This window comes from Emys orbicularis, chromosome 1, assembly GCF_028017835.1.
Source record: "Emys orbicularis isolate rEmyOrb1 chromosome 1, rEmyOrb1.hap1, whole genome shotgun sequence".
In the NCBI taxonomy this organism is placed as follows: domain Eukaryota; kingdom Metazoa; phylum Chordata; order Testudines; family Emydidae; genus Emys; species Emys orbicularis.
The window spans coordinates 227,875,894-227,995,437 of NC_088683.1; the positions used below are offsets into that span (position 1 = coordinate 227,875,894).

Genomic DNA, 119,544 nt, shown 5'->3' on the forward strand with positions numbered 1-119,544 from the left:
GAAGCTACATGCAAAGGGCTCATTCCATCAACTTGAATTCTGCAAGAAGGAAATAAAAATAGCTGACAAGAAAATTGTCCATCTTTTGCTGTTTGGGCCAGAGCTACGAAACAGAATCAGAGATCCCCAGGGTCAACCTGGATTAGACCTGAAAGACATTCAAAGCTGACAGATTACTACAACTCAGTCACCTTTTGAAACCATAAACTGTAACTAATTTGTGTATATATGTTTGCCTGCTTTAACCTTGTAATAACTCATTTCTTTTCTTAGCTAATAAATTCTTAGAAAGTTCACCATAGCATTGTCTTTGGTGTGAGATCTAAGGTACAAATTGACCTGGGATAAGTGTCTAGTCTCTTGGAACTAGGAGCAATGTGAATATTTTGTGATCTTTGGTGTATAGCAACTATCTATCAATAAGTCCAGCTTGCCTGGGTGGCAAGATAGACTGGAATGGGTAGACTGTCTGTGACTCCATGGCAAGACTGTTATAGTGCTCTGGGAGTTCACACTTGTTACTGGGTTAGTGAAATCTAATTATAGAGCAGATAGCCAGTTTGGGGTCTCTGCCCTGCTTCTTGACAGTCTGTCTTGAAGTTTGCACATATGGTGGTGAGCCACTCCAGACTGCATGACATCCAGGAACAGCTGGCACAGCATTGGAGGAATGAAAAGGTGTTTACTCCACCTGTTCATCCTAGCTCCTACAATTTGAGCTGTGTATTCCTGAGTCACAACTGAGACTCTAGGACTTCTATTCTAAGGTGAGAGAGAAGTGCCAATTTAATTTAATGCAGTCCCTGTCCATTTGAACCACAAGTTGCATCATTACAATTTTGCACAGATGGGATAGACCTTGTGCAAGTTGCAACAGTGCAATGCATACTAGCCATTCTGGTTTGGAGGCACAAAGCTCATCATGTTCATGCACAGCACTTCCTGCAATTGTTGCAGGGTTTGTAGAGTGTTGTATGTATCCCACAATTTCCAGCATAGCTTCCAAAGATAGATGCATATGTATATGATATATAATGCATATTTTTAGTTCACTGGCAGGATTAATCTACCACTACAACTACACCACTTTCATTTCCTCTTCACAGGAAACTGGTCCTGCAACAGTGCAAGGTGATAGAATGGTGCTTAGACTTGCTCATTTTATAAGCATTACAAGCATGCCAGGGCGTTGCAATAGCTAAATGTTAGATCGAGTGCGGACAAGCCTTCAGAAGCAATGAAGGCACACACCCCTTCCAAGTAGGTGAAAAAGTCATACTTCTACCTGCGCTCACCACCTGGCAGCCTCTTTGCACAGAATTGTTTAGGAGTCGGTGACATTCCTTCCAGTGCTCAGTGAATCAATCTCTCCCTTCTCCCAAGTGTCTTGGCCCAGCTTGGTATCCAGCCCACAACTGACTTCCCAACACAAAGGTGGATATCCATTGTCTTAGTGCATCTCCATCAATCTCATGGTGGCCTTCCACACTTCTGTCCTGTTTGTCTGTCTCCTGGGGATTGTAGTTGTTTGGGGATTATCCCATCCCATATATTCATGGACTCCCTGCCCTTCTCCCTAAATGTACTGTTTATTTGGTGCAAAACCCAAGCTTGTTACAGGCAGCAATCCAAAGAAGCAACAGAGCTGCTGCCCTGGCAACAAAATTCCTCACCAGCCTCAGTACAGTGCCAGAGCTCCCCTTCCACTGCCTGCATACTAACTCCACCCACCTGCAGGAGGCCCAGAATTTACAAAAACAAAAGTAATTAAAAAAAAAAACCTTTTAAAATTAAAATAATTCCCTTCCCAGTCCCTGCATATGATTGGTCATTCATTTCTCTCTCATTACTGGAATATCAGGGTGACAGGATAATTTCTAAAAATCTGTGACTGCCAGGGCCAAACTTGTTAGATGTTATCTAATTATGGCAGTTTTGGCACTTCAGGGCGCCTGAGTCTACCAAATCCAACTGCATGGAGCAGTGGAGGGTCATGGACTGGGAAAGGGGAAAGACAACAACACTGAACAGGAGATACTTCAGGGAACTTTCTTCCACTCTGAATGGAAATGACCTACGAGGAAAGACTGAAAAAACTGGACATGTTTAGCCTAGAGAAAAGATGGCTGAGGGGACACATAACAATCTTCAAATATATTAATGGCTACTATAAAGAGGATGATGATCAGTTGTTCTTCATGTCCACCAAGGGTATGACAAGACGTAATCAGCTTAATTTGCAACAAGGGAGATTTAGGTTAGATATTAGGAAAAAAAATTGATGATAAGGATAGATAAGCAATGGAACAAGTTACCCAGGGGGGTTGTGGAACCCCCATCATTAGAGGTTTTTAAGAACATGTAAGAAAACAAGAACAGCCATACTAGGTCAGACCAATAGTCCATCTAGCCCAGTATCCTGTCTTCCAACAGTAGCCAATGCCAGGTGCCCCAGAGGGAATGAACAGAACAGGTAATCATCAAGTGATCCATCCCCTGTCATAGAATCATAGAATCATAGAATATCAGGGTTGGAAGGGACCTCAGGAGGTCATCTAGTCCAACCCCCTGCTCAAAGCAGGACCAATTCCCAACTAAATAATCCCAGCCAGGGCTTTGTCAAGCTGGGCCTTAAAAACCTCCAAGGAAGGAGACTCCACCACCTCCCTAGGTAATGCATTCCAGTGCTTCACCACCCTCCTAGTGAAATAATGTTTCCTAATATCCAACCTAGACCTCCCCCACTGCAACTTGAGACCATTGCTCCTTGTTCTGTCATCTGCCACCACTGAGAACAGCCGAGCTCCATCCTCTTTGGAACCCCCCCTCAGGTAGTTGAAAGCAGCTATCAAATCCCCCCTCATTCTTCTCTTCTGGAGACTAAACAATCCCAGTTCCCTCAGCCTCTCCTCATAAGTCATGTGCTCCAGACCCCTAATCATTTTTGTTGCCCTCCGCTGGACTCTTTCCAATTTTTCCACATCCTTCTTGTAGTGTGGGGCCCAAAACTGGACACAGTACTCCAGATGAGGCCTCACCAATGTCGAATAAAGGGGAACGATCACGTTCCTCGATCTGCTGGCAACGCCCCTACTTATACAGCCCAAAATGCCGTTAGCCTTCTTGGCAACAAGAGCACACTGTTGACTCATATCCAGCTTCTCGTCCACTGTGACCCCTAGGTCCTTTTCTGCAGAACTGCTACCTAGCCATTCTCAGCTTCTGGCAAACAGAGGCAAGGGACACCATTCCTGCCCATCCTGGCTAATAGCCATTGATGAACCTATCCTCCATGAACTTATCTAGTTCTTTTTTGAACCGTGTTATAGTCTTGGCCTTCACAACATCCTCTGGCAAAGAGTTCCACAGGTTGACTGTGTGTTGTGTGAAGAAATATTTCCTTTTTTTATTTGTTTTAAACCTGCTGCCTATTAATTTCATCTGGTGACCCCTAGTTCTTGTATTATGAGAAGGAGTAAATAACACTTCCTTATTTACATTCTCCACACCAGTCATGACTTTATAGACTTCAATCATATCCCCCCTTAGTCGTCTCTTTTCCAAGCTTAAAAGTCCCAGTCTTATTAAATCTTATTAATCTCTCCTCATACGGAAGCCATTCTATATCCCTAATAATTTTTGTTGCCCTTTTCTGAACCTTTTCCAATTCCAATATATCTTTTTTGAGATGGGGCGACCACATCTGAATGCAGTATTCAAGATATGGGTGTACCATGGATTTATAGAGAGGCATTATATTTTCTGTCTTATTATCTATCCCTTTCTTAATGATTCCCAACATTCTGTTATCTTTTTTGACTGTCACTGCATACTGAGTGGATGTTTTCAGAGAACTATCCACAATGACACCAAGATCTCTTTCTTGAGTGGTAACAGCTAATTTAGACCCCATCATTTTATATGTATAGTTGGGATTATGTTTTCCAATGTGCATTACTTTGCATTTAACAACATTGAATTTCATCTGCCATTTTGTTGCCCAGTTACTGAGTTTTGAGAGATCCTTTTGTAGCGCTTCGTAGTCTGCCTGGGACTTAACTATCTTGCGTAGTTTTGTATCATCTGCAAATTTTGCCACCTCACTGTTTACCATTTTTTCCAGATCATTTATGAATATGTTGAATAGGACAGGTCCCAGTACAGACCCCCTGGGGGACACCACTATTTACCTCTCTCCATTCTCAAAACTGACCATTTATTCCTACCCTTTGTTTCCTATCTTTTAACCAGTTACCAATTTATGAGAGGATCTTCCCTCTTATCCCACGACAGCTTACTTTGCTTAAGAGCCTTTGGTGAGGGACCTTGTCAAAGGCTTTCTGAAAATTTAAGTACACTCTATCCACTGGAATCCCCTTGTCCACATGTTTGTTGACCCCCTCAAAGAATTCTAGTAGAGTGGTGAGTCTAGATATTCTTAGTCCTGCCTCAGCATGAGGCGGTTGGACTAGATGACTTCTCAAGGTCCCTTCCAACCCTACATTTCTATGATGCTATGACATGTGAGAATACCATCTCTCAATATCTCATATTGGAGGATGGATTTTTCAGCACCTTTTCTAATTGCCAGGTCCTCTTTGACTATACCAAATCACACCTCACATACCTCTTGACCTCCATGTGTATCAAAGATAACATTCTCCCTACCCCTTCAACTAACTACTGAGCTATAGAAAATACTATAATGCCATAAATTATGGAAACATTGATTTAATAAGCTGACGTTTCCTCATGACTTTAGACTATTTTTCTTTTCTTTTTTTTCATTTTCATATAAACCTGAACCATTTATTTCATTATGCTGATATGATTTATATGTATGAGTCTAGTTTGGATACTTTTATATAGTCAAAGCATCTGCCAATTCAATGAAATAACATTTATGGATCAAATTTTCTGACATAATTTCCTTCCCTTAAAACAACAACGAAACTAAGGCTTACAGGGGAGACTGCCTTTATTTAGAAATGTTCATTAACATTAATATTCATGTTTTATATGATGCCTATAACCTAACCCAGTATAAAAGTGGGTCTTCTGCCCAGCTAAGATTTTTGCATGTTCATTACTTCAGCCTACAGTAAATCACACAGACATTTAATATATTGTTTTGTGTCCCCTGTGGTTTATTTGTAAGGATATTTCAATATAGTAAATTCAACATTTACAGTTATGAGTGTCTAATTTTAAACTGGGGTCATTAAGACTCTATTGGCTCTAGAGCTTTTTATTGCTGCCTCAAGCAAACTGACCTGCCAGCTTAAGGGTTGTAGCCCTGTGAGTCCCCGGATATTAGAGAGACAAGGTGGGTGAGGTAATAACTTTTATTGCTCCAACTTCCCTTGGTGAGAGAGACTAGCTTTGGAGCTTACAAAGAGTGTTTCCCAGACCTGAAGAAGAGCTCTGTGTAAACCAGGGGTTCTCAAACTGGGGGTCGGGACCCCTCAGGGGATCACGAGCTGTCAGCCTCCACCCCAAACCCCGCTTTGCCTCCAGCATTAATAATGGTGTTAAATATATTAAAAAGTATTTTTAATTTATAAACGGGGTCACACTCAGAGGCTTGCTGTGTGAAAGGGGTCACCAGTACAAAAGTTTGAGAACCACTGGTGTAAACTCCAAAGCTTGTCTCTCTCACCAACAGAAGGTGATTCAATAAAATATATTGTCTCTCACCCATCTTGTCCCACCAATAAAAGGCACTTCTGGCGGGAGACTGGGAAGGGGGATATACAGACACCTCTCTTGCTATGCTCCTGTCAGAGCTTCTTTCCTGGCAGCAGCGGTCACTAAAGACCTACCAGTGATTTAGGGAGACCCTTGATCAAATTCCCTCGGAAAAAATAAACAGGATTCTGCCTTGAGCTGCGCCCAGGAGAATTGGACCCTAAAGAATGAGCACCGCGCCATGATGAATTGTTCCAGTGGGCACCGTGCATTCCTGAGATCAAGGGCGCACACTCCTTTGAGGGGGTTGTAGACCCGCTGAGAAAGCCAGCCAGTGTCTTGGCTCTGCCCCTCACGTCGGTGCCCCCAGCCGCACCCCCCAGCTGGGATGGAAGCTGAGGTGGTTTGGCGGCCGCGTGTACACCCATGATTTGTGTTTCCTCGGCAGCTTTTCAAGTCAGCCAGATGCGAGGATAACCGTGCGAGAGGCGGCCCCGCTGCTCTGGGGGCAGAAACACTGAAGGGCCACAGCCTGCGGGCGCTGCCTGGCGAGGGGGGCTCGGCGGGGGTCAGGGCAGCAGGGGCGCGCCCTGGCCGCCTGAGCCCACCGCGGCGGGACTGAGCCGCCTGGGAGTGCAGCGGTCCGAAGAGCAGCGCCCCGAGGGAACCCGCGGCCACCGCCGCAGCATCTGGCGCCTCGCTGCTGGGCTTCCTCCTCCCGTCGCCTCCTCCTCCCACAGGCGGCGGCTGCTCCAGCTGCCGGGACTGGCCGCGCCGCGCGCTGCCTCTGGCTCAGAAGCGACCCGGGCAGCAGAGCAGCCGCAGCGAGCAGCCAGGGCTCCCCCGCCGGCCGGCCGGGCCAGGTGAGTGCCCGTCTCTGGGGGGTGGGAGGGGAGGCACAGACGCGCTGTCTCCTCTGGTCGTTCAGCTGTCCAAGGGCTGCAAAGTTGGGAGTCTCCCGCCGGGGTCCGCCCCGAGCGGCTGGGCTGAGGTGAGCGAGGGGGGACTCGCTGGGGATGAAGGGACCTGGCTTCCTCCCCCGGCACGTCTTGCCCCGTCCTATGGCAGGGCAGTGGGGGAAAGCGGGTCCCGCTGGGTGCGGGGCGGAGAAGTACCTGGGGGAAAGTTGCCCGCTCAGGCCGGTGTTTGCAAGAGGAGGAGGCTGGTGCGATATGTCTGGGGCTGGCCGGGCTGCGGCGGGGGATCTTGTTTAGCAGCCCGGCTCCTAGGTGAACGGGGGGGATGTGCAGCCCCTTCCCGCGGGCAGCAGGCTGGATGTACTGTACACCTCTGTCTTCACCCGAGCTGGGAAAGAGCCTTGTTATTATCGTTGGGGCCAAAGCCCAAGGCGCCTCTTCAGCTTTTTCCTCACTTATTGCCTGGGAAATGTAACTTTTGCCAAGCTAAAGGAGGAGAAACTAAATAAGAGCCCCGGGATCTGGTCCTGAGAAAAGAAAGAAAAAGAAAGTCTGCTGCGAAATAGGGCTCACGGGTGTAAACACAGCTCTCAACCTGCCAAGGACCCAGCTTTAAAATATGCCACTGACCCTCCCATAAGAAGAGACAATCGAGATAGCAAAGGCGGAACGTGTGGGGCCATTGATCTACATGACTTCAGTGGGGTTGCACAAGTGTAAGTAGGGACAATGTCTTGCCCATGTCTTCAGTGGGACCAGGACTTGACCCTGTGTCTGTAATAGGCATCACGTTTTGTTTAACCACTGCTCCGGGGTTGTGTTTCTGATATCAGGAATAAGCAGTGAGATGGCAACAAGTTTCATTATGATGTGGACATCAATATTGGTTTGAAATATGTGGCTCCCCATGTAATTGAGCATGTTTGAGAGGCACTGCTGCAAGGGGTTCTTTCTGACTTTCCCTCTAATCAAGAGTGATAAAATGATTAACTTCTCTGAAGTAGCCAGTGCATTACACAATAGCGCAGTGGTTCTCAACCAGCGGTCTGGGGGCCCCAATTTCAGGGGGTTCAGCAAGCAGGACCAGCGTTAGACTCACTGGGGCCCAGGGCAGAAAGCTGAAGTCACACCACATGGGGCTGAAGCCAAAGCCTGAGCAACTTAGCTTTGCAGGGGCCCCTGTGGCATGGGGCCCCAGGCAATTACCCTACTTGCTACCCCCTAACACTGGCCCTGGCTTTTATATGCAGAAAACCAATTGTTGTGGCACAAGTGGGCCATGGAGTTTTTATAGACTGTATCGGGGAGGCGGTGGGGACGGCTCAGAAAGAAAAAGGTTGAGAACCCCTGCAATAGAGAATACCTTATTTCTGTAATGTTTTGACTGACAGGTTTTTAATGTTTGGGTAGATCAGACTTTTTAATACCTGCATCATGGCCATGTTTCTGTATGAATCACAGTAGGCCAATTTTTCTCTTAGTGACACCTGTACTTGTCCATTGTTTTCTATGGGGATGAATGGGTGTAACTGAGAGCTGAATTTAGCCCAGTATTTGTTATTGCTTATCTTTTCATGTTACATTCTGAAACAAAAATGGTGAAACAGATGCATTTTAAACAAGATATTTTGAAAGTCATCTGGAGTCATTTGATACTCCTGAGGGCATTCTGTGCCAAAAAAATAAAAATCTTCTGCACAATAATTTAAAATTCTGCAAATTTTATTTGTCAAATAAATCTGGAGGCTCCAGCATGGCATTGGGGAGCACAGGGCACTGGCTGCACAGAGGTGGGAGATCACTGGGCAGCTCCCCCCCCCACCCCAGATACGGACTCAGTGGTAAGGCTGCACCCAATCCTGACACAGCGCAAGGACCTGCCTGCCCCAGAAACACCCCAGGGCCCTGCCCACTTGGTGTGGGCAGGCAGGATCCAAGTGTAGAGGGGCTTAGTGTGCGGGGATCCAGGTGTGGGTTGAGAGGATTCTGTGTAGGGCAATCTGGTGCGGGTGGCTCATTGGGGGATCCAGGTGTGTGTGTGTGGGGGGTCCTGGGTGCAATGATAAAGGGACTCTGCATGGGGGGATCAGGTGAAGGTGGTTGGGGCTCAGCAGGGTGGAGGGTCTGGGTGTGTGGGAGAAAGAGCTCGGCGGGGGGTATGGGTGTGAGGGGCTCAGTGGGGAGGTCCAGATGCAGCTGGTTGAGGCTTGGTGGGGTGGGGATCCCGGTGCAGGTGGTTCGTTGGGGTGGTCCAGGTGCAGCAGGAGTGGGGCTCATTGGGGGGGTGTTCTGAGTGGAGGGGATGAGGCTCGGCAGGAGGGTCTGGGTATGAGGGGGTCTGGATGCACAGGGGTTGGGCAGATGGGGGAGCAGCTCCCTGTATAGGGATCCTTCCCCCTGCAGCTGAGGAGTGATGGGTGCTGAAAGCAGCGGAGGGTGGGGGCTTTGCAGAGCTTCCTTCAGCTGGGGGAGAAAACTGGAAGTGGGTCTGACCCACCCCCGGATGCCATGCAAAGAAAGAGGAAGTCCCGTCCTCCCAGTCCAGCTGGAACTAGCAGCTGAGCCTGGCGCAGGGTAGGAGTCACCAGCTAGGTCTTCCCCAGTCCTGCCTACTGCCCCACAGTGATTTATCTCTCTGCCGGCTGCCCTGGGCCCCCAAAACATACTGCTGGGGAGGGTCGCATGACTGCTCTTGTGGCTCCCCTTTGCGCATGCGCAGTGGCGCAGAATTCCTCCTGGAGTAAAAATTTGAAACTGTGTATATTGCAGTCTATCCTCTTATATTGCCTTTCATGAGGAATGATGTGCATGATAATTACTGAAACCATCTTTCCCTGAATTTAGAGAGAAAAGGTGGGTGAAGTATAAGCTTTCGAACTTACACAGGTCCTGAAGAAGAGCTTTGTGTATGCTCAAAAGCTTTCACTGGCAGAAGTTCGTCCAATGAAAGGTATTACCTCACGCACCTTGTCTCTCTAATATCCTGGGACTAACACGGCTACAACATCACTGCATTTCCCTGACTTTGTCATTTTGTTACACTGAATTCAAAAAAAGAACAGGAGTACTTGTGGCACTGAATTCAAAGAAAATGTTTCTCTCTTTCATCATTTAGAGACTGTATTTATAACTGTTTTTTATATACAATATTTTTCTTAAACTCTTTTTATAGTGCACAGTTTTACATTCATTGTTTACAGTTGCTGGCTGCTGTATGTGTGGGGATGTTGTTTTGAACTGTGCAAAGAACACTAAACAAAACAATTGTAAATTAATTTCTTAGGTTATCATCTTGCATATTCTTAAGGTGGCAGATCTGCTCAGATTCCCTTTACTGTTTTCATACCCTAAAATTATGGGCCAAATGCTGCTTGCCTTCCTTTTGTCTTTAATGTCCTCACTGGAACTATTTGCATGAGTAAGGTATGCAGGGTTTGGTCCTATGCAAGGTGACACTGGTGGTGTTTTTGTTTTGTTTGTTTGTTTGTTTGTTTAAAATTTTTTGTCAATAAAGAGTTGGAAACAGTCATTGAATTAAACCAAAGAACAGAAACAGCTAACTTTGCCATGTTATCATTTAAATATTACACATTACTAAGAAAGCACACATATTGTAATTTATGGCTGAAAATTGTTTAAAGAGTGAAACATTGAAAGATGTCATATAATTATAAATAATGTGTAAATTGGAGCCAACAAAATCTTTTCACATACATGAAGTGGCAGTTAGATTCTAATGTTAATATTTTAACTGGATCTCTATAGGTCAGATGGAACTGTGAGCAAATTTTTCCTCCTTAGTACATTCCAAATTGAATTTCAGGATTTAGTATTTAATACCTCAATATATGTGGCTCTAGTTGGGTGAGTGGAATGAAGAAGGGACTCAGTTCCCACTCTTAAATTAATTAGCTTCATTTATGCCACCTATATTGGGGGGTGGAGGAGGGGTTGTAGGCAGAACTCCCCTTGAATGCAGTAGTAATTTTGCCTGACTAAGAATAGAATGGCATGAGAGGAAATATAGGAAGAAGAGTTCTGACAGTTTTAGCTCTCAGTATGAGACATGAGTAGCAGCCTCCACAAATATGTTGCTTTTAACATTAAACACCATATTTGGGTTATGAATGTTGTATTTTCAGCTAAAAGCTAGACCAGAATGTATTTGAAGGGCAAAATGGTAATCAATAATTTTAAAGTATAGAAATATGTCTAAGGGTTTTGCTCTTATCTCAAACACATGAACTCAAAAATATTGCTTATTTTGTAAAATCAATGTTGTGTACACATCAAGAGATTGATTTTTATAAAATATACAATAATAAATGTCTTATATGAAATTATGTATTAATGCTGCTCATTTGGAAATCAGTCCTGCATTTCTTATATGCCAAAAATTCCTTCAAAGTAAATTAGAGACAAGGTGGGTGAAGTAATATATTTTATCAGACCAACTTCTGGTGATGAGAAAGACAAGCTACAACAATTTGAAGTAAATTTAAATTCTGGGTGCCCAAGGAATACAGGATTGATTATATCCTTTGTGCAAAGACCAAGGGACAAATCCTGTTCTCCGTGCTCATGAGCAGTACCACTCATGTGAGTGGCTGATCAGAATTTGCCTCCAAATGTAAAGTAAGGATCCAATTCTGAAATTCTGCAGTACTTCAGTGTGAGTGTAATCTGCATCAGGACTGTGGGATCAGGACCAAGTTTTTCAGTCACTGTATATAAAATGTGTAGGCATTTAAAAGGTTGAGAGATATTGGACTTTTCATGTGTTTATTTTAGTCCCCACTTCAGGCTTTTCCATACATCTTAATGGTTATGTGAGCTGTAACTACACAGACAGTTCAGGTATCTGGTATATGAGCAACTCTGTGGAGTTGTTCCATTGTTGTTCACACTTTGTTCCAACAGGTGGGACTCAATATAGCACCTTATTAAAGTGCTGGTCATCTTTTCTGCTCTGATGGTCCTCTTGTGTTTTCGGAGACAACTGCTCAATTGCAGCCTACTGACTATTACAGAAAAAAAATCCTATCATCACAGTAGTTGTGATCATTTTGTAACTTAAAAAATTTGTTTTTGAAGAAAAGAGACAGCAAACCACATGTAGATGAAAGAGCAGATGGAAAAAAACATACTAGAGTTTTGGAAAAGTCTGGTCAAGTTAAAATACTTATTTACTTCATGGCTTTCAGAAGAAATTACTAGAATTCGTACTTAATATTTATATTATGTAAAATTAGAATGAGATAATTTTAGTTAATTTTTTAGTCACCAAAACACTAACCACAAATGTAGCATTAGACGTGTTCTCATTTATAGAGTTCTTTAGAGGATATTCATTGAAGAAGCAATCCTGCAAGATGTTATGATGGGTGAACCTGAAGTTGTCACACAAGATCAAACATGAGTGTTTAGGAGCAGTACAGATTGCATGTACCAGGAAAAGTGAATAATGTATATACACTGATTAGGAACATATTATTGTGGACTCATTAAAAAACAAAATCCGGTTACTGGCATCTATGGATATTTTAAATATTTAAAAACCCCATGTTGTACTCTGTAGAGAATAGTTTAGGTTGGCTCTCTGCCTGGATTTGAGTCTTCTGGGCATGCTGGATTATAGATATTGCCAAATTCTCCATTTTAATTTGTCTTCCAACCATTGGATTTTGGATTGTTCCATGTAGATTTTGCACCAAATTAATTCCAGGTGTTATTGTTGATTTCAGTGGAGTTAAGAATAAACCTGGCCCATTATATCTGAGATTTTTGAGCTTTTGTTCTGTCATTACAATAGTTATTCTGTGCCTACATCATCTTTTTCACAATGACATGAAAAAGTGAGGTTATTATATTCATGTTAAACTAAGTCAGTACTTTCCTCAGTGTGACTCATAACTGAGGAAGCTAATCACTTTATAACTGTTGATGATGAGCAAGAAGGAAAGAACCCAGATTGAGTTCAGGTTCCAGACTGAGTTTGCCAAGCTGACACTTATGCCTGGTCTACACACAGAAATTGAATTGGATTTAACTAAATTGTTTTCTAAAACAGTGGCTCTCAACCTTTCCAGACTACTGTGCCCCTTTCAGGAGTCTGATTTGTCTTGTGTACCTCAAGTTTCACCTCACTTAAAAAGTACTTGCTTACAAAAACAGACAGAAAAATACAAAAGTGTCAGTACACTATTACTGAAAAACTGCTTACTTTCTCATTACTACCACATAATTATAAAATAAATCATTTGGAATATAAATATTGTATTTACATTTCAGTGTATAGTATATAGAGCAGTATAAACAAGTCGTATGCAATTTTAGTTTGTACTGACTTCACTAGTGCTTTTCGTGTAGCCTGTTGTTAAACTAGGCAAATATCTAGATGAGTTGATGTAACCCCAGGAAGACCTCTGTGTACCCACAGGGATGTGTGTACCTCTGGTTGAGAACCAGTGTTCTAAATTGAGTTAAAGTAGCCTAATCTTCTTGTGTGGACACTCAGACGGATTTTAAAAGTGGCTAATATCGATTTAGCTTAATTCAATTATATTAGCCCAACCTCAACACCTGGTTTGGCCTGACCTTTGCCCTTCCCTTTCTCAGACAGCTTTTTGTGGAGCCTCTCTGTCATGTACTCCTTCTACACCCTCGTTTTGCAGGACAGCTACTAGCAGGTCAGGCTTCTGTATTATAATATGAACTGGCTACAGAGTTTCCTTCCCAGAGAGATACACCAGATGCATTCCCGGTTCAGATCCTTTAATAGACTGCCAAGAATGGCTGTTGTGAGCTTAAGTATATTATACACAGCACCATTTGGGGGTTAAACAGTATAATACAATTTAACATGCTGTTAAACTCTTCTTGTAAAGGAGTCCTCCGTCCGCCACATACTGCACCAGCCAGGAGCAGCACTAGTGCAGCCAGGAGCTCTGCTGAGACAGTGTTTGGTGCGGGAGGGGCAGCATGTGTCTGCCCCTTCAACGGCACATGCACAAAAGTTAGTGTAGTTCCCAGTGCAACATGTTGCTTAGGCCATGCACCCTCCCTCCTGTCAGATCAAAGCTATTTGAAGAGTGAATCACTCCCTGAAAATGAAGAGGCATTAGCTTCTGTGCTTAGCGTTCATTTGGCCATTGGGATACAATAAAAGTGAACTTTGATTTTTCTTTTTTTTAAAGTCGGCTAAATATTTCACCTTGCAACTCCTAAGGAATTCCAACAGCTGCAAGGATGGGAGATAAGAGATCTGCTGAATCCATAAAGTAAGGTGGAGGATGAGATCACGTCATCATTTTGCTTTCTTTGCTTCTGCTTCTGCTGCTGTATGAGCCAGGAGAGCATGGAAAGGAGAGTGGGGGAGACTGTTTCACTACTCGCACGCGTGCACACACACAGGAAGATGGAGAAAGTTTAAGCGTAAGTTTTCAGGAGAAGGCCAAGTAGAAGTATGAATTAAGCATTCTTCTCTCTGGCATCCGTGGCTCCAACTTCAGTTTCTCCAAGATGGTATTGTGAAAATATCTGTCTTGCTCACTGTTCTGACTGTGTACATCTCCATCTTCAAAACCTCTTAGGATATGTCTACAGGGCAGCTGGGAGCGAGCCTCCCAGCCTGGGTAGACAAACTCATGCTAGTGGGGCTTGAGCTAGGAACTAAAAATAGCAGCATGGACATTGTGGCTTAGGCTCTAAGGCCTTGGAGGTCCGGTGGGCTTGGGAGCCTGAACTTCAGCCTGAGCCACTGTAACGATGCGGTTCTGGCGGGACCCAACTGAGAGTGCCAATTTAGGACAAATTGCTCAAGCAGGGCAGTTACAGCCCAAGGCTGGGTTTTTTCCACCTCTAAGGCAAACCAAACCAGCCAGACAAAGAGGACTTTGGTCTCACCCCACTGGCTAACCACAAGTCACACAAGCAATTTCCTTAGACACTCCAGTTTCCCAGTATCACCACCGGTGCCACTCATCATGGGGACAAATGGTTATGAAAACCAATACCCCAGTAAATGAAAAAAGGTTCTCCTGATCCCACAGGACCAAGCCCCAGACCCAGGTCAATATACAAATTAGATCTTACCCACAAATCACGCTGTTGCCAATCCTTTAGAATCTAAAATCTAAAGGTTTATTCATAAAAGGAAAAAGATAGAGATGAGAGCTAGAATTGGTTACATGGAATCAATTACATACAGTAATGGCAAAGTTCTTGGTTTAGGCTTGTAGCAGTGATGAAATAAACTGCAGGTTCAAATCAAGTCTCTGGAGTACATCCCCAGCTGGGATGGGTCCTCAGTCCTTTGTTCAGAGCTTCAGTTTGTAGCAAAGTCCCTCCAGAGGTAAGAAGCAGGATTGAAGACAAGATGGAGACAAGGCATCAGCCTTTTATAGTCTGTTCCAGGTGTAAGAACACCTCTTTGTTCTTACTGTGGAAAATTACAGCAAAATGGAGTCTGGAGTCACATGGGCAAGTTCCTGCATACTTTGCTGAGTTACAAGGCGTATCTGCCTTCTCTCCATGGATCAATTGTATAGCTGGTGGTCCATAATGGGCCATCAAGCAGGCTAGGCAGAGCTAATACCAACTTGTCTGGGATGTCTCCCAGAAGCATAGCATAAGTTTGAAATACAGACAGTATAGAGACAATATTCACAACTTCAACTACAAAATTGATACACACATATAGACAGCATAATCATAACCAGCAAACCATAACCTTGTCTTAGACACCTCATTTGACCCCCTTTTTACAAGATTTGGTGCCACTACAGGACTTTGGTTGCAACCATGTTCTCTATGGTCCCAGATTATATCAATAACGTCACAGCCGCAACATCCAGACTGCTAGTTTTGGCATGATAGCTCAAGACCGTTAGCATGAGTCTGTCTACCTGGGCAATGTGGCTTACTCCCCACTGCAGTATAGACATGCCCTTAACGGTTCCTCTTGCCATCCACATCAAATTCAAGTCCTGTAGCTGAATGTCAAGGCTTTGTAAAACGTTGCTTTTCTCACTTGCCACTTCTTCTCTTGTCCCTCCTACTGAACTCAGACGACATGCCTAAGTGCTTCCCTAGTCTCCATCTTCCACTTACCTCCTTGACAACTTGCATGAGGCCCTATATGTTTGGAATTTCCATCCTGACTTTGTCTGCCGTGCCTTCACACTTTTCATGAAATCTATAGCACTACTTAGAGTAGAGTTTAACAACCTCCCACCCCTGAGGCACTGAGACATAAAAGCAAACATAGCTACTTTGCTGCTTATTGCAACCCTTCCTCCTCATCCTCCATCCATATTTTGTCTGTTTAGTTTGTAAACTCCTTGAAGCGGAGACCGTTGCCCCAGTCATATGTTGCCTTAAGGTTTTTATGTTGATCCAGTCTTAAGGACTCTTAACAGATCTCTCTCTGGGGGATAGCCCATGTGTAAGGTGATTTCTCGGTCAGTGTAGATCTTGTGAAACAGCTGTAAGATGCTCCCTTTCTCATTCCCCAGCATATGGGGTATGCAAGGTAGGGGGAAAGGAGAGAGTGAGGCTGTATGGCTGCTCTCACTTACTATAGACTGAACTATTTCCAGAATGGCCTTGGAATAAAAGGAGACACAAAGGTGACTTAAGGCTATAAACTGCCCCATTTCTGTACTGAAGGCAAGAATTCAAGAACTCAGAATTGGGGTCTTTGTCTCTGGAAAAACACTAGCTGCACTTCTAGTATTATATAAAATAAGTTAAAATAATGCAAAATCCTACATTAGTTCCATATTAAGGTTAAGATTTACATGCTCCCAAAGTCAGGAAATACAAAAGTTAAGGCTGAATGTACAGTCTTTTGGATTCAAACAAAACAGCCCTTGTGTTTCATTATTTTTTTATTGTGTCTGACACCAGTCACTCAGATTGACGCTAAGGATATGTCTACACTACGAGAGTAGTTCGATTTTACTTAAATCGAATATGTGGAATCGATATTGCAAAGTCGAACGTGTGTGTCCACACTAAGGACAGTAATTCGACTTTGTGAGTCCACACTAACGGGGCAAGCGTCGACATTGGAAGCGGTGCACTGTGGGCAGCTATCCCACAGTTCCCGCAGTCCCCGCTGCCCATTGGAATTCTGGGTCGAGCCCCCAATGCCTTCTGGGGAAAAAAATGTGTCGAGGGTGGTTTTGGGTAACTGTCGTCATCCAATTGTCACTCCCGCCCTCCCTCCCTGAAAGCGCCGGCGGGAAATTAGTTCGCGCACTTTTCTGGTCAGTGACAGCGCGGACGCCACAGCACTGCGAGCATGGATCCCGCTGCGACCATCGCTGCAGTTGTGGCCGTTGTCAACGCCTCGCAGCTTATCATCCACCTTTCCCAGAGGCAGATGCAGATAAATCAGGCGAGGAGGCTACGGCACCGCGGTGAGGGCCTGAAGTCTGAGAGTAGCACAGACCTGTCAGAAAGCATGGGACCCAGCGCCGAGGACATCACGGTGGCAATGGGTCATGTGGATGTTGTGGAACGGCGATTCTGGGCCCGGGAAACAAGTACGGACTGGTGGGACCGCATAGTGCTGCAGGTCTGGGATGAATCCCAGTGGCTGCGAAACTTTCGCATGTGGAAGGGGACTTTCCTTGAACTTTGTGAGTTGCTGTCCCCTGCCCTGAAGCGCAATGACACCCGGATGCGAGCAGCCCTGACTGTCCAGAAGCGAATGGCCATAGCCCTCTGGAAGCTTGCAACGCCAGACAGCTACCGGTCAGTCGCGAACCACTTTGGCGTGGGCAAATCTACCGTGGGGGTTGTTGTGATGCAAGTAGCCAACGCAATCATTGAGGTACTGCTCTCAAAGGTAGTGACCCTGGGAAATGCGCAGGCCATCATAGATGGCTTCGCCGCGATGGGATTCCCAAACTGCGGTGGGGCTATAGATGGAACTCACATCCCTATCCTGGGACCGGACCACCAGGCCAGCCAGTACATCAACCGAAAGGGCTACTTTTCAATGGTGCTGCAAGCACTGGTGGACCATAGGGGACGTTTTACAAACATCAACGTTGGATGGCCGGGCAAGGTTCATGACGCTCGTGTTTTCAGGAACTCAGGTCTGTTTAGACGGCTGCAGGAAGGTATTTACTTCCCGGACCACAAAATAACTCTTGGGGATGTGGAAATGCCTATAGTCATCCTCGGGGACCCAGCCTACCCGCTAATGCCCTGGCTCATGAAGCCCTATACTGGCGCCCTGGACACTGAAAAAGAACTCTTCAACTACCGGCTGAGCAAGTGCAGAATGGTGGTGGAGTGTGCTTTTGGCCGTCTCAAGGGGAGATGGAGAAGCTTACTGACTCGCTGTGATCTCAGCGAAACCAATATCCCCATTGTTATTGCAGCTTGCTGTGTGCTCCACAATCTCTGTGAGAGCAAGGGGGAGACCTTTATGGCAGGGTGGGAGGTTGAGGCAAGTAGCCTGGCTTCTGATTACGCCCAGCCAGACAGCCGTGCGATTAGAAGAGCCCAGCGGGCTTTGAAAGCTAGGTTCCTGAGTGAGCAGGGTAACCTGTGACTATTAAGTTTGTTTACAGAGAAGCTGAACCTGCCCCCGTTTCTTTACCCGGTTAATGTTGACTATCCTCTCCAGTTACATACCCCTTTCACCCCGTTCCCCCCCTTCCAACACACGTTTAAAAATAAAATCACTTGAATTTTGTTAATGAACACCGTTTTCTTTATTACTGTTTTCGTGGGAAAGTGTTGAACCTGGGACGCAGACTGTGGTGGGGAGCGGGTGTAGTGTAGTGATGCAAATGATGCTTCCAAACTCCAGGAATGACAGGCTCCGCAGTGGTGGACTGGTGGTTTCAACGGACCCTGCCACCCCTCCTGTTCGGGACTCTGTGTGTGTGGGGGCTATGTGACTTTGTGGCAGGGGGAGGACGGTTACAGATCCCCTGCTGCGTGGCTCTGTGATCCAGGATAAGGATTGCTGCATAAGATCTGTAACTGCCCTCCCCCGCCACAAAGTCACAGAGCACCCCCCACCCCCCACAGAACACTAAAACCACCTCCCAGAATGACCAGGGTAACTAGTGACTGCAATGTGTGTGTGCCCTGCTGCTGAACCTGCCCCCGCCTCTGTACCCTGGTAAAGGTGACTGTTCTGTCCAATTACCAACCCCCTTCCCCCCCTTCAGACAGACTCTCCTCTAAAGAACATGATGGAAACAGTAATTAACAGAAACGTATTTTTTATTAGCAACTACACATGAAACTGGGGGGTGAAACTTGGACGGGGGCTTGGGTGAGGCGGGAAGGAAAGGACTTGTCAAATTTTGGGGAATGAGAGCCTTCTAGTAGTAGAGCAGTCTGCAGGGGTGGAGTGAGAGTTTTCACGGACTCTGCCGCCCCTCCTTCTTTGGACTTTGGGTGAGGGGGGTATGGGACTTGGTGGCAGGGGAGGGCGGTTACAGATAGACTGCAGCGGGGCTCTGTCCTCCTGCCTCCGGTCCTGCAGAACATCCACAAGGCGCCGGAGCGTGTCCGTTTGCTCCCTCATTAGTCCAAGCAGCGTTTGAGTCGCCTGCTGGTCTTCCTGCCGCCACCTCTCCTCCCGTTCCATGTGTGAACGGTGCATTTGGGACAAGTTCTCCCTCCACTGGGTCTGCTGTGCTGCCTGGGCTCGGGAGCAGCCCATAAGTTCCGAGAACATGTCCTCCCGTGTCCTCTTCTTCCTACGCCTAATCTGCGCTAGCCTCTGGGAGTGTGATGCCAGGCTGGGTTGGGAGACAGTCGCAGCTGTGGGAATGGGAAAAAGGGAGTGAATTCCTCAGAAAGATAAATTTCGTTGTGAACAAAGAACATAGTCTTTCTCTGTGAACAAGACCATGCACAGCACCTATCACATGCGCACTCAGGACAAGGTCGAATTTTCGGCCTTCGCATTCAGTGCCTGGGGTCTTGCAGTGCAGATCAGAGAAGCGGGGCAGGACACCGGAATTTGTGTAGCAGGCCGACATGGTAAGCCGTAGACTTGTGGCTGCTTAAAACTTTAATAGTTGCACTGGCCTCCTTTCACATTGAAAGCAATGCCAGTCCCTGCTGCCAGCAATCCGGCAAGCATGAGCTCTGCCCCTGTCCCACCCCCTCGCGGCTGTCCCAGGGAAAGATCCCTGTATGCTGCCCCTCTCCCGCCTCCACCGCGGGACTGTAAACCGCCGGTTACAGTTCTGTAAAGGAACGGGCAAGCAGTCCCAATACTAACATTCCCCTACCTAATTCAAAGCAGGTCACCATGAGCGACATCACCCTGATGAGGATCTCAGACACAGAAAAACAAAGAATGCTTCGGGAAAGCCTGCAAAGACCAGGGCCGTATGCCGCCATGCTCTGCAGGGCAATGATCCCGGAGTACTTGCTTGTCTCCTGGCGCGGAAATGTCTGCTATTACGGAGGACCCAATAAGGCCGCTCTCCCCAGGAACCTGATGCAAAGGCTTTCCAATTACCTCCAGGAGAGCTTCGTGGAGATGTCCATTGAGGATTTCAGCTCTATCCCCAGACATATAGACCGCATTTTACTGTAGCTGCACTGGCAGGGACTAAAAAGTAGAGCGGCTTGGGCAGAACAATCATGCAAAACCGGACATTGTTAGATTTTTTTTCCAATAGTTGCACTGCCCAGGACTGAAACGTTAAGCGCCTAGGGCACACTAATCATGAGAAACCCATTGTTGTTATTGTTAATATTCCTGTTATGTTAAAAATAAATGTTTAGATGTTTAAAACACTTACTGGATGATCCTTCCCCTGATTCTGTGTCCGGTTTAATGGCTGGGGACGGTTGGTAGGGGATCTCTGTAAGGGTTATGAAGAGATCCTGGCTGTCGGGGAAATCAGCGTTGTAAGCGCTGTCGACTGCCTCATCCTCCTCATCTCCTTCCTCATCTTCCCCGTCCGCTAACATGTCCGAGGAACCGGCCTTTGACAATATCCCATCCTCAGAGTCCACGGTCAGTGGTGGGGTAGTGGTGGCGGCCGCACCTAGGATGGAATGCAGTGCCTCGTAGAAATGGGATGTCTGTGGCTGGGATCCGGAGCGTCCGTTTGCCACTTTGGTCTTCTGGTAGCCTTGTCTCAGCTCCTTGATTTTCACGCGGCACTGCGTTGCATCCCGGCTGTATCCTCTCTCTGCCATGGCTTTAGAGATCTTCTCGTAGATCTTTGCATTCCGTCTTTTGGAGTGCAGCTCGGAAAGCACGGACTCATCGCCCCACACAGTGATCAGATCCAAGACTTCCCGATCAGTCCATGCTGGGGCCCTCTTTCTATTCTGAGATTGCACGGCCATCTCTGCTGGAGAGCTCTGCATCGTTGCCAGTGCTGCTGAGCTCGCCACGCTGTCCAAACAGGAAATGAGATTCAAACTGCCCAGACAGGAAAAGGAATTCAAATTTTCCCGGGGCTTTTCCTGTGTGGCTGGTCAGAGCATCCGAGCTCGGACTGCTGTCCAGAGCGTCAACAGAGTGGTGCACTGTGGGATAGCTCCCGGAGCTATTAGCGTCGATTTCCATCCACACCTAGCCTAATTCGACATGGCCATGTCGAATTTAGCGCTACTCCCCTCGTTGGGGAGGAGTACAGAAGTCGAATTTAAGAGACCTCTATGTCGAACTAAATAGCTTCGTGGTGTGGACGGGTGCAGGGTTAATTCGATGTAATGGCGCTAAATTCGACATAAACGCCTAGTGTAGACCAGGCCTAAGTTTAGGTTCACGAGAGTCTTAGTCACTGAGTAGATGCTTATTGGAAAAACACCCAGTAGGCTATTACACTCATGAACTAACTGCACATATGAATTGTATATGAGTTAGTTTATACTATGTCTCAAACTTCAACAGAGTTACATGAGTGTAACTCAGGCAGAACTTGGCCCACTGTGCTTGGCTTCTTTGCATTTGTAAGAGACCATCCAATACCAATAACCTAGAATAAGTCAAAATATACATTCCCTCCCAAGGGTTTTCCCCTGATTACCACTAGCAGCTGAGCCAATGTTTTGAGGTGGTTTGCTGTGGTGTACATACAACATTTTGCTCACTGTGAGCTGCTTTTAGGTGTTAGGATATAGCTTTCTTAAAAATGAAGTATTAAACATCTTTTGACGTATTAAACATTACTTGCATCACTTTTAGCCATTCACAAAAGGCCTACAAAAGCTTACAAGTGAAGAAAAATACATTGTACCTGTAGACAAATTGAAACAGGAAATATCAATTAAATTAAGCTTTACTTGTTACATGTTGGATAGACTAGCTGAAACACACGTTCAGGGACATATAAACACTTGTAGCAGCCAAAGGAAAAGGTGGTATTCTATCAGAAGATAAACTGATTTTTACAGACTACTTGTATGTCTCAGTTTGCAGTCTTAGGCCTTGTCTAAACTACAGGGGAAATTGGATCTAAGCTACGCAATTTGAGTTACGTGAATAGCATAACTGAAATCGACGTAGCTTAGATTTACTTACGACGGGGTCCACACTACACAATGTCGTCTCCTGTTGACTCCCCCCACTATTCTCGATCCTGTGGAGTACAGGAGTCGACAGGAAAGCATCATCTGCGGTCGATTTAGTGGGTCTTCACTAGACCCGCTAAATCGACCGCCAATGCATCGATCGCTGCTCATCGATCCCCCGGTAAGTATAGACATGCCCTTAGAAAACACCATCATTCAAATAATTCTTTTACTGTCTTCTGGAAAAAACTGACGGCCCCCCACCCCCAACTTAGGACAACATTTTTTAAAGGATGGCGTTATTTCTGCTGTTAAGTCAGTGGACGTTGTATGTGCCAGGTTTAACAGTGACATAAGACTTTCCAACATAAGCATCCTCCCCATTACATCTCTCTTACTTCAGCCAAAGTTTAAAAATAAACTAGAAGCTTTACTACTTTCTGATGCCAATCTGGAAAATAAGGAAGCGGAGCTGATGGAAGAAGCTGATAGTCTTATTCTTATCCTGGAGAAAGCAATGGGAAGCACTGAGAAAGAGAGAGAGAGAGAGAGAGAGAGAGAGAGACATACCTGCACAGTCCCAGCCATCCTTCCTGTGTCTTGCTCCTGACTTACTTCTTGCTGCTGGCATAATACACGCTGTCTGTTGTCACAAAAATGCAACAGAAAAGGCTTACTATTTCAACACTTCCAACTTCAACAAAGAAAACATATCATATTGCAACATGACTCCAGAAGAATGAGAAAAATATCCCCAATGTAAGAAAGTGCTAAATATGTCTATATGTGAGTGATCTTTTGGAGACATACTGAAGTACAGTATGGTTACTAAGGGTGAAATCCTGGCTGCAGTGACTTCAGTGGAGCCAGGATTTCACTCCAGGTCCTTTTCATATCACTGCTAATGTTCTGCTTTTATTTTAAAACTGTGTTGAGTTACTATAATATGATTGTTTTCATGTGGCCTCTTTTTGCTCCAGTTATGTTTTTAACTTGAAATAAAAGCTAACAAAAATTAATATTAGAATAATTAAAACAGAAAAATAAATACAAATATTAGATTAATACAATTTGTATTAGGGTTGTTTGCTAGAGGGAGCTACAAACTTTAACATTACAATAATGCTATTTAAAGGTATGCAAAATACTGTCTGGAGTTTTTAAATAATTCTGTAATGTAGGAAAATATTTGTATTAAAGCCAGAGGTCTTTAATGGGGCTCTCTCTAAGTAATCGATGCAGGATTAGAACAAAAGAAAGTGAAGACAACATACCCGGTAGTTAGGTATGAATGTCTGAATTTCAAGTGTTTGCAATGATTATAAATGGTGAAAAGTTGTTCTGGATAAAGCTGGACATAGTAAAACAAGTTCCCAGTAGTTTATTTTTTAAAATGTAAAGAGTACAAAAAAGAGAAACACTTACTGGTTTTCATATTCTTTTTCCTTACAGTTGTATTCAAAGAGAACTGTGAAGGCTTTATGGAACTTTTAAAATTCAGTTTCACAAAGAGTACAGTACAGTGCAGGACAATAATGTTCATAGTAAATACCATCTGTTTCATCTAGAGAGATTGAATTGGTCTTAAACCCACTCAAAATGTACTTTTATCAAAAAAGCAGAACTTCTTTAGAAAACTGCTATTCTATTTCAAAAGTGCTGGCACAATATGGCACATGGTTTGGAAAAAGCAGTGGATGACACTATTGCACCATAATAAGGCAAAAACCAATAAAGGTCTTCTCTAATTCAAACAACTTGAACATTGTAAGTAATACTAACAATCATCTTAAATGTCATTACTTGAGAACACCGAGCTGTAATTTAAATACACCTCTACCCTGATATAACGCGACCCGATATAACACGAATTCGGATATAACGCGGTAAAGCAGTGCTCCGGGGGAGCGGGGCTGCGCACTCCGGTGGATCAAAGCAAGTTCGATATAACTGGCTGGATAACCGTACTCTGGCTGGATAACCGTACTCAGAGAGTTGTTATTAATGGTTCCCAATCCTGCTGGAAAGGTATAACAAGTGGGGTTCCGCAGGGGTCTGTTTTGGGACCGGCTCTGTTCAATATCTTCATCAACGACTTAGATATTGGCATAGAAAGTACGCTTATTAAGTTTGCAGATGATACCAAACTGGGAGGGATTGCAACTGCTTTCGAGGACAGGGTCATAATTCAAAATGATCTGGACAAATTGGAGAAATGGTCTGAGGTAAACAGGATGAAGTTTAACAAAGACAAATGCAAAGTGCTCCACTTAGGAAGGAAAAATCAGTTTCACACATACAGAATGGGAAGAGACTGTCTAGGAATGAGTACGGCAGAAAGGGATCTAGGGGTTATAGTGGACCACAAGCTAAATATGAGTCAACAGTGTGATGCTGTTGCAAAAAAAGCAAACATGATTCTGGGATGCATTAACAGGTGTGTTGTGAGCAAGACACGAGAAATCATTCTTCCGCTCTACTCTGCGCTGGTTAGGCCTCAACTGGAATATTGTGTCCAGTTCTGGGCACCGCATTTCAAGAAAGATGTGGAGAAATTGGAGAGGGTCCAGAGACGAGCAACAAGAATGATTAAAGGTTTTGAGAACATGACCTATGAAAGAAGGCTGAAAGAATTGGGTTTGTTTAGTTTGGAAAAGAGAAGACTGAGAGGGGACATGATAGCGGTTTTCAGGTATCTAAAAGGGTGTCATAAGGAGGGAGAAAACTTGTTACCTTAGTCTCTAAGGATAGAACAAGAAGCAATGGGCTTAAACTGCAGCAAGGGAGGTTTAGGTTGGACATTAGGAAAAAGTTTCTAACTGTCAGGGTGGATGGGGGGAGGGATAGCTCAGTGGTTTGAGCATTGGTCTGCTAAACCCAGGGTTATGAGTTCAATCCTTGAGGGGGCCACTTAAGGATCTGGGGCAAAATCAGTACTTGGTCCTGCTAGTGAAGGTAGGGGGCTGGACTTGATGACCTTTCAAGGTCCCTTCCAGTTCTAGGAGATAAATAGGATATCTCCATTAATTTAATTTAATTTATTTATTTAAACACTGGAATAAATTGCCTAGGGAGGTTGTGGAATCTCCATCTCTGGAGATATTTAAGAGTAGGTTAGATAAATGTCTATTAGGGATGGTCTAGACAGTATTTGGTCCTGCCATGAGGGCAGGGGACTGGACTCGATGACCTCTCGAGGTCCTTTCCAGTCCTAGAATCTATGAAACTATAAACGTGGTTAGATTTTTTGGCTCCTGAGGACAGCGTTATATAGGGGTAGAGGTGTATATTCAGCTACATCCTTAGTGATCCTTCCAGAGTTCTTTAGCTCTTGTTGTTGCAGCACTTACAGAGTGTAGTTTTCTCTAACACATTTGGGGTGCTCTGCAACTGTGCATAAGAAATGTGGGGAAGTTCACTCACTGCAGATTAGATGTTAGATAGCAGATGTTCCCCCCGCCTCCCCTACTGTGGTCTGTTTCTTCTTGTGACTCATCCTTCTAGCCATGTTACGTTTAGTCTCACCCCTTCTGGTAACAGAGTGCAACAAAAGCAAGCATCTGATCCCTCCATTCAGTCTGCTGCCCTCAATTCAGGGCCCAGTTGTCCATATGCCCTTTTCTCAGGGCTTACAGTAGACCATATGCCCTTCACAGGGGCTTTATGCCACCTTGCCAATGGCTGGTAGGGGAATCCAGGCTCATCTGCTACACTGGGTTCCAGTCCAGAGACTCTAGGACAGGCAGTCAAAGTTCACACTTCCAGACTCCCTGCTGCCACTTCTCTGGACTTCTTCCTACCAAGGCTTTCCCTGGGGGTTCTTCTCATCCTGCAGGAGCCTTCCTGTTCCTTACAGGTCTCTTTACTCCCTGCTACCATGAGAGTGACAGCAGAGTTCCTCCCTCTCTCCCTGCAACCTCTCAAACTTCTGTCCAAATGCCCCTTAGACTTTACCATCTAGGGAGACCAGATAGCAAGTGTGAAAAATTGGGACGGGGGTGGGGGGTATTAGGAGCTCATCTAAAAAAAAGCCCCAAATATCGGGACTATCCCTATAAAATCAGGACATCTGGTCACCCTATTACCATCACTCTTGGGCTTCACTGCCTCCAGCTGCCTTTCAGCTCAAGACAGGCCACCTCTGGACCCTTGTTTCACTGTCCCCAGCCTATAAGGTTTCCTCCTGGCTCAGGATCCACCAGTTCTGACTCCAGGCCTCCCGGGCTCTCTCTGCATTTAGCCTAAGAGAAGAAACCTCTCTATTGATAAGCTGGGTCTCTTCCATGGCCTTCCTTTCCCACTATCTTGTGCTCCTTTTTTTATAAAGATCCAGCACCATCTTAGCTGGACTTGATCACGAGTTATGCCTAATACTCCTCCAGGTGCCATCCAGTGGCCTAATTGAGCTCAGGCTCCTGTTAACCCATGGTTAACCAGTGTAGAGTCTATACACCCCATCACAAGAAGCTTCTGTCTAGTGATTCTGTATCATATGTGCTCCGTTTACAAATGAAAATATGCTGTTCTAACTGCCAACTCTGCAAATTCAGCCTGGGCACTGAGAGTCAAGCTGACTTCTTTCCTTCTCCTACATGATCACAAATACTAAACTGTAGGCCAATTTCTATCCTCACTTATTACCTGCAACCCTGCTGTCTCCAAATTATGTCCTCAATTATACCTTTGCAATTCCATTAACTTTTAGAATCTTTATTACTAGTAATGATGCACAAGCCAGAACCCACATATGTTCTCAGGCTGCAAATTTAATTGTATTCTTATTACTAGAAAACGTGGTTTCCAAATGATTGAATGATCATATACGGTACAAATTGTATTTCAGTAGTTAGTCATAGCTATTGGAATACTATTTGTACAGTAGTGTGGTGTTTGGTTTGGTTTGGTTTTAAATACATGTCTTAATACATTATTAAATGAGGATAAGGTAGGAGCTGTGCATCAGTATTGTATGTGACATATAATAGGAAATTTGCTCTTTAATCTTCTGGATGCAACTTCAGACATTCCTAGGGTTCAGGGAAGTTCACAATTCAACTGTTGGGTGCTAAGTAGTACAGCCAATTGATGGTACAATCTGTATGTGTTGAGTGTGTTGTCTGAGAATATCACTATGGGTAAATCCTTTGCCTTACAGAGGAAGGAATTTGCCTTTAAAACTGGGGAATTGGTTTATAACTTGATTTTTGTTAGGGGGTGATGTAGTCTGAGGTCTGGGGAAATTTGGTGTATCTCAAGGTAATGGCTGCATACCCACACCTTTTGGATGGGCACCTCATTTATTTACGAATCAAAATAAATAATGATAAAATATATTATGGCACCAAGACCCTGAGAGTTTAACAACTGATATTCCCAGGTTACATACATAAAATCATTTAAGCACAGGGGTCTTTGTAATCAGTCTTGGGACAATTAAAGTAATTCTGCAGTTCAATCAAATGCAAATATATAGTTTTATTTTTAGAAATTGTAACAGAGGTGAGTTGAAGACTGACTTGGAATACATTTCCTGTGAATCTCTGAGGTGCTTGTTTGTCTTTAGATTCTAGTGTTTCTTGAATTACTTTATTTTTTATCTAGTTTCAACTCATCCTTGCTAAGACTCATGATTTATATTAGCTAACTCTTCCATTCTAATGTGATGTTTCTTTTTGTTCAGTTTTAGGCTCTTATCCTTTGCTCAACTGAGTTTTCCTCTAAAGGGCCTTTCTTTGAGATGTTTAATTTCTGTAGCACACATGACAACATTACCCATGATATGTAGTACTTAACTTCTTCCAATTGATAAAAAATATTGGTACATTTCTTCCTTCAGAATTATTTCAGAAGGTGATGATATTCCAAATTATAGGCCGCATACTGTATCTCCAAAATGCATATAATATACTAGTTTCATTATCCCAATAAATCTACCTAAACCCATTGTTCCCAACTACTATGGGATTTCTTGGTTACCGTATAGCTATTGGAAGTCCTGGTTGATGTTCATGCTGTATTGCTCTTATTAAAGTCTTTTGGGCTAATGTGTATTTTCTGTATTTACATTTGATACATTTGAGTGATACATACAGATTGCTTCCACGCTTTTCCAACCACTTTTTTCCTGCTCATTTCTTTTGTTTGGTCCAGCCCTTCTGCAGTGCAGTTGGCCCTTTTCAAGGTGGATACATTTGATCTTTTCCTCTCAGATAACATAATCCTATTAACACATTCTGATAGACCTTTAAATATCAGCACCTTCTTGCAAGTACCTTCAAAGTCACTGGCCAAGATTTCAAAAACAAATGCCTAAAGTTTTAAATATCTAAATAGATTTTCTTGATTTTCAAAAGTGCTGAGCACTCAGCAGCTCTCATTGACTGGTATAGCTTTGCACTGCTCCCATCTCCTGGTACCAGCACTTGTCTGCCATAGTATATCTGTAGTAACTATTCATTTTGTACTAATAAAATATTTTCATTAATTTGAATGCTTGCAATGGCCTATTTTTCAGCTCTAAACTAAAGATAAGTTTACAAATGTGCACTTTCTGCAAATAGGAAGGATCCTATCACAACCTAAAATAGTACACCTCTACCTCGATATAACGCTGTCCTCGGGAGCCAAAAAATCTTATCGTGTTATAGGTGAAACCGCGTTATATTGAACTTGCTTTGATCCACCGGAGTGCACAGCCCCGCCCTGCCCCCCCCGGAGCATTGCTTTACTGCGTTATATCCGAATTTGTGTTATATTGGGTCGCGTTATATCGAGGTAGCGGTGTATGTGCAGAAATATGGTATATTTTTGAAGATATATATCTATATATATCTATATATAATTTTGGTGTGTCACAGAGTCCTAAGGTCTGTAGAGTATCTGATATATATATATATATATATTACAGATATATACTACATGTATTAAAAGTAATGCTTTGAAGTTTGTTTTAAATTGTAATAGAATCCGTTCTAATTGCAATAAGTGCACAGCTATAAACTTAACTTTTGGTTATAGCAGAAAAAGAGATGCTTAACAAGAATTTCTGGGTCATTCCACATTCTAGCCCTCTACAGGAAGAATGTAAGCCCCATTTGGGTAGAAATAGCAGAGTTGAAAAGATTTACATCCATGTCTCGGAAGTATCATCTAATGTAATATCTACAATCCTGTCCTTTTGCTGATCATTGTTATAGAATATGATTTTTCCCCCCTTGTGTGTTCTAGAATGATTGCCTGTGGAGTGCAGCACTGCTGTGCTGGCAGAGTCCAGGAGCTTTTACTGAAATTCAAGATTTCTCTAGCTATCATTTTACTTCACGTGTTTCTGGCTACCTCGGACATACGTAAGATATTTTTATCCTTATTCATCCAACACTGATAGAGAGAGAGAGAGTGTGTGTGTGTGTGTGTGTGTGTGTGTGTGTGTGTGTGTGTGTGTGTGTGTGTGTGTGAGAGAGAGAGAGAGAATATGTAATCATTATTAATTTTATGGGTGGGATTTTTTTCACATATGCTCATGATTGGCCAAATTCCACTCCCATAGAAATCTATGGTAATATTCCCATAGCATCAATGGGAACAGTTAGGTCAAATCTGAGCATTTTCGAATATCCTACATCTACATTCTTTCTTTATTGTTAATAAGGACATCAGGTATAAGTAATTTCTAATTAGCTATGGGTGAGAAAATTAAAATACAACTTATTTAATAGTAATATACCATAGAGGTGGTGTAACAGCTTCTGTGCCACTCTTTAGCTATTGGGTGTAGCGCGGAGAAAGGAGGTGAGGTCCAAAGTATGGAAAAAAATCATGTATCAGAATTTGGCAATTTTATGCCATTTCTGGTAATAATAATAAACTAATTTATGGATATTCTTCACAGAGTTATTTTGTTTCTAATAAAAATAAGGGAAGCAGCATTGTTTTGTGTATGTGGTACAATAGACATGGGAGACCAGTGATTTGGGTTTTATTCCTAGCTCTGTCACTAACTGACTGTATGACCTTGGACTAGTGATTTCACGCCTCTGTGCCTCAGTTTCCTTTTATAATGATGTTTGTGTTCCTTTGTAAAACATTTTGACATTTAAGGATGAAAAGTGATATATATTAGAGGTAAAGGTTAAATGTTTCATACATCATGTATTTTATAACACCTTATGCTTAATTTTAGAAACTGACTCCTATCCTGTGTCATGTATTTACACTCCAGGAAGTCAGAGTTTTTAGAAATTTAAACACATTTAGCAAATGCAGCAAATGGTGTGACACCATTGACTATAGTGGGTTATACCAGGGGGTGGAATTTGGTACAATGATATGATGGATTAGTTCTGAACATACTGAAGTTCTCCAGATGGCTCTTACTCACGCACTCAGGCAGAGGTGCCTTGAACCATTATCTTTATAAAAGACATAATATTTCTAGAACTTTGGAGGAGCAGGTGGAGGTGTGTCCCTTCCCACACCTACACAACAGCTGTAGCCAGCGCTCCCTCCAGTGCACCTAACTTGGTAAGTGGGGTGATCAATGTCCCTAGCTTCACACCACCCTGAAATGTTTCCATTTTGGCTGCCAGCACTGCCAGCAGCACTAGCCGTTCTTCCCTACCTCATTTCATCCCTAATATAAGGTGCCAAATTATGACTTTTCCCTGTCTGTATACACTAGGAGAGAAGGTTGAGACGGACTTCCTGCACTGTCTCTGACTTCTAGAATACCCTCACCAGGTGGCATAATTTATCCCCAGATATACAAATAGATCTCGGGGTAAAAAGGAGGGACAAAAGTAACTTTAAGCAAACAAATTTTATTTTCAAACTTCCCAGTCATTCAAGAAAAATGTATATGAACCATTTTTAAAAAGTACCTTGAATGCCTTTTTAAACTCCAGTGAAGAAAAATTACAAGATGCGGAAGGTATATAATGAAGTAAAGATTTTTATGACTTCATTAGTTATAATGGCTCTTGTAAGTCAGATGTGTTAACAATTGACAAGCACTTGTAGGTAAATTAATGACTTCTCTTGCTACTTATATGCCAGATCCTGGCAACATATAAACACTTGATCAACTTTACTCATGAGAGTAGTCAGTTCTATTGCAGCCTTACTAATGTAAATAACTCAGGTGCTTAAGTATTTACAGGATTTGCTCCTGTGTTTGTTGTTTCTAATTACTTACTAATGAATATTTGCATTTGCTTATACATGCCAGTTATTATGCACTTGATTATCTGTGCGGAAACACAAAGAGTATACATGTATTTAATATGTAACACAATTTTTCACTTAACTAGTAAGTCATTTAAAATAATATTTTCCTTTGAAAATATCTGCATGTATCCAATAGTTTTATTGGTGCTTGGTACAGCACATTTAATTGCTAATTCCTGGTTTGGGAAAATACTGAGAATCCAAGCTCCTGTGTCAGTTAAAGATGATGAATATATTGAGAGCCAGTGCTTCACACTCATGAAAGATGTCAAATGCAGTATTATTACAGTAGAAGCCATTGAAAAGTCATTTTTTTGCCAACCATTATTATTACACAGATTTTAAGTATAGGGAAAAACTGGTAATCTCAGATATCACTATTAACAGGGACAATTCAATTACCTTTCTGCTTATTCATTAAGGTAAATTATCAAAGCACAGTAAGGGATTTCTGTGCAAAAGTCATTATAAAAGAATGTATTTAAAAGTTACCTTTTCTTTATTTAGCTCAGGATGGTTTCCTAGGACAATACAGAGCTGTTTTTAAGACTGCATGTGAAGATGCTTGGTCTCTGTCACCAGGAATTCATGTGCCTGCCCTGAAAGAATTCACAGTCTGTGTGTACCTTAAGCTAGTGACTTCTAGTAATCCCTGGACTGCTTTTGTATACAATATAAAAAGATCTGGTAGCACCACTTCTGCAAATAGCTATGAACTTGGACTTACAGGAGATCATGACAAATTGACAGTTTGGATGTTTGGCACCCAAATAAACTTAAAGGAGAAACTTAATGTGGACACTTGGTACCAAGTGTGCATAGAGTGGAGAAGTAAATACAAGGAGATGAAACTATTTATAAATGGAACAAAAAAAAGAAGCCAAAAACTGTTAAAAGAAGACCTTATTGCAGATGGGCAGATTTTACTTGGCTGTTCACAATCATCAGCCACATCTTCAGCAATGGGTATGGTTGGTGAGCTGTACATGTTCAGAATGTGGAATGAAGCAGATAAAATATCTGGCTGCACAGATGGTAATATTATAGGCTGGAGAAAGAAAAATTGGGTCTATAATCACACATTAGAAGAGAGCAACACTTTGCCATGTGGTAAGTACCATATGTCACAATTAAAAACAATATTTTTGCCTAATGCTGGTGTGACCACAGATACATAACCTCTGTATTTTTGATAGTGGTTTTAATGTCATTAATTCTTTTCTCCATAAAATTCTCCAATTATTAGTTTTCAGTTAAAAATTTAAAAAGGCAATGTCAAGGTTTGTAGGCCTTACCATTTATCCAATTTGTATAATGTCAAATGTAAAATTATGTCCCCAGTCCTGCAAACAGCTTCACTTTAGCAGACCTTTATACCCACACAGCATCCCAGTGACTTCAGTGGGGTTCTGAATGGCTGCAGGGTCTGCCTGAAAAGTTCAGGATTCAGGCCTATGTTAATTTAATGTTAACTCTATGAATTTAAACACATGCAGGACTGGAAATGAAGGATAGGATGCTAATAGTAACATTAACAGGTCCATGCTTTGCACACAAAGTGTGTCAGATCCTCAGCTAGTGTGACTTATAGCCATATTGACAAGTTACACCACATGAGGATCTGGCCTGTATTTTTAATTGCTAGTTACCATGCACCATATTTTCTTCTCAGTTCTGTCTATCTGATGTCTATCTAGGTTTTTATACTATGCTCATCACTGTAGTATCTGAACATATTACAAATGTATTATATATCAGGTAGCATGATCTTTCTTTACCTCTCTCCTCATCCCTGTTATGGGTGGGAAACTATGTCAAAAGGTGAGTCTTGCATTTGATCCTGAGGTTGTATGAGGATTTGACTTCAGCAGAGTTGCACGATGTATCAGTAAGAAGGAATTAACCCAGCAAGCACATTGTAGAACAGTTAATATTACTTATTCAAACTTTATCTTTTTCGTTTTCTGTACATAAAATACATACCTTAATTTAGTCTGAGATTTTATCAGTCTTGGTGTCCTCTCCAGCTTTAGCTAATGGGAGGGGAGAAAGTAAGTGAGATGCAAGTTATAGCCTAGAAGTGACGTCACTCTTCATGTTTGCAGTGTTATTGTAGCCATATGGGCCCCGGGATATTAGAGAGACAAGGTGGGTGAGGTCATATCTTTTACTGGACCAACTTCTGTTAGTGAAAGAGACAGGCTTTCAAGCTTACACAGAACTCTTCTTCTGGTCAGGGAAAGGTACTCTGAGACCTGAAGCAGAGCTCTGTGTAAGCTCAAAAGGTCATCTCTTTCACCAACAGAAGTTGGTCCAATCAAAGCTATTACTTCACCCACCTTATCACTCTTCATGTCTTCCAAGATCCTACCCACTTCCTCCAGCAAAAGAGGAAGATATGAAAGTCTGATGTTTCTAATATTAAAAATACCAAGTAGGAAAAAAAGTTGTTTGGAGAAGAGTGTGTGGGGGGGGGGGAGGGGGAGGGATGTAATGATTCTAAAAATGTCTAATCTAGTTCGCTATACAGTTTAAGGGAAGATTTTTGGTGATGGTTGCTATATGTGTTTCAATAAGGCATTTTTGAAGTCTTTCTCATGCCACGTGTCTCATCAGCAGCTTGAGAGCAGCAATCCCTTTTCCTGTTGGGCCAGGAAGGCAGCCATAATTTAGCAAAGATATCATTCCTCTTGAAAGATTTCAGAATATGTCAGATTTGGAAACTTTTGGTTCAGCCATTTTTGAATTATTAATGAGCAAAATAAGTCTTAAATTTCCCTCTAATCTAAAGTGTATACAGGTCTGTCACATCTTAGGCGCATTTAACATGTGCGATTTCAGCTTTATGCGGTCGGCAAAAACAAAAAAACAAAAAACAAAAAAAAGAGAGAAAAATAACAATTTAAATACTGTTTCTGAAGTGCAGGTGATTCCGCCCGCCATTACACTCAATGTAATTTTGACTATACGCGATTTTCGCTTTAGGCGCTGACTGCGGAATGTAACCCCAGCGTAAGATGAGACAGACCTGTATGTTTCACTCTCCCTTATTTGAAAAGTGGCTGGCTGGATTTTCTTCCAATTTTCCAAAAGTTCCCTTTTGAGATGAAGGCCAAGCATAAAAAGCTTCAGTCCAAAAAGACAGCTATGGGCATGTGAAAACTGTTATGATAGTCATCATAAAGTTATATTAGAAGTAAGATTGTAACCTCAACTATTCTGCTGAGAAAGGTCTATGTGAAGAGACGTTTGAATCTGTTAATCTTCATAATGTACCTTTTAAAAGAAAAACTACTTGGTTGCTTAGACAAATAATATGTAACATTACACTGTTGGCTCATATTCAATCTGTGATCCATTATATCCCCCAGATCCTTTTCAAAAGTACTATGCCTAGCCAGTTATTCCCCATTTTGTAGTTGTACATTTGATTTTTTGTTCCTGAGTGTAGTACTTTGCACTTCTCTTTACTGAATTTCATCTTGTTGATTTCAGACCAATTCTCCAATTTTTCAAGGTCATTTTGAATTCTAATCCTGGCTTCCAAAGTGCTTGCAACCCCTACCAGCTTGGTATCTGTAAATTTTATAAGCAGACTTTCCACCCCATTTTCCAAGTCATTATTGAAAATATCGAATAGTACCAAAACCAGAACAGACCCCTGTGGAACCCCACTAGATACATCTTCCTAGTATGACAATGAACCATTGATAACTACTCTTTGAGTATGTCTTTTCAACCAGTTGTTCACCCACTTCACCATAATTTAATCTAGACCACATTTCTCTAGTTTGCTTATGAGAATGTCATGTGGAACTCTGCCAAAAGCCTTACTAAAGATAAATAATGTCTGTGGCTTCTGCCCTATCCACTAGACCAGTAATATTGAAAATATAACACAGTGTTCAACTTGTGTAATTTGGAGGGGTATGTGTGTAGGGTTACTATTGGTGGGAGGAATGGAGGTGAAGACCTTATAGAAGGTCTCCTTCCCTGGGATATTTTTAGAAAATATCTGCCATTTGGTGCAACTGCTACATTTCAAAGACAAAATACTTGTTTTTCAGAAGTATTTTTGAGGTCCGTTACTAAATCATTTCTGGCAGGGAAGGTCTAGCAGTATCCAGAGAGGTTTCCTTTGTCAGAGGCAAGAAAATCATCCTAACTTTCCATTTTGGTGGCAGAATTTTAACAGGGTGCTCCCAGGATCTCCCCAAACCCCTTTTTAGCCCATCATTGTAACAGTTATTTGCAAAATTATAACCACTCCCTTGAAATCTATGCAAATGTACACAAGAATAGTGCATTAGCTGTCCATTGTAATATAGTTGTAAAACTACACACAAACTATGATAAAAGAACATTATTAATGTTGCAAAGTCAAGCATTCAGAAGTTAGGAAATGCAATCTTAACATGCCCACCCCCCATGTGCATGCTTTATGATACAGTCTTTAATTATATGATCACATACCATTTTAATACAGGTCCCCTGTTTCATTCAGTGCAGAAGATGGACCTGCTCTGGGGATGAATCAGAGTTGTGTCATAAAGAAAGATGTTGCCTATAGGACCCCTGCCTAATTTTTTGTAATAAGGCAGGGGATTACAGGAAGTGCAAGGATGGTTTCATGGGTAAGGCAGTTCAAAAATCGTTTCTTGGGGGCTTCAAACTGGGTTCCCAAAATTAGTGGGTATTTCTTACCTTATTCTCTCTATGCCTCAGTTCACCATCTGTAAAATTGAGATAATACCACCTTGTCAACTCACAGGGGCTGTTCCATCATTTGGCATCATATTGACAACCCACATGACTTGCCAGCAGACTTGGAACCTTTAGATCCACTGCACAGTCCTCTGCCACTTCAGCTAACACCTCTAGCATCTAGTTGTTGCCCCCCAGCCCATGTTCTCCAGTCCCATATCTCCAGTCCCAATGGCTCCCAGTTTCCACTCCGTGCTCCTTGTCTAATCTCAGTGCCCCCCCCCACAACCCCTTGTCCCATTCTCTTTGTCCAGCCAGTCACAGTTATTCCATTGCACCCCAGTTTCCCATCAGATTGGTGTCATTCCCCCTTCTCCATCCCCCTGCCCCACTGGTTCTCATTCCCAGTCTCCTGCCCAGTCAATCCCAGTCTCTCCCATCCCAAATCCCAGTCCTAGTTTCCCTCTTCCTCCACTAGCCTCCTGTCTCAGTCTTTCCCATCCCCAAGCTTCTTGTCCCAATCTATCCTTTCCTCTGGTCTGTCTCTTGTCCCCTCTGTATTCGAATGAGGCAGTTTTCTCTTCCATGCCGCCTGGGCTCAGGAGCATGGGCATTGAGAGCACTGGAGAGACAGGCTCCCTGCTTTCAGTTCCAGGGCTTGGACCCTGGCATGGCCCACAGCCGCATTTGCAGGGAAAGTCCTGCTCAGCCCCAGGCTTAAATGTCTGCAGGATTAGGGTTCAAGGGAATTTCCATAGCCTCCAAGATCATGACCAGGATGTCAGGAGCTACTTCCTTCCGCTGGTCTACTATTGCTTTGCAACAAACTACTTTTAAGTCTGGGGTATAAATGTGACTCTTGCCTTTGATTAAATCACACAGACTCCTGGATCATCAGTTTATTGCAGACAATCAAAATGGTACAACATATACACTTTGCACAGGTGTCAATAACTACACAAGGTGCCAGGCAATGGAGAATCAAGGCCATAAAGTATGTGCCAGTACTTTTCAGTTTACATTTTTCAGGCCTCTGCTAGTAGCTTTCTTATTTCTGAAAAGTGACAACTAGCGTGACATGTGCCTGATAAAGAAGCAGTGCCACAGATTGAAAACTCAGATCCATCCTTTAATAATCCCATTTGGGTACTTTAAATAAATCTGTAACGGAAGTGGTATCTGCTCAGTGTCCCAGATAGGCTTCTGTTTGGTGAGATGCTCTAACATGGACTAGACTAGTGATGTCACAACTATAGTGCATGCAGGGGAAGGCACAAATTGTTATAAAGCTATCTGTGACTTCACTGAATATAAAGAGGGGGGAAATAGTGAGTTTAAAATTACATACATGTGGAAAGCCTATATTAGTTTTCCTATATGGGACATTTAGCACAACTCTACAGTTAGTTTTTTTTAAGGCGTATTTACAGGTCACCTCTAATAATGATTTAACAATCAGAAGAAATGTACTGTTTAAACATTAAACCATTAGGTTACATATTAAACAGTAACATGCTTGTACTAATTGTAAATATTAGAATTGTTATTGTAGTGTATATTTTTATTTATGTAAGGACCACAGAGAGCATGGGATGGCTTTTATAAATCTAAAAAAAAGTAAATACATACTTTTTAAACCAGAAGGAGGAAAGTAAGTATGGCTTTACAGTCTCTGGCTCACTCATAGAACCAGTGTCATAAAAATATGTTATTTTTCACTACCACTAGGAGCCTAAAAATTGTTGATTTTAATTGCATTCTTTTACATGAACACAATTTAGGCACCTTGCTTCCTCTAGACTTTTCTGTCCAGTCCTCAAGACTGTATCCTGGTGTCCTCTTCTCTGTGCAGCCCTCTCCCTCTTCTTTACTTCAGCACTATGATTGTAGTAATCACTCTAGAGCTACTGCAGGGGTCAGGGGAGTAGGTTTGTGGGGACAAAGGGTCTATTAGTGGCGGGGTAACTTGGAGGTGGTGAGTGGTCTATACAAACCTTCTCTGCCCTTGATTGCCCAAGGGAGAGAACAGCTTCAGCCTGACACACAGTTCAATCTGGAGCTGTCAACCAGAACAGTATCTTGGGTCTGTGGAACCCCTAAAAGGTACAGCTACACTGCAATAAAAGACCTGTCAGTTGACTTGGCTCATGGCTATAAAATTTCAGTGTAGACATTCAGGCTCGGACTGGAACCCAGGCTCTGAGACCCCCTTATTCTTCTGACATTATCCCCAAATACGTGAGAGGTGGGAGTGGAGTCTGAGACTCCAGCCCTTGGGCAGAAGTTTGGAATGCAGCTACTGTGTAGTCACAGCCACTGCCCAGCTTGTGAAGGGGAGTCCCAAGTGAGGATTTCAACTGTGCTTTAGAAGGTGGGTGGAAATAATTGCTTTGGGACTTATTGCTACATTCATTACCGTACACTGGAGGAGATGTAAGGGGCATGAAACAAGCAAGACAGAGAGCCTTTTCCAGATTGGGACTAAAAAAAGAAGTTAGTTTATCATTCCTATTACTATTTTTTCTTGAATTTAGAAATTTAAAAACCTATGGAAACCTTTGTGTTTCAACCAGATGACTAAACATGGGGAAAATTCTGTGACTTTAGTGTCCCTGTTTGCTGACTCACATAGCTTGTGCTTTGTATCCATTAGAAGAGCTTAAATTTGACCTTTCTCTTTCTCTTCCTGCTTTTCATTGTCCTCCCTCTTTTGTGATATCAAAGTGCTCTTTGAAAATCAGCCTGCCAGAAAAAATGAGGTAATCAGCTTCACCACAGCCCCGAGGCTATATCAGAGGTGCACTCAAATGGGGTTTGTTTAAATGATAAGTCCCTGCATTTACAGTGAAATCTTGAAAGGCCATGTAATGTCAGAGCAAGGGCAAAGATATTATGCCTACTTTTTCCATGTTTGCCTGGTACAACTCTCAAGGGTGTCTGAATTAGCTGGCCATTTTCACTGCTAATTGTCACAAAGAGAAATGGGCCCCTGATGAACAAGCACCTTTGCGGTTGTCTCCCATCCATTTTTCCCCAACAGTCAGTGACAAGTGTCACCGTGCCTCAGTAGGTCACAGCTGAGGATGTCCAATTCAGGACAAACTGCTGAGAAATAGGGGCAGACTCACCCCAAACTTGTGGTTATTCTATCATTAGATTATACCAAGCCAGTAACAAAAGTAAACTTATATATCACCACACTTGTGAACAGGAAGTAAAAAATGGAGTCTCCTTAGGCATTCCGGCCCTTGTCTCACCATACAGACACTGAACTCTGTGATGAGTAGTTATGGAAAATTTCATCAAACATAGGGTTCTTCTAATCCAAAGAGATCAGCCACACTGCCAGGTCAATATATAACCTAGATTTTACCCAATGATCATATTGATGCCAGTTCTTTTGTAACTAAAACTCAAGATCTAAATATAAAAGAAAAGAAGAAGAGAGTTCATAATAGTTAAAAGATCATATACATACAAATAATTGCCAACTCTTTATATAAGGTTTGTAGCAGTGATGTAATAGGCTGCTGGCTTGTGAAATCTCTCCGGTAACTTCCAAAAGATTGGAAGGTCCTCAGTCCATAGTTCAAAATGCTCCTTTTAGTTGTAATTCCACAGTCCAGAGAATCAGGACAGGAAAGAGGCAAAATGGAGATATCTGTGGGACCTTTTATATCCTTTGCCATGTGCCTGGAAATTTACTGTCTCTGTTTGTGTAAAGTTACTGGCCTAAGATGGAGTCCAGGGTCACACGAGCATATTGCATGTCCTTATCTGGCTTGTTGACTCACAGGGGGTAGCCATTGTCCATATTCTTGCCAAGGCATTCACAGGAAGAGCTATCTGGAGGGAATGAGTTTCTTCTATGGCCCATTGTGAGAGCTAAGTGTCCTTGATGGGACATCAATACATAGCTGTCTGGCCTTAATGTAAATCTTCCTTGGTGGGTGTTCCCCAGCAATACAACACATATGTACAATGCCAGTACATAGCCAAAATTCATAACTTCAGATACAAAAATAATACCTGCATATAAACAGGATAATCATACTTAGCAAATCATAACTTTTCCATTGACACCTTACATGCCATACTTTGTACAAGAGTTGTTGCAATTGTATAACAGTGACAATATCAATAATATAAATTGTCATATTCAATCATACAGCATCACAACAGGTAGCCTATCTTTTCTTCCATAATGCCACCTTTAAGTCACCATAGACCCTGGGACTCACTATGAGCCCTAGATGTAAAACTAAAACTGCTCTGAAAATATCATATGCGCCTAAGGATCCAATCTACATGGAAAGTAAATGGGAATGTATGTGTGTGGAAGAATTTCAGGGTTAGGTTTTTACTCCTCACCATTATTGTTACCTTGTGTGACAGGATGTTTTACTTTGACAGGAATTGTGGTAGTTTATTCATTGTTAGCAGCACTTTGCCTTTTTACCAGAAAAATTGGATTAAATATGAATCTGAGCATTTAATATGATGTTAAGTGTACCTGTTTTATATCTATATATGGCTGGAGTGACTATTTTAACCATTTAGAATAGTATCTGCATTGGTCTTTCTGTGTTAGAGCTGTTCAGTTGAGTTCATGAGCAAAGCTTCTGGGATTCAGTCATGGCAGGAATTTCCACTCAGTGGTAGTGTCATAGTATAACACTAAATACAAACACAAAGCCAAAAAAACAAAATGACGATTTATTTCTATTTGAAATAAAAATTTTCATTTTGACAGTTCTTGCTGGAAGATAGAATTATTTTGTTGGAATTGACATTTCTCCACAAAAATAATTCAATTTTGATTAAAATATATTTTTCAGTGGAAAGATTTTCACCACAAATTTTTTTGATCAGATCTAATTTTCTAAGACCAATCTATATTTGTGTTTCTAACATAATATACCTGAGAGTGTAAATGACCTTCTAACAGTAGGGATCTGCCTTCAGGAATTGGTTCTTGGCCCTACCCTATTTAACATCTTTTCTCAATCACCTGATACAGTGGTGGATTAGCCACTGGGCCAATGGAGCCCGTGCCCAGGGGCCCCGGCCAATTGGGGGCCTCCAGAAAAATGCCCCCCCCCACGCCCTGACCTGCTCTGCCCACCCGGCGCTCCTGCTGGGAAGCAGGGTTGGGGCGCGGGGGCTTGCTCTGCTCTGCCCACCCAACGCTTCAGCCAGGGAGCAGCATCGGGGCGCGGGAGTTTGCCTTGCTCTGCCTGCCTGGCGCTCCAGCCGGGTAGCGGGTTTGGGACGCAGGGCCTTGCCCTACTCCGCCTACCCGCCCGGCAAGCCCCTGTGCCCTGACCCCACTCCCTGGCAGGAGCACCAGGGGATGGGGGAGGGACTACAGGCAGAAGAGGTGAGGAGGGGCCCCCCATTTGCTCTGGCCCAGGGCCCCCTCAAAACCCTAATCTGCTCCTGACCTGATATCTCAACATAAACTCATCACTGTTAAAGTTTGCAGATGACGCAAAATTGTGGGAGTGGAAAATAATAAAGAGGACAGGTCAGTGATGTAGAGCAATCTGCATCTCTTGGTAAGCTGGGTGCAAGCAAACATGCATTTTAATATGGCCAAATGTAAATGTATACATCTAAGAACAATGAATGTAGGCCATCCTTTCAGGATGGGGGGACTCTATCCTGGGAAGCAGTGATCTGAAAAAACTTGGGGTTCATGGTGGATAATCAGCAGGACATGAGATCTCAGTGCAACACTGTGGCCAAAAAGTATAACACAATCTTTGGGTGCATAAACAGGGGAATCTCGAGTAGGAGTAGGGAGGTTAGACTACCTCTGTAATTGGCACTGTTGTAACCACTGCTGAAATACTGTGTTCAATTCTGGTGTACACAATTCAAGATAGATGTTGATAAGTTGGAGAGGGTTCAGAGAACTGCCATGAGAATGATTGAAGGACTGGAAAACAAGCCTTACAGTGATGAGCTCAATCAATTTAGCTTAACAAAGAGATGGTTAAGGGTGTCTTGGTTACAGACTATAAGTATCTACATGGGGAACAAATATTTGGGCTCTCCAGTCTAGCACAGAAAAGTATAACAAATGGCTTGAAGTTGAGGCTAGACAAATTCAGACTGGAAATAAGTCGTACATTTTTAACAGTGAGGGTAATTAGCTTCCCCAAGGTCATAATGGATTCACCATCACTGTCAACTTTAAATCAAGATTAGATGTTTTTTCTAAAAGATATGCTCTAACTGAACCAAAAATTGTTTCAGGGAAGTTCTACAGTCTATGCTATGTGGGAGATTGGTCCCTTCAGGCATTAGAATATATATATCTAAATAATGTACAGTCTTGATCAGCTAGATTTCAGTATTACACAACACAGAACTCACTAACACCATTCTGTGGCATTGGCCAAATATGAGTCACAGAAGACTGTGTTCCCTGTTCAGTTGCCAAAGTGTACCTTGGAAAAATTCCATCCAAATACTGCCCCAGCCTAGTTTATAAAATATGACATGAACAGAGGATACAGTGATGTGGCTGAAGTAGTCCTGTGTTGTATTATAAGCTGTTCTATTCAAGCTCTATTCAAAATCAGAAATTTTGTGTAGTTCTCTTTTTGGATACAGACTATTGCAGTGGAAATTTGAAAATTTTCAATTTAGTGTGGAGCTAGAAGAAAATTATGACTTGGAAAGTCAAACTTGGAAGGTTAAAGCTATGAAGATGACTTCAGATTCTTCAATTAAAATGAATAGGAAGCAAAATAAGACAGGACAAAATCCTTTAGTATGTCAATATTACCTATTTAGCTAAGTACAGTAACTCCTCACTTAAAGTCATCCCGGTTAACGTTGTTTTGTTGTTACGTTGCCGATCAGTTAGGGAACATGCTCATTTAAAGTTGTGCAATGCTCCACTATTACGTTGTTTGGCTGCCTGCTTTCTCCACAACTGGCAGCCTCCCTACACCCACCCTCCTCCCAACAGCACCTCCCGCCTGCTGGCAGACCCCGCAGATCAGCACCTTCCCCCTCCTCCCCTCGCCTCCTGCCTGCGGCAATAAGCTGGCTTGCGGAATTTAGGAGGCAGGAGGGAGTGGGGAGGAGTGAGGACTCGGCGCGCAGGTTCCCCCTCCCTCCCCTGCCTCCTGAACACCGCAAGCCAGCTGATTGTCCCGGGCAGGAGGGCGGGGGGAGGAGCAAAGACTCGGCACGCCTCCCCCCTCCCTCCCCTGCCTTCTGCCCGTGTCAATCAGCTGGCTTGCAGCGTTCAGAAGGGAGGGGAGGGAAGGGGAAGGAGTGAGGACGCAGCATGCGAAGTAAAGGGGGAGGAGGTGCGGGGGAGAAGAGGTGGGTCAAGGGTGGGGGCTGGGGGAAGGGGTGGAGTGGATGGGCCGAGGGTTGAGCCCCCTGCCCCCGGCAAAGTCAGTGCCTGTGCTTGCAAGAACAGCAAGAGGAGCAGCCGGACAATCCATCCTCTTCCACTCTCTGACTCCACAACCTCAACCAAGCTTCATACTCAGCAGTGATGATTGTAGTATTAAATTGTTTCTTTTAAATTGTTTAAAACTTATACCTGTATTGTTTGTTAAAAATTGTTTAAAATGTATATAATGTCTTTTGTCTGGCAAAAAAAAATTTCCCTGGAACCTAACCCCCCCGCCATTTACATTAATTCTTATGGGGAAATTGGATTCGCTTAACATCGTTTCACTTAAAGTTGCATTTTTCAAGAACATAACTACAACGTTAAGTGAGGAGTTACTGTACTAAATGCCTCACCAATATTAACAAATTTATCCTCCCTACAACTCAGAATTGCTCTAAATTATGTTGTTTACCATTTGCTTTAAGGGGGCGTTATGGGAACAGGGTGCTGTTGTGGTGCAAGGAATCTTATTCCCCAGGTAAACCTTATACAGTGGCAGTAGTGGTGTAAAAACTGCTAAGCTTGATTTATACCTCAGAAAGACTTCTCCTTGTTCTTGCACATGGAGATAATTCTCCTGGAGTGGGTACTGTGGCTTTAGGGCCTATTTGTGCTGGAGCAGTGCGAAGTGGTACCAGCACAGGGTAGGAGTTACTGCTTTTGTTGTTTAATAAGGAATGTTATTGACCATAACTCCATCTTAACTCAGTTTGTGATATTGGCTCTTAAAAAATCTCCTGGAAATAAGCTGTTTTTAATTTTGTACAGAGGGAGAGACATACCAGTCTAAAGAACGCTCTTTTCTCTTTAGACTACACACAGCTGATGAGAGCCTCTACTAAAATCCACCATTGTAGATTCATATTGTGGTGTTCAAGATGACTATATTTTTTTACTCTAGAAAAAGATGTGAGGAGACGATGACATCAGTTATTTATATAAGGATTTTCTCTTTCCCTATCTCCACAAATTAATAACCTGAGAGGAAAATCCTACCTCCTTGGCACTAGCACAGATTTTGTTATCAAACACTGTGTGTGTCAGCCATGGGGAAATCTTAGACTGGACTTTTTAGCTTTCTTAAAATAAACTTTGGCTACTTCTTTGTCTAGAACTTAGGTCCAACAATGTGGGAGGTGATTTGAAAATTTTAAGAGAGTTTGAATAATGCATAGATTTTATTTTATTTTTTTTACACAGTCTAAAACTGATATTCACAAATCTGGTAATGTAAAAAGTATTATTTATGTTTATCCAGAAAGATCTGCTTGTTTTAACTCTGTTGAGAAATGGCAAAAACCTGAACAACAAAGAAACGGTTTTGCATCTAATGATTATGTGGCAAATTAGAATATAAAATACTAACAATGGGCCTAAATCTGCACTTTGACAAATAGAAAACCCCACTCGCGGTAATAATTCCTACCCATACTCCCCACACTGCTGTTGGGGAAGTGGAGGCAGGCTTGTGATCCAGAAGAAAATGCTCTCTCCCCTTGCATGTGGTGCCTCCAGATTTGCAACTGGCTTATTGTTTATTACTTCAGGAAAAACTGGCTCTTTATGTATTCAGTGATTAATGGGGCTTGACCTGATAAACACTAAAAAATCCACACAGGGGGCTGAATGAGGAGGAGAGGTGAAAGTAGAAATTTGTTTTCTGTTGGTGTGACCTGAGTAGGGGGCCTTAGTCCTAGAGAATATGAATAAGTAGCATTTTGTTTTTATATGAAAGGGATGCTGCTGCTCATCTGTTTGCTCCTCCCAAGCACATCCCCATTCACATCGTTGTTTTCATGGTAGCAAAACTATTGTAGGGGGCAGAAGAGGTGTGAGTTCCATGAGCCCTACCTTGCAAGATGCTGACCATTTCAAGATGCGGGATGCTTTAAGGAGCTTAGTTCGGTCAATACCCATTAATTTAATTGGAACTGAGGACCTTGGCAAGCGGTACTCAGCACTTAGCAAGATTGGGCCTGTGAGGAGCAAGCCTGTGCGGGAGATGGATTTTACTTTTTGTGCGAGCTTGCATGCACACTGGAGCATAATTCTCCTTCTCACCCACTTAAACCCCAAAGATTGATTCCAATAATGCTTATTTAACTGTTTCCATCTTAATCATTAATTTACATATTTTATAAATTTATATTGAAAAGGTATGGAAGTAGCTGATGGTAAGGAGAGGTATCATGTTCTGTGTCTACAGGAGACAATGGACAGGGAACGCAGCAAAGGAGTTGGGCTTAGATTGCAAACTTTTCCATGTGGGTGACAAAAGGGGGCATAGCGGAATCAGGGTGCTTGTTAGAGGAGAGCTGAAGAAGATGGTGTTTGAAAATTACTGGAGTAAGTGACAGACTGATGGCTGTATGAGTCCAAGTTAAAGAGTGAGTCATGTTTGTGATATTAGCATATGCACCTCAACAAGGATGTGATGAGGAAGAAAAGTCTCCTCCAAGAGTGACAGGCACTAGTGGACACAGCAGCCCCTGAGGGGCTGGGAGATCTGAATGCACACACAGCCAGAAACAGATGGTGCTGTGAAATGTGTTTAGGGAAATGCAGTCTATGCACTATAAATGAGGAAGGGAAAGGGCTACTAGACATTTGTATTGCCACCCAATGGATGATAACCCATACCTGGTTCCAAAAGAGAGTGAATCATTTGTTTACATACATCAGTGGTGGAAACCAAAGCCAAATTGATATGATGTTGGTAAGGAAATCTCAGAGGAATTGAGTTGTGGACTGCAAAGTGATACCTAACGAGACGGTAGCACTGAACACAAACCTCTTGTGGCAGAAATTCCAGAAGAGTGTTGGACAAGGAGGAACTAAGCTCAAAAGAAACAAGATTAAAGTACGGGAGTTAAGGGGAAGTCCGTCAGAGAAGTTTGTGCAAGCAGTACAGGATAAATGTCTGGCTGAAAAGGAGTGGAACCACCTCAAAAGAACAGAGATTGTGCGGTGGAAGAGGTTTATGGACAATACAGATCAGGAAAAGGCAGGGAAGGAAAGGAGTAGTGATGGATTAAAGACATGCAAGTAGCAATCTGAAAAAAGAAAATGGTATGTAAAGAAAAATAAATGAATACATTGAGAGTAAATGAAAATAATACAAAGAAGCAAAGTGAGCTGCCAAGCAGGCAGTGAAGAAGGTCAAAGAGAGTGCCCTAGATGATTTGTATGGCAACCTTGTAAACAACCTCCAGATGGCTGGCAAAAATACGTATAGCATTGCAAAAATAAGATGCAGAGGGAAGGAGGATGGTATTATAACACCATTTGTAAATGATGATTGGGGAGACTGCTAGAAAACACATGAACAAGTGAAGTTGATGTGGAAAAAATACTTTGAGAGTCTCTTAAATGAGGCTAACCCTTTTAGGGCAGAGTTGCCAACATGTGGTACCTGAGCTTGACATAGCAGAGGAGGTGAGAAATTCAGCCCAGGAAATGAAAAACGGTAAGGCAGTGACAAAGGACCTGGTGAAAGTCTTGGGTTAGAGAGGCATAAGATGGATGAGCAGAGTTGTTAAAGCTGCATGGCGAGACAAGAGAATTCTCAAAGACTGGTGCAAGTCTATCTGGGTCCCAATCCAGAAGAGGGAAACCATCCATGAATGTGGAAACTACCAAGGGATAAAGCTATTGTTACATGAGATGAAGATACTGGGACACATCTTGGATGCTAGGATTAGGGCAATGGGGAACCCCTCCGTGAACAAGAACAGTTTGGCTTTAGGAAAAGATGAGGAACTACAGGTCCCATGTTTGTAGTTCGGCAAGGGATAGAGAAGCAGCTAGAGTACCAACAGGACAGCTTCTGGGCTTTTATAAACGTAGGAAACTCACACAATAAAGTAGGATTGGAAATAAAGTAGACAGAAGAATTCTGACACCAGTTCTGAGGAAATATGCAGTGTCAGAGGATTTAATAACTATGGTGAATGCCCTATACTGATCACCTAAAACAGTGATCCGAAAAGCTTTTGAAATGACAAGTCCCTTTGAAAGTGGTTGGTTCTAAGGCTACTGCTGTTTATCATATTGATGGACTATATAAGCAGGAAGATCCCAATGGGAAAAGGAGAGAAGCTGCTATATGCAGATGACACAGCAAGAAGGGCACCCTCAAAGAAGACCTAGCAGAAATAGCAAGCCAGTCGTATGACCATCTAAACTGGCACGACATGAAAATGAACATGAATAATACTGAGGACCTGTGGGTCATTTGAGGTGCCTCAGGGAAATGAACATAGAGATTAACGAGTAGACTGACTAGTTCAAGTGCTTTAGCAACTGGGTCACGGAAGATGATGAGTTTGAACATGAGTGGGGAGTGTGTGGAATAACATCTCCAGGTTTGTATATGATAAGCATATGCCACTGAGACTAAAAGCCTAACCGTATGGAACAATGTTGCACCCTGCAATGTTTATGGTGCAGAAGCATAGACGATAAACAGATCATAGGTTCAACGCCTATGGTTGTTTTGAGATTAGATGTCTTTGCACCATAAGAGGAGTTACACGAAGAGACACATTTCAAAATGAAAATATTAGGATGGAAGTCAAAATCCATGATGTGGCTGACAAAATCCAGGAAGTGTGACTTCACTGGTTTGGACACAGGCAGAGGATGAATGAAGGGGACCTGGTGAAAATAGCATGGCAGGTGAGGGTGGTAGAAAGAGACCCTGAGGAAAGCCAAGGAAGTAATGGTTGGATTGCATCAAAGAAGATGGAAAGCAGGTGAATTTTAGTGCTGCCTTGGACAGATGAAGATGGTGGATGCTTGCATGGAGGCAACCCCAGTTGATGGGATAAGCAGAAGAAGATATTTTATATAGTATCCAATTCACCTTCACAAGCAGCTGTTTTGTTTAGCATCTCATCACTATTATTTCCACAAAGTTAATTATACATATTACTTAAATAATATTACATCTTAAAGAACCTCCATAAAGACCAATGTGGAGTTAGAAAGAGTTTTATAGATGGCATAATGCCTAATCACAATAATATTTAAAAACCCAAACATTTCCACAGAACAACTCTAGAACACAAAGTTCTAGAACACACTTCTTATGGGATTAAATACTGTAACTTGACTTTGATTCTATCCTCTATAGGACTTAAATTTGGCTTACAAGCAATTTTCACCATGCCCCTTTTCATGGCCTCCAACTTGGGGGCCAAATACTGATTGTCTCACTCAGATAGTCCTACAGACAAAATTGATCCCTGGTGTAACTTCAGTTAAATCAATGTCTCCACTGAAGTCAGTTTGACTTCAATAGGATTACTGTATTTATGAGACTAAAGTGATTTGGCCCTTATGTTGGATTTTTTCCTTGAGAAAATCCTTTTCTTTACCAATAGGACAGAATATTAGCTAAAACTAGCAAGCAATGTGGGAGAAAACTGCCATAAAACATACATGGATGGTTTAATATCTCTTAGGATATTTTTCATCAAGATGTATTTCAGAATTAATGTTTTTAGTTTAGCTCAACATAACATGTCCAGCAAAAATGAACTCAGGTTTCTTTACATTTTGTAATACAAATTGTCTAATTTCCATAGAAAAGAGACTCTCTTTATTAGTATGTGAGTCTCAGAGTGATCCCTCTATATTACTGAGGATTGTGTTGGTATTCCAAAAGAGATTTTGTATCTCTCTCTTCTCTTGAAGCCAGAGAGGTTCTGCTAAAGTCCTTTTAGCAGTTAGGTATTGCCCTCTACTGGTGAATACTCCCAGTTAACACTATTGAATGGAAGACCAATAAAGATGGTTACATTAGATATAATAGATTCAGCTTCCCCTAACAAACTGTGTTAATTTTTTTTCTCTACAGCAAATGATGTAACTTCCAGATCATCAGTTGCAAAATCTTCAGAAACCATATCTGGTAAGCAAATCACTAACTGTAACATTCTGATTTATTGCAAATTCATGGCAGATAAGTGTCTGCCTCATGATAATTGAAGTAATGCAAAGAAGCTATTGTGTAAATAAGTTCCTATATTTCATCAGTCTAGTTTTATTTTTTCATAAGAATAAAATTGTATGTACCATCTAGACAAACTCTTCTATTCTTAGTGGAATCACTCCAGTTTAGCAGTAACTCTCTCAGGAATGGAATGATTGGCAAGTTGCCTGGCCAATAGCCTTTGACAGCCCACTAAATAGTGAATAATTCGTGGGGGATGGAAGGGAAGGTGAGGATAACATGGAGATTTCCTCCCACCTCCCACCACACAAACACAGCTGGTAGAAATACCAAAAACACATTTCAAGTTGTTCAGGGGATAAACATCATCCATAAAAATATTATTTATAGCAGAATGTGGGTGGACAAAATTGATACACGAGCACACAGCTAGCTATTTAATGTTTAACACTTTATTGAAACATTTTTGGCATCTGTTACTTTTTAAATAGAAATAATTTTATATACATATGCATTTTTATTACAAAAGACAGCCTTGCTGTGCAGAACTGGTCCCCATCTGCCACATTTCCAATCAATTGAATGCCCATGCTAAACAAAATGCTGTAGCTAAGGCCAAGGTGCAATTTCCATACTAATGCATCATTTATTGGTTGCTCACAGAATATCCCCTGTCCCACTGCCAGCTGAGACAATATCTATTAGCAACGTACACCAGTTCTAATCCCTGCTTTTGAGTTCCTCAATTGTTCTATAAAATTAATTGTAATCATAATAGTCCATCAGAATCCTTATAGTTGAAGGATTTGTGCCTAGCTGTTAATCCCATGAGCAAGGAGTAACGGTGTACTGTACAAGTGATTTTGTAAGATGGTAGGCCAAAATAAATTTATTTCCAAAATAATCTAACCTATGAATCAGAAGCTTTTTTTCCTCCTTTGCATCATGAAATAGGTTGCTTATGCCTTGTGTGCAATTCTCTCTTAACTGATGTAATCGTTATTTTTTAGTACATTTATCATGTTTGTTTCTTTGATGACAATTGCCTTCTTAGCAACACTTTGGAAAACATAGTACTGGTCTTTTCTGACAGATTGACAAGCAGTTGTTGTATAGAGCCCTTCGAAGTTGTCACTGAGGTGTCACATGGTGCAGCTGAGCTAGGCTGCCCTCCGAACACTATTTACTTCTACACTATATTGTGTGGAAATACTTTTAAAATGTGTGTGTTCATGAATAAGCTTTTGCATACATCCCTGATTTAAAAAAAAAAACATTTCTGCGTTTCTGTTTCATGGCTTGTATTAATATAATTTTATTTTGTTTCATGTATATAGCTGAAGTATTTATTAACATCCTTTTTCATTTGTTATCAAACACAGCTAATTTAAGGTACAATAAACAATCCATATTACGTATAGTTTGCCACAATCCAGTATCACTGGGAATCTTTTTTTTCAAAATTGTCACAGGGCTATACTGGCAGGGCCGTATTCTGCAATAAAATAGTGGTGGGGAAATTAATTGCTACTGGCCAGACTATCTCTCTCTTTTATGAATAGTAAACAAAACCAAGGACAAAATTATCAAAAGAGCTCAGCTACTAATAACTTCAATTCAGGCACTTAATCAGTGGCCAGGTGTTTAAAAGTGCTCAACATCTATTGTTCTGAATGTCAGCTGCTGGGTACTGAATATTTTTGAAAATGTGGCTATTTCTAGGTACTTAAATTGGATCTTGAGCTCTTGTATTCTGTCCTGAGTTATAGGTGATGAGCAATTGAAAATCTGGTCCCAGATTCTTACAAAAAAATGAAAGCACTAATTTTAAGCCTCTTCCCCAACTTTCTTCCCCTTTGGCAGAATCAGCTATTGGTACTTTTATCGCTTACTCTATTAATGCTTCGGGCAAGATTTTATTAACATATCTGATATCTAGATATATCTACCCTAAATTTTGCCTTTTTATTTTATTTTTTTATTATTGTTTATTATTATTGTTATATTTCTTTCACAGATGCAACTTCATTAGAAAAGACAAGCACTTCAGGTGAGAATTATTCTACCCACTATGAACCGTAGAATTGGGGACAAATTCAGACCTGATGTAAGCAGACAAAACTCCATTATGTTCAGTGAGGTTTTGTGCATTTTTAACCAGTGCTGAATTTTGCCTTAGGACATTTTTTCAAAACCTCAAAATATTTTGTTGTTGTTTTATTTATTATTTGTATTACCATAGCATTAGGAGCCTGGGTCAAGGATCAGGACCTCACTTTGCTAGCAGCAATTTAGCAATTCCGTAGTTATGATTACATTGTAATTTGGCGATGTGAGAATGAAGGGTTCGCTTTTTAAAAGCTCCTGAGTAATGTCCACACTGCATTTGGGAGCTAGCATAGATTTGTGCTAGCGGGGCTAGCTCTAGTGAGCTAAAAATAGCCTGGGCTCCAGCCCAAGTCACAATGTCAAAGGAATGTCTACACAGCTATTTTTAGGGTTCTAACATGAGTCTGTAGACCTGAACTGGGAGGTTTGCTCCCAGATGTGGTGTAAACATACTCTGAGTGACTTAGGAACATAATTCATCATAGGAAAGATGGAATGGACAGTTTAGAACTGATGGAAAAATAATAAAGAGCCTTTTACCTCTAGATCCCTGGTTCCAATCTGACCTACATGAGTAATGTTAAAAGGACATTATCATGTCATGTGGGGGAGGGATAGCTCAGAGGTTTGAGCATTGGCCTGCTAAACCCAGGATTGTGAGTTCAATCCTTGAGGGGGCCATTTAGGGATCTGGGGCAAAAATCTGTCTGGGGATTGGTCCTGCTTTGAGCAGGGGGTTGGACTAGATGACCTCCTGAGGTCCCTTCCAACCCTGATAGTCTATGATTCTATGATGTGACTGCCATGCCCTGGCCTATGTGACTTCTTTCTGACAATCAAATAGATCATAAACATCACTTCAGTTTGCTGTGATTGACATCCTTCTTGGCAGCATCAGTGTAGGCCAAGGATTGAACTGGTAAAGAGATTGAACAAGCCTGTCTCACTTGCAGTGGCGGATTAGCCACTGAGCCTATGGGGCCTGTGCCCAGGGGCCCCAGCCAACTGGGGGTCCCGGAACCGGCCATCAGGCAGGCAGGGTGGGGAAAGCCCCCGACCCCACTCCCCGGCAGACGCCTGAGGGCAGTGGAAGAACCCCCTAGCATTCCCTGATTCCCTGACCCTGGCAGAAGCCAGGGGGCAGCGGGAAAAGCCCCAGCACTAAGACCCCCGCTGCAGCCCTAGGACTGGAGAAGTTCTCGCTATTGGTCATGGCCTCAGGGCTGGGGGAGCTTTGACTCCCTGCTGTGGTCTGGGGCTGTGGCAGGGGGACAGAGCTTTTCTGGTCTTGGGGCCGCAGTGAGGGGGGCAGAAAGTAGCAAACAGGTTGCGGGGGGTGTGGAATGGAGGGGACCCTGAGTGGAACAGGGGTGGGCCCCAGGGAAAGGACAGAAAGGGGTGGGGCCATGTGTAGGGCTGAAGGTGGAAGGGGTGGGGAGGGCCCCCCCCCCTCTTGCTGTGGCACAGGGCCCCAGGAAACCTTAGTCCATCTCTGCTCACCTGCTGGTGGTCCCACAAATGTAGCAGTGTATCTGTTCTGAGAATAAAGGGAATAAAGGGAAGACTTCACTTACCATGGCTGGCAACACACAATTCTTCCAAGTACCAAACAACTGTAAAAATAATCTCACCATAGTCACACTTGTAATTAATAGAACCTACCCTAGCTGGTTGACAGTGAGAGATGCCTTTTGCATATACTGAAGCTATTAGTTTGACATTGCTCGATCATTTACAGATGTCTGTCATGTTTTGAGACCTGAAGAAATGCTCTGTGTAATTCAAAAGTTTGTCTCTCTCACTAGCAGAAGGTGGTCCAGTCAAAGATATTGCCTCACCCACCTTGTCTCTCTAATGTTTTGTAATGTGGGTTGGGCCTCTTTTTTTTACTTTACCAGAGAATAATAAATGCCAGAGATTTTTGACACTGGTTAGAGGAGTCATATTAGAAGCTGAAGAAACAAAGACTGTTTTTATGGAGGTGGCTCTATACTGTAAATAATACTTTAGGTAAAATGGGGAACAAAATATATGCCATCCCGAGTTATGGAATTATTGTATTTTGGGTTTGTGCTCCATTGCCAGATGACATTAGAAGAAACTTTGTTTGAGGAGAGAAGCAAAGGTGGAAGTGTGGCTTTAGGTACAGGTGTCGGATTAGCTTCCTCAGAAATTAGCAGAATATAACATCTAAAAAGAATATTTGACCCATTTTGTAACAACAGTTTAATGCATAAGGATATATTCTGCCCTTTCCAGCAAATTGCAGAACAATTCCCATTTAGTGTACAAAATTATATTTTATAGAAATGACATATTATGAAATTACTGTAATCATCCATAGAAATTTTTTTTACCTAGCATGAAGTATCTGCACTTGAAATAAGGTACCAAAGATGCCTGGGAAAGTGCATTTGTTGTAATATTAAATTAATATTCTATTAAAACAAAACAAAACTTCCCTTCCAGAATGTTAAGTGAGTTGCCCAAGTTAAACCAAACAGACTCATGCTCATTTTTGCATACAATTTTTTTTGCATTTCTTAATTTGTCTTAGAAAATATATATGTTTTTCCTCTCTTTCGTAATCCTTAAATGTAGATGATATAGGGCCTGATTTTCCTCCCAATTACATCTATTTTAACTCTACGTCTTCATTGTAGTTTTACACGTGTAAAGGGAGATTCAAGCCAAGAATGCCTAGGATGGGAAATAGACTAAACAGTGGCCAAGAATCTCTCTATTAAGAGAATAAAAATGTCTGAGAATTCCTGCCCATTGAGAGTTAATCAGGGACAAATATAGAGCAAAACAAGTTTTCTTAGTGATTGTGTTGAGATGACTCTTATAAACAGAGTATGTGCATTTTATTGTTAGCATTGAGGGGCATTTCCTTTTCTTCCTTGAATTTCAGGTTACAATGCCAAAAAAACCTGACTCAGACCTGTAATTCATAGTTAAAAGCCATGAGTAATAGAGTGAGAATTTTTTTGGCCATAATTCAAGTAGAAGTATCATGACTCACTGGTTTTATCTCCAACTGATAGGAAAGAACTGTAGAGGTTTTTTTTCTTTTTAAATTAAAAGAAAAATCAGTCAAATAGAATGTATATTAATGTATACATGCCATAGAATCTGACTTGCAAATTTCAAGCATGCTCTCCACTCTGTGGTATACCCCCACCAGGCTTTGAGGTTGAATTTGTTAATAGTTCTGTAATAGATCTTATAGTAGTTTCATGGGTCTTCCCACTAAGTGGTATTACAGTTCAATAGATGGGAATCAGGTTTGTTTCTGTGATGACAAATCACCTTGTTAGGAAGCCCTTCAGAAAAAATCATAGTACTGGTGTCTACTGACACTTTGACAAGCAGTTGTGTAGAGCCCTTCAAAGTAGTCATTGAGATATCACAAGTTGTACCTGAGCTACATTGTTCTCTGAGCTACACTGCCCTTTGAACACTATTTACTCTTGTATTGCAATGTGGGGAAAGACATTTTAACTGTGTGCATTGAAGAATAAGTTGCTGCATACATTCCCGATTTTTTCCCTGCATTTCTTTGTTCCTGCTTGTATTGATACAATTTTCTTTTGTTTCATGTATGTAGTTGAAACATTTTTTACATCCTTTTTCATTTTTAGCAAAACCAGCTAATTTGAAACAAAATAGATAATTCATATTACTTACAGTTTTCTATATTTCAATAAAATTGATGATCTTTGCTCAGCAAAGTCACAGGACTAGACTAGCAGGGCTGTCACAGCTCAAGGTTGAGTTGAAACAGAAGAAAGGTGAGGAAGTTCATTGCTACTGGCCAGACAGTACCAGACTAATCTCTGTCTTTCATGAGTATTAAAAACATCAAGGGCAAAATTTTCAAAAGAACTCAATTACCAGCATCTGCCATTCAGTAACTCATTCAGATTTTCAAGATTCAACACCCATTGTTCTCAATCTATACTCAGTATTTTTAAAAACCTGGCTACATTTTTTTAGGTGCTTAAATTGTAGGTTTAGCTTTTTGAAATTCTGCCCCCATTTACTGGTCTTGAGAGTTTGAAACTCTGGCCCTGACATTCTTAGAAAAAAATAAATGAATAAAGCACTAACTTTATGTTTGTCTATTTTCTTTTCTTTTTTTCCCCAGCAGAATCCTCTATTGTTACTTTTATCACCTACCCCATTAATGCTTCAGGCAAGAAATTAATATTTCTCATATCTAGATCTATTTAGCTTAAGTTTTACTTTTTATTTTGTCATTTTTATAATTTTTTATATTCTGGTATTTTTCAGCTACAAGTTCAGATACAAGCACTGCAGGTGAGAATTATATGTATTACACAAGTAAAAACTGTAGAATTAAGGCCAAATTCAGATGCGGTGTAAGCAGACAAAACTCCACTGTGTTCAATAGGTTTGTGCTTGTTTAAACCAGGGCTAAATTTGGCCAACTTTGAAAAAAAGGTTCATTATACTGGCTGTTTAGCCATGGCACAGTTAATGTTGCACTGGCTGAGTTTTTAAAAAAAACGGTTAAATTGATATTTTACAGTTATCCAAAATATACTCCTTTCCCTTTCAGCCAGGACTTTAAGTGTGTTGCCAAAGCCAAACCATACAGGTACATGCTTCTTTTTATGGAGGTTTTTTTTATTTTCATTTGTATGTTAGAAAATATTTAGGGATATTGGTTCTGTTTGAAAAGCGAATTCAGTGAGCTTGCTAAAACTACTTAAAATATTTTTGAATTATTATTAAATATCCAACACATTCATTATTCACATTTGTATTGTGTCCACTACTGTGGTATATGGGCACACATTTCATAGTTTAAATTGAGTCAGTAATGTTCCAGACAAGAGGGGCATAATTTACCCACTCTCCTGATCTCTGAACTTAGAGACAGATGAGCTAATTCTCCTTTTACTTGCAAAAGTTTGATTCTGAAGTAACTCAATCATCTTTTATAAGAAGTTATTATGGATTAATGCTAGTGCAAACAGGAGGAGAGTCTGAAATAAAAATGGGAAAGAGACCTGGCAGCTCATTTAAGTGACCAGTATTATATAGGCTTGTTATCAGAAATTCTTATATTTAAATAATTTATTTTTTCTACAGAAACTACTAATATCCCTGAATTTAACTTCTCCACAACAGTAGGTAAGGCTTTATATATATATATAAGCTTGGTTTATGAGCTGTGGGAGTCTATGTTCTAATATTTTGAATATTATTTTTTTACTATTGTATTTCGCATTAGCAATCAGTCTTACTGTGGGTTGAGTTCATATGATTTCATTGTGTATATCAGGGGTCGGCAACGTTCGGCACGCGGCTCGCCAGGGTAAGCACCCTGGCGGGCCGGGCCAGTTTTATTTACCTGCTGATGCGGCAGGTTCGGCCGATTGCGGCCCCCACTGGCCGCGGTTCGCCGTCCCGGGCCAATGGGGGAGGCGGGAAGCGGCGCGGGCGAGCGATGTGCTGGCCGCGGCTTCTCGCCGCCCCCATTGGCCCGGGACGGCGAACCGCGGCCAGTGGGGGCCGCGATCGGCCGAACCTGCCACGTCAGCAGGTAAATAAAACTGTCCCGGCCCGCCAGGGTGCTTACCCTGGTGAGCCGCGTGCCAAACGTTGCCGACCCCTGGTGTATATACATGAGAACTGAGATTGTAAACCTACAGGGTCCTGTCATAAAACATTCAGTAATGGAAAGAAATGGATTTAATGTTACAGTTTTGTCTGAATTTCCCAACTTGTGTTTGATTAAAATTTTCACCTCAACATTGGTTTTCTCTGTTCCTGCTTCTATGGATACATTTTTTCTGTTTCATGTATATAGCTGAAGCAATTATATGCATCCTTTTGTCAATTTTTAGCAAAAATGGCTGTATGTAGGCACAATGGACAATTATATGACCATGTTACACATAATTTACCACAATTCAGAACAATTGGTAATCTTTGCAAGAGAGTCACAGGACTAGACTGGCAGGGTTGTCACAGCTTCAGTAGAAGAATGGTGGGGAAGTTCATAGCTACTGGGCAGGCTGCACCAGACTAATCTGCTATACATGGGGCAAATATCCAAGGGCAAAATTTTCCAAAAAAGCTCTGTTACCAGCAGTCCCCATTCAAGCACTTATTCAGATTTTCAAAAGTATTCAGTACCTCTTGTTCTCAGTGGGTTCTAAGTATTTTTGAAAATCTGGCCACTTCCTTCAGATGCCTAAACTGGAGTCTTAACTTTTTGAAATTCTGTCCCCAGTTGTGGGTGTAGTGAGCTTAAAATTTGGCCCCATTTTCGTACAAACAAAAATGTAAGCACTAATGTTATGCTTCTCTATTTTTATTTATTTATTTATTTATTTTGCTGCAGAATCCTCTATCGTTACTTTTATCACCTACCCCATTAATGCTTCAGGCAAGATTTTCTTAACGTTTCTCATATTTTGATGTATTTAGCTTATGTCTTACCTTTTTATTGTGTACATTTTTACTTTTTTCTATTTTTGTTCTATTACTCAGATACAACTTCACTAGAAAGAACAAGTGCTGAAGGTGAGAATTATTTTACACAAGTACGAAGTTTAGAATGAGAGCCAAATTCAGATCTGGTGTAAGAGACAAAACTCTCTTATATTCAGTAGGTTTGTACTTGTTTAAACTAGTGTTAAATTTGGCCCATGATCATTATTTTCACAACCTTAAAAATGTTTATCATATTGGCTGGTTAGCCACCCCCTTTCATTAAGTTTGCATTGATAGAGTTTTAAAAATATGAAATTCATATGATACTGTTAATCAAAATAAACTCCTTTCCTTTTTAGATAGAACTTTAAGTGTATGGCCGGAGCCAAACCAGACAGGTAATGCTTATCTTTACATACTATTTTTCTCCATTTTTTGTATTTTAGAAAATATGTAGGAATGCTGGTTCTGTATTGAACAGTGAATTCAGTAAGATTGTTGTGACCAGGGTCACAGGGGGGCCATGGTGAGATTGCTCAATTAGGGCAAACTGCAAAGAATGGGGCAGACAATCCCCAAAACTGGTGGTTATTCTGATACTTAGATTTACCAAGCGAGCAACAAAACAGCTTCTACAGTATCTTACTGGTTACCCAGAAGCCAAAATCACAGTTCCCTTAAAGTAAACCAGCCTTGGGTTTCCACCCAGACCGCCAAGTCACATATGATGAGGATTACTGAAAATCTTGTTCATCATATGAAAAAGTTCTACCAATCCCAAAGGATCAGACACATTACCCATCAAGTTAATGAATATCTCAGATTTTACCCAAATACATGCTTACAGCCAATTCTTATGAACTAAACTAAGATTTATTCAAAGAAAAGAGAGAGAGAGTATTGGTTAAAAGATCATTATACATACAGAAATGCATAGAGTCCTTAGGTCAGTTTCAGAGTAGAGATGGTGAGCTTCAGAGTTACAAAGATTCCTTTCCAGAATCAGTTTATAAGGTTATAGTCCAATGTCCATTTCCAATATCAGGGTGATCCAGAATGCACTGGAGACCACAGTCTTGCGACTCAAACTTCCCCTGACGAAGCTTAAGCAAATCTGAAGTGAAGGGATCAGGTCCCAAAAGCCCTTTATATATTTTCTGGACAGCATGCATTCCTTGGGTAAAGAATATTTGCTTTGAAGTAGAATTACCTATTTCCTATGTATACACAGGTAACTAGTCGCATTCATCAGCATAAGGTAATTATCCATTAAGCAGTTCATAGACAGTTTACTACAAGCTTCAAAGAGAAGTATAGACAATGAAATTATTACACCCAGGTTCCATCTAAATGTTAATATTCCCTTTTTATCTGTGCATCAATAGATATAGAAACAGACAGGAACCATCTGTTTACATGGTTAACATCTAACAAGATATAAGTAAACACATACAATTAGTACAACCTCTAATTCTCTAACAATACAGGTTTGCGTTTCAAAGCTCTAGTCTATTTAACATAGCTATGTTAGTTATTTATAAGGAATAGCCCTAATTACCATTTATATACTTCTCTAATATGTCTTTAAAGATTGAATTTGGGCCATTTAGCCTGCAAGTTACTTAACCCTTTCTGGCCCTGTGTCATAATTGCTAAAACTACTCAAAATATTTTTGAAACAATTTTAAATATCCACCTCCTTCATTGCACACATTTATATGGTGTCCATCATGGTGGAATATGGGAATATGTTTCATGGTTTAAATTGGGTCAATTGTATGCTAAACAGGAGGGACATAATTAACTCACTCTCCTGATCTCTGAATTTAGAGACAGAGGCCTAATTCTCCTTTCACTTGCAAAAGTTTTATTCTGAAGCAACTCACTCATATTTTAAAATAAATTATTACTGATTCATGCAAGTGCAAACAAGAGGAGAGTCTGAACTAGAAATCAGAAAGTGACTTGGCAGCTCAATTATATAACCAGTATTTCATGGGCTTTTTATTAGAAATTCTTGTATTTATTTATTTTTTCTATAGAAACTTCTAATATCCCTGAATTTAGCTTTTCCACAACAGCAGGTAAGGCTTTTTATCCTTGTTAAACTCTATTTTGAGTGTCAGAAAAGGATGATTTATGAGCTTTGGGAGTCTATGATCAAGTATTTTGAATATGACTTTTTTATTATGGTATTTCATATGAGCAATCAGTCTTGTTTTGTGTTCATATGATTTCATTGTATATACATTAAAGTTAAGATTTTAATCCTACAGGGCCCATCACAAAGCATGCAGTAAATGAAAGGGATAAATTTAACATTGCTATGTGAACCCTATCTTTGAATTTCCTAACTTCTGTTTGATTAAAATGTTCCCATTAATGTACTATAGTTTTAGCAGCTACTATCTGCTGCACAGATAATCCACAGGCTCCTAAATACCTGAAAGCCTCCAATCCAGCTGTTGACAAGGCCCAGCTTGACTCAGTTTATGATATCTGTCAAGATCACACAGTTTGTTTTGATTGGCTGCTGTTATCCAGTGAAGCCTTTAGGACAGGGATCGGCAATGTTTGACACGCGGCCCACCAGGGTAAGCTCCCTGGCGGGCAGGGCCGGTTTGTTTACCTGCCGAGTCCGCAGGTTCGGCCGATTGCAGCTCCCACTGGCCTAGGTTCGCCGCTCCAGGCCAATGGGGGCTGCGGGAAGTGGCGCGGGCCGAGGGATGTGCTGGCCGCCCTTCCCACAGCCCCCATTGGCCTGGAGCGGCGAACCGCGGCCAATGGGAGCTGTGATCGGCCGAACCTGCAGACGCGGCAGGTAAACAAACTGGCCCGGCCTGCCAGGGTGCTTACCCTGGTGGGCCGCGTGCCAAACGTTGCCGATCCCTACTTTAGGATAAGGTAGTGGGAGCATGAACTGAGGCCATGATTCAGTAAAGCACAAATCCATTTATCTCACAGAGTAGAACAGGAAGTATGGAACAATCTTTCAGAACAAGAGAGTGCTGTGTGGCCGCAGAACCCGTGTGGTTCTGCTGTACCTATGTGTGAAAGGGGTAGTATCAATATGATGGGTTATGCATCTCTAATATGGTGTGCAGCTCAGACCTGCAGTGGCAGCACACAAACAGTATTTCTGGTGGTTGGGGCATCAGAGTGTGGAGGGGCAAGGCTGTAGGATATGCGGGGCCAGGAACCATGTTTCTTGAAAAAAAAAACTAAATGTTTTTAAATTGGTTGAGGATGACATCCTCGATTTAAAAACAGTTCGTTTTTTTTCAAGAAACTGACTCTTCAAACATAGTGTTAACTGGCCAAATCAAATGTACAAGGTAAAACTGAGTTCAAAACAAGTTTGGAAATTAATATCTTCTAACCTATGTATGAATCCAACAGATTGGGTTAGCCTGAGTGGGCTAGGCATTGGCTTTAAACTATTCAGTCAGACACAATTTGAATCACAGTGTGAACATAGAATAAAAGAAAATCACAATGATGATGGCCAGCAGTTTTTGCAGGGTTGAGGCATAAAAGCATGTAGATAGTCCCTAAACTTGCTCTATGGCATTTATTGTATCCTTACTATTTAATATTTCCATTGTGGTAGCACATACAGACTCTAAACAAGATCAGGGCCTCATTGTGCTAAGGCACAACCTTTTCTCAACCTAGTCTCAACCTTTTCAGACTACTGTACCCCTTCAGGAGTCTGATTTGTCTTGTGTATCCCCAAGTTTCACCTCACTTAAAAGCTACTTGCTTACAAAATAAGACATAAAAATACAGAAGTGTCACAAGCACACTATTACTGAAAAACTGCTTACTTTCTCATTTTGTCTATATGAAATTAAGTTTGTACTGACTTCGCTAGTGCTTTTTATGTAGTCTGTTGTAAAACTAGACAAATATCTAGATGAGTTGATGTACACCCTGGAAGACCTCTGCGTACCCACAGGGGTATGCGTACCCCTGGTTGAGAACACTAAGGCACTGTATCAACACAGAGAAAGAGACAAGTCCATTCTTGTCAGCTTTGTGCTACTATCTTAATGATCTATACTGAGTCTTTCTAATATATTGCTTTTAATATAGTGTTAACTATTTTAATAAATTCAGTTACCTTTATTTCTTTTAGGGAAATTATCTGCAAATATAACCTTCAATGCAACTGACAGTGTTACTCTACCAACTACTGCCATTACGAATGGTAAGGGGCAAACTTATTTTAATTTAAACAGTGAGCTGAATGTATTAGTATTTTTGTAATACTATATAATGAAGTGAGTTTATAAAATAATTAGAGCTTCAAACAATGTTTAAAAAGTGCCCCGCAGGACTGGCATAGAACCTTTTACTTTTGTCTAATAGGGTTCAAAATTGGATCATCCAGCAATCTAAAGTCACTGCCTTCTGATGGCTGTCCATCTACTAAAGTAAAAAAAAAAAGTGCATTAGATATATTAGCCCTTTTTATTGTGTAGCACAAAAAACATAAATCATGCTTCACATTTGGCATGAGACGATAACCTCAGCAGAGAAATCAGGAATTGATTGGCAATGAAGACTGAACTACAGTCTCACTCCAAGACGGGTGCCTACACAACAGGATTGAGGAGGGTTGGCTAAGTGGGGTGTGGAAGTTTGCAGTGCTATTGGCTGAGCTGATTATTGTTTGATGGACAAATAAAATAGAAGTATGTTTCAATGCTACTGTATTGGATTTATGCAGCAGAGCTGCATGTGTACTGCAACCTTTATTTCTGATCATTCCTTTTTTTTGTAGGTATAAGTCGTTGTAAAAATGGTAAGTATATGACTTACCGTATATACAAATATAGAATCATAGAATATCAGGGTTGGAAGGGACCTCAGGAGGTCATCTAGTCCAACCCCCTGCTCAAAGCAGGACCAATCCCCAACTAAATCATCCCAGCCAGGGCTTCGTCAAGCCTGCCCTTAAAAACCTCTAAGGAAGGCGATTCCACCACCTCCCTAAGGCTTTGTCTTCACTACCCGCCGATCCGGCGGGTAGCAATCGGTCTATCGGGAATCGACTTACCGCGTCTAGTGAAGACGCGATAAAATCGATCCCTGATCACTCTGCCATCAACTCCGGAAATCCACCACGGCAAGAGGCGGCAGCGGAGTCGGCGGCAGCGCGGCAGCGGTCGACTTTCCCCCGTCCTCACAGCCAGGTAAGCCGACCTAAAATACGCAACTTCAGCTATGGTATTCACGTAGCTGAAGTTGCGTATCTTAGGTCGGACCCCCGCTGTAGTGTAGACCTAGCCTAGGTAACCCATTCCAGTGCTTCACCACCCTCCTAGTGAAAAAGTTTTTCCTAATATCCAACCTAAACGTCCCTCACTGCAACTTGAGACCATTACTCCTTGTTCTGTCATCTGCTACCACTGAGAACAGCCGAGCTCCATCTTCTTTGGAACCCCCTTTCAGGTAGTTGAAAGCAGCTATCAAATCCCCCCTCATTCTTCTCTTCTGCAGACTAAATAATCCCAGTTCCCTCAGACTCTCCTCATAAGTCATGTGCTCCAGCCCCCTAATCATTTTTGTTGCCATCCGCTGGACTCTTTCCAATTTTTCCACATCCTTCTTGTAGTGTGGGGCCCAAAACTGGACACAGTACTGCAGATGAGTCATCACCAATGCCGAATAGAGGGGAATGATCACGTCCCTCCATCTGCAGACAATGCTCCTACTTATACAGCCCAAAATGCCGTTAGCCTTCTTGGCAACAAGGGCACACTGTTGACTCATATCCAGCTTCTCGTCCACTGTAACCCCTAGATCCTTTTCTGCAGAACTGCTGCCTAGCCACTCGGTCCCTAGTCTGTAGCAGTGCATGGGATTCTTCCATCCTAAGTGCAGGACTCTGCACTCGTCCTTGTTGAACCTCATCAGATTTCTTTTGGCCCAATACTCTAATTTGTCTAGATCCCTCTGTATCCTATCCCTATCCTCCAACATATCTACCACTCCTCCCAGTTTAGTGTCATCTGCAAACTTGCTGAGCGTGTAATCCACACCATCCTCCAGATCATTAATGAAGATATTGAACAAAACCGGCCCCAGGACCGACTCTTGGGACACTCTGCTTGATACCGGCTGCCAACTAGACATGGAGCCATTGATCACTATCCATTGAGCCCGACGATCTAGCCAGCTTTCTATCCACCTTATAGTCCATTCATCCAGCCCATACTTCTTTAACTTGCTGGCAAGAATACTGTGGGAGACCGTATCAAAAGCTTTGCTAAAGTCAAGGAATAACACGTCTACTGCTTTCCCCTCATCCACAGAGCCAGTTATCTCATCGTATTTTACCATGTGAAAGAAAAAAAATTCATATCACAATAGGATAAAATAACGGGACGGACCAAATAGAATAGTTTTTGAATCTCATATGTTCGTGAAATAAATAGCCAGAGGAAGACCATCAAAAACACATGATAGTTTTTATAGTGGTTGAGCATGGTAGTATGTTAAGAGCCTGTTCATAATATGCTGATTTATATTACATGGTAGTGCATAGTATATTAACCTTATTAGCTTAACCATGCATGTTTGTTTAATTTAATATTTAACAACAAAACTGTCCAGATAAATGGCCCTTTTCTTCACTCTTTGCACCTGGAAAGTTGTAATATGGATTATAGAAATGAACGTCTTATTTCATTGTTTAGAGAAGTAGCTGCTCTACCTGACTTTGGATAATATCTGTCTGTCTATCTAATATGATACTAAATTAACTTCCCATTGTAGGTATAGGGAAATAGTGGCACATTGTCTCAGATACTAGTTTGTGGAAAATATAATTGCTGCTTTGTTTTCTTTTTTTAAATGGTGAACACTAAAATATGTTTTTATTATATATAGAGAGAGTATGTTTATGTATATGTGTGTAGATATACTATGTAGTTATGCTGGGGGAAGAGTTACAGAACAATTTAGGTAGATATGCATTACATCTGAATACTGGGGCTTAGATAGCCTGGTGACAGGTGCCTTACAAACACCAATAAAGCATAGATAGAATGTAAAATATTTTGCAAACCTGAAGACATTTAAGTTTATATAAACATTCATCATTTAAAAACATAATATTTAAATACATATGTTGAACAAGATTACATTTGAATTCAACTGGATTAATATTTTTTTGCAGAAACAAAACTATCTGGTAACAACTTACATAATTTATCAGCCATCTGTAATAATTCAGGTTAGTGGGTTTTTTTTCTTAAATGTATCATCTCCAAATATTTATCTCTTCTGAGTAGCGAGGCATACATGCAGAACTTTTATAAAATCTCTAAAATATCCTAGGTTTGAAATTCTTATATCCTGGTTGCCAACCAAGGGGGAAAAATGTAACTTTATCTTTCAAAATCATGTGCAATATTAAAAATAATATTTAAGAAAATATTTTCTGAGTTTGTATTTCACAAGTTTCATACTGAAGGAAAATATTAAATTTATAATTTCTCTCATCCACATGTAAATATAAATTTTATACACTACTAGTACCTATCATTATCAAGCTTAGGAAATGTAAAGAATTCATTTAAAATTGTATTATAATAATATCATTAATGTTATTTTAAACAGACAGTAAAATAGTGTTATATTTAAAAATAAGGATAAAAAGGAAACAATAGAAAGCATATGTAAGTATTGAGGGAGCACTGTAATAGGTTCTAAGTTAGATGTATTACACAAGACAATACGATATGAAAATTAAAACTAAGGAAACTAAAATTGACAGACTCATAATTAAGAGAGCTAAGAGGGATTTTGAAAAGCCAAGACATAAAAACAAATAAGAGATTTGTTAGGTATATTGGCAACAGAAAACCTCTTGGTGGGTCCACTGGACTATTGGGAAGTAAAAATAGAAATTAAAGAGGGTGAGGACTTTGCAGAGAAACTAAATGACGTGTGTATCATTTCTGATTCAAAGAAATCATTTAGCTTCTCTGCAAAGAACATACAGTCTGCTGTGACTTTTTTCAAAGGTTGTGAAGTGAAAAAGGAAAGATGCTAGGAAAACCTGATCAATTAAAGGACAAGGACCAGTTGGTGTACATCCAAGAGCTCTGAATGAAATATCTGAGCGTCTATTAGAAGTATAAAATCTCTCATTAAAATTAGCTACTCCAAGCAAAGTTAACAAATGTACTCATTTTTTAAAAAGGATCTAAGGGTCATCTTGGAATTGCAGACCAATAGGCTTTACTTCAGTACCAGGAACAGAGGCTGAAAGATTGATTAGAAAAATACTTATAGAACACTTAGATGAAAGTGGACAAACAAGCATGGTACTTCTCTAATCTACTTTGAGTGTGTCAACAAAAGAATGGATAAAGGAGTATTTGTTGGCACATATTTGGACTTTCAAAAATCAAAAGGTTTTGTTAAGGAAATGATGTAGTCATGCAGTGAGAGGGAAAGTACCATCATGGATTAGACGGAAACAGAAAACATAGCCGTTCCCCTGGTACAGAGCTGCCCTAAAGATGACATAGAAAGCTGTATATGGGGAGCCTAAAACCTGCTCTAATTTACATTGACACTGGAGCAGTCCCAGACTTCCCTATTCCCTTCAGCGACACCCCCTGACTGGTCACAAGTGGGGAATTCTATAGGAGTCACTACATCATCAGTATGCCACCGGAAGATTCCCCCTATACCAGCCTGAAACATATAGAGCAGATTAAAATTGGGGAAGCAGTATAAAGCTGTCCTTATGCAGATCAAGGTCTGGGTCACTGTGTGTGCAGTCTAGTTTTTCTATCTTGAAAATGATATAGGAGAAATAGAAGGTGTTCAGAGATGGGCAGCAAAAATTATTAGAGACCTAGAGAAACTAAAGATAATGGGAATATTTAGTTTAGAGAGGAAATGAATAAGCATGGCAAAAGAATACAGAATAATGAATGGTACAGAGAAGGTAGATTGAATACTCTTATTTATCTTCTCGCATAATACAAAACAAGTGAAATGTATAGTTCTCAAAATGGTTCTAAATCAAGCAATTAACCATGAACATTATTATTAACTTTGTTTGTCTTTTTGTATTTAGTTTTCTACATGGGCTATGTAAAATTTCAGTACAGTGAAAAAAGCAATAATACTTCAGTAAGTGTTGAAATAGTAAGTCCTAAGAATTTTTTATCCATTATCCATTCTATCCATTTAAATTATTCTTATCCTAATATGATTTTTAAAATGTTTTGTAAATTGTTAACTCTTATATCACAATTTGCTTCACAATCGCTAATGGTTCCTTTGGTACCATATCAGTGTACTAGATGCCCGATGTCCATTTCAGCAAAATGTCCACTATGTGCAGTAAACATAGAAATATCAGTTGTTTGTGTGATGCTTCACGGGGGTACCCAGGGCTGTGATGCACCTTGCCATGACCTGCCGTTAGTGTGAGGAAGTCTTGTCTGTGCCTGTTGTGTATCAGCTCCCTTTCTCCACTGACCATGGACAGCACAAGCGCTCCCCACGAGGCTTCACAGACCCCGCTGTTAATTTACAGGTTAGCAAATGGTACACACTGCAGCCCTCGAGTGTCTCCCTGAAGTGTGCAGCCCTGGTCCACTGCTTCCAAAGAAACAGTACACCCCAGCTTACCAGTTCCACTTCAGATCACCACTACGCTTAGTACAGAGCGGTTAGATAAGTTTGTAGGGAAATCAAGTATAAGTTTATTTAACAAAGCATAGTGATTCAAGTAATAGCAAGTAGACATGTTGGAAACAAATAGTTACATATAAAATAAAATAAAACACATTCTAGACTAACCAAGTATTGCTCACCCAAAGTCCTTCATTGGTTTAGAGCCAGGCTTGGATGACCCTCCTTACACGAGACAAGCATGCTGTCAGCTTGCCTTCTCGGTGAAAGATTCAGTGTGGTTTTTTGAGATATATCAGTCCTATCATTCATCTTTATTCATAAACAGGACCCCCTGTTGTTTATTTATTCCTGTAGATTTCCTCTTGTAGATTTCACAGTCTCTTCTTTTGCCTGTGACTCAGTATGCAAACAGACCTACATTGGGAGGCATACAATAAACAAATGGCCAGACAGAGCCATAGGTGTCTGTTACCTCCTGCCTGAAAGGAGAATTTCTCGGGTATGTCACTTCCTGGTGAGAGGGGCAGTGGGTATCATCGGCCAGGGAAGGCTAAGCCTTCCCTGGCCCAGGCTGTGGCACTGCCCATGCTCCCCCCAAAGCCAGCAGAGGCTCAGCTCCAGCCGCGGCCTGGAGCTCAGGCTCGGCCAGCAGCTAGGGGCTGGGGCAACCAGGGTCGAGCCCACCAGTGTGACCCAGGGTGACCAGCGGGAGTTGGACCAGCCAGGGTAGCCCAGGGCAGCTCAGGTATCAGGCCAGCTGGCAGGGGTCGGGCCAGCTGGGGCAGCTCGGACTGGCATAGCTGGCATGGCTTGAGCTGGCCCAGGGGTTGGGTGGGGCTGGCCAGGGTCAGGTTGGCTGGGATGGCTTGGGCAGCCCGGGGATTAGGCCCGCCAGTATGGCTGGGGACGGCCAGTGGGGGTTGGGCCAGCCTGGGTGGCCTGGGGCAGCTCAGGTATCGGGCCTGCTGGCAGGGGTTGGGCCAGCTGGGGCAGGCCAGAGCAGCTGGGGTGGGCTGGTCGGCACAGCTTGGGTTGTGGAATGCTTGGGGCTCCAGATGCAGGGAGAGGAGGGAATCAGGGAGGTGGGGCCTCAGGCGGAAGGGATGGGGCCGGCGGGCTAGCCTCCCCAAAGGGCGGGTTCACCTGCTGCCCCTACCTGGTCACCTTCCTTAACTCCAAGACCTTAAGAATATTGTTTTCAGTATAGTTATATAATTCCTTAAATATTTTCCATACACAGATTTTACAATGATTATGAATACCAGTGGGTTACTGGTTTTCAGTAGACACCTCACATGCCACCCTTCGGTGAACTATCATGCATATATCTGGCCCAGAGGATCCCTGAAAAATCCTATATATCCCCTGTGCTCTCTGCCAGTGGCATCCAGTGGTTCCTGGGTCACAGTTGTTAAGATTTCTGTTAAAACATGTTTTACAGTGTGCTCATGATGAGTGCTTTTAACTTTTGCAATTTCAGACTGTTGGGTTGAGTAAGATGTGCATTTTTAAAAAATGATATAAGAATTATAATTTTTAATTATTATTTCAATCTGTGTTTCTAACAGATTGATGATGTAACCAGTAGCAATAAAGTCACAAAATTAATTCCATTTATAACACCTACTCTACAAGAATCAAAGTAAGTAACTTATAACTATCATCATAAATTGACTCTTCCAATTCTGTGGAATCCTGTTTGTATTTAAGATTAAGTGAGAACTGTTATATCATCAGCAGGTTCTTCACTTCTCATTATTCCTGTATTTATTCTAGAATGAATAATATTTTAAGGAATGCATAAGGAATTTCAGTATTTTCTCACAGCATGGGTAAAATTTACATTGCTTAGACTATTCTTAGTTTTAGTTTTATTTATTGGTGTTTTCATATTTTACTAATAGTATTATTTGCTATCCTTATTTAGACTTTTATCCTGCAACTTCAGTGAGGTTCCACACAGATGCAGGGGTCTATCTTTGCAGGATCAGGGCCTTAGTAAGAAAATAACAAAGTGTGTTGAAGTTGTGTGAAATTCACCATGTGTACTGGCAGGCTGATTAAAGGGGAAATATCCGATCACTTATTTGTTGTCAGCTGTGAATTCAAATGTGGGTGTTCATCAGAAAAACATGGTTGACGCAGTTTTGGTCTCATTCTGCTTAGAAAATGAAATGTTGTGCTTATGATTGCCTACATTCATTTGTCACATTCACCTTATTCTGTTTTAGATTCTGGTGCCATGTTTTCTTTCATAATATTCCAAAGATATGTACTTTGCTTTCTTTGCAAACATCCAAAACTCTTGGTTAGGCAAAACAAAGCTGATAAGATCATTTTCCTAGCCCATTACTCTGGTCAAATTCCCCCCTCTTTGACTCTCTCTGCTGGCTCTTCCTGTTTCACTGCATCAAATTCAAAGTTGGAGTGGCATAGGTTTGAGCAAGGTTGAAGTGGTAAGCTATAGATTGGAATTCAGAAAAATTCCCTTGCAAGTTGGTGCTTATTCTATAGTTGAGGGACAGATCTTGTTTGCAGAAGGAGCCTGTATGTCTCTTCTGTTCCCAAGCCCTGCTTCAATTACAAGTTCTCACTGTGTTCCACATACTTGCTTGTTAGCAGAACACAAGTCAGAAATTGTCTGTTGCTCAATATTAAATTACTTTAAAATAAGTGAATTGATAATAAAATACATTTATATGGGTGTGATGACAGAGGATTAAACTTAAATTCCTCTGACATTGTCAAGTACGAAACAGGAATTACAGGGCTTCATCCAAAATGCCAACCAATTATTTTGTTAACAAATACTGTTTACTATAATATTAGACATTTGCACTTTTAAAGTAATTATACAGTTTTAAAATATGATTTTGAGTTAGCATGTTAGGAAATCATTGCCAAGTAAATTTCAAAGAACATTTGAAGAAATATTATATATCTTAACATTCTTTTAGTTCCTACCATTTTAACTTCTGTGAATATCTTCTTTATAAACATAAGTAGAATCCACCATTTATAGTTAACCTTTGCTTTTAAAGAATTTCAGAATTCAACAAAACATTTCAGGAACTAAGTGAGGTAAGCACTTTTATTTGTGTGCTTATTTGTTATTATAGCTATTTGGAAAAGTGCACTTCCTATTTATTTCTGACATTCTCAGTATCTGATGATCAAACATGTTTTCTATTGAAAGAATATTTTACTTTTATTTTACTTTTCCTTACAGTCTTCTGTTATGGAGTGTGCTGCAGAAAACCAAAGGTCTGCCATGTTAAAGTTTTAAATAATAATTTTACCCCTAAGGTCCCTGTACTGTATAGTGTACAAAAAATGGATATGTAGTAGAACTGAGCCAAACTAACAAGGAAATCAAATGTGGGGCTGATCTTGCCTCAATTGAAATACATGGAAACAGGATTGAGGACCCATGTATACAGACTCAGGGACAGAGACCCTGGATCAAATCCATTATCATTATCCATAATCCCATTGAAGTCACTTTGGATTTACCCCAAAGTGTCAGAGAAGGGAGGAAGATTGGCTAGAGTACATCTTTAGGGACGATTGCCAGTTAGTGCAGGTTAGGATAGCTGCCAGGATAGGCTAATCTGCAACGTGGTGGGTAATAGGGCAGAGGATCAAGGAACTGTAACTAGCTCCTTGACAGCTTTGTTCCTTCCCCTCCCCCCCCCCCCCCGCCTGCCCGCAGCTTTGTTCATGCAACATAAAATGCCCACCCTTTCTCAGTGGAGAAGAGGATTTGACCAGACCAGCAGGGAGGAAGACCGAAGGGATGGCACTGAAGATAGAACAGGACATTTGTCCCACCCCCCACGCCCAATTTGCCAGTTAGTAGGGGGATAGCTGATCATTTTTTGGTCAGCCACACATATCCCCAGCCCTGGATTATAATGCTTCTTCCCTAGACATGGGCACCATCTTTGCTGGCACTTAATGACTTTCTAGCCTCCCTCTCTGCGAGTTATTGGTCTTGAAGTAGGGTTGCCAACTTTGGTTGGACTTATTCCTGGAGGTTTCATCAGATGACAATCTTTAATTAAAGATTAATCTTTAATTTCTGGAGACTCCAGAACAATCCTGGAGGGTTGGCAACCGTATCTTGAAGGTGGCATAATTTTGTTTTATGTACTGTGGGCCTAGCCAGAATGCCCCTCTGTGGGATCTGGAAGGATTTTTCCCTCCAGGCAGAACTGGCTGATGTCCTGAGAGTATTTTGACTTTTTCACATCTTCTGGGAGGCTTGGATTGGGAGGAAGGACTTTTGAATTGTTTCCACTGTTGCTCAGTATGAGGTAGGGTAGTTGCTGACTGGCATGCTCCTGGGGTAATCTGATTTTCCTGGGGATTAGAAGGGAAGTCTCTTAAATCTAGTGCAGATCAAAGAATTCCTAGTCTCTACCTTCATTTGTATGAGGGGGGCAACTGGTTGGATCCCACAAATGACAGTGAGATCAGGCAGAGACTGACTGATTTCTTGTTTGGGGTTATGATGTCAGGAGCGCCACCAGCTTTTCTGCCGCTCTAGGCGGCGGAAGGTCCCGCCCCGAAATGCCGCCCCCCACAGAGGCGGCGGAAGGTCCCGCCACCGAAATACCGCTGCGGTCGCCGCCCCCCAAATTGTAGTGACCTAGGCAACCGCCTAGGTCGCCTAATGGATTGCGCCAACCCTGTATGATGTAAAGCCACGACCTCTTGCACTGGCCCCTTATTTTGAGTGGTAAGATTTGGGGTACTGGTCTCATCAGGATTACTTTGGCTAAACAGAAGTTTCAGCCTGTCACTTAAACTCAGTCACTGTGTTGTGTCTTCATTCACCTACTTGTCTGGCTTAACTGAGTGCAGTGGAGAATCTGGCCTTAAGATTTAGTTGGTGTCTGTGGAACAAGGAGAGAGTAAACCAGCACAAAGTGATACTTTTGTTCTCTCTATTTTTAAATTGAAAAGGATAGGTTGTTAGCATAATAATAGTCCTCAGATTTGAAAATAGGTTGGGAAAATGGTACTTGAATTCAGATATTGGCAGTATTTCTGTCTACAGCATATAAAGTTAAATCTGTTTCTTGTTTACAATTAATTTTCTTCTCATTGCAGTATATCAGTCTGTAAGTTTATAGTAAAGCTGGCCAAGACTGTTAATATAAGCAGTTTAATAGCACGTTTAAAAGACAGAGCAGATATACGCCAAATTGGTAAGTTGTCTTTAATATATTTTTATTACAGTGTCCCTCTTCAGTCTAAGGATAATAAATTTAAAGATGGCCTGTAAATGTTTTAACAAAAAAGAAGCAAATGTATTTTTAAAATAAAAGCATTCATTAAAGTTAGTTGCAGGTACAGTATATGTGAAGTGTCTCTCTGCCATGTTTCCTATTTTGGATATTCAGACATGGAAACGTATTTAGTGTTTGTATTTATTGGGGAGATTTTGTGTTAGAAAAACTGCTGATTAAGTTTGTACAACAAATTAACGAAGGACAGGCTGCCACACTACTTGATAAAGTACAGGTATTTTTATGGTAGTGGGTCATGCTATCTTTTTTAAAATCACAAGTCATGAAGTTGTGCATTCTACACTCCATTTGTTTGCAACATGCCAAAAGAGCCATCTCCACTGTCTGCGACAGCTTGTGCCACTCTGCAATGATGCAATGGTGTACTAATATTTATATTGATTTATTACATGATTATGAATGTGAAAAAAAGCTTGACAAACTATCTCAAAATGCTTTATGGAATTTAAATGGTCAAAATATGATTTTCAACAATTGTATATAATGGCTATGAATGCTACTGGACAAATCAGGATAGTGCTTTTTTGTGTCTTTGTCACCATAGACCTGTGCTTCTGTTCAGCTCTGCAATCTTGGCCCTCAACTGCTGAAGAGTTACAACTATTGCCATGGTAAGTATAAATAACAAAGGCTTCCTTTCCTATTTAAGGAATATTCTGATTTTTAGTTTGGGATGCACTAGCAAACACCCCAGCCACAACATAACAATTGGGAAGGGAATCTCCATAAGTAAAAGCCATTGGAATTTTCCTCTCCTTTTAGCTCTCTCACATGGGTTTTCCCACATGCTATAAGGTCCAAAGTCCAGATATCATCCACAAAGTAGGCACCCAACATAGTGTTGCTATTACAATACCTAAATTACTGGTGAACATTTAACAAAATAGAATTCAGAATTTGCATCCTCAAACTGTGACAAATTAACAATATTTGTTGCCAGAGTACCACAGTCATCTGATATGATGCACTATTGTAATGATCAACAGAGGATCCTGTGGCACCTTTAAGACTAACAGAAGTGCCACAGGACCCTCTGTTGCTTTTTACAGATTCAGACTAACACGGCTACCCCTTTGATATTGTAATGATGTTATTTAAAAGGTTTCCTTTACTGAAGCCTTATTAAATTGTGTTCTTTAACATATAAACAATGCTAAGCTTGCCACAACTTTCATACCATTCTTTTATTTTTCTATAGTTATGGACAAGTCACAGTTGTATGCGATGCCCCTACCAAACTTGGCCCTTCAGCTTCTCCTACTGCTTCTTCCAGTAAAACTTCTATTGACAGACCTCCTCATGATATTCATCCCCCCAAACATACCACTGTTTTTTCTCCTCCTCTTTCAACCAGACCTAACACTACAAATCATCTTTTGACCAAACTTATTGCTACGCATTCCACCACACCTACTACAATTCCCCCTGCTACTCCTTCTCCTACACACACCACTACAATTCCCCCTGCTACATCTTCTCCTACAAGTACCGTTAGAATTCCTATGCCTTTCACCAAACATTTCACTACATCTCTCACCAAATCTACCACAATTTCTCTTCCTACATCTCCAACCAAACCTGCTACTGTAGTTCCTTCTGCCATTCCTTCAACCAAACCTATAAATGTGTCTTCTGCTCCTTCCACTGAACCTACCATCCTCTCTCCTCCTGGTATTCATTCGACCACTGATAGCCAAGCTACCGGGGCCAACGGTACAACAGGTAAATATGACAAGCTGATAGATTGGCATCTTTTGTCTGAGGGAGTTTTTTTCCCCTCACAGAACTGAGATCTTACCTGTTTAATAAAGTTTCAAAACTGATTTAAGTAACATAGTTCTGAAAGAGCCTTGTGCTGTTAAGAGTCTTAAGCAAACCTAATAGAGTACAGAACTCTCTTTGGGAGAGGTTCTGCCACCCTTACTCATGTTGACTAGTGCCTTACTCTACAAGTAGACCCATTGATAACAATAGGAGTTAAGGCTCTATGTGACCGGTTTCTAGCACCACACATTGGATAGGCAAAATGCAATAAACAAATAAGAGTGACAGAACTGGGCAGAAAAGTCTTGAAATAAGTTTGAATTTAAAATAAGTCTTCATGATTTTAGAGGCTTTTATGCTTCAGTGAAAAAACATAGCAAAAAAAAAACAGAAAAGGGATGGGAGGGGGGAAAAAGAGAATATATTTTCAATCCTGCAACTAAATGTATTCTTCAGATAAATTACCAACTGCTTTCATATATTTCTCTTCTTTTTTTCCCTTAAAAGAAAGAGATTCGGAGTCATGGCAAAGAATTCTCAGTTGCGGTCATAAAAAAAAAAAAAAAGCTTTGTGGAAACAAAGCAAAATTATCCATCAATACTAGATCCTCCTTAAAAAGTTGAAACTGGGTGGGAATATCCTCTGAGATTTTAGATATTTACATTTGTGTGAGTATGTTGTCTCTGAAATCCCTACTCTGGATCTTATCCTACTCCCACTGAAGTCAAAAGATAAAACTTCCAGAAAATAGTTAATTAAAATGTCATTAAAGGCCAGACATATCATCAAATGTGCCTGGTCTACTGAAGACCACTGCGCCAGCCAGAGTGACCATGGCTGATGGCATCATACCAGACATTGTAGAGAGAAGTTCCCAGATCTGACTCAGTCCTGTGAATCCATGAATCTCTGGGGTGGCCCCTCAGGCAACATCAGGTAGAATCCAGGCATACACCCCTTTGTATGTCGATGGAGAGTTTGAGAGCACGGTGTGCTGGGATATTTTTGTCCATCCTGGCGACATGGCAGAGGAATATGCAATGCTGATTTTGAATACAGTGAATGACTGGAGGAAGGGCAGATCTCTGCAAGATTATGGCATTTTGCACAAGTCAAACCACGTTGTGCTCAGGATTTGGTGATGACAGTGCATATGGAATGCCTCTAGCTCTCCAAGTCTGCCTGTAAGAAAGTCCAAGTTTCTGACCGATATAGCAGTATGGCAGTACACAAGTTTGATAGATCCTGAACTTTGTCTCAGCGCAGAGATGTTTTTGCATCCATAGGCAAGGCATGGACTTCATGTAGGAGGTGGTGAGACCTATTTGTCAGAGGACATCTGGTTTGCTGTGACAGTTTGAACTCAGCTTGTGGCCTAGGTAGATGAACTCATCGGCGCTGTCCATGGTGCTTGACCCCATCTTTATTGAGGATTCTGGTGGCCCAGCTCCAAGGTTCTGGACGTTGGTCTTCTGCCATGAGACATTCAACTCCATAGTGTGGGCAGCATCTCGGAAACTTTGAAGGCAGGGTGGAAATTCTCTGGCTTTCCCACAAATAGGGCAGCATCATAGGCATAATCTTGGTCAATGAACGTGGCTTGACCAACCTTGATTCCGATGTTTGGAGTGGGAAATCCTAGTATTCAGTCAATAGCTCAGCAGAAGGCTGCCAGGGAGAGAACACAGCTCTGCTGCACAGCTGACGTTGTGCAGAAAGCCATGAACCAATGCACACTTTCACACTGGTACCAGCGTGAAGATCATGCACTTGGAACTCCAGCTCCTTTTAGTGTGAACCTGTCAACCAGATCAAAAGCTGACCTGTGATGAAAGTGCTGACCTGTCAACCAGATCAAAAGCCATATATTGATGTCAATATATGCCGTGTGAAGTGGGTGGTTAAATTCTTGGTGCATCTCAGCTGGAGGGTAAAGGACAGTCCCATAGTGAAACCTGATTGCTGTGGAAGTCTATTAAAAAGTGGCTGCATCCTACCAAGCAGAATGCGAGCAAAGATCTTTCCAGGGACCGATAGCAGTAAGATCAGCCTGTAGTTGCCACACTCAGTGCAAGATCCTTTACCCTTGCACAGGGACACTATGATGTAGTCTTTCCATTCTGCTGGTACTCTCCCTGATGCCCACTTTTAAAAACAATTGGTGAAGATCAATGCACCTCTTGTCATGACCAGGACATGGGCGGTCTGGCCTAGTGGGTAGGACCAGGAGACTAGTCTAGTGGTCAGCACAGGAGTAGGGCCTGATGGAGGAGCAGGAGTTGGGATCCATGAGTCGGGATGCAGGAGTCATAGGTCAGAGCCGGAGTCAGAAACCAGGAGTCAAGCTGAAGGTCAGAACCACAGTCAGGAATCAGAGGTGTAGTCGGAGACTGTAGCTCGAGTCAGGGATCAGGGTCAAGCAAAGGGGCAGAGCTGAAGAACAGAGGCAGGGTCAGAAGCAGGGAATTGAGAGTGGGGTCTGTTATAGCAGCACCCCAGGTACTGAAGGGTTGCACAGACATCTTTCTGGAATTTCCTCTATGCTTAAATGGTGAGTCTGGACCAATCAGAGGTCATGGAGAGGTATAGCCAATCAAGTCTTCTGTGGAAGGCACTTCTTTTGGTGCTTAGTCTCCTGGGGTTTATAGTACATTGATCATGGTTCTGCTATGATTGCTGGATGGGTGGTGTTGTAGCAGAGGTCACCCAAAGCTCTGCAGACCAAGGTGCTATCTTCTGGATCCTTATACCTCTGCTCAGCTGTGCCTGATGTAAAGACCATTGAATTCAATGGAAAGATCCTCTCTACATTGGTACAATAAAAATAGAAGAGTAAAAATAGATAAATGTCAGCGTTACACTTTTTATGGAATCAATATTTTTGGAATTTGGCATTTTAAAATAGGGATGCATCTGTCACAGCCTGGCCCAGTACTACACTGTACAGATGCCAGTCTGTTGTGAGTGGACCTAAATGCTGGATCTCAAATGCTTCTAACCCAAATAGGTCTGGGCAGGGACTACTCACTGTTTCTTGCTCTGGGACTCTAAGGCACATACATAGGCTGCATCTGATTATCTGAGCCCTTCTTGGGATGTGGGACTCCACAGTCCAGGTGCTCCAGACCATGAAACCACTGCCTCAGACCTAGTTCCCAAGTTGCTTATACACACTCCTTCAGAATTCCTCTTAAACTGTGGGAACTGTGACTTCTTAGTTTAACCCCTTCAGGGACAACATGGCAGGAAAGCAGGGAACACACAGACTTAGACAAGGAATTTCTTAATCACAGTCACTTTACTCTTAACAAGCACAAGAGAGTTACAGATCTTTTCAAAATAGCAAGTCCTGAGATGCATCCTCCCCTTGACTAGTCTCACTGCTCCAGTGAGTTTGAAGTTTGTCAGCCCTTCAGACTAGGCAGAGTGCCTCCTGCCTTCTTTCTCTCCAGCCAGTCCTCCTTACATGTAGGGCAGCCAAGATTATACCATAACTATAAATATTTTACCAGTTAATGCATGTTTTCTAACAATAGCTCTCAATTTAAGGATATAAAATTAGAATTAGCAGGCTGAAAATTAGAGACTAGTTTAAACAAAACAGGGTCCATTTACACCGGTGCTGAATTTTAATCTTCTTTATATATGTGAATAGTATAATTCCACAGTGATTTAATTAGTGATGAACGTCCACCTTCTGGGCTAGGCTTGCTGTGTGAAAACAAGCTGGGTGAGGTAATATCTTTAATTGGACCAACTTCTGTTGGAAAAAGATACAAGCTTTTGAGCTTACACAGAGCTGCTCTTCTGACCTGAAGAACTCTGTGTAAGCTCGGAAGCTTGTCTCTTTGTCCAAGAGAAGTTGGTCCAATAAACAATATTACCTCATCTGCCTCGTCTCTGTATCTTCGGCAGGTCTTCAATGACTCAGCCTTCTGGCCTAGTCACACACTGTGGAATAGAACAAACCCCTTTCAGGGTATACAGTCTTTAAATTGTCCGGGCCCTGGTATAGGGCATACCCCCTGGGCTTCCTCCCCAAAGACATTGTCTTCCTGGAGCCCTCCCTGGTCTCAGTATTTGCTTAGTCCCCACAGCCAGCCAGGAGCGTCTTGCTATTTCCCCCATTCCCTGCCACACTGAGCTGTCCATGGTCCTGCTGCTCTTCCAGCCAGCTAGGAAAATGGTCAGCTCTCTTCCCACTCCAGGCAGCAACTGACTGTTCTGTTTCTGCTGCCGCTTTTTATATGGCCCTCCTGGGCTCTGACTGGCCACTCCAGCAGCTCCTCTGATTGGCTGCTTCCCCTGCAGCCATTGTAGGCTGCTTAGAGGACTTCTCTTCTGCTCTTTTCTGGGGCTGGGCGAGGCAGGGCTATGCAGCCTCCAGCAGGGTCTCCAGACGTAGTCCACCCCTTCACAGTAACCCACCAGTAAGTGTGTGTTATAAGTCTGCCTCTGTGCCAGTCTGCAGAGAATACTAATCTGTTATAGCCTTAGCTCTGGAGCCTACTCTCTTTAATTCAATCCTTAATAACTCATGCAGTTAATTCTGGAGGTCTATGGGTTCAATCCCTGGTATATCAGCCTAGATCAGTGGTCTCTAACCTTTTTACACCCAAGATCACTTTCTGAATTTAAGGGCAACCCAGAATCTACCCCGCCCCTTTCCTAAGGCCCTGTCCCTTCCGCGAAACCCCACCCCACTCACTCCACCCCCATTTTTCTCTGTCACTCACTCTCCCCCACCCTCACTCACTTTCACTGGGCTGGGGCAGGGGATTGGGGTTCAGGAGGGGGTGCAGGCTCTGGGCTGGGGCCAAGGGATTCACGGTGTGGGAGGGGGCTCCAGGCTGAGCCTGGGGCAGGGGGTTGGGGTGCAGGAGGGGGTATGGGATGCTGGCTCTGGGAGGGGACTCAGGGCTGGGGGTTGGGGCACGGGCTCCCACCGGGGGGCACTTACCTTGGGTTGCTCCCAATCGGCGGTGCAGAGGGGTAAGGCAGGCTCCCTGTCTGCCCCAGCCCCACTCAGGTACATTGACACCTCCTCCCCATCATGAGCCAGGCCACCGTCCCACCCTGCCAGCCAGTAGTGCACCACATGGCCATGCCGCTCCCAGAAGGGACCAATGCGCCCTTGCGGCCCCTGGAGGGGACACATGGCTCTGCACACTGCCCCTTTCTGCAGGCATTGCCCCCACAGCTCCCATTAGCCACCGCTCCCCATTCCTGGCCAATGGGAACTGCGGGGGCGGTGCTTCTGGGCAGGAGCAGCGCGAAGAGACCCCTGCCCCCTCCGCCCTGCAGGGCTGCTGGGGCATGCTGGCCGCTTCCGGGAGTGACATGGGGCCAGAGCAGGCAAGGAGCCTGGCTTAGCGGCAGGCAGCCCCGCTACGCCGCCACGGCCAGAGATCATGATCAACTAGGAGAGTCTCCAGGATTGACCAGTCGATCGCAATCGAGAGGTTGGTGACCACTGGCCTAGATGGTAGCCATCACATAATGGCTCATTTTTCTCCTCAGGTTTATTCCCTTTGACATACACAATATTCTGATGGTTTTCAATTAATGTACACTATTTTTCTTCTGCCATAGGAAACATTTTGGATAATCTGTCAAATATCACACAAACCACGATTAATCCCTCTGAAGTTGAGAGCATAATATCCAAAATGGAAAGTGCTCTGTCAGCCCAGAAAATAGAGCCAAAAGTTGCAAGAGAGATGGTCAACACAATTAGCGATCTCCTAAATGCTCCATTACAATCGCAAATGTCTAAAAGGTATGCATTTTTGTAAACAGATGAACTGAATGTTGTGTTTGTCATCTTGGTAAAGTGATACATTATAGGTAGCTCCTCGAATGATGGGCAAACTATCAGCCTGCACTTTTTTTTCCTCGCCCACACTGAAATTTTATATCAGAGGCATGATTCTGATTCCACTGGTTTTACACTGATGTAACTCCATGGCCTTCAGTGGAGTTCCTTCTTATTTACATTGGCATAAGAGAGATCAGAGAAAAGCTGTGATTGGTTTCAGAATATGCTTGGCTTGCTGTTTCACAACCGCTTGAAAATGAAGCGATAGGCGCATTGTAATACTAAGCATATTTTGTCTTAACAGAATAATAAAAATAGTGGATGCCATTGGCTTAAAACTGAACTTTTCAACAGAATCCATTAATTTTACCTCCCCGGCCTTGGCTCTAGCAGTCACCAAAGTCCACAGCAGCAACTTCAGCAAAATGTCATTCGCTGTCCAAGATTCATCAGATCTTCAGGTAAAGTCACCTATGATTTTAATCCTTAAACATTTAAATGCAGACTCTTTGTGGATAAAGGGCATTTGTTATATTGAAAAATAGAGAGATTTAATCAAGAGAATCTGAAATCCAGATCTGCCATAGGATATTTGTTAGGCGTGTCTGCTGTAATCAGAGGATCTTTATTAACTAGTTTGCTTTTGAAGTCTTCAAAAGATTTTTTTTAAAATTTTTCCACTAAGACTTATAGGAGAAAAATTCTGTATCGATAAGAAGGGTGTAAGCTACTGTCCTAGCAGAAGCTGATATTTCACTAACAAGCTGTTAGTAAGGGAACAGGCAGAACACCAGAAGGATTTGGCAAAACATCCCCCTACTCCAGCAGCCTAAAATCATGAATAGTTTAATCATCCACCCCCAGAGCATTGAAGAATTTCAAGGAGTTTTACCAGATGGCCTCACCTGTCAGGAGTGGTATTAGAATTACATTGGCTGCCTGGAAAAGAGCTATTAAGTTGCTTAGTTGATGAATTTCATATATATTTGCCACTCACAGTCAGTTGGCCTTGCCAAGAAAAAAGTGCTTGGAAAGGTTTAACACCGCTTTCTCACTTGAAAGCCTTTCCACCTCCTGATTTTGGGATAATTCTAAAGGGCACACTACAAACCATTAAGGCTTTTTCTGTAAGAGATCAAAAGTTCTCAACAAATATTAGAGCACTGTTGGTCTTCCCAGGCAAGTTGGTAACATAGTCTGATTTGAGCAATAAGTGGTACTTATATCCTTCTAGATTATAAATAATGTGAAATAACCGCAAGATCTAAGTTCTGTTTTGTTTTCCTAAGAATGTGTGAAGTATAAGTGTTTGGTGAGACTAGGAAGGAGGTAGTAGTGGAAACTTGACATTTGCTACTCCTGGAGGAATTCTACACCACTGTGCCTGCCCAGAATTCATGTGTCCCCCCAGATTTTTTTGCTTCTCCACAGAAAATGATGGGGAAGCAAAGGGAAGCTGCAAGAGCGGTCATGAGCTCCTCCCCAGCAGCGCAGGTGCATCATTTTGGGTGCCTGGAGCAGCTGGTGGAGAGGTAAATCACCAGAAAGGGGGGCAGAACTGGGATGCCCCAGTGAGTAGTTTCTACCCTGCGCTGGGCTCAGCTGCTAGTCCAGGCTGGGCTGGGGAGGACGGGACTTCCTCTTTCCCTGCAAGGAGTGGCCAGGGCTGCGTCAGACCCACCCCCGGCTGCAGGAAGCTCTGTACCCCCTCCTGCTTCCTGGCCCAATGCTCCTTAGCCACGGAGGGAGGGGACACTGTACAGGGAGTTACTCCCCCGTCCGCCCAACCCCTGTGCATCCAGAGCCCTTCTGCACCCAGACTACCCCTGCTGAGTCCCCCATACTTGAATTCCCAGCCTGATGGGACCCATCCCTCTGCACCTGGACCACCCTGACAAGCCCTCCACACCCAGATCCCCAACCCACCGAGCCCCAACCAGCTGCACCCAGACCCCCACCCCACCAAGCCCCACTTCCCCAGCACCTGGACTCCCCCACCAAACTCCATCCCCCCTACACCCTGCTGAGCCTGAACAACTTTCACTTGGATCCCCCCTGCAGAGTCCCATTCCCCCTGCATCTGGAACCCCTTAATGAGCCCCTGTGCATCCAGATCCACTCCGCACCCGGACTGCCCACCAAGCCATCTGCACCCAGATTGCCCCACACAGAACCCTCTCACCCCACATTAAGCCCCTCCACACTTAGATTGTGCCAGGCTGAGCCTGCCTGCCCCACACCTAGGTCAGGGGCCAAGGCTGGGCGTGTGAGACTTTGTCCCTCTCGCTTGCTATCTTGGTGCATATGGCATGGAGGGGCAGGGCCCCAGGATGTTTCTGGGGCAGGCCTGGCCCTTGCACTGTGTCAGGGTTGGGTGCAGCCTCACTGCCCAGTCCGTGTCCAGAGGAGTGAGGGAGCATTGCAGGGTGATCTCCCACCTCTATGCAGCCAGTGACCTGTGCTCCCCACTGCCATGCTGGAGCTTCCATATCTCTTTATGGACAATAAAATATGCAGACTTTTAGAATATTGTGTGAATAAATTTTTTATTCCCTCAGGAGTAATTTGGCTAAGTAAATCTCATGATGTACTATAAGGTTTAGGGGACTGGTAATGAGATATGCAGAGCTTTTCAACAAATTTGTATCTAGTCTGGATTAGAGTGATGGAAATGCCTTCGTAAACTTAGCTGGGGTCTCGGTGCTAACAGCCTGAGCGGTGAGAGACTGGGTTCTGGAATTTGAACTACCCTTGCACACTTAGAAGTTACCCCTCTCTGACCTCCAGGGCAGGACTGATGCACATTGTTAGGGCATTGCTGGGAAGCTTGCGCTGCTGTTTCTCGGCTGTGACTGTTCTTTTGATTATACATATGACTTCTGTCTGGAGTTCTGAGAGTCTAACACCTTTCATGAGCTCTAAACTATGACTCTTTTTTTAAGTTGTACAACTACAGTATCTTAGTGATACTAGTTACCTCAGAAAGCTAACGAGACTAAAACATACTTAAGCTTAAAGGTGTACCCCAAAAGTTTAGCTAAAAGTTAACATCCTGTTTGTATGCTGTTACATCTTTAAGGTCTTGAGAAAACTGAACTACAGTTTATCTGGTTTACCTGCTAGAATGAATGACATCACCAGTACTATAAACAATGGAATAAAAATAAGCAGTTTAAAAAGGAATAATTATTTCAAACCTTTGCTTTGTATAGTCGTAATTAAAGATGAGCCCACACCAAGATCCTAGCTCTGAAGACACCCAAATTTTGAAGGAGTTCAAATTATGATCCTAGATTTAAACCCAAATTTTACAAAATATCCTTAGTTTTATAATATGCCAAATCAAAATTCTGATCTGCAGACCTTTAACTTTAGGTCTTGATCTCATCTCCTTGTTATGGTGTCAGATGTCTGGCAGCAAATGATGTTAAAGTTGGGATAATTGTCTCAAATTTTGTTTAAGATGCAGTATTAAACTTCAGTTACAAACAGTGGCTATGTACAGCTCTTTTGGATTCATACAGAAAGGGTTTGGGGATTTCTTTTAAAAAATAAAAACAATTTTGTAGTAAACCTTTAATAACATTGTCATCACTGCCACCTCCTTCCTGATGTCTGGAATTTAAGTAGTTAAATACTTCTGTAAATTTCTGTGCTACAAAATACCAACTTTGGATAAGCTAAAATATATGCGGAACTATATGTCTGTTTCCCAACTCCCCCCTCCTTACCATCTCAGTGTTTCTTATAAAAGCATACATTGTTTTCCCCTCTTCTCTCAGCCCCTGGAATGACTCCTTAAGAGCTAGATTGTTGCTAGCCCCCGTGCAGCTGTGCAATGCCCCACCTCCTGCATAGCTCCTACATTAGAGCTACCCAGATTATGGCTCTGGGTCCTTTGCAAAGCACGGTTACCCACAATGCCGATGCTCTGTCCTCATGAGCAAATGGATGGAGCCATAGCTGGGTGCAAGAGCGGAGGTAAATTATTTCTCCCCTGGAGCTAAAGAAGAGCAGGGGATGCAGCTAATAGGGAGGCAAGGTGTGCAACATGAATTTTCACATGGGGCTGGAGAGTGAGCCTGTCCCACGTGCACCTGGCAGCAGCAGCTCCTGGTCTGCAGGGCTTGGCCCAGCTCCCTGCTCTGGGCATTGCAACATGACTCATTGGGTGGGGTAGTGCTGCAACCCCACATACCCTGTTACAATGCCATTCACTCAAATTTGGCTTGGCCACCCTTCCATCACAACAGGTAGGTGGCTGGGCCAAACCGGAATGGCCCTGCAACCACATGCACTAGGGCTCAATGCCAAGAATGGGGAACTGGACCAAGCCCAGTGGGACAGGAAGCACTGCTGCTGGGGGTGCATGGGCAGACTTGCTCTCCAGCCCACAACCAATGGTCCATCAGCCCCCGCCCGCAAGTTGCAAAACCTGGCTCTGCCACTGAGGGGAAATAGTATGATTGTGAGTCATGGTTCCTTCCCAATGGTGCTCCAGGGGTGGCACAGCTATACAATAGGCTGCTCCTATATTCAGGATTGAGCCTAAGGCACAATCTAATCTTCTGTTAGCAACAAAAATTATTATGCCTTTTTATGTTTAATTTTCAGATTGCTCTAGGGACCCAAGCACCTATAAATAGTGTTGGAGCTATTGCACTGCCTTCCTCATTGCTGACAAACTTGTCTTCTGAAGATATGCCTCTGGCTTCTAGAATTATATTCAACTTTTTTGAAAAGACAACTCCATTTCAGGTAACTTTTTGGGACCCTGTACATGAGGGCTCCTTCATAATGTTCTTTAACTCCATGTTAGAACTGATCGAAAAATGGGGTGGTGAGGGGCAAATGAGCATAAATTTTCACAAAAAATCATTCCGTTTCTAATCAGAAGATTTTAACATTTCAGACATTTTTGCCCAGCTCTAATCATTGTAATAACTGAAATTGTGTGTGTATGTGTGCTCTATTGTATTTAATTTTTTTCTACTCTTAGTTACCTTTTTGTTGTTTCAGGATTCGTCATTCGAGAATCTCTCTCTAATCAGTAATGTCATATCATCAAGTGTAGCTAACCTCACGCTTAGCGACTTGAAGGCAAATGTTACTGTCACTCTACAGAACACCAGGCCTATTCAGGTATGACTTAAGTTTTAGCAGTTTACAAAATGCCATTTTACTGACTCACTTAGAATTGTTTTAGCACTTATGCTATGTTGAATATGCAGGCTGCTTCAGTTGCTCTGTGGTTCTTTTGTGGTTTTCTCATCTAAGTTCATTGGCTTCAAAATTTCCAACAGATCTCATGTGAACCAATAATGTTTATTAACTAACATTATGCAAACCATGGATTTGCAGTTATTAGGGATTTCTCTCTATTCTATCAAATTCCTACCCAGCCAGCATATTTTATGTTGTTCCCCCTTAGATGAATGAACATCTCATGAGTGGGGTTTAGGCAGTTATGGCTAATAGGGAAACACTGGCAACATGGCTTTCACCGAGGTAATGCAGCCAGGAAACAGCATTTAGCATATAGCCTTGGCTTGGCCTGTGGGGTTGTCCTTAGATCCACACAGATTTGGGTAATCTATACATTTTGGGGGCTGATATCCCCTGCTTGTTCATGGATGGATTAAAATCTGCCGGTCTCCCAAAAAACATTCTGGGTTGAAACTGGCAGAGATTCCAGTCCCTTGTGTGGGATTTTCCCAAAGCTAGCTCTCTGTAATCAGAACTTGCACTGGTAAAATGTTGAGGCCAATGCAACAATGTAGTATTGTTGTTCATAATAACATTATACATCACTTACTAGCTGCAATGTTCTAGGATACTCAAGAAAAATACAACACTTTTAAAACTTTAACATTGCAATACTAAAACATGACCAAAAAACCTTTTAAAAAAAAAACCTAATTCCTTACCAGAGGCAAACTTACAGATATCACATATTCTGCCCTTATGTTACGTATCCTAAGATGAAAAGTTCCATTCCCTCTAAACTAAGAGTTTGATTCTGCAGACACTTATGAGTAGCTTGTATTCAGATGAGTAATCCCTTTGAAGCCACAAGTAAGATGTGCAGGGCTGTGGTCTGTCACAGGCCAGTACTCTCTCCCCCTGGATTTCTTACTGCAAACTGTCCTCTCACACACTGATAGCTAGCTTTATTTATAACATGCTCTGCAAGGGTTTGTTCCCCACAGCATAAGACAGCGGTCCCTCAAACCTTTACCTAGTACCCAAGCACAGGGAAAAGAGAGATCTCACCTCTCAAGCTTCTCTGGCCTTTCCTTTCAGCCTTACCCTCCTATCTCCGCCTGTCTCTTTTTTAACTGTCCTCAGCTGAGGAACTAAATCATCTTATTAACTGGTTAATTACCTGGTGCTTAACCAATGATCTCAATTTGGCCCTTGTAGGGACCCTTGCAAAGTGCACAGAGTGATGAGTCAGCCTTAGGTGACTCACACTCTGTCACATGGTCCAAGAGGTTAAGATAATATTTAGGATGTGAGAAACTTGGAAAGATTAAAATAAAACCTTAAATTCAATCTACACTGTCCATACAGACAACAAAACAGCAGGTAGTTAGGAAAAGCCCCTATTCCTACCACCAATAATAATCCTTCTGCACAAGCTAAGGGCAATAGATCTACTCATATAGCCAAGTTTAGTTTGTTATGTATATCCACATTTGTATAGATGTCCTCATCCATCCACAGTCTGGTACACCTTAGGCTAACATAGAAGAAATAGCTTTTCCTTATTATGTTGTATTGCTATAGACAGTCCTTACTTCTCTGTCCATTTTACACTCATAACTGCCTTACTCATCAACTTATAATTCAGTAAAATGTGTGTATTTTTTTTCAAACAGGATAATTTAACAGTTAGATGTGCATTTTGGGACTTCAATAAAAATGGTAAGTATTTGATATCACCATTTCTAAGTGCCATGCCATCTCAGCTGTGTTAACTTTTGTTAATCGTTTTAAGAGATACTGTAAATATTATCCTTAATGGAATCTTGTTATCTGTAACAGGTGGCAAAGGAGGCTGGTCATATGAAGGATGCATGGTTAAAGAAAGGAGAGCAAATGAAACCGTTTGTACATGCAACCACCTCACAAGTTTTGGAGTTTTGCTGGTAATTAGTTATAAATAATATCCCAAACTGGTGCATTTGGATCCCTGATTCAGGAAAGCGCTCATGCACATGCTTAACTTTAAGCAAATGAGGCTGTTGAACTGGGGGCATGACCAATGAAGTCTAAGGGTATGTCTACACTGCAGTTAGACACCCGCAGCTGGCCTGTGCCAGCTGACTTGGGGTCACCGGGCTTGGGCTAAGGGGATGTTTAACTGTAGAATAGATGTTCGGGCTTAAAGATAATTTCTGTTTTCTTTTTAGGACCTGTCCAGAAATTCTCCTTTATCACCCATCCAGACACTGGTTCTGACTTTTATCACCTATATAGGCTGTGGCATTTCTGCAATTTTTCTTTCTGTTACTCTTGTAACCTACATAGCCTTTGAGTAAGTACCTGCAGAGTTAAACTTACATTATAAACTTGACCATGATTGTCCATAACCACCGCCCTGAAGGACAATGGATGAGTCCTTTCTTCTTCAAGGGATTGCACATGTCCATTCCAATGTAGGTGTGTGTGTGCCCCAAGAACAGTCGCCAGAAATTTCTTCCTCCATAGTACCCGTCAGGGTGGCACTGGTGCCGTCTGGTGCCATGTGTTCATAGCACTGGTTTAAAGGGCCCAAATGACCCTGTGCCCCTCAGTTCCTTCTTACCGCCTGTGATGGTCTCTGGAATTGTTCCCCTTGCTACGGTAAGCTTTTCAGTGGACTTCCTTTCTGATTGTTGTATATAGTTTGTTTCCAGTTAGTTAGCAGAGTTTTCTCTGTACCCTTCAAGCCCTGTGTTGCCTGCAATAAGACAATGCCCCTGAGTTGTTTGAAGTGATTGGGTGAGGCTCACATTGGGGACTGGTGCCAAATTCGCAGGGACTTTAAACCCTGTACCAAGAAGGACTGGCAGGCTAGATTGAAGTTTCGCCTAATGGAGGCAGCACTGAGACCTTCCTCTGAGCTGAGATGGTTGAACTCGGCACCGAGCACCTCGGCGTCACTAAGGAGCGCTTCTCCTATGGTGTGGGAGTCCCGGCACTGTGTGCTAGCCTTGTTGCCGAGGAATAGGCACACGGGGCAGCCAGCCAAGAGGGGATGTTCCCCGAATCCTAAGAAGGCCAGGCATGGAAAGCAGAGCAGAGTGCAACCTAAGTCAGGCCACTCCTCTGTCTTGGCGTCAGTCAGAACTGTTGACTCCAGGCCTTATGTGCGTACCGTTGAGTCTGTTACTGGACGAACCATCGGCACACGAGGGACAGCGCGGCACCGGCGCCACTGAGGTGCTGTCTACACCGGAGGCGTTTGCTGCTGCCAGAGATCTGCTAGTGCTCTCCGTACCGCTGTTACCGGCAGTACAGGAACCATTGTTGTTGGTGCTGGCGGCCAGGAGGGAGCACATAGCCCCCAGTGGCTGCTTGGTTCTGGACCCTGCGGTACCGTCTAGAAGAAAACCAACACAAGCTTCCTCACCTTGGCACTGATATCCAGCACCGGTGAGAACCGCACCTCCATGGTCCCCAGAGGGAAGCTCATCGTTGGAATTGGAGGTTGGGCCGTACTCCTCTCAGCAGAGGAGTCACCCCGTTACCCCTCCAGTCATCCCTGCCCTGCCGTGGACCACAGCACAGGAGTGCCATTGAGTGCTTGGCCTAGTGATCACTTACCTATGCCAATGCAATGGACCTTTTGGAACCCATGGGCATTGCCCTTGATGGTGGGACCCCATTCGGGATGCTCATTCTTGGTGGCCTCTGAGAGAAGAGCACATCCGTCCCATCGGGCAGCACCTGACCCGGACATTTCGGGCAGGAGTGTCCTGGTGCTTATGGACAACACTGCAGCTGTGTTCAATCTCAACAGGAAGGGAAGGGCTCGCTCTTCCTCCCCCCACACACCCTGTATCAGGAAGCAATTCACTTATAGGAGTTCTGCATAGGCCACATAATTTTTCTTGAGGCTTCTCACCTTCCGGGAGTGCAGAACGAACTGGCAGATTGCCTCAACAGCCTCCAATCATCATAAGTGGTCCCTTTTCCTGGACATCATGAGGGATGCTTCCCAGTGTTGGGGGACTCCCCAGATAGACCTGTCTGCAACTGGGTTTAAGTTTTGCTCCCTGCGAGGCCACAGCCCAGGTTTGCTCACAGATGCCTTCTTGCTCCCATGGACAGTTCACCTGTTCTACGCTTTCCCCTCTATCCTGCTTGTGCACAAGGTTCTGCTAAAAATCAAGTGGGATTGGGCATGGGTCATTCTTATAGCCCCACCTTGGCCCCGTCAGCACTGGTTCGCCACACTGCTAGGCCTTTCAGTGGCTGCTCCAATTCCACTCCCTCTATATCTGGACCTGATCTCCCTGGACCACAGTCGTCTGCTCCACTTGAACCTCAGCTCCCTCCATTGATGGCCTGGAAGCTCTGTGGGTATGTCCTGGAGAGCTGGCTTGCTCAGAGCAGGTTCACCAGGTCCTATTAGGGAGCACATAGCCCTCCACCAGGGCTATGTACCTCTCAAAATGGAGGCGGTTCTCCATATGGGCTTCCCAGCAGGGAGTCTCACCCACAAAGTTGTCTCTGCAGGACATGCTCGACTATTTGCTATGCTTGAAACAGCAAGATTTAACAATTTCCTCAATTAATGTCCACCTTGCAACGATTTCATCATTTCACCCCCGGTGGAAAGCTGGTTTGTTTTTTCATGAGATGTCCATCCATTTCATCAAGGGCCTGGAAAGACTATACCCCCAAGTACAGGAACCTGTCCCTCCATAGAACTTAAAACTGGTCTTATCAAAACTTATGGGTTTCCCATTTGAGCCATTGGCAACATGTCCCTTGTCATACCTTTCACGGAAGGTGGCTTTCTTAGTGGCCATTACTTCGGCCAGAAAAGTCTTGGAGATCTGCACCCTCACGTTGGAGCCTCCATACATGGTTTTCTTTAAGGATAAGGTGCAATTGCGTCCTCATCCCAGCTTCCTCCTGAAGGTGGTTTCCCAGTTTCATAGTAATCAGGCAATTTTCCTACCTGTTTTCTCCTCAAAGCCACATGTGAGTAGGGAGGAGCAACATCTTCACACTCTGGACGTTAGATTGCCATAGTGTTCTACACAGAGAGGACTAAATCGTTCCGTAGATCCACCCAACTCATTGTAGCGATTGCGGAAAGGAAGAAAGGTCTCCCTATCTCGGCTTAGAGACTTTTATCGTGGATTACATCGTGCATTTGTATGTGTTATGAGCAGGTGGGTGTTCCACCACCAGCTATCCTGACTGCCCACTCCACGAGAGCGCAAGCATCATCATCAGCATTCTTGGCTCAGGTCCCTATTCAGGACATTTGCAGAGCGGCGACTTGGATGTCAGTGCATACATTCTCTAGTCATTACACCTTTACTCAACAGGCTAGGGATGATGCCCGTTTCGGTCGAGCTGTTTTACGGTCAGCATGTCCATGAACTCTGATCCCACCTCTTATGCAACTGCTTGGGATTCATCTACATCCTTACATTGGAATGGACATGTGCACTCACTCAAAGAAGAAACATAATTTAATAACCTTTCTGTAACTGTTGTTCTTCGAGATGTGTTGCACGTGTCCATTCCATAACCCCCATCGTCCTACCCCTCTTTTTCGGAGTTGGCTGGATAGAAGGAACTGGGGGGGACGGGACGGTGTCGTCTGGGCCCTTCATACTGGCGCTACGAATGCACGGCACCAGAGGGCGCCAGAGCCACTCTGCAGGTACCACTACCACTGAGGGAAAAAAAATTTCGTGACTGTGCTCGGGGCGTACACACACCTACCTTGGAATGGACATGTGTAACACATCTCGAAGAACAACAGTTATGCAGAGGTTAGTTGCTATTTTTTCTAGTAGGTTTCATTTCTACCTCAATAGTAGTACACAGAATGGGTACACTTTAAGGGGTGTATATCAAGATTTGATTCTCACCAGGGAAGAGTATCTTATAAATAAAATAATTTATCATGCAGTTTTGTATAGCTGGAAGCCAAGGAGCTGGGAAGGGGTTACTACAAATTGTCCTAATAAAGTGGAATGTACAAGGAAACTTTTAAAAATAAGGTACACATATGCACAATACATTTCCAAAATATTAACATGTTGTTAGACCAGAGGTGGGCAAATTATGGCCCACAGGACCCTCCTGCCCGGCCCCTGAGCTCCTGGCCGGGGAGGCTGGCCCCCGGCCCCTCCCCCGCTGTTCCCCCTCCCCCACAGCCTCAGCTCGCCGCACCACCGGCACAATTCTCTGGGTGGCGGGGTTCTTGTAGAATTACGGCTTGACCCGGTGCTCTGTGCTGCGCGGTAGCGTGGCTGGCTACAGCCGGGCGGCATGGTTGCTTGTCCACCACCAGAGGGCGTGGAACGGGGGTTGAATGGGGGCAGCATTCAGGGAGGGGGGGTTTAGATGGGGGGGCAGTCAGGAGCAGGGATTCTGGGGACAGTCAGGGGACAGGGAGAAGGGGTGGTTGGATGGGGCAGGGGTCCCAGGGGGGCCAGCAGGAGTCCCAGGGGGGCTGTCAGGGGGTGAGAAGCAGGGGGGTTTGGATAGGGGGCGGGGGCCGGGCCACGCCTGGCTGTTTGGGGAGGCACAGCCTCCCCTAACCGGCCCTCCATACAATTTCAGAAACCCGATGTGGCCCTCAGGCCAAAAAGTTTGCCCACCCCTCTGTTGGACTGTGTGGTTCTTGTGCAATAAAATGCAGTTACAGTACACTAGCTTTCCCTGTAAGTTGTCAGAACCTATCCATTACAAGAGTCTCACTTATTCAGTCCATTAGGCCAATTATACATCTTGACGGAGAACCCCTGAGCATGATTTATGAGCATTCTTTTATAGATTATTATTTGCCACTGTCGAGGTTTCCAGATACCCCGTAAAAAGGCTTTCAGGCCTAGTCTAACCTCTAATAATAGAGAATGCGATGAGTGTTGTTGTGGTGAAGTACTCCAACAATAAGAAGCCTAATATACAAAATAGAAAAATATGGACAAAAGTAATAAAATATTTAAACAAACATTAAACTAAGACAACTGAAATTTAAGCAACAATGTTTGTATTTATAAGAGTTTAGAACCTGGTTGTAACAAGAATAGTGATGTCACAAATATTAACCTTTTCATTCATAAATACTTCTTAACCATATGTAAAATGTCTTATGTTATTGGCTCTTCTGCATTAAGGACCAAAGAACACAGAATCAGTGTGGAATCTACAGTAATGCTCGTAGAATGATGAAAGCTTATATCATCTTACTAATTTTCTTTTTAGGAAAATCCGGAGAGACTACCCTTCCAAAATCCTTATTCAACTGTGTGCTGCATTACTTCTACTCAACCTAGTTTTCCTCCTTGATTCATGGATTGCTCTGTATAACATACGAGGCCTGTGCATCACAGTTGCTGTATTTCTTCATTATTTCCTCTTGGTTTCCTTCACTTGGATGGGCCTTGAAGCATTCCACATGTATCTTGCCCTTGTCAAAGTGTTTAATACCTATGTACGGAAATACATCCTTAAGTTTTGTATCATTGGCTGGGGTACGTATATTTTTCTGGGTTTGGAATCTAAAATAAATATAGTTTCTTTACAACAATTTTGGATGGAAGACCATTTAAAAGTAACAACAAAGCAAGTATCAAATACCTGTTGCCTGTCAGAATCCTCAGATGCATTATCAATAACAGAGTTCTATTTACTTCACTATTCTGTGACTTTAGCATGTTGCAGAATTCACCCCTTGTTGCAAAGTTTTTCAGATTGTAAGTTCTCTTGGGGCATACACTATATATTGTGGGTGCTATTGCAATTCAAATGAATAATAAATTGTTTCTATTGGAACTACAGTTGCAGCTGTCTGAGAGCCAATTACACATTTGACTATTTCCATTTCCAACCCCCAAAGCAGATGGAATCTCTTCCATTGGGGAAATTAATGTTATTGCTCCAGAATATCAACTACATATTCTACCTCTAGACTGCTACTGTTTCTAACAAAAGGTAGCAAAACAGTGCCTCCGACTTAAGTGATGAGAAAACCCTAAGCCTGATTCTCTTCTCTTACCCAATATTGTAAATCAAGAGTAACTGCACTGAAAACAATGGAGTTAAACTAGTGTAAAACACGTGTGAGAGGCAAAATCAAGCCCATTGTATTTCATGTCCTTAAATCTGTGATATCAAAGAGCAGATGCAACACATGTTGCTAATTTAACGTAGGTTGCAAGTGATATAAGTGGATCAAGTCACAGAATATATAGTCTTGTTCAGAAAGATTAAAACTTCAAATGTGTGCGAGTTTATTTTGCTTTTTACAAAGTAAGTTATCCTGATATAACAGTCTCCGACAGCCTTCATAACCTGGCCCTAGGTTTGATAGGAAAATATAGTTGTTTTGTCTCATCACAAAACTTTCATTCAGAATTATAACTATTATCTAATCTTTCAGGTGTACCACTTGTAGTGGTAGGCATTGTATTGGCTATAACACCAAATAACTATGGGCTTGGATCATATGGAAAGTTTCCTAATGGCTCACCAGATGAATTGTAAGTTAAAAGATAGCATTCACTTTTGAAACATGCCTAACAGAATGCTTTTATCTAATGGTGATGTGTGAGTGTGTATGTGAGCTTCTTTCCTGAAAGTGACACTTCTGTGAATAAATCTCTGCAGGATATATTAAGTCAAGTCTTCCTGAAACTGTTTGCAAGGCTCTGATCCTGGTCACAAAAGAGGGTATGCTCCAAAACACTGGCATGGAGCTAGAGCATGAAAATAAGGTGAAGGCAAGATGAGAGAGAGAAAGGAGATGGGGGATGAAGGGTAGAGTGTAGAAGAAAGCAAGCCTAAATGTAAAAAACAAAACAAACAAAAACCACCATATTGCCTAAGGAAACAGGAAACCTAAACCTAATCCACTGGTGTATTTATTTATTTGCTTTAACCCTTGGGATTCACTCAGATAGAATGATGATAGACACTGTTATAAACACCTACATAGACAGATGAAAACTTGAATCAGTGTATGTGGCCTTGAGTATTGCAGGATGATGTGTTTTCAACAAAATATAGCCATGCCTAATACTATTCTTTACCTAATATCTATTACTAATAATGAATGTCTGATAATATGATCTTTCCTCCTTTGTTTTTGTATTCTAGCTGCTGGATCAACAATAACATTGTCTTCTATATTACTGTCGTGGGATACTTCTGCATGATATTCCTGTTGAACGTTGGCATGTTTATAGTGGTGCTGATTCAGCTTTGTCGAATCAAAAAGAAGAAACAACTTGGAACTCAGAGAAAAACCAGTATTCAAGACCTCAGGAGTGTGGCAGGCCTCACATTCTTATTGGGAATTACTTGGGGATTTGCCTTTTTTGCATGGGGGCCAGTAAATCTGATATTTATGTACCTCTTTGCCATCTTTAACACGTTACAAGGTAAGTTTATGCTTTGTTATGGCCTTTTGTATAAAAATGTAATGAATAATTCAGTTCTAAGAAATGCTTTATTATGGACAAGAGTTTACCAAAATTATATCTTTACTGTTACATAATATAAAAAATAAAACTACCTTGAAGATGACCCTGCTTAATAGTTGTATTACATTTAAAGAAAATTAATGCAAAGCAAATGCTTTCAGAAGTGACGTGCTGTCTTTTTGAGTGCATTGTAATGAAAATTGTCGTCTTAAGATCCATTCATAGAATCACAAAAGCTACAGGACAAAAGACCTATTGGGTCATTTAGGCTCTGACGTAATTTATTTGCTTTTGAAAATTTTTACCCTATGTTGCATTTTCAAATCAGTTAGGCATTTAAGACCTGATTTTTAAAAGTAATTTGGTGTTGTTCCACTCAGCACTGCAAGGTATAAGTGATTTAGATGGCTGGGTCCTATTTTCAAAAGTAACTTAGGCACTTAGAAGGCTGATTCCCATTGGCTTTCATTGTGACTTACGCTTCTCAGTGCCTAAGTCACTTCTGAAGATGGGACTTAGCTGTCTAAATCACTTAGGCCCAGATCTGAAAATCCCACTGATTTCAATGGAAGTTAGATGTCTAAATATCTTTGAGGATCTGGGCCTTAGGCCTTGCAACAATGAGCAGAGCAACATCTAAATACCATTAAAAATCTGAGCATTAGGGCCAAATTGAAGTGCCCAAAGATGCAGATTTTCAAAAGCATCTAGGTGCCTAACTCCTGTTGAACACAATGGGAGTTAGGTGTCTAACTTACCCTGAGAATTGGTCCAGAAAATGCTAATCTCTGTCTTCTCCAGTCCAAACTTGTAGCTTCTCCTTTATTTTTCATTCCCTAAAATCTAACTTAAAGAATTGCACAACCACATTCTTCTTTGATACATTGTAGCTGGCAGGCAGTGTAAATATTTCTGACACGCTTTCTTTGAAAAGTGGAAGGTTTGGAAGCAAGTACAGTCCCATTCTGTATGGGAAGCAGTGAAAAGCGGATGGATTTGTGATCTGGCACAGTTTGAGGTACCCCAACATGTGTGATTTGCATCCTTCCAGGAAAAGATGTGGCTTTGAATTTGTGGTGAAGAGGGCTACAATTACTGTTATTTGAGCATGAGCGGTTAGCCCACGTGGGCTTTCACTATGACTTAATTGTGACTGCGGCGGGGGGGGGCGGCGGAAAAGCTGCCTGGTAACCTTGAATTTGCATTAGGTTTAATAAAATTTGCCCCAGTGGCCTATCAACATGAACACTGGTCTGTAAGTGTTATTGATTCCATCATAAGCAGCAGCAGCAATATATTAACTCCAAATAAAATATGGAGAAGTTCCACAAAGTATGTAGAGAAAGCCAAATTCAGTTGATTATACCTCAGATTTGAAATTATACTGCTATAATGAGGTTGTGTTGTTATCTTGTCTTGATTTCTGTACTGAAGGTTCAAATAAACTTGCAGCTCCACACAGATCTTCATATTTTAAACTCAGTTACCTGATGTATTTGAATTTTTGGTACTCTGTATCCTCCTTATATCTAATACATATCATGCAAGTGTAATGAGAAAAAGCATTTCAGGTAATGGCATCAGTCTATTGTTTAGACCATCAGTGTCTCTGCTGAACAAAAGAGTATGAGATCATTTGATTGGGATCAGTTGACTTGAGAAGAAACAAAAGAAAAACGACACATCCATTTAAAAAAGTTACAAAACGGCAAAAATTCTATGGCTTGAAGTAATATTCCGACATTTGGTACTTTGCAGGATTCTTCATTTTTATCTTCTACTGTGTGGCAAAGGAAAATGTCCGCAAACAGTGGAGACGATATCTATGTTGTGGAAAATTCAGGCTGGCTGAAAATTCTGGTAAATATTAAACACTGTTTTCTACATTTGTAAATTATATAATTACTGTCAGGTGTAAAGTCCCCATTCTCCTTAGCAAATATTGTTATGCAATAAATAGCATAGCAATATTTGCTGATATATCTACTACTTTGTTTTATTTTCCTGAAGCATAAAGATTGCATTTTATTTAATTGCAAAATACTGCTGTATAAAGTATTAATTTTGATTGGGACTCTGCATATATATAAGGCTGTAGCCTTGTGGAGTCCTTTGTATGACTGGGACCTAAATCAATCCCCAAAGATCTGCTTCCTCAAAGTCAATGGTAGCCTTAGCAATGACTTCAGTGGGAGCAGGGTCAGAAGCAGCTTTGAGAATAATGTGTCTTCCTAACAATTTTTGGGGGGTCTTTTATTGTAACATAATTGTATTTGAAAAGTTATACATACCCTTACACAATCTAAACTCAAAGGTGAAGTACTGCGGTTGCAGTTACTGGTAATCTCTAAATGGGCATACAGTCACAAAAGTATGATTAGTGACTTTTTAAAACTAAGAAATTAAAAAGAGAAAATGTAAATTCTTACACATCTAGAATTATGCAATTCCTATGAGAATAGTTTTCTATCTGAAATACTGGGAAAAGATCTTTGCTAGAATTTAAGTTAAATTGCATTATTAACTGTACTCTTGCATTTATTTGTGCTTGAATGTACTGCACTATTTTCTATAACACTTATTCTACTATAGATTGGAGTAGAACTGCTACTAATGGTTTAAAGAAGCAGACTGTAAACCAAGGAGTATCCAGTTCTTCCAATTCCTTACAATCAAACAGTAACTCTACTAATTCCACCACACTGCTAATGAATAATGATTATTCAGTACACGCAAATGGGAATGGTATGTATGTTGCAAAAGAGTACTTCTCAAACTATATCCTTTTGTTATTTTAAAACAGTTTTAGGCTCTATTATGGCAATTTAAAGTGGGCAGTGAACCAATTATTATTTATGAATACAGAATCAAAATGTTTTAGTATGGTCTTATAAATAATAATACTAAAATTATCCAGTTGAGGGTAATATAGTAGTACATTTTAAAAAAAATACTCACTTCTCATACTTAACGTGAACTGGTGATTATATGCAAAATTGTAAATGGTATACATTACTCAAATACCCAGCAGAAGTGCTATTTATATCCTGCTTGTCAGTTGAAGACAGAACTAGCAGTGGAAAACTTTAAGAACGTTTTAAAATAGCTATCAACTCTTAAAGGAAACACAGTCTACTGATGAAAGAAATGTGATGACATCCAATAAAATAATTTTTAAAAACATGAAAGCTATCATTTGGGAGTGCTATTAGTGTGTGAGGGCTTGATCTGCAGAACCCCTGCTAGCATTACCAGGACATCCATATGTAACCTTATGAGGCTGAGGAAGCAGAGTAAGAAAGGGAGAATGGGACAACAGAGGCCATAAAATCTTCTCACTTAAGAGGTCACAGCCAGAGAGCTGCATAGCTGTTGGCTACTGGGTAAGTAATGGAGCTCAGTTACAGTATTTTTTCTGTGACTTCCATGGCCAATCTTCCCTAATGGAAATGTATTTATGTGTTGCAGGAAATGGTGCTTAAGGACAAAATGCTTCATGACTTCATAGAATCATAGAATATCAGGGTTGGAAGGGACCTTAGAAGGTCATCTAGTCCAAACCCCTGCTCAAAGCAGGACCAATTCCCAACTAAATCATCCCAGCCAGGGCTTTGTCAAGCCTGACCTTAAAAACCTCTAAGGAAGGAGATTCCACCACCTCCCTAGGTAACCCATTCCAGTGCTTCACCACCCTCCTAGTGAAATTTTTTCCCCTAATATCCAGCCTAAACCTCCCCCATTACAAATGTGCATGCTTCCACTTAGGACAAACATAATGCTCCCTATTAAGTTGTTATTCTCTGTAGGCAATGTGGACATACTCATTCCCTATCCATCTCTCCCCTTTCCTGGCTCATGGAAATGCAGGTGTTCAAATGTCACGTCACTCCATTTCAGATGCAAATTGGAATGGCTAGTGAGAAAATTAGATATGCACATAATTTGAATGCACCCACAAAAAATGAACCTCTTATGGCTGAAAGTAATCTAAGTTTTGCATCTTTATCTAATGGCAGCACAAAAAAGAGAGCATGACTTATGCCAGGGGTGGCCAAACCATGGCTTGTGAGCTGCATGTGGCTCTTTTACAGCTGAAGTGTGGCTGGCAGACCCCCCCACATTTCTCCCCATTCTCCGCCTACCAGACTGGGGCAGGCGGGAGCCTGGGGCTTCAGCCCTGCAGCAGGGTGCTGGGGCTAAGGACTTGTGCCCTGCAGGGAGGGGTCTCAGGGCATCAGTCCTGTGCAGGCACGCTGCAGGGCTGAAGCTCTGAGCCCCATGGGGCTGGAGCCTTGAACCCCAGCAGGTGCCTCCCATGGGGCTGAAGCTCCAAGCCCTGGCAGGTGCACCCTGGCTCTCCAACTGCTGAAGGTTGTCTTATATGGCTCAGATGGTCAGTAAGTTTGGCCACCCCGACTTATGCTTTGGCCATGCTGGTTGTGCGCTCTGATGGTGCAGCACTTCCTCTTTCCATGTTGAAAATAAAAGAGTAATGACTCAGGCTATCCCACATTGTGGGGCACATAGGTCATCGTATGTTATAAGACATAAATACCGTACTCCTGGATGCCCAAAGGCCAGTGTTTCTTTCCCTCAGTCAAGGGCTGAGTCTCAGCACTATTGTTATTGCTCAAATTGTTTTATGTGCAGTTGACGAACTTCACAGACTGGCTACATGTTGTGAAGAAATCATGAGACTTCAGGAGATCGAATCTTAATGGCATTTTGCCATGTTCTCATTAGCTTTCCAAAATAAATGAGTTTGCGAAATAGTTCCTTTTGCCCCATCCCTCTCTAAAACCTTCTTCCACTGATACTTTGATACTAGCAGGATTAATGCTCTTGGTACCTGACAATTCAGTTCACAGGTAAAAAACAAAACAGTAATTCTCACTGCCATTAAAACAATGTGGGTGAGGTAACATCTTTCATTGGACCAACTTCTGTTGGTGAGAGAGACAAGCTTTCAAGCCACATATAGCTCTTCTTCAGGTGTACCTTCCCCAGACCTGAAGAAGAGCTCTGTGTGGCTCGAAAGCTTGTCTCCCTCACCAATAGAAGTTGGTCCAATAAAAGATATTACCGCACCCACCTTGTCTCTGTAATATCCTGGGACTGACACAGCTACAACTACATTAAATAGAAAGGCTTACAATGCTCACCTAAGCCTTTGCTGTATTTGTGCATTGTGGCAACTAAGCCACAAATCCCAGCACAGCTTTCCAGAGCAGAGGATTTTGGGTCCTCAGTGGTATTTTGGAATTATAGACAAACTCCAATGGTTTTAATAGGTGAGCAATTCCATTGATTTGAGGTCATCTCCCTGTCCTGTTCAATGCTAGCCTCTCAGATGACACTGAGTCCATGGTCTGCTTCTGCAATGAGGTTCTGTCCAGGCTGAGGATCTCAGCATATGTCCTGAGTTGGTACATCATCTTCCTGCTGATGCACCATTGCAGATGGAGGTGATGGACCATCACTTCCTAACCCACTTGGAAACTTGAAATGCTTTTATGGTAGACACTGCCACACATGTATGGAGGTAAGCCACTTATTTTTACTTAATTTTTAATTGAATGTTTTGAATGCTGTGAGCCTGCCCCTGCAGCCTCCACTCATACCAAAAAAGAGTTTTGTTGAGGGGGTTGGATGAAGCTTTAGAACCTGTATTACAGAGGTTCTCAAACTGGGGGTTGTAACCCCTCAGGGGGTCACGAAGTTATTACATGGGGGAATTGCAAGCTGTCAGCCTCCACCCCAAACCCCGCTTTGCCTCCAGCATTTATAATAGTGTTAAATATATTAAAAAGTGTTTTAATTCATAAGGGGGGGTTGCACTCAGAGGCTTGCTATGTGAAAGGGGTCACCAGTACAAAAGTTTGAGAACCACTGCTGTATTACATATGCCCTGATGCTTTCCTTCCTTTTTCTTAGGATATGGGGGAGGAGGGTCATCTGGAGACAGTGGGTCCTCCTGGCAAGCCCTTTGATGAACCAGTTCCTTCCACTCATCTGCCACTCATCTGGCAGTTGTACCTGAGGAGAGATAAATATGCTGATGGAAGGACAGGAGTATGCTGATGGTGGATAGAGTGACCCAAGATGGTAAGTTTGGAATTTTAGATGTATACAGGCTGTGGCTTTGCTTAGTTAGTGGAGCTCTAATTTACAATTTTATACTGTCACTTCACACTAATGTCTCTTCTTCTGCCTTTCTCTTGCAGATTTGCAGAGTTTGTGAGACTAGGTGGCTCCGAGATGAACATGTAAATCCCATCACTCAGCTTTGTTTTTCAGTCTCTCTGCCTCTGCCTGTTTTTGCAGCCTTTATTTTATTACAAGACATGAAAAGGAATAAAACTCCCATTTATCTTATATGTTTATTTGTATAAGTGTTTCAGTGATTGACAGTTTTGTGCATTAAACTGTGTATGTTTGGGTTTTGTGTCCTGTGTATTTTTCCAGCTTTCTTTAGCAGATCCAACACCAGCCCCGCAGATTTGCAGGGACTTGAGAATTACTATTGGATAGTTTGCTGTCTTCAGTTTCTAAAATGATGAGAAAAAACCTTACAAATCTAGTCCTAATCAGAGCCAGATCAAGGCATAGGTATTATAGGTCTGAACCAATAGAGCCCTTGCTCCTGGAGATATGTGCTTTACAATCAAAATATGACACAAGTGAAAATGATACACTGACATCTGCTTGAGTCTGTAGGGAGCCTGGAACAATAGCTCTGAGAGACATACTCCACCTAAAACCTCCCCCAACAGAAGGCCATGTGGTAGGAGGAGAAGAGAGCAGCAGTTCAAGCCCAGCCACTCAAACAGGAAAAACCCTGTCTGCTGGGTTAAATACTGAGCCCCCACTGCTGGCACTCCTGGTAACTAGAATACAACCCTATTGTGCTGCCCCTGCCTCTTTTGGGCAGAGCAATGGGGGAATCCTGTGTTCTGTTGTGCCTCTGCCCCTGGATGGTCTTAATCTAGCTCTGGTCTTGGCTGGATCAAACCACAGTCCCTCACATGGAAGCACATCTTGTGGCCACTGGACCAGTCTCTGATGTCTTCTTAAATAAACAGAACTGTGAATTTCTTTTTCCTTTGTTAGTCAGAAGGATATTTTCATGCACTGGATTTATGACCTCAGATTAAGATATTCGTAAGTGTTAATTTTTTTAAAAAAAGTTTTGCCAATACTCATACTAATAGTAATGTTTTTTATCTTTAATGAATACAGTTCCCCCCATAAATAACTGCACTGAACTTCTGCTTGTGAGCCCATTCCTGAATATTTGCTTAACACAAAACACTCGGTCTCAAAGGAAATGTTTGTTCATTTTTTGTTTCCCTTAACATCATATTTTTCATCACAATCAACCCACATCCTTTTTTTGTTCTGTTTTCATATCTTGTCATCTCCTCTGGCTCACTAACAATGCATGGAGGAAACTTGTTTTAAAATGCATTCGTCATTTTCTTTTGACTTAATATTAATTAAATCAATTATAGTAACTGTGGTGAAATACCCTGGAACTTTGAAAATCATTTGAATACAACACATAATACTGTCCTTAAAAGGCCTACATAAAATATTAGCAATCATATGTATGCTATGTCTGACTTCTGACAGCCCTTTCAAGTTGGCCTACTTTACAAGAAAGGACTGCAGAAACTCTAGTTTGAAGTGTTTACAGAGTTGGATTTTGTTATCAGAAAAACAAAATAAATGCAAAAGAAAGAGTAAGAGTTAAAATACAACTGAAGTATCTAGCATGCAATGTATAGAGATAAGAGATCCATACCCAAGGATTTAGGACTCTTAGAATTTCAGGAACCCTTTAAGTTTTCTCGAAGCTCCACTGAGCTGATAAGTCACAGTGAGTGCAAGTATACTTGTTCATAGCTGTGGTGGCACCAGAAACACTCAAACTTTCTATCCATATGTGGGTTTGGATGCATACTGTGCAAGGCCTGTATTTCATATGCTTCAAAGAAAGCAAATTCCACAAACAAGACATGTTTAAAAGAGGTAAAACTCAGTGCTCCAGCTGTCTTGCAAAGCAGGTAAACTCTTAAAAAAACATTAAATTAAAAATTAAAGTTTACATTCAAAATTGTTTTAATTATTGTTTTCTGGGTTCCATGTTCCTAGTAATTAATCTCAATTGATGTATTCTGATTTGAATTTTCTTGTTATACTGTATTTTATGTACTGCTACATTGCACTTACCTAATTTAGCACATATATTTTTCAATTTGGTGTAAGTCAGTTGGTTCCCTTTTGTTTTGTTTGTGCTTTGGAATTAGACACTATCAATATATAAATTATATCACATATTGTTTGACTAATATGGGGACAAGATATCAGTGGGAGATAATTGTCTGAGTAAGGTGAGAAGGATTTGGCCCTCTCTGTAATGATCTATACAGTTTAGGTCAAATTCTGTCCTCAGGCCACATGTGAAAATTATTATATAACAAATTAATTACAGAAAAATCCTTACTTAAAACTCATTCCAGGAGCAAAGAAGAATGAAATATGAATGTTCTCAGTATACTCACTGAAATTTTTAAGAAATATGCATGTCTTTGGTGACTTTTCACTATGAATCATTTCTGACTTGTGCCATGCTTTTATTTTTGCAGGTAATGTCTCCAGTGAGAAGAACGGTGTTTCTTTCAACGTACAGAATGGCGATGTGTGTCTTCATGACTTTCCAGGAAAACAGCTCGTATTTCATGAGAAGGATGATGCAGACCACAAAAAAACCCGTGTCTCACTCAGAAGGACTTCAAAGAGGGGAAGCCTACATTTTATTAAGCAAATGTGATTTTTTTTCAAAGCACATTGTTTTACAGTGTAAAACACAGATTTTTACTTTAACTATTTTACATAATGTGAGAAGACCAGAAACTTACCCTTGTTTTATAGACGGTACTGGAGCCTTGAGGCAGTCATGTACTGGGTTGATAATGAGAGTTATAATTGTTTAAAAAGTCATTGCTACTATTTGACAAGGTACTTCAGATACTACATCACAATTGGCACAATTTCCAATTTGATTTTCCATTCCCTCCCCCCCCCCCCCCCCAGGTTTAAAGGAAGGTTTGGTTTTAGACTCTTATTTTCTCGGTATAACTACAATTTGTATATCTGAATACAATACATAGTATTGTAAATGTAGGTAACTACAAGTTACACTTAAACAAGATTCTAAATTATCTTTCAAAATGTTAGTTAGTTTCAAATTGTCTACTACAACATTTTTAAGATTATAGTTGCAGATTTTATAGCATTGTAAATAAGCAAAACAATATCCATCTTTAAGCATTTTTATGCTATTTTTTATATTTATTTCTTGTAATATAAATTTAAAAATATTCCTTTGTATAGAAAAATAATTGATATTTTGTTTTAACTTTATTGTTAGAATGTAGTTAAAGTTGATTATTTCAATTAACGTCTGAAGCATTCTACATTTATAGGTAATTTGTTCAGTATGTGAAATAATTTACAGTGGTTACAGTGTGAAGATGTTCACAAGACAGAGAACTGTAAATATGAACACTGTCGCTATAGAACCACTGACTGGGACCCAGGAATACAGTGCATGGGTGTCTTATCAAGGGATAAAACTCCACAGGAGGGAGTGATGGATAAAGTAGGCAATAGGCTACTAGCTATATACTTGGAGTGAAATCCTGGCCCCATTGAAGTCAATGGGAGTTTTGCCATTGATTTCAGTGGGGACATGATTTCACTCCTAGTGGTCGTAACAGAAATAAATACGTGGCCAGTTTGCAACTGCAATATTTAAAGAAAAATAATTATCATTAAAAAACAGTAGTTATTATTTAGTAGCCAAGCCAAGTGTTTGTTTCATTATTAAATTGTATAAAAGATCAGTTTCTCTCACATCCAAGTTTCTATTTGTTTTTGGTCTCTGCTGACAGTCAAATCCTGAGGTCCTTACTCAGTGTTTACTTGTTACCTACTCAACTAAAACTTCTAATGATCTGCAGTGAGCGTTTATGAGGAGAGACTAAAAAGACTGGGACTTTTCAGCTTGGAAAAGAGATGACTAAGCGGGGATATGATAGGTCTATAAAATCGTAAATGGTGTGGAGAAAGTGAATAAGGAAGTGTTATTTACTCCTTCACATAACATGAGAACCATGGGTCACCCAATTAAATTGATAGGCAGCAGGTTTAAAACAAACAACAGGACACAACACAGAGTCAACCTGTGGAACTCATTGCCATGGGATGTTGTGAAGATCAGAACTATAATGTGGTTCAAAAAAGAATTAGATAAGTTCATTGAGGACAGGTCCATCAATGGCTATTAGCCAAGATGGTCAGGGACACAACCCCATGCTGTGGGTATTCGTAAACCTCTAACTGCCAGAAGCTGCGACTGGATGATGGGATGGATCACTTGATAAAGTACCCTGTTCTGTTCATTTCCTCTGAAGCATCTGGAACTGGCCATTGTCAGAAGACAGGATGCTGGGCAAGATGGACCATTGGTTTGACCCAGTATGGTCATTCTTATATTCTTATGTTTGCCTGAATAAGGACAGCAGGATTAGACGCTATATGCATAATATCTCATAATAGATAGAGAATGTCGCCTTCCTCCTTATGTTCTTGCACAAGGTCTGAGTGTAGCTGGAGTCCTTGGGTCCAGAAGTGCAAAGACTGCTACCAGCTAGTACCCACAGTAGTACCAGCCCCTCTGAAGGAGATTACTAGGGGCCTGGGTTATGCTGGCCCCCTACAGAGGAGGAACAAATGCTGTACTTCCTTCGAGGTTGGTGCACTTGCAGCATTCCTTGGGGAACCCTGGAAACACTGTTCTAGAGTGGTGAGCATTGGTACTGCCTCCTACTTTGGACTCTGTTGCAATGCAACAATTTGAACTCTTAACATTCTCACAAATGTCAAATCCTTCTGTATTGATACAATACATGGGTTCTGTTTGTCACCTATTTCTGAGACTGCCCTGAGCACATTTGTATATAGTGACAATTTAAAACATTTGTTCTATTTACCCACAAGAGTTGTAACTGTTGTTGTGAGAGTTGTGAACCAGATGTAAGAATGATCATGGTACCACAATACAAACACTAATAATCTAGGCATGCATTTCAGTTAATGCTTTAGCTATTTGGCTTAGGGGCCTTTGCACTGTTTCTTATAAATACAAGAAAACTAAATAATTTTATATTTTCAAATGTAAAAAATAAATAAATTTGTAGTAAGTAATGGGCATGAGCTATGGAATTTATTTCATTTAGATAATATGCAATTATAAATTATCTATTTACATTTCTCAGAATAATATGATCCAGGCTACCTGTCCTATAGGAAGAAATTCTATCAGGCCCTCTATATTTGTTTAGGTTCCACCTTTCATGGTTTTAGCAGCCCTACTCTTCATAGAGGAGGTTTGAACATGAACCCACCCAGAGCCGGTGAGTGCCACCCTATGAGTCTGCTGGAGGCGAGAACATGGTGTGAGAAGTGCCAAACGGCTATGTTTCTGTCCAGTATTCTGATTCCCTGCAAAAAAGCATGTTACACCACCATTAAACTGCTTGGATTCTTAACTTGGTTTTATTTTTGCATCCAGTGTGTCCTCCTTGCATTTTTCATCCTTTTCATTTGATTTCTTGCTCGTAAGAGTTATCACCTACATACCCCCTCTCTATTAAAATAAGTAAACATCTCTCATATATAATAATGCTTTTGGATAATAATGTTAGATAGAGTAAAATCTATAGCTTGGGTTCAAATGTCTACCATTTTCACATAATATTGTCCAATATACCGTATCACTTTAGCTCAGTGAACAACCTCCCCCTATTACCCCACTTGAGAAAAATGCCTGTACAACCACCTTTGTAAGAACTCATTTGGTAGTGGGTAAAGAGATGTTCTGTTTAAATTTTCATCTGAAATGTCTCATACTGCCTCACAGAAAGCATGTTAAATGCCAGTACATTGCTTAAACATTTTAGGGATGTATTAATCAAAGTTTTAAGTAATACAAATTACTAATCATTTGCACTTATACAACCACTTCAGATGTGTGCCTGTCCAAGAACATGCTGGACTCTCCAGTTCTCCCAACAATAGCATTGCTACTTAAATGGCATCTTCTGCTAATCAGAATTTCTTCTAAACAGGGATGAAAGGCCATCCACCAGGGCTTCTTGGCTGGGAGTCTACTGAATTGGCAGAGGGAAACACTTTCCTTGGACTGTTTGTTATGTCTACACAAAGTCCAAAGAAACAATTGCTTGCTATTGAAGTCAAGATGATTAGAAAACATGTTACAATGCCCAGTAAGACACTGCTTGTTGTATTGCCAATGCCTGTGTCTTATAGAAGTGGGCAGGTGGCTGGGGGGCGGGAGGGAAGAGAGAGGGGAAGAGTTAGAAATGCCTGCTTCTGCTGCCAGTCTGCCAAGTAGGGGAGAGGTAGCTGTGTAGGTGAAAGCAGCCCAACTGAAGACAGGCAGCTGGTGAGTTGCAGCAAGCAGAAAAAGAGGGAGGGGAAGAGAAAGAAAACCCAGAACTCTTTTAGTCTCTGCTACTATCTTGATAGGTAGCTGTTACCAAAATACTATTTATACTGTGCCACAGGGTTTGCATGACCTATTACTGACAAATACTGTGATGGCCTTATTAGGGTTTGGGAATTCAATCCAGACCAGTGAGGGATTGTGTCACCATTTTCCCTGTAACTTGGGTGCCTCACAATTCTTTGCTATTGTAGCTCCCAACCTGGGCCGCTCACAACACTACCAGCATGCAGGTCACACCCAAAATGTCTGTGTGCTAAACAGCCCTGGTTCAGCAGCTCTGACCCCAGCAGCCTGTCTACAGCCATAGCCCCACACTGGCTTCAACCAGCTTTGGTTACTACTTGCAGGGTGACCCCAACACACACCCTGTATTTTCCCAAAACCATGTGCCCTGAAGTGTCCGGCCCGGTCCTGGACAGTTCAGAGAAATAATATGGTTCATTTGTTCCTCTAAAGACACAAAAACATGACACAATTTATTAACTTAACTGGGGTGAGTAAACCCTTCCCTTAAAACACCTCACTGAGTTGGTTTATAGTAAAATAAAACAAATTTATTAACAATAGGGCATAGGTTAAGTAATGCTGAGTAAGAAGGAATAAAGTTAGGGAAAAAAGTCAAAAAAGCAAACAGGATGTTAGGAATTATTAAAAAGAGAATGAGACGGAGAATATCTTATTGCCCTTATATAAATCCATGGTACACCCACATCTTGAATACTGCGTACAGATATGGTCTCCTCATCTCAAAAAAGATATACTGGCATTAGAAAAGGTTCAGAGAAGGGCAACTAAAATGATTAGGGGTTTGGAACAGGTCCCATATGAGGAGAGATTAAAGAGGCTAGGACTTTTCAGCTTGGAAAAGAGGAGACTAAGGGGGGATATGATAGAGGTATATAAAATCATGAGTGGTGTGGAGAAAGTGAATAAGGAAAAGTTATTTACTTGTTCCCATAATATAAGAACTAGGGGCCACCAAATGAAATTAATGGGCAGCAGGTTTAAAACAAATAAAAGGAAGTTCTTCTTCATACAGCGCACAGTCAACTTGTGGAACTCCTTGCCTGAGGAGGTTGTGAAGGCTAGGACTATAACAGCGTTTAAAAGAGAACTGGACAAATTCATGGAGGTTGAGTCCATTAATGGCTATTAGCTAGGATGGGTAAGGAATGGTGTCCCTAGCCTCTGTTTGTCAGAGGGTGGTGATGGACGGCAGGAGAGAGATCACTTGACCATTACCTGTTAGGTTCACTCCCTCTGGGGCACCTGGCATTGGCCGTTGTCAGTAGACAGGATACTGGGGCTGGATGGACCTTTGGTCTGACCCTGTACGGCCGTTCCTATGTTCTTAAAAGGTTACAAGCAAATAAAAGTGAAAATCATCTAATAGTCTAAAACATAACCTAGCAAGACACAGGCTTTGTGATGGTTTCTCTCACCTATCTTCCTTCTTCCCAGCTATGGCTGACTTTCCCTCCATCAGGACTTTCCACAGAAGTATAAGGTGCTCGCTTCCCTTGTCTTCTTAGGTGAAAGATCTTTATGTAAGCAAGTCTCTCACCAATATTCAGTTCTAGAGACTTCAGCCCCTCCTTGGTTGAAGGACCCATCTTTCTCAGCTTGAAAAAGCACTGTTCTTCTTCAAGGAATGTCCCTGTGGGTGCTCCACTTCAGGTGAATGTGTGTCCTGGCGCCTTTAGTCAGAGAATCTCAGCAACAAAAGCTCATCTGAGTTGTGCATTCACTCTCCCAATCTCGCACCGTTATCGGCGCCTATCTAGCGCAGAGCGACTAGACCCCCCCCCTCATTTCCTTCTCAACCACCCTTGGGCTGAGATGAAACTCCCAGCAGTGTTAAAATCAATAGTTATCTTTAGGATTAGAATAGTCTTTTAGTTTGCTAGTTAGATTTAGTTATCCCTTTCTCCCTATTTCTTTCATTCAAAAATTTTTTCCCCTTCCTTTTCCCCCCAAGTTTGAATACCCCTTAGAATAAAGAACAGGAGTACTTGTGGTACCTTAGAGACTAACAAATTTATTAGAGCATAAGCGTTCGTGGGCTACAACCCACTTCTTCGGATGCATATAGAGTGAAACATATATTGAGGAGATATACACACATACAGAGAGCATGAACAGGTGGGAGTTGTCTTACCAACTCTGAGAGGCCAATTAAGTAAGAATTGGTAAGACAACTCCCACCTGTTCATGCTCTCTGTATGTGTGTATATATATATCCTCAATATATGTTTCACTCTATATGCATCCGAAGAAGTGGGTTGTAGCCCACGAAAGCTTATGCTCTAATAAATTTGTTAGTCTCTAAGGTGCCACAAGTACTCCTGTTCTTTTTGCGGATACAGACTAACACGGCTGCTACTCTGAAACCCTTAGAATAGTTTGTGTTCACCCTTAGGGCTGAACTGCTACAATTTGATGGACTTCAAGCATACCCTTTCCTGCCAGGAGGCGATCCTGGTCTCAGACAGACACTCGCAGTGCGTCCAGTGTCTAGGTCAGGCACATGTCCCACAAAAGTGCTCTCACTGAAGCAACTAAAAGTCTCAGGCCAGGAAGGCCAAAGACCTAGGTCTTAAACTTATCCAGATGGAGAAGTCTCTGTGATCAGCATTCGATCCCAGACAGTAGACACCCTCCACCCCGGACAACAGTCTCCTACGACCCCTTCTGAAAGACAACTTTCACCCTCCTCACAGAGGAAGGCTCACTCCTCCAAAAAGGCAGCAAGGAAAAGAGCATCAACCTTACTTATCTCAGCGACGCCGTAATCACCACTCTTCGGTACTGACGTATCTCTGGTATGCACGGTACCATGTCAACCCACCTCACTTCTGGCTCCTTCATTTTCCAGCAAGGAAGAAGACAATGAGGAGAAGGGTGCTTTTTCATCACACCATTCGTCTCCCATCCATACTTCAGCATTAGGCCTATCTGTACAGCCTAAATCTCACCACAGGGTTGACACCCAGACCTGGTATGGCCACCCATGGATGCCTATGCCATTCCCCATGCATTGGCCCTACTGAGGGGCATACAGGAACAGTACCCTGGCCCCCAAGCTCCTACAGGGAGAGGATTAGATCTCCCCCACTACTTTCAGTGGCTGCACCATCAGAGCACCCTGAGGAAAGCTTTGAAGAACAAGAGGAGGCCCTGAAACAAGAAACGACACCACCAGTCAACATTTCCTCCTTTTCCCCAGACAAGGCCATAATGCCCCCACCACCCACAGTTCCAGATGATTTCAAACATTTCCAGGAGCTCTTCAAAAGAATCGCCTAGAGATCCCTCTAGAGGAAGTCTGAGAGTTCCAACATACATTACTCGACATTCTCCAAACTTCATCTCCATCGAAAATTGCACTTCCAATAAACGAGGCACTTATGGAGCTGGCTACAAACATATGGCAGACCCTGGCAACAATACTGTCCACTTGCAAGAGAGTGGATAAAAAAATATTATGTCCCCTCAAAGGGGATGGATGGACTTTTTATTTTCTCACCCCGCATAAAACTCCTTAGTGGTTGATGTCGTCAATTAACGAGGCAGACAACACCAACCCAGATCCACCCCATATGACAAAGAATGGAAACAGTTGGATCTATTCATCAGCCATTCTTCAATTTTGGATTGCCAATTATGCTGCACTGATGGCGAAATATGATCACACAAATTATTCCAAACTGATGGACTTTATTGACTACATACCATAGGACAAAAGAGACCAATTTAAAGCCATCATCCCGGAGGGCCATCTCCTAGCCAGGACTTCCTTACATGCAGCAGACATGGCAGCACTCTCCACAGCCAATACCATGGTTATGTGCCGAGCTTCATGGCTTCAACCTGTCCAGTTCCCACCATGGAAGACCTCCCTTTTGATGGCCAGAAGCTGTTCACAGCAAAGACAGACAAGTCCCTCCACACCTTGAAGTACACTTAGGTGACCCTTCATTCCCTTGGGATATACACACCTGTATCAAGTAAAAAACAGGGTAAATACTATCCCACCCAGCATACAAGGTCTGCCCCATACACCCAACAACAGAGGCAATATGACACACAAAAGCTCAGACAGAGACTTCCAAAGTATCGACCACCTCCAGCTCAACCATTGGTGTCCCAGCAATCCTCTGCAAAACAACAATTTTGAGGGTTTGGTCAAGGGCCTGAGAGACCTCCCCCATTCCTCAGTGCTGACACCATCACTAACCATCTCCATTTTGGACATTGTTTGACTCCTTTCTATTCGGCGTGGAAATCCATCACCACAGACAAATGGGTTCTAGAAATAATCCACACAGGCTATTTGATTCACCTCCCGCCCCCCTTCAGGAACCCCTCTCACAAACATCTTCTATGGCAAGAAGTAAACCACCTCCTAAATCTGGGTGCTGTGGAGCTGGTACCATCAGTGGGAAGTTGTTTTATTCTCACTACTTCTTAACCCAGAAAAAGAACGGAGGATTGAGACCTATTCTAGACCTCAGACAATTCAACAAATTTGTAAGGGTCCAATGGTTCAGGATGGTCACTTTAGCAATAACACCACCAGCACTGGAACAGGGGGACTGGTCCTTGGCCCTTTACCTCCAAGACACCTATTTTCATACATCCCACTCACAGGAGGTTCCTCAGATTTACTCTGGGAACAGAACATTAGCAATACAAAGTTCTACCTTTTGGCCTTTTGACAGCACCATTGGTGTTTTCCAAAATGTTTGTGGTAATGATGGCACACCTCCGCAAGCAGGGAGATAACTCATCCAATCACAGATTCTCCTCAGTTACTGCACAGGGTGAGTAACCTTCTCTTCCCTTGTGTCTTTCTAGTGATGGATGCCAGAGATGGCTTCTGTCCTTGCTTATATCTTCCAAAGTTCAATTGACTTGTTTCAAGAGGCAGGGGGACCTCATGCTGTTCTTCTCGTCCTGCAGGCTTCCCATCCCCCTGAATGATTTCTACATAAATGGGGCTTCCATTGTTTTTTATTCCACAGTGCTTAATTTACACAGGAGACAAGTAGATAGCTGTGACATTCCCTCCTGTCTGGGCAGACTGCACAGCCCAATATCAATGAGCATCCACAATCCCCCACAGAGTGCCAATACATACTTTTCATAATGATATTAATAACCAGTGTGTCATTAGCTTTCAGAGAAGACCTCACTCAATACACTCTGATCTTTCATTAATATTGTATAGAATCATTTGATTCAATTGCTTGTCACTTGAGGTTCACCCCCCCCCCCCCTTGTCTTTATAGACCAGTGAACCTTTGCAGTGGATTCTTCTGAAAAGTAAAACTCAGACCAAGCTTCTCTCCTTTGAGGGGTGGAGATGCCATGCTGTCTCTTCCCCCATTTATTAATGTGAGGTTTGCCTCCACCCTTTGTTAGCTTGCTGGGTCGGTTTACTGCTCATATATAAACTGGGATAAACACATATTCTTCTGTTTAGGATAGACTTATTTAACAACTTCCCCGACATACCTGTTTACGCACACTTTAGTTATAATTCCAGCTGATATTCATAACTCTTAATGCCCACCACATACACACGTCACACAAGAATATTATTGACCTGTTAGTTATTAGTTTTCAGATGATACCTCAAAGGCATGTTTTGTACAAAGAATTACAATAGCGTGCAGGGTGTGAATAAAGGGGTGCTTTGACATTACTGACAGATGAAAAAAAGACAAGTCCTTGTGCTAATGAGCTAACAGCCTATATTGGAAAAACTCAAAAACAGAATGAGGGAGGGACTTGGAAGGATAAGGGTTATGACCTTCAAAGCTAATGAGTTATGCTTATTGTTACATGCAGTATTGTAGCCATGTTGATTCCAGGATATTAGAGAGACAAGATGGGTCACCTGAGAGCTGAAGAAGAACTCTGTGTAAGCTCAAAAGTTTGTCTCTTTCACCAACAGACATTGGTCCAATAAAAGCTATTACCTCACCCACTTTGTCTCTCTGTTGTTATATATGCAATTTGAGTTGGGAATTCATGTGACATCCTAACAAGATATCAGGTTTCTAGATATCATGGTGATGGGCACATTAAAATACAGAGAGAGTCACGCAACAAAGCCAGTCAGAGACAGGATGAAGTATTGAGAAACAGCTGCACATTTTAGGTTCTGCTAGACTTTTAACTTTGTACCTGTCAACACATCTAAGTATTGAGGCAGGTCAGTGATGTTATGTTATTGCTTAACACTTAGCAGCCATTGGTCATAAGTGTACTGCTTCAACAGAAACAAAGCCATCAAGTCCATACTTGAGCTGTTCTAAAGATTTGAGAATAGGAAAAATCTGTGATCATGAATGTTGAACAAACAGAACTCCCATCCATTTTCTCCTCTATGTTTTACAGAACTAACTATTTTAACAGGGGAAAATGGTGTTCCCTGCTCCCTTCAGTTTGAATCTTAAATCTTAAGACAACAGCAAAGTATCATCTAAAAAAATGGCACTACCTTACTCGACAGATCCGGCCCCCGTGTGTATTCATAGTCCTGTCTGTTGACTTTAGTGATTAAAAAAAAGGTTCCTATTTGTACTGTTCTCCGTTCCGTTAGCACTACAGAGTTAATATGGCTATGGGAGAGTGAGCTGGATTCTGTTCTGGGATTGTGCCTCGTCCACTAAATTGTTATCTAAATTCCAATTTCAGGGCTCTGGCTAGAGGGTTTAAGGAACTTCTGCATAGTAATTCTCCTTACCCCATCCTGTATTGTATACGGCAACACTTCCATAGTACAAAGACTGAATTCTCTGGTCTCCATTTCCTTATATTTACAGTCAGTCACAATCAATTTGGGAATCATGTAAAAAATACAGAGTATTACAACATGAATGCTTTTCAATAACATTCTTAATTCCACATGCAAATCCCTTGAAGATGTTTAGGCGTGGATTTTGTGCCTTCAACTATTTTGAAATTTCCCTTATGGGGTTAAACAGCCACTCACACGTCTGGTTCTTTTTTATTTTGGGGAGGGGGGAGGGAGCCAGTGGCAGGGCAAGGAATTATAGGTTTTGCAACTGTCTGTTGTGCACATGCAGGTCACGCATCTTTATTTGAAATCAAGACATGGAGCTCTGTGCCATATTGGGAAACTCTACAGCTTTTAATAGAGTTATACCAGTGTAAAACAAGAGTGACAGTGGTAAATCTGGCCAAAAGTGCACATTTCAGCTGTCCATTACATCCCTAATGACTGCTTATAAGAAAAACAGTTTAATTTACAACTGGATACTGTAAATCTTCTATCTTTGTTAATTAATTTTAAAATAAAAGACTAGAGTTGAATGCACCAGACGGATGGTGATAATCTCAAATCTGGTTTCAGTGCCAATTTGTTTTTCAGGTTAAAAAACAGTTCATTTTCAAGCAAATGTCCTTACTTTTACTAATGGCATCTTATAATATTAAATAAAAAACATAAAATCCAATTTACTTTGTACTTTTTATTGTTATTTTTGCATTTCTCAGCTTGGACAATGGGAATAGGCTACTCTTTTTCACTTTTGTTTGTAATGACTTTCTAGTTAATTTCACTTTCTTATGCGTTAACACACTGTTCGATCTTTAAGATCCTTATCTTGCAAGCTGCCCCACACATTACGTTGGCTTCAACAGAGCTCCATGTACGCATAGGGGTCTGTGTGCAGTAGCTTGTGAGTGCACAGCCTAAGTCACAAATATTGTAGGGGAAAGTGTATTGGTTCTTAGACTCCCCCCTCCTACCAGCCTGTTAATTGGAATTTTTAAAATAACTATTTCATGGAAACATTCCTATTGATCTTAGGCTTTATACATATTGATAGTTGCTAGAGGTAAATAAGGAGTCAAATTTTCCTTGAATTTGAAAGTCTCCCCTAGACACGCATCCTGCAAACATTTATGCATGTGCTTAGCCTTACTAGCATAAGTACTCCCTTTGACTTCAGACACACGGACTGGTCATGGTAGTAAAGTTAAGCATGTTTGTAAGGGTTGCAAATGCAGGCTCTTAAACTCTTCCAGGAATCTCTTTAGAGAGAGCCACCCTCCTCCATATCACTAAATTCACTATTGCCACCCTTCCAGTGTTCAAAAATCATGAGTCAGGCAATCCCAAAAATCAGGTAACTGGATGCAAAAGCCTGAGACTTAAAAAAACAACAACAACATACCAATAAATGCTTGTGTCTCTTTAGTTACCCCTGTTTTTTTGATCCTTCAGGGTTCCCAGTATCCAACTTTTCTCAGCTGCCATGAGGACCTTTTTCAAATGAAATGCCAGATTCTTTCTTAATAACATGACTCCAGGAGTTGGGGCTTTCAGAAAACAAACACACCAAATATCTCAAGAGCTGGCAACTAGCAGCGCTGTTACCCAGGTGGGAGATCGGACTCCGGCGCAGTCTCTGCCTAGCCGTGCATGAGACGCCAGGGCTGCTAGAGAAGGACGAGCGGGGGGCGCGCTCCGGCGAGGAGCTGGGAGATTTCCCGCAGCAGCGCGGCCGCCCCGCCCGGGCAGAGGGTCCGGCACAACAAGGCGGCTCCCCGGGATGCTCCCGCAGCGCCGGGCTCAGTCCGCGCTCTGCTCTCGCTGAGAACTAGGCTGCAGCTGCCCGGGTCCTAACAGCAGCGTAAAGCCGTTATTGATGCCAAAGGGCTTTAAAAATACACCCAAGAGAAAGTCCCCTCCTAACTCAAGCCTATTAGAAGCACCAACGATATCAGCGGTGAGGTGGTTTTTTTCTCGTTTCTCAAGAACAAGCGGTGGTTCTATTTGGGCGCCAGCCGCTCTATTGTCCTTGCATGGCCTGTGCGCGAGCGAGCTGCCGCGGGAGGGCGGGGCGGGTAGAACCCAGGTTTCCCCTCCCCCGGCTGCAGCAGCCCGGTCCCCGCTGCCGCAGCCCCGCGGCACCTGTCACTCAGCCGCCTGCCAGGGCTCGGGCGCGGAGCTCGGTGCGAACGGCCCAGGGCCTGCCCGCAGGGGGAATGAATGGGCCCGGCCCCGGGGGGCTGCTTTGCCTTCCTCGCCCCCGCAGCCCCTAGCCTGGGCAACGGATTGGGTTGCTGCTGGGAAAGACGTTCCTCCTCCCACGGCAGCAGTCCGGAGCGGGGCAGGCAGAGGATGGGGCTCCCCGGTTGTCCTTCGGCAGGTGAGTGGCTGCAGAGTGCTCAGCTGCGCACATCTATCCGAGCGGGTGACACCTACAACTGGCTGCGCTTCGCTGGTCGGGGACATTACCAGACATTCAGAGCATTCGGGATTCGGCAACGAAAGGCGATTGTTGGCCGGTGTTAGTAACTATGGTAAAGAAAACAGGCAAAGCAGCCATCGGCCAGTCCCTTAACCCAATCGTATATTGAGTTTAGAGCAAATTAGTGCTCCCCCCCCCAACCCCCAGAGCCGGGTTGTGTGTGAAATTCTAATCAGCTGGCGAAGAGGCGAGTCAAAGCATCGCTGGCTGTGACACACACTCTCTGGAATGCGGCAGCCTTGGACAGGGCCGGATTAACTTTTTGTGGGCCCAGCGCCAAACATAGCTGTGGGCCCCCATGGGACAAGGTGCAGGGGGGTGGGATGGTCAGTCTCCAGAGTGAAGGGCAGGCTGGGGGCAATGAGGCGCAGCGCGGCGGGAGCAGCCCTGCTCTGCGCAGCCCAGCAGGAGGGCACTGTTTACAAACCTGCAACTGCCAGATGCACACTGGCCTGCCCAGCCCTGTGCTGCCAGCTTGCCCCTTCCCCTTGAGAGCAGGCCCGCACTGCCCCTGTGCCCCACCCTTATGCCCAGTGCCCCCTCGCCCAGAGACCTCCACCACAGATCTCTATGCCCAGCCCCCACCCCCACCACAACTGCACAGCACCCTGCACACCACACCGCTCGCCCAGCACCTCCCGCCCATAGACCTCCCCACTGCCCACCATCTTCCCCACAGTCCCACCATCACAGCTGCACAGCACCCCATAATCCAGAGGGGATTCTGCACCAAAACATTAAAAATTCTGCAAATTTTATTTGTCAATAAATAAATGTGGAGGCTCCAACATGGCAGTGGGGTGCACAGGCCACTGGTTGCATGGAGGTGGGAGATTACCCTGCAGCCTCCCCCCACCCCGAGACAGGGACTTGGCAGTGAGGCTGCACCCGACCCTGACACAGTGCAAGTGCCAGCCCTTCCCCAGAAACACCCTGGGGCCCTGCCCCCCTGTGCCAGGCACACCAAGTGTGGGTGAGCAGACTTAGCCCAGCAGCAGGATCCAAGTGCAGAGGGACTTAGTGTGGGAGGATCCAGGTGGGGGTAAGAGAGTTCTCTGTGGGGCAATCTGGGTGTGGGTGGCTTAGTGGGAGATCTGGATGCACAGAAGCTTATTGAGAGGTTCCAGGTGCAGGGGCAATGGGACTCTGCAGGGGATCCAGGTGAAGGTGTTTGGGGCTCAGCAGGGGGGTCTAGGTGCAGGGGAGGTGGTGTTCATTTGGGTGGGGATCCAGGTGGTTGGGGCTCAGTGGAGAGGGTGTCTGGGGGGGCTCATCAGGGTGGTACAGATGCAGGGGAGGTGGGGCTTGTCAGGGTGAGGGTTTGATGGGCCTGCTTAACAGGGGAGCCCCAGCTTCTGCCAAGGGGATGCCACATGGTGGACTACAGCTTCCCTCCTGCCATTTCCTTCTCTTCCCATCCCATGCCCCTTCCCACCGCTCCATCTCCTCCTCATCGCACCCCCTTCCTGCCCCTGCTTCCCCCATCCCCTTCTCTTCCCCATCCCATGCCCCTTCCCCACTGCTCCATCTCCTCCTCATCCCACCCCCTTCCTTCCCCACTGCCCCCACTTCCTGTGCCCCCTTCTCTTCCCCATCCCATGCCCCTTCCCCACCGCACCATCTCCTCCCCAGGCTTGGGAGGCCGGGGAGGGGGAACTGCCCCCCAGCACGAGCTGGCAGAGTGGAGCGGGTTGGGGCCGGATCGCTCCACTTCCTGCCACCCAGTGATTGCAGGGCGGGCCCGACCCTGCACTCACGGGGTGGTGGGAAGCGGAGTTACCCGGCCCCAGCCCGCTCTGCTCTGCTTCCCTGGCTCCTGGAACCACTCCTCTGCACTCACCGACCGCGCGGCTGGAGGCTGGCAGAGCGTAGCGGGCTGGGGCTGGGTCACTTCACTTCCCACCGCCCAGTGAGAGCAGGGTGGGAGTGGATGGGTCACTACAAAAAGTAATTTTCCCTCTGCTGATACTCACATCTTCTTGTCAACTGTTGAGAATAGGCCACTTCCACCTTAAATGAATTGGCCTCATTAGCACTGACCCCCCACTTGGTAAGGCAACTCCCATCTTTTCATGTGCTGTAAAATATATATACTGCTTACTGTATTTTTCACTCCATGCATCTGATGAAGTGGGTTCTAGCCCACGAAAGCTTATGCCCAAATAAATTTGTTAGTCTCTAAGGTGCCACAAGGACTCCTCGTTGTTTTTACAGTTCATTGTGTCCCTGTATGTTTCTTAGATATTGAACTAAAGAGCTGTATTACCCGCTGGACTGAATCCCTATCCATGAGTAGGGTTACAGCACAGAAACTATAAACAATTGCTTACAGTTATTGCATACAAAAGATGATTGTATCCATATAAACACAGTTCATATGGTGCAGTAACTAGCCCATGCATTTTAGGTGTTATAAAATG

The 119,544-nt window shown here is 42.5% G+C and overlaps 1 protein-coding gene across 1 annotated transcript; it reads left to right on the forward strand.

Annotated features, from left to right (window-relative positions):
- Window positions 1-6,488: 6,488 nt before the first annotated feature.
- ADGRG2 (adhesion G protein-coupled receptor G2) lies at window positions 6,489-104,072 on the forward strand. Its single transcript, XM_065406888.1, has 36 exons — window positions 6,489-6,551; window positions 29,352-29,470; window positions 31,854-32,456; window positions 49,334-49,387; window positions 51,447-51,479; window positions 55,692-55,736; window positions 55,835-55,861; window positions 56,124-56,162; window positions 56,660-56,701; window positions 57,918-57,962; window positions 58,067-58,099; window positions 58,369-58,407; window positions 60,052-60,093; window positions 62,148-62,219; window positions 62,796-62,816; window positions 65,196-65,252; window positions 67,113-67,183; window positions 69,247-69,320; window positions 70,720-70,759; window positions 70,908-70,942; window positions 72,794-72,891; window positions 73,538-73,604; window positions 74,192-74,715; window positions 80,351-80,537; window positions 80,881-81,037; window positions 85,191-85,334; window positions 85,596-85,718; window positions 87,458-87,503; window positions 87,624-87,727; window positions 87,992-88,116; window positions 93,021-93,289; window positions 94,198-94,297; window positions 94,914-95,197; window positions 96,998-97,099; window positions 97,832-97,984; window positions 103,888-104,072. The coding sequence occupies exons 2-36, from the start codon at window positions 29,353-29,355 to the stop codon at window positions 104,070-104,072; spliced, it is 4,158 nt and encodes a 1,385-aa protein (XP_065262960.1). The 5' UTR covers window positions 6,489-6,551; window position 29,352.
- The last annotated feature ends 15,472 nt before the right edge of the window (window positions 104,073-119,544 follow it).

Bases quoted from the DNA above. Each gene is read 5' to 3' on its own strand.
- ADGRG2 (XM_065406888.1), top strand. From the start codon at position 29,353: ATGATTGCCTGTGGAGTGCAGCACTGCTGTGCTGGCAGAGTCCAGGAG. The intron at 58,100-58,368 runs GTGAGAATTATT...TTTCCTTTTTAG, and splicing joins AGAAAGAACAAGTGCTGAAG to ATAGAACTTTAAGTGTATGG. The intron at 72,892-73,537 runs GTAAGTTGTCTT...TTGTCACCATAG, and splicing joins AGCAGATATACGCCAAATTG to ACCTGTGCTTCTGTTCAGCT.